The 142,594-nt window shown below is 40.9% G+C and overlaps 5 protein-coding genes across 16 annotated transcripts; all 5 read left to right on the top strand.

Moving 5' to 3' along the window:
- Positions 1-30,721: 30,721 nt before the first annotated feature.
- On the top strand, positions 30,722-37,972 carry LMO2 (LIM domain only 2). The gene is made up of 4 exons (XM_080344941.1): positions 30,722-30,989; positions 31,102-31,279; positions 34,727-34,942; positions 36,992-37,972. Exons 1-4 carry the CDS (start codon positions 30,983-30,985, stop codon positions 37,209-37,211), a joined length of 621 nt encoding a protein of 206 aa, XP_080201067.1. The 5' UTR covers positions 30,722-30,982; the 3' UTR covers positions 37,212-37,972.
- An 8,100-nt stretch (positions 37,973-46,072) lies between these two features.
- On the top strand, positions 46,073-62,540 carry FBXO3 (F-box protein 3). Its single transcript, XM_080345379.1, has 11 exons — positions 46,073-46,504; positions 49,774-49,863; positions 50,480-50,643; positions 52,694-52,808; positions 54,561-54,765; positions 56,015-56,060; positions 58,138-58,222; positions 59,069-59,191; positions 59,641-59,756; positions 60,081-60,271; positions 61,501-62,540. Exons 1-11 carry the CDS (start codon positions 46,398-46,400, stop codon positions 61,624-61,626), a joined length of 1,368 nt encoding a protein of 455 aa, XP_080201505.1. The 5' UTR covers positions 46,073-46,397; the 3' UTR covers positions 61,627-62,540.
- Positions 62,541-66,476: 3,936 nt separating this feature from the next.
- CD59 (CD59 molecule (CD59 blood group)) lies at positions 66,477-72,536 on the top strand. 3 transcript variants are annotated; one of them, XM_080345120.1, is made up of 4 exons: positions 66,477-66,559; positions 68,771-68,848; positions 69,467-69,568; positions 70,902-72,536. In XM_080345120.1, exons 2-4 carry the CDS (start codon positions 68,785-68,787, stop codon positions 71,093-71,095), a joined length of 360 nt encoding a protein of 119 aa, XP_080201246.1. In that variant the 5' UTR covers positions 66,477-66,559; positions 68,771-68,784; the 3' UTR covers positions 71,096-72,536. The 3 variants fall into 3 exon arrangements, with proteins under 3 accessions (XP_080201246.1, XP_080201248.1, XP_080201247.1); XM_080345122.1 differs by lacking the exon at positions 66,477-66,559 and adding an exon at positions 66,615-66,670; XM_080345121.1 differs by lacking the exon at positions 66,477-66,559 and adding an exon at positions 66,746-66,770.
- A 3,918-nt stretch (positions 72,537-76,454) lies between these two features.
- On the top strand, positions 76,455-118,053 carry LOC308040979 (uncharacterized protein). Of its 9 annotated transcripts, XM_080345393.1 has the most exons (31): positions 76,455-76,494; positions 79,865-79,922; positions 80,560-80,703; positions 81,775-81,921; positions 82,901-83,023; positions 83,656-83,823; positions 84,198-84,383; positions 84,963-85,085; positions 85,271-85,384; positions 87,285-87,606; positions 87,958-88,067; positions 88,417-88,534; positions 88,790-88,881; positions 90,186-90,336; positions 93,245-93,354; positions 94,034-94,157; positions 95,120-95,250; positions 96,092-96,139; positions 96,781-96,890; positions 97,164-97,332; positions 97,694-97,798; positions 98,063-104,936; positions 108,555-108,748; positions 109,130-109,281; positions 110,769-110,928; positions 113,313-113,465; positions 114,173-114,331; positions 115,046-115,143; positions 115,494-115,628; positions 116,273-116,387; positions 117,169-118,053. In XM_080345393.1, exons 2-31 carry the CDS (start codon positions 79,878-79,880, stop codon positions 117,325-117,327), a joined length of 10,839 nt encoding a protein of 3,612 aa, XP_080201519.1. In that variant the 5' UTR covers positions 76,455-76,494; positions 79,865-79,877; the 3' UTR covers positions 117,328-118,053. The 9 variants fall into 9 exon arrangements, with proteins under 9 accessions (XP_080201519.1, XP_080201513.1, XP_080201512.1 ...); XM_080345387.1 differs by having other exon boundaries at positions 94,034-94,124; positions 98,063-108,748; XM_080345386.1 differs by having other exon boundaries at positions 94,034-94,124; positions 95,117-95,250; positions 98,063-108,748.
- A 718-nt stretch (positions 118,054-118,771) lies between these two features.
- On the top strand, positions 118,772-133,474 carry LOC308041464 (actin, aortic smooth muscle-like). 2 transcript variants are annotated; one of them, XM_080346147.1, is made up of 10 exons: positions 118,772-118,805; positions 119,421-119,497; positions 121,710-121,864; positions 122,990-123,118; positions 126,432-126,542; positions 128,679-128,763; positions 130,030-130,191; positions 130,759-130,950; positions 132,381-132,562; positions 133,127-133,474. In XM_080346147.1, the coding sequence occupies exons 3-10, from the start codon at positions 121,736-121,738 to the stop codon at positions 133,268-133,270; spliced, it is 1,134 nt and encodes a 377-aa protein (XP_080202273.1). In that variant the 5' UTR covers positions 118,772-118,805; positions 119,421-119,497; positions 121,710-121,735; the 3' UTR covers positions 133,271-133,474. The 2 variants fall into 2 exon arrangements, with proteins under 2 accessions (XP_080202273.1, XP_080202274.1); XM_080346148.1 differs by lacking the exons at positions 118,772-118,805; positions 119,421-119,497 and having other exon boundaries at positions 121,086-121,864.
- Positions 133,475-142,594: the final 9,120 nt, after the last annotated feature.

The following is a 142,594-nucleotide window of genomic DNA, read 5'->3' as shown; positions in this document are numbered from 1 at the left end:
ACTTTATCACAGATCTATTCATCAATCATTTTCCTGACTAATCTCATTGACAGTCAGAGCAGGGATAGAGTTCACTCTAATTTAGAAAGACTGAGTATACAGCTCAGTTTTCAAGTGGCTAGATCAACGTGTTGCTTTCATTTCCCAGCTGAAAAACTCTTTATTACGAGCTTTCCAATGGCAAAGTCTCTCCCAATGTGCTGATGTGCAATCCCAGCGCACTGAGATGAGAAGACATCTCTTTTCAGTCTGGTTCTTGTGTACTTGTTCATACCGACCTGCTTATCTCAGGCTTTATCATATCATTTACATTTCTTATCCTAATGTCTGTTTTCCAGTACAGCACAGTCAGAAAGAAACAGGAAAGACTTAAAGTCTCTTACACAAAATATTCGGATGTGGAAATTAAAAGTGTGCTTAGTAAGCATGACTAAAAGAACTGGGAGCTGCCATAAACAACACTATTTGAAACTTAACCAAGGACAGATACAAGTTGTACATAACGATTCCACTGTACAATCTTTAAATCCTCTCAATGTAACCACGAAGTAAAAGAAAATCACTGCATGGTTTATGATTGTTTTAATGTCACGGGTTGATAATTCTCACGCTGCAAGTCAATATTTCAGGTTCAGCTCTTTTGAGGAAGAGTGAGCACAGATCTTATGCTAAAGGTTTATCTGAAGAGAAAACGGTGGTGCTATTAAACAAATATTTCCAAATATGTTGGTGTTACAGTTACCTGTCTTCAGGAATGTGGCCCCTTCCTGGCTTCTCAAAACTCTAGAATATATACACAAATCTGTTCCTCAAAGCCATATGCATCCCAGGGAAAGCTGAACAATTCCACTGAAGAACTGTAAATGCTTCTGCTCCAAAAAAACCCCAAACAAATATAGACCAACCAACCAACCAAACAAACAAAAAAAACCAGCCAAACCAAAGCCTCGAGCCATAAAAATCACATAAAAATGGGTAAAGAGGACCCAGTGTGTTCCAGGCTTTAAAGGGTGGCTCCAAAGCAGATGGAGACTCCTTTTTACAAGGAGTCATGTAGAAAAGACAAGGGGCCATGGGTACAAGTTACTCCTGGGGAGATTCCGACTGGACACAAGGGTGATTTTTTTCACAATGAGAACAATCAGACATTGGAATAATCTCCCCAGAGAAGTGGTGGATTCCCCAGCATCGGACACTTTCAGGATCCGCTTGGACAGGGTGCTGAGCTATCTTGTGTAGACTGGGCTTTTGCCAAGAAAGGTTGGACCAGATGATGCTTGTGGTCCCTTCCGACCTGATATTCTATGATTCTGTGACCCTTCAAGTCCAAACTCTTCAAATCCACTGGCCAATTCTACTCCTCAGCAATAAATGGGTTCTAAACACCTTTGAAGAGCATGAGAGGTCTTTACCAGGCAGATATTTGAACCACGAACACCCAGGTTATGACTCTGCCATAGCTGGGGAAAACAGAAATTTGGGAAGAGCTTTCCCTAAGGAGACTCAGTTTGTCTGAGGACCAACACAAGATTTAATGTTTTAAAAATAATATTTATTTTGATTCACTGACATTAATAACTAACCTATTGCTGTAATAACATGTTACACTCTGAGAATTGCAATGACAGAACAATTATCTATTTAGAAAGTAAAATTAATTACATCACTTAACAACCAAGAAATGGTCATTGGGATGAAGGCTGGGAAATGTCACAAAGAATTATCAGGGAGTGCGGTTTGCTGGTTAACAGAATATTTTCCTTGCAAACGTGAAGTTTGGAAGCGGGTTTACATCAGGTCCCCACAAAGTGCGTTTTGTGTGGTGTCACCAGGTCTGGAACAGACACTGTTTGGGGACAGGAGCCCTTGTTGAACCCCAGAAGCTGAGACCTGCATTGGCAGCAGGAGGTAGGACTAGAGAGAGAGAAAAGCCTGGTCCAACAGCGAGCTGGAGGAAGCTGGTAGTGGAAATGAGACTGGAGAAAGAGCAACACTGAATTCCAGTTATTTTCCCAGGAATTCACCAAAAGCTGATGTAATTTAGACCAACTCAAGGCGTGTTTGGTGCTGTGACAGGAGGTGGTTTGGTCCAGATCTCAAGAGCCTGCAAAGATGCCATTATCTGGTAGATTATGGATCACACCACAATGAATCTAAATCTGCCCAACGTGTTATTTGGGATAAATATTGGGGATACACCGCTTACCAAGGGCCTTATATGACCCAGGAATTTTGTGTAGGATTGTTAGTGGGGTGACTTTCCAGGTTGCTTTTCAAGCAGTCTGATGTTTAATCTGACGATGATTAAGATAGTAACTGTGATCAGAAAGGCAGACAAACAGCAAGACAGTCTTTAAATAGAGCAGACAGAAAAAAGAAAACATTCAAATAGCGTGTGTCTGTGGAACTGTGTGTTTGTTTTTGCAAGGCAGGTTGCAATTAACATTTGAAAAAGGATGTAAATAATGTTTCATGCAAATATTCCCTTGGACACAGGCTGGCAATCTATTAATTATTCAAAAACAAGACAAGCGTTTTGTCATTACCGTCTGTGGCCTGTTCTTTGCTTTAATCCATCCTTTGGTCCTGGAGCTGCCACATTTCCATAACTGGGTCACCCAGTTCTTTCGCAACTTCGCTTTCTGCTGTGAAATGAAAAATTAGCATTTTCTGTGACATGCATTCAGGGCTTCTATGAGGAGCTTGAATAGCTCCTCGAGGAAGCAAGGAATACTGACGTTTACAGGAAAATGTGAAGGAAGGAATTAATTCCTATTTGTGGATAAGGTGAATTTCCAGTGACCACTGACTTTGCCAACGCAGTCTGGGCTGAAAATTGTTCGTTGGCCAAAGGAAAATGAAAATGTGACTTGGTGCACAGGTGCGATATTCGACTTCTTGTTTGTACTTCGTGTAGTGAAAAACACTATTCTAGTGCCTAAGAATAAATTATAATAAAATATTGTAATAATTATAGGCGTAATTAAAGAATCTTTTTAACTCGGGGGTGACATGAGTCATTGCGAGTGATTTATCGGGTTGAAAAGGTGGGGACATTGGCAATATTTGCGGTTGTAACCACTAGAGAGCGTTCAAGAGCTGCTTTAAAATCCATATGTCACTCCTCCCTTGAGCTCCGAGGTGCATGGGACAGTCCCAGCACATCCGAATCGATCCCTAAGGAAAAACCATCTCGGAAGTGTTTGTCCTGAAAGGTGCATTTTTATTTTAGTTTTATTAAGACATGATATGCGTTGAATATGCTGAGGATGAGTAAGCAATTCCATTTTATTAACTCAATAGAGACAAAATTTGCTCGTAATTTGTGACCACAAATGCTGCACGTTGTCCTCCCACTTTAAAAGTGCACTTTCCAAAGCTGGTTTTATTAAAGAAGCCAAATATTTCTCGTTAGCAAAGGCAGTAAAGAGCTCTGAACCACAACCTGCATGTTCAGGAGGGATCTCTTCCTCTCTGGACAAATATATTGGGTGGCCTTTGGGAGGTTTATGCTCTTTGTCAGATAAAACCCCTTCTTCCCCTCACCTTTCCTGGCCCCAAACATCAGTTTCCAATGTTTTTCCAGTCCTCACTGCCCACTCAGACTTTATAGGAATACAAATACATGTTAGCGTTTGGTGTCCTGTGACAATATTTATTCCTCAACAATGACAAAGAATGACATAAGCACTAAATGCAAACAAATTTCCATCGGTTCACTTGAAACCCCAGGTTTGACCAGAGAAGGGAGAGTTTCCAAGTCAGGACAGAAGAGAGAATGGGAATTCTATCATCTGATAGAATGGGAAGCAATAGAAAGGGTAAACTCAGCTTTAAAGCTGAGTATCAGATGGTAAGAGTGGAATTGGCCAGAGGGACTTGGTCTTATTTTTTCTTCTTCACCAGTAAAAGCATGTGGAGGAGGCCAAATATTGAACATCCGTGTATCCTTGGCCTTCCACATAGGGTTTGGTCCATATCAAAAGAGAGGAGTTGGGTTTTGTACCCTCACAATCAGGGGCAGTCAGGGTGAGAATTGAATGCAACAGTCATTTTGATGAGTAAAAATGACAAGTTTTTGCTTGAGTCTGATCTTCAGCGCTTCTTAATAATGACGTTGAGGAATCCAGAGCTAATCTTCCTTCCAGTTGTTTTCTTTTTCTGCTGCAATGTCCCGCCTTTTATCCACTAGAAGGCAGAATTGAGGTTTCATGAGCACATTTGCCAAATAGCTGCACATCAGGAAGATTGACAGCCTCTGTTTTCCTCCGGTTTCACCATCTTCCGTCTACCAAGCGCTTCTCATTGCCAGGAGTCCCAAGACCTTCACAAACCCGACCTGACCCCAGCACTGCAGCAGCAATCGCGCTCCCTGCAAACCGCCGCTCGCTTCCCAGCCTCCCAGGACACGCATGGAAGAATATATCATCTAGCTGAAACTTCAAGGGGAATTTTAATTAATGGAGTTGGAATTTGGCCAAGGCAGAGACTTTAATATGTCTTCTTTGCTGTTCTCTCATCCGAGTCCTTTCTCCAGGATCCCTCCTCAAATAAATTCTTTGGAGGAGCTCGTGCATCAGCAGCGCTCAGATCTCTCTTATTTAATACAGCCACTTCTGGCCTATAGACTGTTAGACCTATAGACTGAGGCCTGTTAGTGCTCTCTTTCATATTTCCAGCTTTTCCCTTTTTCCTCCTTGTCCTTAGCACCAACTCAACTCCCTGGCCGTATATAACAAATGCCTATTCTTTCCAAGATAGAAACACTTTCTCGTACTGATAGATTTTAAAACCCAGGATGACTGCAGCAATTCCGTCAATTAGCAAAGCGAATCAACTCTACCTCATTTATCTGACAATTAGACAACGTCGTTTGCATAATGTGAAATTTAGATCTTCCACTGTCACGTGCTTTAATTCATTTACCATCCCAATGTCCATTTGAAGTACACGATGAAAACGTTGGTGAATTCATAGCCCTTTGTTTCCTACCCGCCTTGGTTTGAACCAGTTGCTTAATTTTCCATCAATTCCTATAGCACTGCAGGAGTTCCCAGCATTTATATCACCAATGGGGTTGGCTGAATGTCGCATCATTTTTGCTGTGTTCTGTAATGGCTCCTTCCAAATCAAATGCCTTCATAGCGTCAAGGAAAATATCAAGCACTTTTGAATCCCATTTTTCCTTTTATTTCCCCACCAACTGTAAAAATCTGCATATCTGATTAATGCAATTCAGCCTGATCTGAAGCCACATGGTTTTTCTCTCCTTATTCCCATTAAAACCAGCTTTGATCTGTTGACTGTTAGTTTCATCCTGGCTAAATCCTGATTCAGCGCTGCCTTATGAGTCAACAAGTCTGTTCTTGCATAATGTCATTAAATCATTCACACAGGACGATGTTCACCATGCCAATGCTGCCTTTGATCCTTCATGCTTAATATTAAACTGATTTCACAGTAACCGAGTCATTGCCATTAACAGGTGTTTCTTGGGGGTCTTCAGCAACTATTGATCCTCTTTAACAAGAGAAATATAATAAGACCACCGTAAAAGAGAGTGTGGCTTAATTCTTAAAGTGATATCTATCACACTATTCAAAAAATGGATGGAAATGCTATGTTAGTCTTTCAAATGTCACCCCCATGGCCCCGTTCCCTTAAGTCTGGGTTGAAAGAGAACTTAACAATTCAGGGAGCAACTATAGAATGAAAAAACCCACCACCAGGACATTTTCCTTTCAATGTCTATTAGTAGTCAAACAGTTCAAAAATGAAGTGAGTTTTTTTTGGTCTGGTGTGTATGTATACATTCCTTATGTATACATTCCTTATTTATAGAAGTATTATCAGATCCAGTGTGAAATCTTTGTATATACAGGGTTTTAAATATCATGGCATCAAGTTATGTAGATTAACTGTTCATTGGGTTAAAAAAAAATATATATATATATATATATTTGGCCATAAAAAATGTATTTTCTCTCAATGTTACAAAATGTGTCCTTACTTTTGTACTGTGGAGAGGGCAAACTGGACAATGACTTTGCCTTTACTGTGACTTCTGTTGTTCGTTATTATTCATATCTCTGTTACGGGAAAAAGAAACTAGCACTCAGTATTTATGATTTGTGTTTAAAGTCCTTCTGTGTATTGTTCCCATAAACATGGTTGATTACAACAGCAGATGCACACAATTACTTCTGTGACAGTAAAACACGTGGTTTCTTTTCATTGTGCTCCAGCTACATATTTTGTCTTAATCCCATACAGCATCTCATTCCTGAAGTTTTCTCTCTATTCTCTCTCCTAGCTCCCTTTACATCTTTTCATTATTTTCTCATCTTCCCCTGCCTATATATGTTTTAATTTTCAGAGCTGCGAGAACCCTTCTCTCCTGTGAACCCCTAATTTATGATATCCCTGTGTGCCTTCAAGAAGCTGCAATGGAGTTGAAGGTGGTCAACAATTCACAGATCGAGTATTTGGGTTTCTCGGAGCTCAGTACATCTTGTACACTTCCCTTTTTTTGCTGTCAGTGTGGAATATATATGTGACACATCCTATGGCATTCAACGGAAGGGTGTACAGAGGTGTCCTTTCCCAAAAATAAGAGAGATGACTTACTTAATGTGGATGTTTTATTATGCAGGGTCACTCTGCGTTCAGGATGACTAAAGAGCAGGAAAAAAGCAAAAAAGTTTTTGTTTTTTAGTTCTTTTTTACAGGCCATTTCTCAGTTGGTTCCGTTGCTATCGCTTTGAAGACTATTTTACACGCCCTTGTGAACGGCGCGTCGGTGTCTCTGCGGAGGCCGATAAGGACGGGGGAGAGGTGGTGATCCCACCCCACCCGCTGACCACACGGCCTTTCCCTTTCCTCCTCCTTCGCTCGCTCGGTCTGAGATGCCAGGACACACGGGAGGAGGCAGAGCTGCCTCCTCATTATCGTCTCGCTGCAGAGAAAGCACCGGCAACATCTGCCCGAGCTCCCCCGCCTGCGTTTGTACCCTGTGTTTCCAGCTCTGTTGTTAAGTCATTTATCAGCTCCTCCAGCGACACGCGGGGAGTTCACTCAGGGGATGGTTTTGCAGTGTATTTGGGAAGCTCTACAGCCAACTGCATGCAGAATTTTGGGAAAGGGTGGCCTCAGGTGGGGATCACAGAATCCCAGAATGTCAGAGATTGGAAGGGACCTCAAAAGCTCATACAGTACAATCCCCCCATGGAGCAGGAACACCCAGATGAGGTTACACAGGAAGGTGTCCAGGCGAGTTGGAATGTCTGCAGAGAAGGAGACTCCATAACCCGCCTGGGCAGCCTGGGCCAGGCTCTGACACCCTCACCATGAAGAAGTTTCTTCTCAAATTTAAGTGAAACCTTTTGTGTTCCAGTTTGTACCCATTGCGCCGTGTCTTATCACTGGTTGTCACTGAGAAGAGCCTGGCTCCATCCTCCTGACACTCACCCTTTATATATCTGTAAACATGAATGAGTCCCCCCTCAGTGTCCTCTTGTCCAGCTCCAGAGCCCCAGCTCCCTCAGCCTTTCCTCACACGGGAGATGCTCCACTCCCTGCAGCATCTTGGTGGCTGCGCTGGACTCTCTGCAGCAGTTCCCTGTCCTGCTGGAACTGAGGGGCCACAACTGGACACAATATTCCAGGTGTGGTCTCCCCAGGGCAGAGCAGAGGGGAAGGAGAACCCCTCTCAACCTAGGATGGTAGGTTTCAGCCAGCAATATCACATTTTAGAATCATAGAATCATTTTGATTAGAAAAGGTCTTTAAGATCGAGGCAAACCATTAACTCAACACTGCCAAGTCCACGCCTAACCCATGTCCCAAGATTGCTGGGACTATATTTGCAGGAGACCACGTTTGCCTTCTGGCAGTTTCCTTCATCAGTCAGGGACGTGCCAGAAATCTCTTTTAATCCTCCCACCAACCCTCTTCAAAAGCTTTTACCCTCTAAGGAAGGACCTCAAGGGAATCCCAGACTTGGAGCTGATTTCTTCTCATGTTCCCACAGCTGGGACCTGGTGGGAACAACAACCAGATGTCTTCTGGGTGCTCACACTCACATTGCCCACAGTTGGACATATTTTACCTTTCTCAGACTTTCCATGTTGGTAGTTCTTTTAAATAGTAGTTTTGGTTACAGAAAACGGATGTTCTGCTTATTGGTATCAATACCATATGTGCTCCTCATCTGGAGCCACACAGGCACATAATTAACCAAGAGAATTTATGCAGCCCTATTGAGTTCTGCTCAAATATTTGCACATTGTGAGAATCTTTGTAGGACTGGGCTTTGCTTTAGGCCAGCAACTGTTTTATTATCGCAGTTCCAGAGGGAGCTTTCCTAAATTTACATTGACTGTGTAACTTAAGCGTAGACAAATTTCACCTGAGTGCTTTTCATGCTGTCTTGTATGACCATCAGAAGAGGCTCTATTTTACTAGATGTATATACACATATCAGCCTGCACTAGAAAACCTTTTATTTCATTCTGAGTTTTATCACTGGGTAATCTTTCAAGTATCTCTACAATTGAGCAGGTATTTAACAGCCAGTCTAGCATTGAAGAACAGATATTTTCAAAGTAATTTTGTGTCAAGAAGAGTCTCTGCGGACTTGGTTTAACAAAGACGCAATGGATCTGACCCTTTGTATTCTTTGCCATTAAAGCTAGTAAAATTGTAGCTTTTAACTCTGTTGTTATCTTGCCAAACATCATTTCACTTGCTGGAAAGACTGGCTTTGTATCATGGTAGGTGCGATAGTTGCCCACCTTCGCTTGTAGCTTTTATCCAAGAGTGCCAACATTTTTTCCCCCCTTTGTATTGCCAGACCTTTTGATTTGTTGCGTCTCTTCTCTTTCTGAGTTAGCATAGTTATTATCTTGAAAGAAAATTATCCCAATCAGTTGCCATAATAAACAAAGGTTTCATTTGGAAATCTGCTTCGCGTGTTTATAGACATTAAGCACATTTGGATCCATATTGTTCATACCAAAATATGAAATCCCAGCCTTCTTTTTCACCTCTGAGATTGTAATGTAAGACATGGGTAATTGTTTATGAAGGATTATTGAAACATATTAAAGTATTTGTGTGGTGGCAACTAAGCCAAAAGTTTGCATTTGCTAATCCTCTGGTGGACATTTCGAACTTGATGAAATGTTAAGAAAGAATTTATTAAAGATATTTTCTTGTCGATATGTCTCTAGTTTTTTAACTGCAGCACAGCAAGTGAGACCAAACTGACTCAAGGATTTAAAATGAAGAATAATAATCCAGTACTAAATATTCTAACATTTTGCTAGTTGGACCACCCATTTTAAAAATAGTATTTCATAATTAATGTTCTTCCCACCAGATCACTTATTCCATTCATTCCGATGTCCCTCTTTGTGATTTGACCTCAGCTGGCATCGCAGTGTGGTAGATGCTGCACCAACACGAGTCTGAGATGGATCCTACACAAATAGTTTCCAAGGACAAGCGAGGCAAAAGGTGGTCGAAAGGGAGTAGGATCATTTAATACACAAATTAAAACTCCCAGAGAGTGATGAGACAGTCGTCCCAAAATCACCCTGGGAACCTCTGGCACAGCCAAGAGCTGAATGAACATCTCCTGAGTCCTTCAAAGATGAGCCTTCCTCACCCCAGCAGTTGATTTTCTAATCCAATGCCAATGGAAAGAACCCTTTGATTTCAGGGCTGTTTGAACTGAGTCCCAAATGTCCCCCCTCAAATACATGGTTGTTTTCCCAAACAACATAAAGATAAGACCTTATCCAATGCAGAGAAGCATTTTAACATCTACTTTTGTCATCTTTTGCCCAGAAGTTCCTGGTGGATGAGCAGGAGCTCTGTACCCTTGCTGGTAGCCAGTGTACTAAGACAGTTATTTCTTTTTGTCACTTCTTGTTATTAGCCACGTCTCACATGGGTTACATTGGTACCATCATTCTCTCATTTTGGACCTTGCAGTTTGAATTCAGATTATTTTTTTCCTCAGGTCTCATCTCATATACAAAGTACTTAAAGGAAAGACTGTTTTCCACAAATTCTGTGATGCTATTTTTGCAAATCCAATATACAGACTTGAGCATCAAATATGCAACTTCACTATTACCACATTTTTCCCCTCCCAGGTTATTACACAGTGGAAAATTTTGAGGCATTTTGAGTTGAAACAGGACATCACGATATCAAGCACATCATTCAACTTCATCACGTATAAAAAAGCCCTAACATATGGTTAGACTATAGCGTAAATCTACTGACTTCAGTGAAATTACAACAGCCATCATTTTAAGCCATTCATTTCATGTCTTGCAATGAGAAGACACACTGCACAGATTTTGCATTATTATCATTCCCATCAAGGTAGAAACCAGAAACCAGCAGCTAAAATTTGTAGCCGGTATTTCCAAGAAAAGTAAAGACCCGTGTTCTTTTCCTCTGTCTTATTCCTATTTTAGCCCCTGTGCATTTGCAACATCTAATTCTTACATTTGGCAAAAAAAAAAACCCACAGAAAACCAACAAACTCGAAGCAAACCCAGAGGCTGGCTCTGTGGTTTTTGCTCTGAAAGCTCCTGGTCAAAGCTCTGTCCTGGCAGTCTGTCCTCTCTAAGCCTGCGCTTACCAAGGGGCTTCAAAGCAAATATTTCTAACGCATATTGAAATGCCCATAGGGGGTCTGTTTGGTCTATTCTCGGGGTAAAACCCATACTGGTGAAGTCATCCTGGGTAACGGGGCATCCTGAATTATTTTTTATTTTTGACAAATATCCAATTTATTTTTGGCATCTGCAAAGACAAAATAAAGAAGCTTTAGGTTGCACTAGGCAGGTTTTTCACGTGCCATTTGAAATTTGAAAACTTCCGTGTCAAAATTAACTTATGCAGGAATATTTTTTGCCCAGTTTGTGTTTCACACGCTTATTACTCTGTTCACTATTATTATTTAGCGTTTGCTCAGCCTTGTTTTCTGTATTCGCCTGTTGCATCCCTTCTGGTACTGTTTTAAAAGCTTTCCAAACCAGAGCCTGGCTGCTCATGGGACGATTAAACCACGAAGTCTCGGTTCCTGCATCACACCTGTGATGCTGCTACAATTGCAAACGCAGCAGCAAGAGTCCTGATCGTGGCAACAGAAAATTTCATTTCACCTCTGAAATGTAGAAAAGTCAACCTGCAAACCCCCTGCATAAGATGCTAAAAGGGAATCGGTGAGGGGAGAGCAAGTTACAAGTGGCATTTTCTTGTTGCGTTGTGAGCTCTCCTATCAAATTGAAGAAGAACAAATGGTCCGTTTATTGCGGACATGCTGCCCATCTGTGGCTGTGTCTAATCAGAGTTAATTATGATGAGCTGAGCCTCTGGAATCCTCCTGGTCCCTGAGCTCTGCAGGACTCACCGCTTTATTCTGCAGCTTCCACTGCCAACTTCTGGAGCTGCCTATTATCAAGCAGCAAAAGGTAGAGATTGTACAGGATCCCTGGCAAGCAACACAAAGTATCCCAGCTTAATACTAAAGCAATGACTAATCAGGGGATCCCAGGAGGACGCTTTGCAATAGCTCTTGCAAGGGTAATGAGGACAATTTTCATGGCTGTGACACTTTAAGCCAAGCAAAACGCGAGGTATCTTGTTTATTCTTGTTTATTCTTTCCTGAGGCAGCAGGTAACAGAGATTCAGAAGAAAAAGACTCATCCTGGGAGAAGGAATGCACCAAGACGAGTTGCAGGACGAACAGCCACGGTTGTTGTTTTATCATAGCAGGACTAACAGCTAAATTCTATTAATTGCCGAATGCTGTTTTGTTTGGCAAATACAGGAAGCAGTTTACATGGCTACGCCGTGCTCTGGTCCGCAGTCCTTCTGAAATAGTATTATTGTAACGGGATAATACTGATTAAGGACGGTTCCCTGAGGAAGAAGGGCCTTTTGATGACTGAGTCATTTCCTTTCCCTGCTCGACTCCAGCTCGATAGCGATAGCGCTGCTCTCACCGCACACACACACCCTTTGTGGCCAGGGACTTCTCCAGCCTGGAGGTCAAAAGCACACAGCTCGGCCTTAGGTGGAAATGCCTGAGTCCTAAACAAACCACTGAATCACCACAAATACACCAGGAGTCCAAGCAGAGACTGGTTGTTTGGTTGTTTGGTTGGTTGTTTGGTTGTTTTACCAAAAAATATTCTGTTTGCCAGTCTCTTTTTCAAAACTAAAGGATAATACTCTCTTTGGCTACACCACTCTGATGGAATAAATTTTCAACCCTTCTGTAAAATTTAACTTGACAGATATGGGGAGTTTCCCAGTCAGATTCTGTGTTATTAACCAAGTTAAGTGTTTCTGTTCCCTTTTGTAGAACATGCTGAGAGCAGGTTGGCTCTCCCCACCTAATCCTAATGTAACTACTCTGCACAGTTCTTATAGTGTGTACTTAAGGGTGGGTGGGTGTGTTACGGGTGGGATGGATTGATGGATGGATGGATGGATTCATGAAGGGATGGATGGATGGATAGATGAATTGATGGGTGAATGGATGGATTAATTCATGAAGGGATGGATGGATGGATGGATGGATGGATGGATGGATAGATGAATTGATGGGTGGATGAATGAATGGATGGATTTGTAGGTCCTGGTCAGCGTACAGTCAAATGATATTGAGGTACCTCAGGATGGAGAGTAGGTGAAATTAAGCTGTCTAACCACTTGGACAGTGTGAAGAGGCCACTATGTCAACCAGTTTTATAAGAGAATTAACTTTACACCAACTGTTCCTGTGCCATATTCACACACACTGTGGCATATCTATCTCATAAAAAGCTTCCGAGGGAGGTAAGCCTAAACGGATGTGGCACCCAAACATCATCATCATCTTGCAAAGCGTGGGCAGCTCTTCCCCTTGACTAATGTTGACCGATGAGGGCAACTTTCCCAGTGCAAACTGGTGGAGCATTCAGGGGAGGGTTGGCACCAGTTTGCGAAATAACCCTTTGGGTGGAAATAACCCTCTGTGTGGAAGGACCTCGCTCTGCATTCTTGCAGATGCTGAGCTTTTCTTTTATGTTCTGTTGAGGAAATACAGCAATGTTTGGAGAAGCCAAGCAGGGAGGCAAAGAGGAACCAGGGCTCTTTTAAAATACTTTGGCCACAAACAAAAAGTCCTAAAATGCTTTTTTTCTGCTTTCTGTCCCCTCGGCGCGCAGGGACCAGCAGCCAATTGCGTTATAGCACTGCTGATTACTTATGATTCCCTTCCTGTGAGGACAGGCCCTGATGTGTTGTTTTTTGATAACGCTGGCTCCTTTCGAGCAATAATGCTGGTACAGTTTCCTGCCTAATCGGAGAGCAATTACTGTACCTCAAAAGGGAAAACATTTAGAAGAACCCAGTTTTAGCTCAGAAGTGATAACAGGGACATTTTCTTGCTAAGCCGCGGTTCGAATTGAGCTCATTCAAGCATCTCCCATGGCAATACGTGACAAAAATCAAAGAGATAGGAGAAGCTGAGAGTTGCTCTTATCTACCATGTTCCTACGTGATCAGGATCCCCTGCTGCTTGCGTGGTTTGGGAGCTGGGATTTCCTTGGTGCCCATCAGTTGTAAGAGAACATGAAATCTTTACCCTCTAGGTCCCTAATCTGAATTTGCTCTAGTTTAGGAGTCAACAGTGTTTGCTATTACTGATTTCTGACCGTGTTACCTGAACTAGTGGCCTTGGTCTTTTCTCCACTGACGGTAGGTGACCAGATCCAGAAGCAGAAGGCTTTACCTCAGTGGTTTGCAGAGCTGTTTCTGCCTTTGCTCAGCTGGTAAACCCATCATTATTTTCAGGTTAATTTGCCCAACCTCAATATTTGTCCTTTTACCTCTACTTTTCCTGTTGTTTTCCCATCTATTACACAGAGAAGCGCTCACTGCTTCATTGAGCCCCATGGTGGTGGTACCCAAAGGGATGTGATCGCATGCCCCAGTCCCGCATCCCCCACACAACCTCTTGACCTCCACCCCGGGAACACAGAACACTAAGAGTTCACGGATATAAAATCTGAAGCGCCGAAGTAACAAAACCCTCTTTGCCTGAGTCACGATTTCCCCATTTGGTCGGATCTGGGGTCACCGTCCTTCCAATCTCAGCAGAAAGTTTTTACCTCAAGGGCTATTGCGATTACTGAGTTGCTTTTACATCTCCGTTCCTCTCTCCCTGAGATGACTTTTGTCAGTTTGGTTGTTTGTTTTAGCGGTGATGTTTTTAAATTGAAGCCTGTGTGCCCAGAAGGCACATAAACCAAGAGGCTTTTAAAAGCCAGAGGATAAATAAAACACAACCTTGAATAAACAACAGGGGTTTTGTCCTAATTTCCTTCCATTCCTTAATGGTTGCTGATAAACTATCTGAATTTCTCAGTGTATTAATGCCACAATGACAGTAATATGAAACCCATAACCCCACAATAGCCAAATCATTGGCTTTTAGACAAGCAATTGTTTCATTCAAAGTGGTTTGTAAGCTATTGTGGGCTTACCAGGCTGCTCCTTTCTCTGCCCCATCACAGACTATTTCAGTGAGATGTATTTATCCAAGAAAACTGCCAAGACCCACTAATAGAAAATAATACCTTGTTTGACCAGGTAAGAACATGCACATTGTGTTTCGCTACTGATTTTATACTTACCACTCTGTTGCTAAATAATGTTGTTTATTTGTGGATTAAAACCTTTCTTGCTATGTCAGACTGTGACTGACAGAAATATTAACAATTTATGTTGCTTTTTTTTTCCTATGCAGAGCAGTGACAAAGTAAAGACATTATTTTCAGGACCTAGGAACATGTTTCTGAATGAAGAGAAGTGGAGAGACATATCAAGGAGACTTCCTTAAGAAGATTCACACCAGGTTAAGCATGGTCCATGTCACTGCTTTTGTCAGCCAGAACTTTGAGTCTGATTATTCCAGAGGAGCCAACTGGTCCCAGTTCTGCTGATTGAGATGTGAAGGGGTTCCTTTATTGTTCCTGGTCATTTGGTGCTCACACTGGAACATCCTGTAAGGTTATGGTTAATTCATCCCTGTGTATTTTTGGACACCGAGGGTGGTGAGAGCCTGGCCCGGGCTGGCCAGAGAGGTGGTGGATGAACCATCCCTGGAAACATCCCAGGCCAGGCTGGAAGGGGCTCTGAGCAACCTGAGCTGGTGAAGATGTCCCTGCTCATGGCAGGGCGGGCACTGGATGACCTGGGAAGGTCCCTTCAACCCAAACCATTCTATGATTACCAATCTATGAGGTTTTCTGCTTCCAGCAGCTATGATCCATGAGTCCACTCACCCCAGTTGTGTGCCAGACTCTGTACCCAGGGCAAGTCAAAACAGCCCCAACACCCACCCCACGTCTTGTTTTGAGAACATTCCCAGGGCAAGTCACACCCAGTTCATTTTTCTTTCTGGAAGTCTCGAAACAAAACAAGCTGCGCTTGGTAACATAAACACGCAAATGCTGAAATAGGCAGCAAGCAAAACACAATTATAGAAAAATACGACTTTGGGCAAGTCTAGACACAGTCAGCATTCGTTTTGCATGTGTGTGCACTTAATGTTTATTGCTTGGCAATGGGCTACATGGTAGAAAAATTGTTTATCCTCTGTATCGATCCATTCACTTTTGTTTATTTCAGGACATGTATAATTTTTACTAAAGGATGGTGAAAATTATCACAACCACATTTAACTTTGCTTCAGAAACAAGCAGAAGATGCAAACAGGCCAATTCATAAAAATACTTTTTAAAAGTGCACATAAAATGGATAAATATCCAGGACTGAAAACTGGGAATTCAGAGACAGATGGAAAACATAATATTTTGTTACAAGAGCAGCAGATGAGCATCATCCTAAATAGCAGTAATTGTCCACCTATTGTTTTTTCCTAAGGGATTATTTTCTTATATGGCAAGAAAAGAAGCCAGATCTGTCATCAGAAACTCAGTCTCTGATCATCCACACGAGAATCAAGCAGGGTATGGATTCAAGTATTGAAAAGAACAGTGTGGCTTTGTTAAACTATGAGTTTACAGAGCAAAAAGCAGATGATCTCAGCTTCTGCAATGTAAGACATGCCGGAAAAAGAGAAGAGATTTGTAATCTAAAATTAATTTACATTTCAATCATGAAGGCAAATTAAAGTTCTCATATGCTCAGGATTGACCCAAAACCAAGAGAAATGGGAGTTGAAGGTTCCTCTCCCAGTCACCAGCCTTTTCTTTTTCATCCCTACAAGCGTCTTGGCCATTGCGACGTGTCCTCAGTTCATCCTTGGAGCCGGGTCTGAGAGCAGCCAGCCTGGCTGCCTTGTGATGGATTCTCTCAGTTACAATGATTTGGAGAAAAATATTGTTCATGGGCTACATAAACAATTTTAATTGGCTCAGGCGCCCCAAATGTGCTTTTTTTGTTTGGCTGCCAAGGTTGCTTTCTCGCTTGCTAATTATGTTTCGCTTTAGCTTTCAGCAAAAACAGGAAATAAAGCATCCATTACTCGAATGACAACTTTTCAACGAGGCAACATTTCAACATCCATTGTGTAATTTCCGACCTCGAGCCGCCTGGGAGCTAAATGCCTTGAGAACCGTATATCCCCGCTTACAAGGGCCTTATCAGCCCCCTGTGCTCTTAAATAACAGGGCACAATGTTTATGAATCTGGAACGTGGACCAGAGACATTTGCCTCTGCTGGTCCCTACCCCAAGAACCCTGCTCTGTGACACAAGATTTCACTAATCCTGCAAAAGAACTTCTCAAGAGGCTTTTGCTTTCTCTGAATGATGTCCATTTTCATGGCATTTCTTGTCTCCCCTATGCAGTAACAGGTTTCTTCTTCCAAATAGAAGATAACTGGTAGGACAAGTCAATGCAGGTGTTCAATATTCACCTGCTGCTGGTACAGAAGATGAAATATGAAGGAAGTTGGGAACTATCACCCATGTGTCAGGCAGCTTTATTGAACCATCAGTCCAACTCACCGCTTCATTTTTCTCACAATTGTATCCAAACCAGCTATTTTATGTCCTCAAAGAAAGCTCAACATAAACGTCTTTGCGAATTTAAATTATCATCATCCAGGTCAGTGGACGTGGAACTTGGTGCAAACAAAGTGTCTGCAAAACTGTGGTTACAGGTGTCATTTTTCTTACATAAAGTCTCTGATGTAAACATTGTGGATTTGCCCAGGATGTCTGAAAATCAAACAGGCAAGAATCTAGAAACAGATTAAAATATAGTCTCTCCTCCACTATGTGAAAATATGGTGGTCCTAAGCCACAGCCCCAGCAGAAGTGGGTTGTACGTGTATTTTCCTTTTACATCTCTCTTTCTTTAGTGCTGATATTGATTCTAAGCTCCGATGTGGTGCATTTTTTGTTAACAAGTCTTGCATGTTAGATATTTTTTTCCCTCCTGAGATGCCCTGTCTTTTGTGGTTTCAAAACACACTATCACAACCACCTGGAAGAGATGCTGTGTGCCATTTCCCAGCTCGGCTGTGGAGAAAAAGCTCTTACTCCTCTTGTTCAGCCAACTGAGCTGTAATTGGCAAAGCAATAGGTGTATACCACATTGCGGGAGTGAAAGAGGATGCCCTTTAGATTACCTATAAAACCCTTTGATTCAAACTGCTGATGTTGCCATAGGCAATTTGCTAAGCTTATTGATCATCTTCTGTTTAAATTAAAGTTTGATGTCCTGGAACAGGCTATTCAGCACCAAGAGCTAATGGGATGGGATGAGATACAGGGAGAGAGAAAAACACATGCACACGGGGGAAATGGATTGTGGTCAAAAGGAAAAAAAAAAAGGGTTATATGCTGAATAGGTTCCATGGGTCAGCTAGCAATAAATATCGTGGCGATAAAAGAGTCCAGTGTGGATATCGAAGGTATGGGATTTTGCTGTGTAATTAAAGGAAAATGGGCAGCTTGTTAGAAAACTAAAATGCCAGAGAAAGGAGGTAAAAAACAGAGTGGTAAAGATTTATAATACATGTGTGAATGCAAGCTGGGTGTTTTCTGCCAGAAACTCAAGCTCCCCCAAGTTTTTGGTAAGTTGGGTTAGATGTGAGCCCGTACAGGCAGGAGGTGGTGGGATTCAGGTAAGAGTTGGCCAAGACAGCTTGGAAGAGGTTGTCCCTAATAGCATCCCCCTGACAATCAATCATGCGATCACTCAAACTCAAACAAAACAAAAGCTTTAAAAGGAAGAGAAATCAGGCTTTCATAAAGAATGAACTCTACCTTGCTGGAGCTGTACCCAGTGGGACTGAAGCTTTTTTTCCTCATGAAAATCTGGCTTGATTTCATGGTCTTAGGCTAACTTTCAAATATTTTCATTGCACAAGACCACAATTGTCTTTTCATTGATGAAACATAAGCACTCACACAAGGAATATCAAGATGAATTCTGTATTTGAGTTACCAAAGGTGTAATTGAGAGCACAATCAAACTCACTTTAGACCTGGAAACTGAAATCAGCCTTCGCATAAGAAGAACTGAATCCTGCAGAGCTGTTAAGCCATAGACCATTGGCAGAATGGTTTGGGAAGACTTTCTGAACTAGGATTTCTCTCTAAGCCATAGCAGAAGCATTGCAGTAGGGCTGGGGATGCACAATATGTGTACATGGATGAAGGGGTTTTCTCACCCAAGAGGCAGGAGGACAACAGCTACTACTAAGTTTATGAGTACAAACTAGGATGGTATGAAGAGTAAATTTTGCCAGTGTCAACTAGGAAGTAATTTTATAATCCCCAAACCTTAATAAAGCTGAAATAGTCTTGGTAAATAGTGGTCCTGTGACATGAATACCAGCAACATCTCCTCAAGATAAGCTGGCGGCTGCTGTTGATTTGGTAGGGGATTGTCAGATGCTCTCCCATTTCTCCAGTATTGCTGTAAATATGTGAGTCAATGATCCTTTAAAAAGGAAAGGCTTGCAAGATATGGATCTACTTCCGAGCCGTCAAAGAATCCAGAATTTTTGTTAGTTCCTGAGCCCGTCCTCTTGGCATCAATCACAGGACATGTCATTAGCTTTAGCTTGCAGGTTGGGGGGAGGATCTTGTTCCTCCATGCTAAAAGCCACTGAAGTCCCAGGAATAGCTTAGACGGCTTGTATCATTCCAAAGAAAGAGTTTTCACTGTTAAGCAATGGAGGAATTGCCTTAATTGTCTGATCTTGATGCTCATGTCACAGCACAGAACAAGATGTGGTCCCACGCTTGTTGGAAAGCAAGAGGAACACGAGGAGGGAAGAAACTCCTGGAGTAAAGATACAAAGACTTGTGACAACAGCGACGTGTCCCACTTTCCTTCAACTAAAACGGTGAAGGTAAGAGGTAGATGTTTACCAGGAAAGCACAGTGGAAATAAGAAATACAAGCTTTTTGCTACCACATCACGCTAAGTCGCATCATTCATTGCCCACCTCTGCTCTGGAACAAAGTACTTGGTTGCTCCACACCTCACTTACTGCTTTGTATCCATCCCGTATAAACACAGCAAACTGTGAGGTTTAAACCATTAACCCTTCTTGGCTGCGAGAAAGCAGAGAAACACACCGACAAATACTTCATCCCTTTTCTAACACAGGTCCGAGAAGCCCAAATGACCCAACAGCAGATGTTTTCCAGCCATCGAACCTTCGCTGGTACCCAACGAGCTGCGGTGCCTGGGAAGAGCTATCGCAGGAAACCATCTGTGCAGAGGCAGCTTTTGCAGGAAACCCAGCCAGGCCAGCACCCATTTTTTATTATTATTTCTCTCCCTGACAGTTTTCTCCTTGACACGTTAGCTAAACGACACCGGGGAGGAAGCGACTTGTCAATTGAAATTCATCACTTATTATTAGCCGTGGAATGCAAAGTACTTTAGTTAAGAAACCAATGCGTAGCAGATTTGCATTTATTTCCTGTAGGCGTAGTTAACAGGAAAACTATTTGAAATAGGAATAATTCGAAAACTACAGTGGGCACTTTCAGAATCGTTGAATCATTGAGGTTGGAAAAGACCTTTAAGATCATCAAGTCCAACCATTCAACTTTTCCTGAGAAGAGTAATTTTGTCTGGCCAGAAATTCATGCTCAGTGTTTTGGTGAATTCTTTCTAACACAGAAGTGTTAGAAAGAGGGCTGAAGAGAATAGGGAAAAAAAAAAAAGAAATCAATTAGTGGACAATTCTGATGAAAACTTCAAACAGAAAAGCAATAGTGCAGAATGTATCTGCAGGATCTCAGTGGACACTCTCCTGAGAAAGCAAAGCAAACCCCACCTTCTAAATTAAAACTATGTATTTTCCATGGCTAAATAATGACTGAAATGGCCATTAATTCTACAACACCCATAGGGTGGTGGGGAGAAAATACAGAAAACTATGCTGATGTTGCAAACTATCACATTGCTCATAACCATTGTTGAAATATCATGGGAGTTATCCCACCTTGGAAATCCTTTTCCTCTGCCCAGGCCACTGGATATGTAACTGTTCTATTTCCTATTGCATAAAACAACCAATAGGTCTTTAGAATATTCCCTGAGCAATTGCTATTCATAAAAATCTTCCTAGATGGAAACTGTAAATCCATAAAATAAATCCAAAATCTAAACCACCCTATGTCTATAGAATAAGGTTTATCAATTCAACATAGACCACGTTATTTTAACAGCCTGGTGATTCTACTTGTGTTATCTTAAAAAAAATACAATAATTCACCTTTTCCCCAAATACAAACCTAAAGTAAACTTAAAGTATGTTGTTTCTGCCATACTCTGCTGTGGTGAAGACCTCTAGGTTTTGGAGTCAGCCTTGTGTTCACCCACTGTGAATGGCCTCAGGCTGGTCTCAAACTCGAAGTCTACATTGCAAACTTAGGCTGGCTCAAAGTTGGAAGGATCAAGTGATGCCAAATCAACATAGCAGTGCTGACAAAAGCTCCTGGCATGGAATAGTCCATCGTAGCAATATTACACCCAAGTAAGACTGGAAGAAACTGCTCTAGAAGATGCTTAAGGTTTAGGCTACAAAATCAGTATTTTGCTGGTACGACGTAACAGAATAAGCAAATATTCCCCATTTAAGTCTGCCCCAAGTTTCCTACTCAGCAGGTAGTAAAGGAAATAGGAAATCAGACGTCAGGAAGGCAGTAGTCTTTGAGTCTAAAGGAGAATCTCTCAAAGCAAAAACAGGAACATGGGGGATCTTCCTGCCCTTCAACAGCACCCACGGCCCTGGGAGGCTGCAGAATAACCCAGCTGCAGGACGAGGGGGCAGAAATTGTGCAATAAGCTCAATCGGCGCTGAAATGAGGAAGGAAATAATGTGTTAAATGATTTAATTTTCAAAGTTCGCTTTGTTCCTTACAGATAGACCTGGAATCGGAGCTGATTACAGTGCCTTGTTTTGATTAGCAGGGGGAGATCGAAGACAGAGATGTTTCTATCAGTTTCAAAGAGCTTCCACATCTTGTATTTCATTTTCATAGCGGGGTCAGGAATTCAAAGGACATTTATCTGTCATTCTTTACAGCTAAAAAATGATTCTCAACGATGCTAGTTTAATGCTAGTCAACTCCACTGACCTTACATTTCCTATACTGTAGTGGAATTACTGCAGATTTACACCAGTGGAAGTAGGTGCACTTTACCTGACACTAAGTGAATTTACAAGCTTTAAGTAGTCCGTACATGCTTGTTCCCCTTCTTGGGGGGTTATATGGAATTTATAGGTAATCAATTATTTTAGTTGGGTTTCAGCTCTACATATTCCATCACTCAGGTTTATTGTGTAACGCAGATAGAATTTGGAAGTTAATGGGCCAAGTGCACTCTCGGATGCACCCTGGGATGCTGCTGAGATCTGGTTCCCCCCCAGACCATCCGTCCTTCTGCCAGCACCTCACAAATCCCCGCACCTCTGTGCTGCCGCAGGAGATTAAAGCAACATTTCTTCCCTACTACCCAGTAATCTTTATGCTTGGTGGTAAAGTTAATGTACGGGATTGTCGTTCAACTCATTTCACACTGGCTGCCAAGGAGCCTTCAGAGCACAATGAGGTTCTGTGGCTACCAGCCTGGAGCAGATCTGAGCCAGCAATCTAGAGGCAAAAGCATAGAATCATAGAATCATAGAATCATAGAATCATAGAATCATAGAACAGCATCGCAGACCCATCTGTTCCTCAGTTTCAGAGGATGCGCAGTGCAGGAAGCAATCGCTGGAGAGCAAATACAATCACCATCGCTTCTAAACGAATCATTAAAAAGCATTGAGGACTCAGCCCTGCTATAACTACTAGAAAGCACCTCCAGCCCCCAAAAGCCTCTAATTCTCAGGAACTGCAACTCTCTTGAGGCTCGGTGAAAAGGGAAACGGGAGAGAAATGTGTGTTAGACAGTTCTGTTCTTTAAAGAGTGTGTTCCTTTTAATAAGGAATGAAGACAGGCTCACAGAGCCTATTAGTTGTTCCACATTCATTGGGAAGGGGAATGAGTTTCTGGCTGGCACACAGCTGCTGGGGAATACAAAAGCAAGACTCCTTTAATCATCTGCAGCAGGATTGTGGTGTCCAGGCTTGTCAGAAGCTGCCAGAGGAGTGATGGCCTTGTCGCTGACAGCCTTCTAATTGGGTAGTAGAAAGCAGTTCTTAAAGCAGGTGTTTGTGCCAATAAGTGTGGCTCGACACCAGGAGAGATCTATTGAGGAATGGAGAGGGGGAGTTGAGAGGGACTGCAGTGCTAGATGCTGTCTGAGCCCAGCTTGGCTTGGGTTTTACAGCCAGCAGAGCTTGGTTGTGCTGAGGTTACCTGTAGCTTGTGGGAACCTATGGCAGAGAAGACGTCTTTCATCTGGAACCGGAAGCAGTGTGAAGCAGATGGCCAAAAAGAGGGCTTTGTGTCCTGGCAATGGGACTTGAGCTCACAAATTGCCTAAAAGATGGGAGACACCAGAGCTGCAAGCACTGGAAATTACATGCCCACCATGGGTTGTCCACGGGTCATCCCATTCTCTTGCTCCGTGCCACATAACCACCAGCACTCCCAGTGCTACCTGCTGCATTGCTTCGATCCAGCCCTGGAGATCCACCAGCACCTCCTGTGTCAGCCCCTGCTTCTCCAAAGACACTACAGAGCAACAGTAGAAACTTCACGCTGGAAAACACAGGCAACTTTCTGCTTTCACTGAGATGTTAACAGGAGATGCTGAATAATTCCACCCCGAGACCTTGGTGTACCTTGTCTGAGTGAAGAAGTCAGTCAAAGCCAGCTGATACGTGTGTGATACGAGCTGCTGCACCTACGTGTTGCTGTGCTTACCTCCAGAACTGAGCCAGAGGGGAATTGAAACCACAGTTTCATCTGAAAGCACTCAGCCCTTGCGGCTGTGGAATTAAATGCCTGTTCTACGGATAAATAAAGGCTGAAGAACTCAGTGTCTAAAATGTCAGGAAGGAGAGCTGTAGCACAGGCAGGATGAGGGAGGCACCTGGCCCCAGGTGGGGGCTCTGGCTGGGGCAGAAAGTCCTGACAAGCGTGGCCGGACTTCCCTCAGCTTTGCTGTTGTTCCTGCTGACCAGGAAGAGAAGCTGCAGCTTCGTGGTGACAATTTAAGTCGGTGACATCAAGAGCCTAAATGTCCCAAAAGGGACTAAGAAACTAGAAAGGAGAGGTCCAGGGAAGGGTGCACTCCACAGCAAAATGTCTAATGTTCTTCTTCTGGAGAACAGGAGCTGAGGGGAGACCTTCTGATCTCTGAACTGCCTGAAAGGAGCTTGGAGCCAGGGGGGTCGGGCTCTGCTCCCCAGGAACAAATGGTGAGAGGAAACAGACTCAAGTTGCACCAGGGAAGGTTGAGGTTGGATATTGGGAACAATTTCTTCCCCAAAGGGCTGTTGGTCATTGGAACAGGCTGCCCAGGGCAGTGCTGGAGTCACCATCCCTGGAGGGTTGGACAGACGGACATGAGGTTCTTGGGGACATGAGGCAGTGCCAGAGGTGAGTTAATGGTTGGACTTGATGATCTTGAGGGTCTTTTCCAATCAAAATGACTCTGTGATTCTGTGTCCTTGCTCTGGCAGGATGTGGAGAAGTCAGGTGCCTGTCAAAGGAGAGAACTGGGATGCACCAGGATAATTTCAGCCCTCATGGACAAGGTTACAAAGGGGTGTAAAGGCCATATATTCTTAAAATGGGTCAGAATTTACAAATACTCCAACAAATAGAAGGGTTTGATAGGACCACTGTAAAGAGGAGATGTTGTAATGGAGTGGAAAGATGCCGGTTGTGCTGCAGCCACCTCTGTTTTCTCATTTAAATGATTCTCACCCTCAGACTTGTGTGCACGGAGAGGCAGCCGGACAATTCATACCCACAGCACTGAGAGGTAGCTGATAATTTGGCAAACAGTGGAGTGCAGCACGTTTTACTAACATCTGTGCTAACTGGAAACGTACCCATCCCATTTTCTCCACTAGCCCAGGCACAAAGGTAGATCACTCCAATTATTTTTCAGACAGAACTAAGGCTGATGTTGACCATTATCTCCCTGGTAACCCTCTTCTCATGACTACATTATGCAACCTAATTGTAAAGCTGCCTCAGCTCACTGGGGTTGTTATTAAATGCATTCTGCTTCTTTTTTTTTTCCCCAAGGTCAAGGTTAATAATTAGGCGGCTGGTATGCCTGTGACAGAGCCTTGCTATGTAGAAAGAAAAGGAAATCATTTAAAGGATGCATCAGGCATTCCCAAGTGAGGAAATTTCTGCAGAGCATTAGAAGATCTGCTGAAGGTGGCCAATGAATCAGGCTGAATTAGTGAATATGAAGTAGTCCAGCACACCAGTCTATGGATGAAGCTTGGACAGACTCACAGTATGGCACACATTAGGTGGATTTCTATAAGGAATATGGGAAGGTGAGTGCTGAGATTTGAAGCTGAGCTCCAGCTTCTGAAATGAACAGATGAGCTTGGCTCCTCTGTGCTGCTATTTTCATTCAAGCTGGTGTAACAACAGTGGCTTGAGCTGCTTGGTTTTCTTCTGGTGTTATTTTTTCCCAAGGTCCTTGGTACTTGCACACAAAACTTGTGTATTTGCACAGCAAAACTCACCTGTCCTACCTGCTGCCACTTAGGCTGCTCTGCCTGGTGCCACCAGGATGGTCCATGTGAAGTAGGTGACACCAGAGTTCCTCATTAGAACTACGTTTAATTTGGCAAGTTTGCTTTATTGCATCTCAAAGCCCCAGGAGGAATTAAAAGCAGAAATAACATCACATATGGGAACAAGAGGAGTGATGTATTCCAGGAAGGATGAGGGACTTTCTGGTGGACTGCCAGCCAGTGCCAAGGTTACTCCAGCTACACGGCCACGCTCTCAGGTGATAACATGAAATAGTGTGTCAGATAGAGCTGGTGGTAACCTTGAAAAGCTACTTTTGTTTGGGAAACAGCTTGGAAAGCAGTGAAATGTGAAACTACATGACTTAAAAGTCTGTATGTTTCTCTGTGTGTTTACAAATACACGCAAACATGCACAAATGTATAATTATACACACATGACACATACACACAGGTAGAAATATGTATATATACATAAAAAACATAAACATATCAATATATATATACATATGTATATATAAACAGGGGAGCCTGAGCTACAGTTTTTTATTGTTCTGTGTCTCCCTCTGAAATTTTCCCCGAGGGAATTGCTTTCCCAGTCACCAGTTATTTTCCAAATGGAATGTATTTGTGGGTTTGACTCATTTCGGTTCAGATGTGTCTCTGCTGTGGTGTGTATGGGTTGGGGTGAGATATCTAACACCAAAATAAAAATTATCCCCAGTACTTACCATGGAAAAAGGCAAAATTACTTAAAAGGACTTTACTGTAGAGCGGTAGCCTTATGAAAACCATGACAGGGTAATTGGATCTGGCTTGTGTGGAAGGCGGCAAGGGCTGGATGGGAGCGAGAGAAATCAATAAAAGAAGAGAGAGGAAATGGGGAGGGGGAGCCTTTCACATTTTTACAGGGAAATATCCCTTCATCTGGCTGCCTGTAACTTACTTTTCATCATCCGTGGTGTGAGCTGCAAAGATCTCTCTCAGCTCTAAACACAGAGTTGGGCTTTTTTTTCTTCATCTTGGTTGCTTGCCGAAGAAAATAAGGCAAAACAACCCAAAACTTGGTAACCGCTCAAACTTCTTCATGCACTGGGCTTCTTATCTAATGTCTGGGCCTCACGGTGCCAGGGCAAACCTCACCCTGGCCGTGGTTTTTATTGTTCTGGTTTGTTTTCTTCCAGTTCAAAGGGAAGGTTAACCCCCCAAAAAGAGAAGTGCGTCCTTGCTCAGGAGTCTTTAAGCTCTCTGAGTCACACTTTACCAAAAGCTTCCAAAGTACATTCAAGTTCGTGCATGTGGTCATCACTCCAGGAAAACTCCTTATCCTTCCTATCAGCGCTTCTGTGCTCTGGGGTTAGAAAATGCGCTAGCTAGCAGGATGATGTGGAGTCTTTGATATGAAAAAAGCTCCAAAAGCAGCACTTGTGGAGACTCCACACAACAGAAATGCCCAGAAATGCTAAAAAAGAAATGCCCAGATCCATGAAAAGGCAATAAGTACATTTATTTTCTTTTAATATTACATAGTGGCGATGTGAGTAACTGTGGATATGGCATTGATTCTCCAGTGGCATAGTCAAAAGTCCTCAGCAGGAGCTGGTTTATGTTCCTCCTCAAATATCCCATGTTCTTTAACAGAGACCAAGGTCCCATCTCGTTCTGCAGCATCAAAGAAAACCCAAACCAACCCAAACTTCCCGCTTCTGGAAAAGTGCTGTCAAAGCTTCAATCCAGTGTCTGGTGGGAAAGAGGAGGATTGTCCCATTTTGCAAAGAGGTAAATTGAGGAATGGAGTGGAGTGGTGATTATTCTAATATGAGATGGTGGGTCAGAGGCAGAACACAGCCCAAATTACAGAAATCCTTATTCCTCTTTGCAACCTTTCATGTTAATCAGTCACCTTTAGTCATGGTCTGGAATTTTCTATCCCACACAAAGCATTAACAGAAAATCTAGGCCACTGTCACTGAGATTTAATTCTTCTATCTATGCAGACTCTTCATAAACTGCATTTTAGGCAACCAGCATTAGTGGTTATTAAGGGCAAAAAGTTAATCTTACTGAGCACAGACTTCTCTAAATGAGGGTGACCTGAAATCGTTCAATAGTATCCACAAGGAAGAGGGGGAATCAAGCTGGGATATTCTAAAGAAGTAAAAGTAGGAGCAACCTGAGTGGTGGTGATGATGAGGATGAGCCTGTGGCCTTCCAAAACCAAGCTGAAAATACTGAGTCCAAGAGAGGGTGTTCCTTTGGAAACACGCACATTGAGTTATGTCTTTAGATGACATCACTCATAGAAATGATGCAGTTTTACAAAAATTTTCTTATTGTTAAATATCCGGAGAAGTCCATCCAATTTATTAATGGAATGTTATTCCAAGCACTGAGTGCTGAACGCAGTTACTAACAGATTTGATCCCAGACGTGAAAGGAATTAGACTATAGCGTGATTTTTATTAATAAAAGTTAATTGAAACCAAAATTCGTCCCTTGGGATTTTCAATCAATGAAGACAGAAAAAAAAAGAGCTGCAGCAAAAAGCACTGGAAAATACAGCTTCACAGAGCAAGGGACAATGGAACGAAAAGCCGTCACTAAAAATAGTTCTGGTCTCTTTGTCCCTGTGCAGGAAATGTCGGCACCACCAATTCCAGCCCTGAATAATGTTTTGTCTTTGGGAACGTCATTCAGCGGGAGGCAAAAGTAAATCAACAGCCAGTTCTGCTGAGGGAAGTAAACATTTGCAGATGGGAAAACTGAGGCAAAGAAGCATTAAGGGACTTGGCCAAGATGAAAAGAATAAATCACTCTTGATTACCGGTCATCTCTTTTGGTGGGACATAAGTGTCCTCAACTGGAAGTGCTCAATTGCACTGTCCAGAGCAAGAGTTTATTATATGTAAACCCAATAAATGAAGACTGAATTGTCCCAAAAAAGTATATGTCTTTGTTCCTCCCAGGTGTTAGAAGATACGTCTCTTGGTCAACATGTTGAGAACCTTCTTGCTGGGCTTTTCGTTGTGAATTCAGTGGGAACTGCCACTAAATGCCAGCACAGAAATGTGAAGAGAATGTTCTTGCAGAAACATCACTGGGGCGAAACACCCCCCAGCAGTATGGTAGACCCCATCGGGCCAGGACGCAGCTTCTTGGCACCTTCTGGTCATCTTCTGCCACACTAGCGCCTGCAAACCAGGGCTTGGGTTGGTTTGAAACCCCACCTGATGCAGGGTGTTGCCTGGTGTCTTTGCTCTGTGATTTCTTCGAGATACGCTGACCACTATAATCCTCACACCGCATCTTCTGACCATTCCTTGTTGAAGCAGATCAAGTTCGAGCACTGTCCATCAAGCATGGTGGAACAACACCGTGTATTATTTTACATACCAGCAAACTGGCTGCTTTATTTTCACTTCTCTTAGCTCACGACTTTGCCTGGCATCTCTGCTTCATAGAACAGAGGAAAAACAGGAAATAATCTTGCAATTTTGATTCCAGTTCTTTTTGGAGGAGGAGACGGGTGGCGTCTGCAGGACCATGGGGTGATCCCAGCACTCCCACATGTAACGTGCTTACAGACCTGGTTCTAAGAAAGTTTGTTCTGGATCTGGCTGAAAAGAATGACAATAAAATAAATTGTACTCTTCAGTTTCTTTATTGCACACTGTTCCACTCTTTTCATGCAGAAAAGCTTTCTGCAGGTTCTTGGTCTGTCCAGTGATGCATGTTCTCAACCATGAATATGAGAAATATCCCATTAGCTTCAGGGTGATTATCTGCTAGACCTGGGGTGGTCTGACCCAAGCAAAGAATCCAGGTCTTGCAAGAGCTTAAAAATTGTGAAACATAAATAGAAGGGAGGCAGCGTGTCTGTAGTGAAGGCACAACTGTGTCATCTGAAACCAGAAAATGTACCTGGTATTATGGAATTGTTCCCATTATTCCATCAGGAGCTATTCAGAACATGAACATCCCAATCACCAGGGACATTTTGACTCCAAGTTTATACTTCATTAAACCTTGAGACACAGAGCCAGGAGAAACCAAGATCATAGAAGTGTCTTTTATTATTATTTTTATTATATTTTTCTAACATGTTTGAAGCCCTTGTGCATGTTTTTGACCCACCTTTCAATGGGATTTTTGATTTTTTCAAAGCAACATAATAAAGTTCCTCATAGATGGGGTGGGGAGGGTCTTGCAATAGTTTAGGTATTCAGTCTTCTGGAAAGGTTTACATTTTACTTTTCTGATCACAGACTAAATACATGAGAAATTAAACAGTCATCACATAATTCAGTCGTGCCTGCTAAAAGCTAACAAAAGAACCTTTTCCTTTAACAGCAATAAGACTGACTGTCATACTGTAATAGCTTAAAATACATCAGAGATAATGTTTTTAAAGAATAAGAAAGATGTGTTCTAATGACCAGTGATGGCTCTAAAGTATTGTGAGAACTTGGTTCAAAGCCCCTTGAAATGAATAACAGCCTTCTGCTGACATTACTAATCTTTGAATCGGGCTCATTAATGTATTGCAGATATCATATCCCTAGCTGCCAAAAAAGCTGAAAAAATCAGAATGTAGTCATAAAAATAGATATAAAATACATTTCTCTTCTGGGGATTAATATAGAAGTGAAGGATTTCTACTACAATTCACTGGTGCTTTATTACAGATATCTTCTCACTCTTTTTAAAGGAATTAACAGGCCAAGCAGTTCATCTCACCCACAACGCTGCCTGCAGCAGTGGATGGTGTCGAATGCCACAGAGACTGGGGAATGCTCCAATTGCTGGATTGCTGGAACAGTTTTCGCTCTGGCGCTGTAAATCAGACCTTTCCGGGATGTGCTGAGCTGATGGAGAGGAGGGAGGGGAAACAGGAGATATTCAGGCAAGGCTTCCCCATCTTTAGCCTCTCTGTGATTAATTACAGATCGATACTTCATACTCTTCGGCTTTTATAGCTCATTAACATCAAGCGGCGTTCAAGATATAAATTTGTTACATTGCTTGCCAAGAACTAGGGGATGTCTAGAAGTAGACATGGGGGGAGAAATAAGGCACAATTTAGTTGACCAGTTTGAATCCTAGCTAGAAAAATGACACTTAGGTTTATTTACCTGTGGAACTCAAAGTGCTGCACAAAAATACGTGTGTGGGGGAATGTGCATATATATATGTAAGAGAGGGAGAGGAGAGAGACGGCGACTGTCGCTTTGGTCCTGCGTGGAGCTGAGAAGAAGCCAGTAATACAGAACCAGGCATCTATTTTTTGCCAGCCCTTGGGATCATTTTCAGGTTGCCCACCCTGTCCACCGAGCAGGTGTCATTAAATGCCCTTCTTATGTGAAAATGCACCGTCAGCTCCCAGCCCTGGCTCCGGGGAGCCCCAGCTCTGTCTCTTTAAGAAACCCAGCGAGTCGTGATGCTGCTGTTTGCACTGCTAAACCCCCAGGAGCCCAGTTAAGAAACGGGCAGCTGTCTCTTTAAGTGTGATTTCCTTCTATTGTATTTGAATCGTGATCAGGAAAAAGGAAATGAAACCAGAGACCCTGGGCCGAGCCACCGACTAATCATAATAATAGCGATGCCGATCTCTCCGTTTACAGCACATCCAGCCGGCTCCGGAGCATGTTCACAGCTGCTCAGGCTAGAAGCCTGAGCCGAGCCCAGGGAGCTCCGGGGAGCTGCGGAAGCCGAAGCCGCCGCTTCCCAGCGGGCACCGGAGCCGCGGGCGCGGCCGCGGGAGCTGCCCCGGCGGGCGGCGCGGAGCGCGGCGGGGATGGGAGGTCAGAGCCCCGCGGAGCCGCAGCCCGGCGGGGCTGGAGCAGCAGCAGCAGCAGCAGCAGCAGCCTCAGCCCGTATTTCTCTCTTTCTCTCTCTCTCTCTTTGGTGTTGCAGGAGGAAATCCTGTGAATGTCATCGGGGGGCGGAGGGGGAGCTCAGCTGGTGACAAGGCTTCGAGGGCAGACGGCGTTTGCGGGGGCAGCGGGGGCAGATCCCACCACAGGCACGCTACAAAGGAGCAATCCCTGCCAATGTCATCGGCCATCGAGAGGAAAAGCCTCGATCCTTCCGAGTAAGTGGCCTCTTTTCCTTCTCCCCCCGTCTCCCCGTGTGTCTGTCGGTGGCCACTCAGCGTCCGCACCGGAGCCACTTGTCGACGGGCATTGTGTGCCCGGCAGCAGCCCCCACCTGTAATCCCGACACCCTTAATCCCCCCACCGCTCCTTTAACCCCACAACCGCTCCTTTACCCCCCGCCACCGGGCACCGCGCACCGGGCACCGTGCACCAGGGGCACCGGGCACCGCACACCGGGAGCACCGGGCACCGCTGCCCTGGCCCCTGCTACCCCGGCCCCTGCTACCCCGGGCCCACGGAGGAGCCCGCGGAGGGGGTGTCGGTTGATGGGAGAACCCCAAGTTATGGGAAAGACCAGGGGGAGCAGCGTGCGGGGGCTGAGAAGCGGCACCCCCCCTCCCACCCCGGGCATTTGCCACCCGTTCATCCCATCCGGAGGTGCTGGGAACGGCTCAGGGAGGGGAACACCACCCCGCTTTCCAAATCTGAAGGTGTTTTTCGTTTGAAGGGACCCTCTTTGCCCCATCTTTGATCTGCCCAGCTTGCTGTAGCCAGTTCTAGGGAAAGGTCAGAGCTGTTATTTGTGGGTGCCCAACTTCCACATTTTCACAATGCAACTTTCGAGAGGTTGTTCAAACTGCTTGGGTGGGGGGGAGGGTGTTCGGCAAACGGCTTATAGAAAGATTTAATTGATGGGATGCAGAGGATGAGAATTTCCCTCCCTGGGTTTCCCACTCGAGGGGTTGACCGGCTCTCGTGTCCTGTTTCGGGTTTTTACCGCTCTCCCATCCCTTCTGCATCCCTGAGGCACCACAGGGAGTCACTTCAGCCCTGTACGTGCTAATAACTGTGATTATGCTTGTCCAGAATAGTGATAAGAAAGAAGAAGAAGAAAAAACAAATTATAAAATCTCCGTTTTCAGATAGCGTTTAAAACATTGCTCTTAGTAAACTTGAGTCATTCGTGGTTTGTTTCCTGTGAGATACTAAAAATGCCATCGCTTGAAGCCCAGAGCGAGCGCATGGGAACTGTTTCTTTTGGGGATAAAATCAATCATTCTGTGTCGCATCTCTTGTTTTGTATGTGACATTTTCTCTTGTTTTATACTGTTTATAAGAAACAATAATCCAAGCTCCTAGGTAGATGATGCCCAGGTTTCAACTGCAGAGATTAAGGAATCTTTATTTATTTACCTACCTTGTGTTCTATTAATACTGACTTAAGTTGTGGCTCAGAAATCCATGGACATCAAAAAGCTGATGCATAAAACAGCAATTCTGTTCTGTGTAAACATCCGCTGGGCTGTTCCGCACTTTGGAGCTTTCAGACCTGGCTTGTGATTTCTGAACGCTCGTAAGATGAAATATTTTGGGTTACATCTGAAGTTTCAAATAAAGGGTAATAAAGGAAAACAATGTGCATTTCCTGCTATTAGGAGGTTCTCAGAACTTGTCAGAGTGGAGCCCACAGGTTAGGAAAGGCTGTATGGGGCACAAAAGAGTAAACTTGGAAAAAATAGGGCCTAATCATATACAGAGTTCCCCATGATTTTAGTGAAAACTCCCAGGATGAAGAGCTGGGAGGGGAGAGATGTTATGACACAACTCACAGGGCACAGCGGTTCAAATTCAGAAGAGTGAAAACCAGAACAGGATATAATCAGATAATATCTTAGGGCTCCGCTTGCCTAAATAAAAACTGCAGGATCAGTTTCTCAGCACAGTTCTTCACTGCTGGTTGTTCCTCCCTGCTGAAGAAGGTAATTTTTGCCCAGAAAACTGCTGACCAGGGGAATAAGCAATAGTAATAGAATTTTTTCCTGTTGCCGGCTGGAAACTGGGAGCAGCCTGATTTGTTTCCACCAGCACAGGTCTCCTCTGCCCCCACCAGCTGAAGGGAGGACAGAGCAGCGACAGAAATTAAGTGTTGAGGGACTTGGTGCTGGAGCGAGAAGCCAAAATACATGGGAAAAATCAGCGCTCCACTCTGCCAGATGTTGAGCACTGTGGTTGTAATCCAGCAAAGTGTAAATGTGCAAATAAACGCCTTCATTGTTGCTAGGCCCAGGTTTAAAATTAAACAAGTGCTTAAAGGATTGATCCGATTGATCCGATCGTCTTTTTATGAACTTCCCTGGGGTTTGCATGAGATCCTCGGTGGCAGCACCAGGTCACCGCAACTGTTGCAGAACTTATAAAATTACCCAAAAAGGCCAAGAAGAGAATTCCTTAAGCAAGCAGCTTTGAAGACAATTCATGTTTTATCCCCTGGTATTGCCAGAACCATCTCAGATTTTAGAGCTTTTTAATAAAAAGGAAAAAAACATCAGGCATGACTTGTCAGTGGTAATATCACAATAAAGGTTTGTGCTTCTTTTCAGATAGGGATGTGTAAATCCCAAATAATTGTTTGAGCTATTTTGGCACAGACTCAGGCCAGGGTCTTCGTGTTCTTAGCTGAAGGAAAGAAAGAAGCCCTGCAGTTACGAGGTAAAATTCTGACTATTAAGAACAGCAGCAAAACTTAAATCAATTGGGCAACAATCTCTCCCTTGGTGAGACTGAAATTCCCTTTGCTTCCAGCAGCTCTAATAGGCAAAGTTTGCAAGCTCAGGTTTACAATAGGAGCTCATATAGGTTTGGGTTCATGCACAGATGCTTTGTGGTACCGCTGGGGTTCTTCAATAAGTTAGAGGTAAATCTAGAGGTTGGCTGGGTTGATTAGGTCACTTACAGTTGTTTATAGGTAAATCTTTAAAACCTTGTTGAAAAAAAAGCGCATTTTTAAATGGAAATGAAAGCATTGCTATGCATCACGGACGAACCAAATTTATTGGAAAAATGTGAAGAATATAGTAAGAAATGTGTGGGTTTTGGCATTTGTCAGCCTGCACAGATATAACCGGCATTTCCATGAAATGTTAAACCCAGGCAGCTTTTTGTACTTTTGAAAAAGTGCAATCTTTAATTCTGGAAGAACCACGTTATGTGAAAGGTATTTCTTTTATAAGAACTGCATGGATTGAGGCACAGGACCGAGCAATTCATCTTGTGTCCAGTAGAAGAAAAATGATGTATCCACACAAACACCAATGTCCTCATATAGTAGATGCCTTTATAGCAATGAATACACACGGGTAACACAGGGGCTGGCATGTTTGCACATTAGTTTTTGAAAAAAAAAACATTAGTTTGCAAATATTTAAATGTTCTTATTAACTCCTTGTATTTTAAGCTGTTATTTTTGCCAAGAAAGCAAAAGAAGAGTGAAGTCCTGCTCCCTCTCATGTCAAAGTTGGATAAATCATTTATTGCGCTGGGATGAGGAATGAGGATACAATCGCTGCTCTAACTTGACCCATCTTGCGTATTTTTTCCTTCTTCTCCTGTGGATGCTTCCAGAGTCCGTTTTCCTTCTCCCAATGATTCTTTCCTTCCCCCAGGGAGCCGGTGGATGAAGTTCTGCAGATTCCCCCTTCGCTGCTGACATGTGGTGGGTGCCAGCAGAGCATCGGGGACCGCTATTTCCTCAAAGCCATCGATCAGTACTGGCACGAGGACTGTCTGAGCTGCGACCTGTGCGGCTGCCGCCTCGGAGAGGTGGGGAGACGCTTGTACTACAAACTGGGCAGAAAACTCTGCAGGAGGGACTATCTCAGGTACACAACCCGCTCCTTCTGCCCTCGCTCCCCTTCTTTCCATCATTGCGGCTTTGCTTGGTCATTTAATGAGCAGAGCTAGCGAGCAGAGTTCCATAGTAAATTCATTTTTGATAGCAATCACAGTTGCAACACAGCACCATTTGCAAGCTCAGGTTTACAATATTTTGTATTATATATATATTTTTTATTATATATATAAAATACATATATTTGCAATCTTTTGTATTAAAATATTAAAAATATTTATATATATATATAAAAATATATATAAAAGTATATATATATATAAAAATATCTTTGTAGGGTTCATGCACAGATGCTTTATGGTACTGCTGTGGTTCTTCAGTAAGTCAAAGATAAATCCAGAGGTTGTCCATGTTGATTAGGTCACTTAGAGTTGTTTATAGGTTAAATGTTAAAAATCTTGTTGAGAGAAAACAAAGCATTTTTAAATGAAAATGAAAGCATTGCTACATGTTGTGGACAAAGGAGAACAACTTGAAAATGTGAATAATATAGTGAGAGCTCCCAGGACTTTGGAGTTGTTGGCATTGGTCAGTCTGCACAGACATAACCCGATAGCTCCGGGCGAACTGTGCGGCATCAGTGAGGGATTCTGGCAAATAGAAATTGCGAAAAGGTGATAAATTTCAGCAAGATCCCCCTGAGCTGACAATAAACCGGTTCCCCCAGTTGGTTTTAAGAAGTTCTGTGCTTCTCCAAGCATTGCCTTGGAGCTGAAAGATGTAGAAAACCAGGTGCCAAGATCGGCGACTGATGAAAAATCATTTAGTTCTCTCATTTAAGGACACGGTATCCAAGGTAACTGAATTAAATTCATTTTCCTGATCAGTAATATCAGTTCTACATGAGATGCTTGGTTCCACTAGCCAGCGGGGCTGTCGCACCTCTTTGGCGTCTCAAATCACAGCCTTTTGTAAGTAGAGGGATTAAACTGACATTTAGATATTTCACCAAAATTCATAATAAAGGATCTTTACATTCTCGATGACTATTAAAGTGTATTGATCTTTGCTGTACTGGTTTTGTACCATTTCTTCTAACAGATCCCTAATGTCACAGGAGGTCCGTGGAACAGAATAATGGTATTTGGGATTTTTTTTCAGCTACCTTACCAAAGGCTAATTTACCTGCCAATAAAAACCAACCCAAAATCTCAGTGGAGTTCCTAATTATGGTGTCCCTGAGCTTTACAGATGAGAATTTTGCTAAGCAGAAACTAAGAACTGAGTTCTGGTAATGGGGCCACTTGTAAATACTCCACACATAGAACGCTCCAGCAGTGCCCCAGTGTTAGTTATACTTTCCAAATGCTTTTCATCTTAAAAGGGAAGCAACAGAAAGTGTGATAATACAATTAATATATTTTCTTGCAGAGAAATGAAATATTTTTATTTACTTAATAATGCACTATATAGCATCTTCCCTTCTTAATGAAAAAATTGGCAACCTTTGTGTAACCTCAGCATTACTTTTGTTGGGCAGAAGTAAACACTGACATCTCCTGGTAGACTGAAGAAATGATGTATTTTCCCCTTCAAGATCTCTCCTAATACAGTGGCTGTTCTTTTTCCAGTTCAGATGATATGAAGCAGGCACAGCACATGTAATGAAGTGTAGGAGGTGGAAAATACTCTTTCCAGAGTTAGTATGGAAATCTAGAATTCAATTCAATTCTATTGATCACAGAAATGGAAATATTAGTGTGGCACGACTTTATGCTGTGATCTGGGGAAACCTTTACTATGGAGCTGCGAAGCAATTCAGGGCAAAGTGTTTGATCAGAGAAGTCAATTATATTGAAAATAGCTGAGGACGTTGGACTTTCTATTTCAATTTTTGGTATTGCAAAGTTTAGAGTTCAGCTTTCCATGTGATGTGACCTCTGTCTACCTTGGCAATGCCATGACTCATGGATCAGGGCACTGATGTTGTGTTCTTGTTTTGATCTGTTTTTCCCCATCTCTCCAGCCAAGGAACTTACTTACTTCTTACTTACTTACCTCTCTGTTCTTGTTGTTTTAGGCTCTTTGGCCAAGACGGCCTCTGTGCCTCCTGCGACAAGCGGATCCGGGCCTATGAGATGACCATGCGGGTGAAGGACAAAGTGTATCACCTCGAATGCTTCAAATGTGCTGCCTGCCAGAAACATTTCTGTGTTGGGGACAGATACCTCCTCATCAACTCGGACATAGTATGTGAACAGGACATCTACGAGTGGACTAAGATAAACGGAATGATCTAGCAAAGACATGCCTTGGTCTAGAAGACATGTCACGGGTGACACCGATGAGGAGATCATCACTTGAGCTATGGGCTTTGTCAAAAATGGGGGGGAAATACCACGGAGTCGGCCCTTTGCAGGCAGTGCTATGTAGAATATAAACAACATATAGGTGAAGGAGACCGAAGCAATAGTAGATAGACTGACTTCTGTTCGCAAGGGCGTACGGACAATAACTGACATCAGCCACACAGGCGAGACTTGGGGAGCAAACACAACGCGATAACGAATTCTCATAACTGGAACAAGAGTAGAGACTTCTGTAAAGAGATGTGATGACTTTGTCACCTGCAGACTAGGATTGTGCAACCAAATTTTCTTTTCGTCTTGTTTTAGTTACTGAGTTTAGAGGACAGTTCCCAATGTAGACATGAGGAAGAACACTGGAAGAAAAGGGCCATCACTTACGTGGTCATTCTATACGGCCTTACACTTCGGCCAGGAGAGAAAGTGGGAAGAGGGTGGCTGTTAATTTTGCATGGTATTCTTTTTATTTGAGAATGAGCAGTGCATCCTCTAGTCCCAAACTCTTCTTGGAGAAAATCCTGCTGAATAGTTGTTTTCAGGCACTGCTGTTTAAGATGAGATGTTCCACAGATCATTTCTATACAAATATAAATCTAAAGAGTTGCTTAACTATTTTATTAACTTAGATTATATCGATAAAATATTTGTTGTGTGTAGCAAGACTCTGCAGCTTTAATAAAAATAACAGAAGATTTTAGTGTTGTTATATCTCTTTTTTTGGAGTTGGACTGGAGTTTCTTTTATTCTTTGTTGCAAGTCCCAAAGCAACAATTTTCACAGTTTAATTCTGCGCTGTTTTTTTCCGAAATCCTTTTCCTCATTGTTTGACAACCATATTGTGGGAGATAACAGTTCACCTTTTTTTTTCACTCTTCTTGACTTTAAAGACCTTTATCACATTCCCTTAAACTTATTTTTCCTGAGATGAATAGTCCTCGTTCCTCCTTGCATTAAAGCTATTTAATGCCTCTGATAATCTGTTTCTCATCTCTGTATGTTTTCTGGTTCTGCATTATCCTTTTTGAGAGTGTCACTAGAATAGTGCATTGTATTCTAACGTACTGAAAAAATAAAGCTTCTAACACAGGTGAACAAGTCTGGCAGTGCACTCAGAAGACAGACACGTCCATTCACTCCATCAGTATTAACAGGTGAGGAACAGCACCTAAGCATTTGGATATCTATTTATCTGATTATTTCCCATAAACTTACCACCTAAGGGGTCTCTCATCAAGTGGCAGCACAGACCAGTAACAACATTTTGCATTTTACAATGGATATCCTGAGACCATTTTTTTCTTTCCTTGCTTTGCTGTAACAACTCGCGTGGGGGACAAAACCTTTCAGCCTTATTATCAGTGATACTGGAAACTATAGATAACGAGATTAAGCTTGAAAAATATAGTCTGAGGGCTCTGTGATTTAGCTCTTCTCAAGTGATACACTGACCTCTGGAGGCCACAGGCAGCTGGTTATAATTCTAATTCTTAGCCTAAAATGTGTCCCTGCCAGCACAGGCAAGAAAACTCTGTACCCAGAGGAAACACACTATCATTTTCCCAGTTATTTTACACAGCTTGGTGGCTGTAACCAGGATGCCAACACAGGGTGGAGATGCACAGTCAATCTTCAGGTCGGAGCACATACACACTAGTGAGCATCACCAGTGAGCAGCACCAACAGCTTCACGGCAGGTGCCTTTCCAGCTCTCCAGGTCATCACGTCCTGCTATGTCATGCAATGTCCCTCTCAGAGCCCCTCTTCTTTCACCCCTTCTCCTTTCCCCCAAAAAATATACGTCGATAGCACTATTGCATGAGCAGGGCACAAGTGCTTACGTCTTCATGAACATCCACCAGTTCATAGCAAGAAAATTCTGCAAATGATGGCAACCAGCTATAAAGCTGATTTTTCTGTAGTCACATGCTAATGATGGGGACAAACAGGTATCAAAAGGAGTGTCATATACTGGGGAGACTGCAATTCTGCTCCACCTCACGGTGCTGCCAGCTGAAGGGTCTCTGAACAAAGACCATGTGTTTTAGATCGCAGGTCACCATCTGCTGATGGCCCTGAGGGTGTGAGGGGCAGGGGGAGATAAAACCAGCTTCCCTTTGGCAAAGTCAGCCACGATTTTGGCTTTTCAGGATTGCTATGAAGATGTTTAGAGCCGCATCCTGAGCTCATGCAGTTGGAAGGTGTGACTGACTCTAAAATAGCTGCAGTCACAGAGTTAAACCAGCATCACGACAGCATCAATGTGGTCAGAATCAACTCAGGTCATCACGGGTAAGAGTTTTGATGTATGTTCCCTAAACCCTTTGCAGTGTAATTTTTAACCATGCTCAGGCCCAATTCTGAGCCCATTTCCACAATCCCACCCCACAGGGACATTTGGCTGAAAACCTGGTGTAAGGGGCCTCGTTAACATCTGGGTTGAGATTAGGTAAGAGTGTCAATAGTTCAGGGAGGCCCTGTGGTTTTGAACTAATAAGAGCAAGATCCGTGTTTTGTTCTCACCTCAGAAAGTATTTCCTGTGTGATTTTTGGCAACGTAGGTGAATATTCTGCCTCTTAGTTGCTCGCCTGTAAAATGGAGATATTATCGCATATTCTGTAAAATACCATGTAAAACTTCCTAATGGAAATACACTCGTTATTTTGTGTAAGGTATCATTTGAATGGGAAAATACATTTTAAAACCTACATGAATATTTTTGTAAAGGATGCTGCAGGGTCCATGGTGGATATTTTTATTTTGTTATAAGACCTCCAGTTTTATCTGGACTATGTAACTTCAGAGCGGGCTTAAGCTGAACTGGAAAATGACAGTTTGTGCCAGAAGAAGAACCTTCAGGTGAGTAGTAGTTACTCGACATGTATAATTACAGCAATCTGTTGGTGGACTTTTCCCTGACAGATCCCTGTCAGATTCCCACATTGGGATCCAGGTGAAGAGAGAACAGATTTCTCTTGGAATTAGCATAACCAATGCTTCACTTCCATCCTCACCTAAAGTATGTTCCTTACAGTAAGGACTGTCTCCTAAAATAACAAGAAAATAAAGTGTTTCAATAACAACATCGAAAATAAAAGCAAAGATGATTTAAAGGCACAGGCAAAAAGCACAATAATCTGAATACGACTTCATCAGCCAATATTCAAATGCATTGTCCTTTATATGTTTTCGATATCAGCAGTATTTTAAAAGGTGTATCATCCTTCAAGATTTCCCTTCTTTGTCCCCATTATTCAATGTCATGGTAGGAAGATGAGCGCATTACCATCGATATCACTTTTTTAATTCCATGCCCTTGAATAAGGGCAATAAGAACCCCACATAATAGAGTTTTCAGCGGAGAGAGTAAATGGGAATCGGTTGTTAATTCAATACAGGATACAGAAGCTGTCTCTCCCATCTCTTTTTCTCAAGGTAATACTGCGCCTCCAATTGTCATTATATCCAAGAATCAAATTATTTGAATTCTGGACACATCAGCACAAAAGCGAAGACTCCCTGCCAATTTCGCAGCCTGCTTGGAAGGGAACATCAGAGAGCATCACTCATTTATACGACTGCCAGCCTGAGACTGTAAATTCAGAAAACAAGAAGGCCTCAGGTGCTGCACTTTAACACGTCTTTCTGCTCCCGAATCGCCCCCCCTCGCTGCCCCCATCGCATCCAAGGTAACATTTTATCTCTGAAAAGCAAAGCTTTCAAGCATCTGCCAGGGTGAGCGTCGACTGTGCGGCCTGAATGTGAATTGAAAATGTGACTATTAAGTATATTAATTGATAACGGTCACTTGTGACTTTGAAGGAGATTCACGGCACCTGGAAAAAATAATCTATAAAGATTGTTGTTGCTCTAAAAAGACAGTGCAGCATCAGCTTATTTCACTTGCAGCAGGTTCATCTCTTTTATGGAGCATACTGCACTGCAGGCAAAGGGAATTTTAATGGACGCTGGAAAAAATGATCTATTCCTGTGTCCCACAACAAAAAAGAAGCTATAAAGAGACACAGAACAGAGAGATTGAGATACGATACCAGCAAGCGATTAAGGAATTATAATTAAATTAAGATTCAGAAGCCTGTCAATGAGATGAAGATTAAACTGGCAGAAAGCTGAACCTTGTTTGAAGCAACTTGTTCCCTCCTGCTGCGGGTTGTTTCGTACCAGGCTAATGAGAAGGCGCATCTCCAAAAGGTTCCTAATAAAGCAGCAGATCTCTGATGGTTAATTAACAAACGCATTTTGCAGGAGTATTCTGTGTTTCGTTTAACATTTTTCAAGTGCCTTGCAAGCATTAATGCATCGATGCAGTGCAGGTAGTCTTTCCTTTTATTTGAAGCTCCGGACCCTGCTCCATAGGTGGGGATAATGAGGCACAAGGTGAACGTGACCTGCTTGAAAATCACAGCGTAACTCGGCCAAACTTTTACGAGAGCAGAAGTTTGATCTCTTGGCTTGAGTGTGACCATTCAACCCGGGGGCGTTTGGGAAGCAGCTGTGGGTACAGCGTGGCCTGACCCATCCCATGGGATCTCAAATACACTCTGAATGTCGGACAACAGTCTCAAATGGCATTTTATTTGGATACTCGCTATGAATTATGCCTGACAGTGACATACACCCCTCTCTGCATGACAGACAAGCTGGTTTATAAACCCCATCTGTGTTTGCGGCATGAGGAGTTAACAGGCTGTGGGAACACTTGGGTATGGGTGGCAAAAACCCGTGAACTTCAGCTAAAATAAGAGCATTTGATGACATCTGTGGCTTATTCTTCAAATACAGAGAGAGCGCCATCGTTTCACCCTCTGCAGCGATACTCTATGCTTGAAGCACCCTTGAGCCCCCTTATCTGTGCTCTTCGCCAACAACAAAGGGATGAACAAAAAGCTCCTGTTAAATTAGGGTTTTGTTTGTTGTGTTGGTTGGGTGTTTTGTTTGGGGTTTTGTTTGTGTTTTTTGTTGTTGTTTTGTTGTTGTTGTTGTTTTATGGGTTTTTTTGTGTTATTTTTTGTGAAAAATAGATCATGCCTGAAAAACCCATTTAAGATTTTCAGGGGAAAGAGTTTTCTTTTTTTTTTTAATGCAAAGGTGGAATATACTTTTTGCTGAATGCTTCTCCATCATTTCTGCTCTCTCCCTGGCATATTCTCATCACATTTATACATGGATGTAACACAGCAAAGCCTGCAACCAACTGCAAGACCTTTGGTTTCGATGGAGGTGCTGGAACGGGGAGTAAGGAGGGATGGATGCTGTGACCAGGGCAGGGGAAAGCAGCTTTTGCTCTGCAGTGTTGAGAGAGGAATAACCTTTTAAAGCCATAACCCAAGAAATTATTATTAAAATACCGTATAATGTCTCCTGCACTCTGTGTGTAGCTTCCACAACATAAGATGTCAGTGACAAGACATGTTTTCTCTTTCTGTAGCAGTAGATTTGGATGCTTGTTAGTACAGGGAGTAGCTTTGTAGCTGTGACAGCTGAGCCCCTGGATTCAGTCTCCAGCCTTCTGACTTTTTTAAATCCCCGATTCTGTGCTGGGATTAGGGGTTTGGTTTTCTTCTCAGATATGCGTCTTGCATCTCATATCAGATAACTTTACCAATGTCTTTCACAGCAGCTATGAACTGGTTTTGAGATACGGATGATTTAGTCATTTACACTCATTTTAAAGAGACAATCACAGTAAAACTGAAAATTTTCTACAATAAAACACATAGTAGTCTTCACTCTGACAACATCCCGAAGCATCTTGACCACTACCCAGAACAGTGCTTAGACACCGTGCTGATATCTCATTAAGAAGATCCAAGACCTGCAATCATGAACCTAAGGATGCTTTGCAATGCCGGGAAACTCTCGGTTGGCTCGTAAGACAAGGCTCCATCACAACATGGTTATGTTTGTTGTTGTTGTGTTATGTTTTGCAGTTGGTAAGTAAAAGCGAGTGCCAAATGAGCTGTGGTGCTGTCACCCTGGAATTCTTGGAGCTGGACCAGCAGCAAGTTTGACCCAACATGCAGGAGGAGCATGTTGTTCGGCTGATAAGGAAACTGAGAACGTGCATCAGCAAATACAGTTTGTTTATCCCGTAATAACTGGGTTTGAGTAGCACAAGCAAAAAAGAGGCCGGGTCTGCACTAGACAGATAAGAGCTCTGACCAAAAGGACGAGCAAAGGTTGCACCAGGCCTCCTAAAACTTCAAAAGAGAAGCTTTTGGTGGGAATGGATGACTAAGGGAATCGCAAAGGGCTTCTGGAGGCTTTCATCTTTGTGTTGCCTCTTCAAATCCAGCTCAACACGTCAGTCGCTTATTGTTGCCATCGTCTGATGAACAGACGCTGGGCTCAGCCTTGTTCCTACTGCACAGGTGGCCAAAAAACCCAACACTGTGGCCATGGCTGACTGGCTGCTTCGTTAACAATCTCAGCTAATAACCTAATAAGTGCATGGAGCTGAGAAGTGAGCTGCTATCTGGTTCACACAGATGGGTTTTTTAGGTCAGGAAAGACTTGAGCAGCAGGATTTTTTCCAGGGGTACCTAATTATTCTAATTATTCTCTGTGTTCCTCAGGTGAGGAAGGACCTGAGTTCCTATGCAAAACAATGAGGGTCCCAGCACTTTCCAGGAGACCCTGAAATATTCCCCCAAGCCTTGGTTTCAGCAAGGTCTTTTGCACATCCTGTTGGCCATGAACGATGCCACTGCATCACACACAGAGAAAATAAAGATAGATATTCCTGAGGCTTTATTGCTGCCTTTTTTGACCGCGTGAAGCTTGAAATCAACAACCTTGTTCTCCTGGGAACTTTGTCAGGGCTGTTCTCCGTCAATATTAATCCAGCACACGTGCATATATTCATGTATATGTATAAAACCTGAACGTAAGTATTGACATTGCTGGCGTGTGATGAAGGCACCTGCTGATTATCCCCTGCACTGAGTTTTTCTTCTACACTATCTGCTTCATTTAAGGTCTTAGCTTTGGACGCAAGAATCACACCTTTCTATGCTATTCATACTCTGTAAAGTAACTAACCTTTATTTTTGATGCTTTCACAGGTTAATGTTTACATTTCTAGCTGTATCTTATATTTTATTTATGTGAAAGGGAGTAATATGAAAGTTAAACCAACCCTGAGCTAAGAAAGAATAAAACTAGCTTATGCCATTTTGTGTCAACGTAGAATCTTTCAACTGAAGGAAAAAGCAGAGGTTATTAAAATCACTCTCTAAGTGGGATTCCAAACTCTGCAAACATATGTAAATATTTTAGACCCATCTTGGAGTTCAGAAGCTGAGACAAAAAGATTTGCTGATAAAAAGGGGCAAGCCTGAAGTCACAGAGCACACGACACAGAGCTGGGGAGGACAAGAGGTGGGTTTTTGGCGGCTTAGCAGGGCAAGACCTCAGGTTTGCAAATAACATTCACATTCCTATTGCAAAGCCAGGACTCCAAATCCTCCTTGAAGGTCTTACAGGAAATCAGTTCTAGGAACGGTGTTCTGGAAAGAGGTTTTTTGGAAATGAATTAATGAAAATGAAAATATGCTTTGTCTGAAAACATATTTATTTTCAATAAAATGTGGAAGAAACTTTTAAAAAAATGTATTTGCATATATCCTTAAAATGTAACATATTTTTTTTGTTTTAATGATATTAATCTCAGTAATTTTATTTTCCCATCTCTATGTACCATTACCTTTCTAATTTCAGTCCTAGTGTATTTAATCATCCATTAGAATCTGCCTCTAGAGGCTGATCATATAAGCAGGTTTGTATTTGTCTCATCAGTGCTATTCTAATATTAACTCTTGTTTCTTTGGTGGACAAATTGCAAGTGTATGATGTTGGAAGTAGTCAGTACCCTCAGCATCCCTGGTGGGGTTTGAAAGATGGAGAGATGAGGTTCTTGGGGACATGGGGCAGTGCCAGAGCTGGGTTAATGGTTGGACTTGATGATCTTGAGGGGCTTTTCCACCCAAAATGACTCTGTGATTCTGTGTCCTTGCTCTGGCAGGATGTGGAGAAGTCAAAGGGGAGAATTGGGATGCACCAGGACAATTTCAACCCTCATGGACAAGGTTACAAAGGGGTGTAAAGGCCATATATTCTTAAAATGGCTCAGAATTTATGAATACTCCAACAAATAGAAGGGTTTGATAGGACCACTGTAAAGAGGAGATGTAGTAATGGAGTGGAAAGATGCCGGTTGTGCTGCAGCCACCTCTGTTTTCTCGTTTAAATGATTCTCACCCTCAGACTTGTGTGCACGGAGAGGCAGCCGGACAATTCATACCCACAGCACTGAGAGGTAGCGAATAATTTGGCAAACAGTGGAGTGCAGCACGTTTTACTAACATCTGTGCTAACTGGAAACGTACCTATCCCATTTTCTCCGTTAACCCAATGCTGGCACTAACCCATGTCCCCAAGAACCTACTGGAGACTATGGTGGGTCCATGGATTCCCTGGTGAAGGGTATGAGAACAGAAATTGGCCTTGTAGATATTAAGGTGTATGCATGAGAAAGAAGGGAGTAAAGGAGTATCCGGACATAATAAGATGTACCCGTGAGAAAGAAGGGAGTAAAAGAATAACATTGACAGCAAAATTAGCCAATGATATGTTACTATTGCAGTCTGTAACCAACAGCAAAAAGACACTTGAGCTGGTAAAGACTATATAAAAAAGCGTTTATATATATATATATATATATATATAAATTTTATATATATATATAAAAGGCAATAAATAGAGACTGCTGTTTGTACTTAAAAACTCGGTGTGTGTCGTTTGTCCATCTCAACCGCGACAAGAACCTCATCTCCTCGTCTTTCAAACCGCCTCCAGGGATGGCTGGTCCTAGATTTAGGTTGTGGTTGGAGTCGATGATCTTGAGGGTGTCTTTAAATTGAAATTATTCGGGGATTCTCTGCCCCCTGCGCCGGGGAGCGACACCGGGAGGAGCGGTCACCGGGGGGAGCGGTCACCGCCCCGGGCGGGCCGGCAGGGGGCGCTGCCTGCGGCTCCCGCCCCCCCCCCCCACCTACCCACCCACCCGCCCGCCCGGGCGGCTGCAAACGGAGCCTGGCAAGATGGCGGCGCCCCTGGACATGGAGCCGCCAGCGCTCAGCCTGGAGCTGCTGCCCACCGACCCGCTGCTGCTCATCCTCAGCTTCCTCGACTACCGGGATCTCATGAGGTGCGGGCACGGGGTCCCCGGCGGATCCGCGGTGTTTGGGGAGGGAGGGGCCCAGCGCGGCCTCGGCGGAGCGGGGGGAGCCCGGGGTGGGGTGGCGGCCGGGCTGGCGCAACTTTGAGGTGCGGGGGTCGCTGTGCCAGCGAACGGGGACAGGGGAGCCGGGTTGGGGGTCTGGTACCGGCTGGGGGGTCTGTCACAGGCCCCGCGGTCAGAGCCCACCCAAAACACTCGCCACTGTGTAGGAAAATGGTTTTAAACTAAAGGAGGGGAGATTAAGGGTTGACAAGAGAAAGAAATTGTCGGCCCTGAGGGTGGTGAGAGCCTGGCCCAGGTTGGCCAGAGAGGTGGTGGGTGAAACATCCCTGGAGACATCCCAGGCCAGGCTGGACGGGGCTCTGAGCAGCCTGAGCTGGTGAAGATGTCCCTGTCATGGCAGGGGGGGCACTGGATGAGCTTCCAATGTCCCTTCAACCCAAACCATTCCATGATTCTATAAGGGTTTGGTTGGAGAAGCTGCCATGTGAAGGACATCTAAAGCACCATTCCCTTCATGAAATAGTGACATTCTTCTTTTTTTTTTTAGGAAAAAACAAAAGGGAATTTTCCCTGTTCTTCTCTCCCCCATGATACATTGTTTTTCTTTGTAGCTAAATTACACCTTATAGCCAAACTGATAACAGAATTTGCGAATTCAGTAATTCTCTGAAACTTGCATATTAATGGCCAAACAAAGGGCGGTCTCATCGCCGCTAAATATGTTCAGTTATTTGACCAAACTGGTGTTTAAGGAAAACTAAACCAAATGAAATAGGACTTTTCAGGTGGAAAAAAGCCACGAATGGGAGTTGCGAGCTCCTTTTGGACGCTTTGCCAGGTGGCTGAAGAGTTCTGAGTCACACGCTGAAGACGCGAGTGTGGTTTTAGCTAAAGCTGTGCCACCCAAGTGCGAGCGCTGGCAGTGATTGAAATCACAGTATTTAATCACAGAGAGGAGAATATGTATGAATAAAATAGAATAATACCTATTTTTTTTCCCCCCATAAATATTAGTCAAGAAAGCTAAAGACATGAGGGAGAATTCTGTTACGATAACATCAAAAAAGTGATTAAGCATAAGCAAAAATGATAATTGTAACAAGTCCAGCATGGATGATTTAGTAGTGGTGTAGTAAAGGCACGACCTATTTTTGTTATGTGTTTAACCCAATCAGCTGGATTTTGCTGTGCAAAGGCAATTAAATACCATGAAGGTTTCTTATAAATAAGGTCAGTAATGGTAGTTTTGCATAACTGGCTGTTTGTAGTAATCACAGAGTTAACTGAGGAAACCTCTAGCTTGCCTCCATTTGTTTTAGTGACATATATATACTCTGACCATCACAAACTGGGTATTCCACAGCTGGGTTAGCCTGGTGTTGGCCCGTAAATAATGGAAAAGCTGACAGGTGGCCAAGTATTTATGTAATTAATGAGAATGCCTTTAATTGCATCTTGATCGTGTTTAAAGTCACACGTTCCTGTGATGCCCCCATGACTTCTGTCCTACCAGAAATTACAGGCATGGTTGATAAACACCAATATAATAGATTTCTGCAAGGGCTTTGACTTTGGGATATTTCTGTGCCCTCACCAGATACCCCAGAAAAAATATAATAAGAAATCCCCATGTTATGTATAAAGTTCTTTCACCGCCAAATGTCAAGGTTAGAAGTGAACGTGTTTGTGTCGTTGTGAAGGTGAAGGGTAATGGCAGGACATACAGGAGAATCCCTTCACTCTGATGAGGCTGGGTTTGAAATACTAATACAATTCTAGTTTAAACAGCTTGTAGTGGATGGCGGGATGGGGGGGGAGAAGATTGAACAGGTAAATATGAATAATTGTGTAGTCTCAGTGCCAGGTGTTTTCACCAGCCCTAGACTTTGGCTGATTTTACTTACAAAGACAAGATTGGGAAACATCTTCATTTGAGTGTGTAACTATGTCCATTTGTTGGTTTTTCTTATGTACCAGTTTCTGAACTGCACTGAAAAAATACCCCAAAAAGCAGTAACTGGAAGCTTAAGTTTGGTAACCTCATCTGGGGTCTTTAGATGTTAGTCACAGCCATTAAAACACACATGAACTGTTAGAACAAGCTACCAGAGGAAGTGATGTTGCCACATCTAAATTGGTGGTATCTTTTGCGGAGTTCGTTTAAAGCATAACTGATAATTCAGCTCAAACACAGAAGAAAAAACGTGTTTGTTGCTTGGTGTTCAGGTTAGATTGAATGAGGCAATGATTTCTGTTAAATCCTATTTAATGACACAATCATTCCCTGTATTACTGCTCTACATGTTGCTGCTGCTTTGCCGCACATTCTTATTCGTATAAATACACTGACATGTCTTGGTGTTGATACCAGTTGTACATTCCAGAAAGGCTTTATAACTGTAAAAGTAAATACGGGAACAGACTATTTGGTGGCACCTCCATCGCTGCTTTTAAAGAGCAAGTTAGCGGGCATCAGGAATATTAGCTTTTGCTGTCGCCTTGCATCAAGCAAGGATCAACCTGAACGATTTCTGAGGACTCTTCTAGATCCATATCCCACAAGTTTTTTTAATACTGTATTTGCAATAATGCTGCATAGTGCAGGATGTGATTCTTACCCGAAGCAGCGACATTACCTGTAATGCAATGGCAAGAGCTAATGTATGGTCTTAATTAGCATGAGCATGCAGTACTTATTTCCAGGTCCATCATCCTTTGTATTTTTCCCATGTTTTTGTTTCTGCTCATGAAGTTTGTTATTTAAACAACTTAAAGTAGAAAGTAACTTTGTAGCACTCAAAACTGTATAGTAGTTTACTGTTTGAGTGTTCAGCAGTGTGGGAACAGTGGAAAAGTTAGGGGAGAGACTGACAATCCAGATAAGAAAGCGATTTAAATCCTAATAAGTAGCTTGTGCTACTGGAGTGTTTACTGCTGGTGGAGCAGAGTCGGAATAATTCACAGTGTTTACAATGGAGCGTGTCTACAGGGTGACCTGCTTTACAAAATTACTCAATTGCTGACAGTTCTCCAAGTGTGTAGAAAAGTAGTTCATGACTTATACAGCTGTAATGAAGACTTTGAACCACTGTAAGCACAAAAAGGACAGCTAACTCAGTTTCAAACTCTGCGTTTATTTCATGAGAATGCAATGTGTAATATACTGGTCAGTATTTATCCCTGTTGATTTTGTTACTCTTTTGCAATAGAATTTAATTATTTTATATTTATAGCTGCTGCTGTTTAAGTCGAAGATTAAATCAGCTATCAAGCCATGATCCGTTGTGGAAAAGACACTGCAAGAAATACTGGCTTATTTCAGAGTAAGTGTGAAAATGAAAACAAGGCTTATGCTATTGTGCTGTCTGTGTCCATATGACTTGTGGTAACTCGGAGACTGAATTGGTATTCACCAGTCTCAAACCAATTAAAGGTTAATTTCCTAAAAAAGCTTCTTGACTGTACAAGTGTTAGAAAGTTTTATGGATGGCTAGAGAAGAAGTACCCTGTTAATACCTAGGCTGGAGGACAAGCTGCAGTTTGGCCTTATCTGGCACCAAATATTGTACAGAGGAAAGTAATATTCCCAGTGCTGTAATTATGAGGGCTCCTGGCCTTCTTTGTATATATGTGAAATGTGATCTGAATTAGCTATTCACCAGTTCCAATATTTCATAATAGACAGCACTCCGTTAAAGGAACTCTATTTCTAAATTTTCCCCTGATGCTACATACCCCAAATGTTTCTTAATTCATTTCCAAGTTGTTGTTTAATAGATGCTGGAATTAATTGAGTTTGTGTAGCTTCACATGGCTCAAAGTATTCCTGGCTTAACATTGCACATACTGTTTCTGCCTAAAACCAAAATTAACTTCTTGGGTTTAGAAGTCAACCTTTTAAGTCTGATATTTAAACTTATTTTCTTACTTTCCACTTAGAGAGGAAAAACGTAAACGAAATCAGAGCTGGAAAGCTGTCTTCATCAGTACCTACTCTGACCTGGGAAGATACATCCGATATTATGCTACGTTGAAAAAAGCCTGGGATGACCTGGAGAAATACTTGGGCCAGCGGTGTCCTCGGATGATCGGCTCTCTGAAAGGTGCGCTGTAATACCTGACTTTTCTAGTAGGGTGCCTGATGCGACATTGTCTGTCATTAAGTTTCATCCTGCTTTCATCCTAGCTGTATGCCTCATTTACCAGAGTCCTGAAAGTCCAGTACATGAACTTGCCCTTCCTCGTGTAAATAAGTAAATCAGACCATGTGTATATTCCTTGCCTGGTTACTAGTGACATGAAGGTTCTCTAAAGATTTATTTTCAGAAAAGAAACCAAGATTATTATTATTTTTTTAGTGACCAGTCTATCTTCTTTATCTCTGGACAATCAGGAAATAAATACACTGTTACTGCTTTTGCCTTTGGTTGCCATGAATGATTTTTTTTTGTTTGTTTATTATTATTTTTTAGTTTAATAATCCCGTTACTTCAAGTTTGGGATATTTTTCTGTTCTGTAGGTCTCACTGTGTTCCTCTCATGAATGTAAATTAGTGGCTGAACAAGAATTTTTACCTCGCCACCCTCTGCCAAAGATTCTGTTTTCAAATGAAGTTTGTGTTTTAATATTTCCAGTGTTGTCGTTCATAGATCTTACCTGGAAAGACATAGAGCAACTTTGGGCTTTTCTGGTATAGGGACAAAATAGCTTTTACATTTTCAATTGTACTTCAGGCTTCTGTGTGAAACTGACTGTTAGACCAAGATGTTGATTTAATGCGATCTATGGAATCAAGAGGAATCTGTAGACAATGTCGCTTTCCTATGGCAATCTCACATTTCATTTCTTGGCTTGCTGGAGAGTGCTGGATCCTTAAGTTTGGCTAATGATTTGTGAGTAACAGAACATGGTCAGAACTCACTAGTGTTTTCTTTATAATTTTTGTTGTTGTTTTGTTACTCATGAGTATGCAGGACCACCGAATTGTCAGTCAAATATTTTGTTAATAAAATGGAAAGTATCTGTGGTGGTGTTGAAATGAACAGATTTTACCACAGTTTTATTTTCAAAATCCTCCCAAGGAACTCGGTGCAATGGAGCTTCTCTTGCTCTACAGAAAGACAAAAATAAGGATAAAATTACTAATTTCCACACTTGTATAGTGGTGGCAGGTTTTAGCAGGAGCTCTTCCATAACTTATACCTTTTTAATACCATTTGTACAGGATCTTGTTTCAATGAATTGTTAAATTACGCCATATAAATGAAACTGATGATGAATATGTAGAAGGTTTAAAATTCCAGGTGGATGGTGGCTGCAGCCAACATTTCTTTGTTACTGATTGGACTGGGAACAGAATGAAGCAACCCTTGGAATGATAAAAGAGTAAAATCTCTGTTGCCTAAAAGTTTTGACCGGGACTGAGCTAATGACAGTTTTGTGGGGAAAAGGTTCATTCCACTTAATAAATACTTTCTACTTAAGTCAGGCCTGTTGAGATTTTGTTGGATTGAGATTAATGCTGTATTAGGTAGTCAGTTAATGCAATCAGCTTCCCTTCAAATTTATAGAGTGTTCATTCTTTGCCACCTACCATAAAGTCACTAAATATTGACTTGAGCCCATGTCTGTTTGATCAAGGCACTTAAAAATTCCATGCTTTGCATTTGAAATACTTAATTTTTAGAGATTCCTGAATATAATCCATGGAAGATTCTCAAGATGGTGCTAGTAGCTGTGTCCCAGTGTTGGACTCAATTTATCTTGCTTTTATATGTCTGTTAGTTCACTTTCTCTGAATGTAAATGGCAAAATGCTTTGAAATATATGTTCCTTTTGTGATAACATAAAAAAATCTGTAATGTTAAGGTTGCTGGGGCTACTTAAAATTCTCTTTGATGGTTGAAAATGTGCTGTTATATCTAGAATATTGCTAGTTTTTACCTTCCTTCTAGCCATGCGGCTCTGATGAAATGATGTGAAATAGAATTTTAAAGGAGAGAACTTAACACAAGTTCTAATATTCACCTTTGACAGGAACAGCAAACTGAGCACTTGGGGGCAGAGTAGCGAAGCAGCATTAAATTTGAGAGTTTCTTGATTTCCCCTCTAAAACTGCCACTCAATACTCTTTGTTTCTGCTTTGTACGCAGAGAGTGTACGAGAAGAAGATCTTGATGCTGTGGAAGCACAAATAGGTTGCAAACTCCCTGACGACTATCGATGCTCGTTTCGTATTCATAATGGACAGAAGCTCGTTGTTCCTGGGTAAGGGGCAAAAGCTATGCACCAAGTTATTAATTATTATAATCATTAGGTAATAACTTTCCAACCAGGTAGTCATTTTAAGTCAAATCAAAACGTCAGTTCTGCAAGTTAAGTTTTCGCAGTAGCAGATTTTACAATTTTATGCTTTTTCAGCGATTAAAAACTCCTTTCACATCAAGGGTAGAAGCCACATGACCAAACATAGTTTCGTATCTTCCAGCTACAGGAAAGAATTGCAGGTCAGTATTTGATGAATTGCCACAAACATCAGCAAAAGGTGGAAAACCAGGGCAAATCATTGCAGTGTCTGTAAGAGACAATGTGTTTGTGTTGCTCTACCAAAACTTTCCCTGGTAAAGAAGGTGCAGCCTCCTCAGATTCCTGTGTTGCCCATGCAGAAGGGGCATGGGAAACAGTTTTATGGTAGGGAAAGTCTGTGCAGAAAGTTGTAGGAATGTTAGGTCAGAAATGGAGGAGATTTGGGGCTAGTTGTCATCGATAAGTGCTTCAGGTTTCTGTAGTTGGGTGCTAGCGTCGCTTTTTAAACTGTTCTGGGCAAGACTGTGTAAGGAAAAGGAGGGATGGAACCTGTTGGCCAGGACAGGAGCAGCTTCTGTCATGCTGACATGCGGCAGCTTGTGCCTGAGTCACTGCTTTCCTAACAGCAGTAAAAGCTCAGAGTCTGCAAGAGTTTGCGTCTGCAAACATCAGTGAAAGGCAAATGAGAAAGGAGGATGAGTGAGGAGGTGTGTGTTACAGCTTTGCATGCTCCGTATTGCTGAGCGCACTGCTGCAGTGTGTGCTCCCTTGTGCTTGATTACTTTGATCGTGACCCTTTTTATCATTCTTCCATCATCTTCCATCATCTGCCCCTTTAGTACATTGAGTGTCATTTGCTGGGGGTTTGTATTTTCCCACCAGCTCTTATCCAACCCAACGTTTGTATCAGTGCTAACTTCAGCTTCTGATGCTCCTCACCATTCCTACTCTCTTACATATTTCAGAGTACTTAGACTTTTTTCCCACTGTATATATTATTTTCTTAGGTATAGAGAGGCTCTCTTTACTGTCTTCAACATCACCTCCTTACTGTTAAAAGCAAACAAATAAAAAATCCTACCTTTTACTGTGATGCTTACAAAAAGCTGGAGGAAAAAATAGACAGTTGATGCTCTTGCTATATCAGGCTGATGAATATTGTCTCGTTCTTTCCTTGTATGACTGTTTGCTTGTGTCTGCTTTTGTTTTTATACTGAGATTATAATCTCTCTGACTCAATGGTTGTTTTCCTTGTTTACTCCTTAACCTTCTCTCCAAAGCACAAAGCACCTTGCTCACTGTAGTACTGATCAATGACTGTCACTATACAATACCAAGCTGCTAACTGAAATGTCGTAAATGCGTTGGTAATGGTGAAATGAACTTGTACAAAACTTGAGATACAGAGCACTGAAAGCTGTGTCAGCTGTGAACGGCTTCTTTGAAGTAGTTGCAGACGTGATGGGAATCACCAACACGATTTAAATGGTGCTTTGGGATGCACAGAACATAGAAGGAAGTGTTTATCTTAGCGCCATCAAGCCTCCCTTTCTGAAGGTTGATGTCGTGAACTAACAACCTATTCAGCACCTGGATGTTAGACCTGAACTTCATCTGGGTCTAATATGCATCTTAGAAAAGATTTAAAGCTATTTTTGTTTTGGGAGTGGTACCTTCTGTTCATCTTTCCTGTTTTCTTTGTTGCCTGTGAAGGTTGATGGGAAGCATGGCGCTGTCGAACCACTACCGCTCTGAGGACTTGTTGGACATCGACACAGCGGCTGGTGGGTTCCAGCAGCGGCTGGGGCTGAAGCAATGCCTTCCTCTGACCTTCTGCATCCACACCGGCCTCAGCCAGTACATGGCCCTGGAGAGCGTGGAGGGGCGAAATAAATACGAGATCTTCTATCAGTGTCCAGTAAGGAATAAGTGTTTATACTCCTGAATGTGTTTTCCTGATGATTGATGGTGTCCCTTTGCGTGTTATCAGGTACCTGAAATATTTTACATAGCAGAAAGCGGATACTAAGAGATCATATCAGTTTCTTATTTGCCCCTGCGTTGCTGTCTGGTTGTTATCAAAGCCCACAAGTGGAATGGTTAGTGAGTGAAAGGAATTTACCTGAAGTTGTAATTTGCGATAGTAGGTCCGTGATAGTGGACAACATCCTTCTTGGAACGTATCAATTTAATTTGTTCAAACAATGGCCGGTATGTACTCTTGTCCCTGTTTCCATAAGGAAGAAAAGCTTCTCCCTTATGGAAGATCAGCATCTGTATATATCTTCTCTTTCAGATATGTTAAATATAAACTTAGTACAATAAATGATACAGTCTGGTTTGTAAGCGAAACTTACTCTCCAGTGAAAGAACAAATTGCTCATGAACAGCTCCTTTGTAGAACATTTTTCACAATCTGTATAGCTGTAGTATTTTAAGATAAGCATATAGTTGCTAGTGAAGCTTAAGGCTGTTACACCTAACAAGATTTAGTTATAGTCTTGCTCTCCTTGCCCATGCCCTGACAACCTCCCCACCCCCAAAAAAATGTCAGGCAAGTAAAGGACATTTCTTGCACAAAAGATGGAGATCTTCTTCGTGCTGTGGAGTTTCAGGATGTTTGTTTTCAAAGCATGCAGCAATGAAGTTTCTAGAGAATGCCTTGATAATGGATCACTCGAAGGATGTTAGGATGCCCCTTTATATTATGCTGAGTATTTAAAACTTCTGGATAATGCTTGGGAACTTGGAAGGTTACTTACACACTTATAATTTGGTTCTTCTGGGCAACCTGCTCTATCTAAGCCTGCCTCAAGCAGAGGGATTGGACTGACCATCTCCAGAGGTCTCTTCCACCCTCAGCTGTTCTAAGGCAATATTTTGGGGGGCCTGGTTTCTTGAATGATCCATTAAATCTGATTTTTATATGCATGAGCCTTAGTGGAATGTCCAGGCTGCATACTCAATGATCACATGAGCACTGATGGGGACAGGCGTGTGTGGTTTATATATTTGAATTGGGAGTATAATGATGTGTTAAGCAGCCAGATTTTAGGTTTAGCGAATATAGGGAAAGCGTTCCCTAGGCTATATTTCAGGTGCTGAATTTTAACCTTGGATGTCCGATGCTCTCCTTCTAATAATCCAAAACCTTCCTTCCCTTTTAGGACCAAATGGCTCGCAATCCATCTGCTATTGATATGTTCATCACAGGTAACGCTTCAGATAAAATATTCTGCAAAATGTTTTAATTGCACCGTTCAGAAAATGCATGTCAGTATGACTTGAACAAAGCAAGCATTCGAGATTTTCTGTGCTGCTTGTGAGAATCTAACCTACTTTAAAACATCACTGCTAACTTGAAATGACATGCAGGTTTTCCCTATTAAAGCTTGTTCTTCTGTATGTCTTGTATACAAATCATTCTATGTACTAACCTGTCCAACAAGATGAGCAAAGCCTTTAACTCAGCCATCACGGGGGTGATGTAAGTACTTATTAAATACAACACCCAAGTGGACAGAAAGATTTTTCTTTTTCCCCCCACCAGTAGTTTTTGCAGCTGTGTTGAAAATATTTTGTGTCCCTTAATGAAATCTAACTAACTGTAAACATAGCCACAGAAAGCCTTTCTGGACTTTTGATTTGCGTGATTGCTTTGTTCAAAGGATAAAGAAGGGAAGAACTGCGTAATTGTTGTTTGGCTCTGTGGTAATCTGTTGTGATCATCTGTCTGACATGTACGTTGACTGGAATGGTGTTCAGATGATTTCTTTTTGTTAATCCGCTGGAATCTGGTAATTACAGCGAGAAACCACATTAGGCACTGCTATACCATTGCTGCTTGGGGTTGGCGGTGCTCACACTCTTAGCCACGCTAATTTTATGACGTTTCTATGTACTAATTGATGGTATGAACTGATTTCACTGTGAAGTAGTCAACCTGCCATCTGTTTTACAAAGGTCTTATTGCAAAATGCTTTGTGTGCTTTAGAACCATCATAGGAAAGATACAGCAAAAGCTCCAGAGTTTGGTTACTTGCTTCTCTCCACCTGTGGATGATGTAATACCTTAAAGCTACCCTGGTGGTTTTGCTGCTCAAGGTTGCTGTTTTTATGGAATTAAGTCAATGTTGATGTGATGTAACATCATATTTAAATATATTCTGCTTGGCTGAAAGGGTTAATCTTGGCTTAGCACAGCGTGGAGGAGAAATGTCATATACAGCATTTATCTCATCGTGTTGAAAGTGGCTGGGTGAATTAGTCCACTTTCTGCATTCGGAGTTACTTTATACAAGGTTTGCATTTTGTGGATTAGTGGTAGAAAGCAGGATAATAAACTCGTAGTTCCTCAGACTCCTGAAAGATCAGAGGACAGTCCACACAGCTCTTGCTCAAAGGCAGAAGTGGTAAGTACACTTAATCTGACAGGAATGGTAGGACTTGATAACATGGCAGTGAAGGTGAGGATAATAATTTCTTAGTATCAGTAATACTGACAAATAATTGCAGGACTCTGTACGTTTCTGTTGAACTCTATATTGCAGTGCTTGAAAGATTTATGACTGCGAAATTCTTTTACAGGGAGCTGGTATCTCTTGTATGAAACTCTCTTCTTTGAGAGTTAAATGTGGCAGCTTGACTGTATTTAGAAATCAGGCTGTTCCTAATTAGTGGCTGTAGGTGTATGGAAGCTGTTCTCAGACAATATCTGTACGTGTATGAAAGTCTCGGGTTCTTTGCAGTTCTGGGTTTTTAGAAGCGCAGAGTGTGTCTGTGGCTTATCCCTGTTGTTAAAGAGAGGGAAATTCTGCAACTTCCTAGCACGTTTCTTAAAAACCTTTATTTATATGGGAGCCTTCATATCAAAACCAAGTCCATAAATCCACGGGTGGGCTTGCATGCCTCCTCTTGGTAGAATAGTTGGAAATGGCTGTACAAGTAGAACTTGTCCACTTACTCAGTCGTAATGGAAGAGTCGTGAGCAGGAAACCAGCTGATGAGAGAACATCACTATGGTTATAATGTGGAACACTTAGTTAAGAGATTCTTTGTTTGCTCTGTCATTTCTGGAGCATGAGCCCTTAGCCCTTAGTTCTCAGTTGGTTTCTCCAAATTATCTTTGTTAGTGGAATGGACTGGAATATTGACTGACTCATCTAAGTAAGCCTGAGAGTTTGTTATAAAAATATTCAAAGCTTTAAACTGTGTCCTTGGTGTGTTTATTGTAATGTGCTCAGTGATAAACGTGCCTGTTCTTACAAATCCATTTTTCTTTGGCATCTAGGTACATCTTACTTGGAATGGTTTACATCCTATGTGAACAAAGTTGTAACTGGTGATTACCCCATCATCAGAGACCAGATTTTCAGGTATCCTGACTGGGATTTATAACCTCGCTGCAAGGTTTCGATGCTTCTTTTAGAATGCGGACCTCCTCCCAAGGAGTATCTGATAAAAAAGCTGATTGTGGAGAGAGGAAAAAGGACATGAAACTTAGTGCAGATAAAGCTGTAAAACTGAATGCTTAAAGAAACGTGTTTGGGTTGGTTTGTTTTACCAGAAGATTTGTAACTTGGAGTTAAAAGGACCAGAATTTTGCATTAGAACTGATCGGAAGCTTAGCTAACAGCACAATATTTATTCTGCTTGCCATGAGTGTGCTGCAGCTGCAGGACTGTCCTGAGTTACTAGAAATCAATTGTTTCAGTGACCTGGTCTCTAAAACAGCACTGTTGAATCTGTAAATAAACAGGAATTTTCTGCTGTTTGAATCTTCATGCACTTTTCTTCTAAATACAAGCAAGAACCTAAATTCTGTCAAACTGAGATGCTGCAGAACCCAGTTCCTGATCTGTAAACTAATTTGCTGGTGGAGTTGCTAGTGTTATTTTGTTTTGTTTTTTAAATAACATGACATATCTGTATTAAACAAGTGTGTCTTCATGGACTTCAGGTCCAGTTATACACCCAGCTTAATACAGGCATTGGTGGAGGTACAAAGAGATCCGTAGCTGTATGAGTTTAAGTGATGAGGAAATATACATCATTAAGACAATGCATACATCTTTTACCGAACTGCCAGCTGACAATTCAATAATTACTTTAACCTAGCGCCACAATGCTCTTATTAGTCATTAACTAATCGCTTTACATATTTAGTTTTCTGGATTGAATACAGAGAGCTATTTGCAGAATGAATGTTTTCCTTTCTGTAGGTATGTGCATGATAAAGAATGTGTTGCTACCACAGGAGATATCACTGTTTCTGTGTCCACATCTTTTCTGCCTGAACTCAGTTCGGTCCATCCGCCACATTATTTCTTCACTTACAGAATCAGGTAAGAATAACAACTGAATTGAGTCTTCTAACACAGGATAGACCTGTGTGATGTTCAAAGCATCGGTTGTTGCAAATTTATGCACAGCATTCATAAACATGCTAAGAAGAATGGGATGGGCATAACACGTCCAGCTTTTAATTTAAAAAAATGCTAAATCATGACCTGGTCATGTATGCAAAGTACTGGTCAAATTGGTAATTGGTAAAATACAGTGATGGGTGGGAGAAAGAAGTTAAGAGTAACTCTTGTGATTTAGAAAGGGGTAAATAACAATATATAGCGAAGCACAGGCATGGAGATGGGTCCCGACAGCTGATTTGGTTCACTCGACCTTAGTGGGGTTTGTTGCCCAGGAGGCTTTAGGAGAGATCCCCAGGGTACTTAAGTATTTCTTAAAATGTATGAAAGTAGTTACCTAACCATTAAGTACGCTGTTTGTCCTCTAGAATTGAAATGTCCAAAGATGCTCTTCCTGAGAAGGCCTGTCAGCTGGACAGTCGATACTGGAGAATAACGAATGCCAAAGGTGATGTAGACGAAGTTCAGGGCCCTGGAGTAGTTGGTAAGTCAAAGATTGCTTTTACAAACCCAATAGAGAGTGGTTTTCTATTTAATGTACATGTTATGGAAGTTACATTATTAGCTGTTCAGAGGGTAGTAGCTCTACAGTTTGTATCAAAATCATTTTGTTACTTGAAAGAAAGAGATATGTTTCTATTGATTTTTGTCTTTTGTAAGGGATGTCTGAACGTCCTGATTACTTAACCACTCATCAGATGATTTTTTAACATCAATCATTGCTGAGAATCATTTATACATCTACTGGAATATAAAATCGTAGTTCTACTTTAGTCCTTACTATTGTGATCTAATATTTTACCAACAGGGGAGTTTCCAATTATCAGTCCAGGGAGAGTCTATGAATATAGCAGCTGTACTACATTTTCCACAACGTCTGGATACATGGAGGGTTATTACACCTTTCATTGCCTCTACTACAAGGACAAATTCTTTAACGTCACCATTCCCAGATTCCATATGGTGTGTCCAACATTCAAGGTGTCCACAGCACGAATGGTAAGCGGACATGCAGTTGTGTTTATCCGTGTTGTTTTTTTTCTCTGACCTCCTGTTTTCCAAGAACCCTTGGATTAATTTTAATAGGACAGTGTAACTGTTTAAACTTCAATGTCACCTCATTTTTCAGTTTTGATTCTCTTCTGAAAATGGCTCTATCTTTCAGAACAGAAATATATATGTGTGTATGTCTGTCTATTCAGGACATATTTCTGTGTTGAGCTTTGCTTTAAGGAGCTTCCTGACTTCCTAATTTGTACCTAGAAACATGGCATTGCATTAGCTGCTTGGATTTCATAGCTCCTTTAAATATCGTGTCTTGGTATGACCACATTGTCATCTTTTTTAGCCGTAATAGCTTATTTACTTTATTCAAGAAGAGGAGTTTCAGTCAATGACTATTTAAAAATGACAGGGGTCCATCCGATGTTCATTAGTTAATCCTCGCTGAACATGCATTCCATAAAGTCGCTTAATGACTTCACAAGTCAGCTATTTAGCTTACTGTTCATTACAACGTAGCTTTAGGCTGGAGATCGCAGGTGAACTGCGTAATTTCTCCGTTTGCTTTAGCGCGTTCCGAGAACGCTTCATTTATTGTATCACTAGCATAGCTCTTATTTACGGGCTAATTCAGACGGAACTTGGAAGCTTTTGGGCAAGCGCTGAGTCTTGCCTTGGGGCTACTTGCTCACGTATTTCAGGGGATTTGAGCCACTCATCACCAGCAGCTCTAACAGTGAGCGCCAGCAGATGTCATGCTTCGAACAGAAAACGGCATCTCTGAACTCCTGCTCACGTTGATGGGACTTGTAACCTCCCTCTGGGAAGTCAACTGTAAAAATAATTTGCTTTTCTCTTTTGCTCTACCTCTGATTTTAAAGGTTGTAATGACCTTTTAAACCGCTTTTATTAAAAGACGACATAAGCCGCCAGGAAAGTAGGTATAGTTAAGATAGTGAATTGCAGCTTTGCATAGTTGTACACAAGGAATAATGAAGGTTAATGGCTAATTGCTGGGTTCAAGGTCAAATAGTTGGGCAAAATGATCCCTGTTGCAAATTAAACTTTGGAATTGTAAGGAGCTGGTTTTAGGACGTAGAGGACAATGTCTGCTTCAGCTCATTGACGCGATAATACAGACCAGATTTTTCTAGCTAAGCATTAGTGTGTTCTTATAACAAGTCAGAATGGAGATTTTAATTAAATGTGGATGTGTTTTTTATTAGGAAACAAATCATAATGAATATGCGGTGGATGAAGACGAAGATTCCACAGACACTGATGAATACGAAGATCGACGTCGAGTGTTGGACATTCCTGCACCCCCCGGGCGCTGCCCACGTCACACCTGACGGAGTTTTCTTCCCAAACAAAACAAACTGTTTCCAGCAGCTGAACTCTTTGGGGCTAGTGCATAAGAATATTTCTGACTGTTGTAAATGAACCTCCTGTTGCACATCAGGGCAACTAGCATGAATGTCGGTGCCAGTTCTAATATTCATCAGAGTCTAATTTCTTTCTTTGTTCTGGTTTGGAAGGGTGATGAGGGCTTGGGGAGGTGGGAGGGAGAGGAAGAGTCCCAGGTACTCATATCTTACATTTTTAAACTATCGCCTATTTATGATCATATTGCAAAAATGGTGTGGGGGTTTGTTTTTATACAAGCATTTAAAATTAGCAATAGACCAGAAGGCAAAAAAGGTGGATGCTGTGTCCTTTCTCATGAGTTTCTACTCTTGATAACTCCTGCGAAGAATGAAACTTGCAGTTTGGTTTGTGTATCCCATTGGAGTGAGATCAGGTGCTCTTATACCCTTTTTTATTAACGTAGAGGTGCCAGAAAATTCTGGTCATCAAGTGTGTAAATTTGGAGTGAAACTGGCCTTATTTTTTGACAATCTGTCTTTCAGCTTAATTTTATGCTGTGACTCTGATCGGAATGTTGTGTACACGCATCATCTGCCACTCGCTCACCAAGAAATTTCTCAATGGCTACAAAGTATGAATTTGTAAATACATTTTGATTTTATTTTTTCTTTCTTTACATGATGTTTGCTGTTCAGACTTGGCCATAAGTGACAAATTCAAGTATCATGTTTCCCTAAATCCTCCCTGGATTTTTGTAACTACGCCTGAATAAAAAAACTAAAGCAAAAACAAAGGAGCCTGACAGAACACCAGATGACTAGAAACTTTATATTTAAAAAATGTTTGCTTTATCACTTTTAATTTGTTTCCGTTGTCATTAATAAACAACTTGACTGCCGCCTTTGTTCCGAAGTGTTGATGGGACGACTCTGCCAGGCCTTGAGCAATAATTGTGTGTCTGCCAGCGCTGTGCTCAGTTCATGCTTTTGACACCCAGAATTAGTAGCTCCTGCGAGGAAAACCAGGATATTGTTGTTCCAACTGAGTGTTCCCATTATTTACTAGTTACCGTGCGTACAGAAAGTTTGGGGTTTTTTTCTACATGTCATAGTGTTAGATTCTTGGTGTTTGCATCTTTTTCCAGTGCCGCGCAGTGATTGGATCTCCCACAGCGCTACAAGGTAGAGAAACAAATATTGAGTGCAACCCCTACAAAACAGCTCAAGAAGCACAAAAATAAGCGTGTCCTCCCTTATAGAATCTTGAACAGCAGCGCAAATCGCTGGAGTGGTTTAAAAACGTTGCCATGTTGAGGATTCCTCGGTGTTAACTGAGGGGAAAATGGGATGTTTGTGGCGTGATGCTTTTTCTTCTCAGGAATTTTGTAATCTGTTAAAAGGATCAGTGAAGAAAAAGAAGGATTTAGTGGCATTAGAGCTTCTTCCAGTGCTGTTTGTTGCGTGGTTTTAAGGACAGATAGTTCTCATGGTTGGGGCTTGCGTGGTGTTCGCAGGATCTGTATGTTCTGTAGATAAGTGATAGCAGCCCAAGATCATAAGTCTTGGTGATTTTATTCTTCTCAGGGAGTGGTTCTCCCTTGGGTTGTTAAATTACTAATTATTATGTACTGTAGTAAGTACATGGTGGTTGTGGGACTCCTGTGAGCCATGTGAGGAGGTGACCAGGCAATGACATGTCGCTGTTGGTGTCCCCAAAATTGGTGTATTTAGCAGGAAAAAGGTTATTGCGTTGCTTCAGGCGGCTGTTTGGGCCCATGGCGCGGTGCCTGGAGCTGCGTTCCTGCGGGTGCTGTAACTCTGCATGGCGAGCAGCTGAAATGGGGCTTCTGCCAGGGGTTCTCCTCACCCCACCCAAAACTCTGCAGCTTGTGCCAGGTTGATATGAACAGCGAAGGGGCCGAGTCCACGGAGGAAAAGAAGGAATCGGTTATAACATCTGCGTGTCCTTCCCTTTGGCCACCATCCTTCAGGTCCAGCCTGAAGCTCCATCAGCTCCTCCTGCTTCATATCCCGACTCTTTGATGTCTATGCTGGGTTAGGGCTTCTCCTACCAAAATAAACCTCATTAAACATCTATGAATTCAACATATGGTTAAAAACCTCGCACATCCAACGCAAATAGGTAACTAATCTAGTCCTTTTTTTGTCCGTAGAAACGGCCCATGCTGACGGTCTCTTCGTAGCTGCGCTGTAGGATTCCTGCAGCATTTTTGTGGGCTTTTGCTGTTGAACGGAGGAAACCTTTGGCCACCGTTTCCTTACTGTGACTGCAGAGAGAGAAACAAGCGGTGTGCCAGCCAAGGGAAAAAAAAGAAACACCAAAAGTTGCTGTGCAAGTTATTCCAGTGCTGCAATTGTTTTTCCTGTCGTTGTTTAAAGTAATTTCTCATCATTGTTGCGAGGTAAGGTGAAAAATGCAGGCCAAGCTGGAAATACCATTGATCTGTGACCCTACAGATAAATGTATCCTCTGGAGGGTAATCCTCATGCAGATTTCAGGAAAGGAAAACAGGTGCATGTTCAGCTATGGCTGGAGTTTAAGTTTCCTGTTCGCAGCTCCTCATTGCAAACTTTTCTAAGCAAATTAATAAATTAATGACTTTTTTTTAAATAGTGAGTGTATTTTCATGTAATAAGTTGCATGCAATAACACACAAGCATGTTACTCGTGCATCCCTCTGCTTTTATTTAGGGTTTAAACAGATAAAATCTTAAAGATATTGATAGGATCATGTGCTGAGCTGACTGATAACCAACTGCTGTAATACATCAACATTCTGATTTAATTTGTGAGCGATTTAGGGTTTACTTTATGATTAATGAATGAATTGGCAGTTGTGCTGTGGGAACGGAAACAAATCCAGGATACCTTTTAAGATAATGCTGTGAGTTCCAGGTATTTCATACTGACATGAAGTACCGTTGATTTAACTGCCTGTGGGGATGTGTGACAGGCTTGGCCACATTACACTTCAGGACGAAAGTGTTTGAGGGTGATGAGTGTTTAATTGCAGCCCAGCTCATCCCATTTTCTTCTTCCATTGCCCTGCCCGCCCAAGAAACTGGGGACAGTGGTCAGGGTGACTCTGGGGCCTATTGAAACCTGGGTTCTGTGTGTAGATGTGAAGCATGGTGGACACAAGGCGCAGGTTTAGCTGCTGGGATAGAAATTAAGCATAGGATGCTTGGCACTGGGGAGGCCAAACCTTGAATGCTGGGGTCAGTTTTGCACCCCTCATGCCAACCAAGCCCTTGAGGTGCTGAGTTGAGAGAAGGGAATGGAGCTGGTGAGGGGCTGGAGCACAAGTGTGATGGAGCGGCTGAGGGACCTGGGGGTTCAGCTGGAGAACAGGAGCTGAGGGGAGACAGGGACACAAAGAAACGGCCTCAAGTTGCGCCAGGGGAGGTTGAGGTTGGATCTGGGGAACAATTTCTTCCCCAAAGGGCTGTGGGGCATTGGAACAGGCTGCCCAGGGCAGTGCTGGAGTCACCATCCCTGGAGGGCTGGACAGACGGACATGAGGTTCTCAGGACATGGGCTGTAGGAAACAATTACCTTGCAAATGTAATAGATCCAGGCAGGATCTCTCAGCAAAGCATAGTTTAATAATGATTTTGCAAGATGGGCTATTCTACCTAAAGGTATGCACACATAATAGGGCAAAAAGCCCCCGCTTATATCCCCCTGAATCCTGACCACAAATTCCCTCCCCTGTTCCTCATTGGTTGGTACTTCAGGGTTTACAGACTACCCGACACCTGCCTCAGTTTACAGATTTCATTCATCTAATCCAAACAATACCATTCACCTTATTGATCTATTTAAAATATGGGTTCCTGGCTCTTTGGCTACCATTCCCCCTATATTAATTTGTAAATACAAGTATCAGTATGCATTCCGGGATTAGGTTGAAGAGACTTTGGTTTACATTAAGGATTCATAGACAAATGGTACCTGGGGTGTATTAGAAGAGGGATGGTCAGTAGGTCAGAGAGGTTCTCCTGCCCCTCTGCTCTGCCCTGGGGAGACCACACCTGGAATATTGTGTCCAGTTCTGGACAGGGAACTGTTGAGAGAGTCCAGCGCAGCCACGAAGATGATGGAGTGGAGCATCTCCCATGTGAGGAAAGGCTGAGGGAGCTGGGGCTCTGGAGCTGAACAAGAGGAGACTGAGGGGTGACCTCATTAATGGTTATAAATATATAAAGGATGAGTGTCAGGAGGATGGAGCCAGGCTCTTCTCGGTGACAGCCAGTGATAGGACAAGGGGTAATGGGTATAAACTGGAACACAGGAGGTTCCACTTAAATATGAGAAGAAACTTCTTCCTGGTGAGGGTGGCAGAGCCTGGCCCAGGCTGCCCAGGGACATTGTGGAGTCTCCTTCTCTGCAGACATTCCAACCCGCCTGGACACCTTCCTGTGTAACCTCATCTGGGTGTTCCTGCTCCAGGGGGGAAATGCACTGGATGGGCTTTCCAGGTCCCTTCCAACCCCTGACATCCTGTGATTCATAGTCTGATGTCTCTCGGTCCTGCTGCCCCGCTGGGGTCAGGCACCAGGTCCTCGGTTTTGTATAAACAAACATTCCTTCATTAGACATTCCTTAGGTGGGTGAGCACTAGATTTAGGTTGCTGGTTGGACTCGATGATCTTGAGGGTCTTTTCCCACTAAAATGATTCGATGACTCCATGACTGCACAACAGGGACAAGTGCTCGTCCCGCAGCATCCCCAGGGTTGCCGGGTGGGTCCCCGCTGCCCTGCCCGGGACCGGCCGGAGCCAACGCGGCTGCTCCGCCTCCGGGGGGGCGGCCCAGCCGCTGGAGGCACCGCCGGCGCCGCAGCCCCCCCGCGGCAGACAGTGCGGGGCTGGTGGCAGCGGCTGCTCCGGGCAGGTGAGGGGTGGGGGGAGCGGAGGGACTCCGGTGCCCGTCGGGGCGCAGGGCGGTCCGGAGGGGAAGGAACGGGGGGCAGCCCCTCGTCTCACCGGGAGCTGAGGAGAAACGGTGACCGGGGTCCCAGGGTGGGCGAGCCGCCAGAAGGGCAGATCCTTTGCTGGGATGGGCGGTCAGGGCTTTTCCGAGGAATTGGGAGCGAGGGGGAAAGGTTTGGGGTGAAATCTGTATTTATAGCGTGTTAACCGCGGCGGGGGGAGCGGATCGGTTTTCACACGTTCCCGGGCCTGAGTCACGGCGGCTCCGCAGTGCGCTAAGCGGGGCGGGGGCTGCGCAGCCCGGGGGTGACCGGTCAGGGGACGCGGGCAGCCGGGACCCCATGCGGGGAAACCCCCCGGAGCGAGGGCTGGAGCCGGGGGGGTTGCGGGTACCTCTTGCAGCTCACTTTAAAGAAGCGTTTTGCAAGTGCCAGGGGGCTGCCGGCTGCGGGATGCGAAGTGGCGCAACCCTGAGCGGCTGCTGAAAATGCCGCGGTCCCCACGGGAACGGGGCTCCTGGTCCCAGTTTCCCTTCTCTTGCCTCTTTTTTATGTTGTGATGAAAAGTAGCAGCCTGGTTTTGTGCGTGTGCCCTCCCTGATGGGACTGCAGAGAAATCGTGTTGCACAACCAAGGCTATGAGCCCCTCTTGCTGTTGCAGCTTCCTGTTATTTCTTATTGTTGAGGTTGGTTCGACGGTTGAGTTAAAGCAGCAATTTAGAAAATCCAGTTTAGGAATTTTTCTGCTGTTTCTTTTAAGCCATACTGTGAATTTCTGCCCACATATATAAGCTATAATTTTACTGTTGTCTCATCTCTTTGTCATTCAGGAGAACAGACAAAATGAATCATTTTCACGAAAATAGATTGGTTGAATTAGCACCGTCAAAGCTGTTATGATTTTTATTAATGTGCTTTATATTTATTCCAGTTGTGATTTGGTTTTGTTAAAAGGCAAAACTGTTTGGCTCTGCTGGCACTGTTGTGTGACTGAGGGCTCCTGGAAGATGGTGAAATAACCAGGGAGGCTCTTGTTGCTGCCCAAAAAGGCTCTGGCTTTAACCACAAGACCAACAGCACCCCTGCAGACTCACGTCACTGTGGGATGAGCCTCTGGTCTTGAAAGGCTTCTCCAAAACAAGTTGTTTACCCCAGAAAATCATCTGCACATTAGGGTTTTGTTTTTCTTAGTTTTCCTGTTCAACAGTAGAATGTACAGGCAAGGAAAAAAAAAAGTGTTTTGGAGTTTGTTTAATTAACTTATAGGTGAGAAAGATTTCAGTGGTTTTTTTACTATGAAACTGTCTTTTCAAGTCCATGGTCAGTCTTCTGGGAGGAAAACTCCTCCATACCAACATAAAGGTGTGCCAGGCCAGGTAGACTCTTAGCTGCACATAGAAATAGCTTCAAGCAGCATTACCAGGATCAAGAGCAGCAATGTGACCGTTCACTGCAGCCTTATCATGGGTGAAACTTGTTATCTGAATGCCTTTCATTCTTTGGGACTTTAAATCCATCTTGGGTTTTGAAGACAAACATGAAATCATGCTCTTCTAGCACTTACGGTGCTTCCATCCCTCTCCCCACCCTGGATCTGCTTGGTACCTGCTCTGAGCAGCCTCCTCTTTGAAATAGCAGAGATTTTTTTAATAGTAGGTATTACTGGTTGTAGTTCAGACTCTGTGTCTAATAATTTTTGCTTTGGAGTTGCCTATGTTAAAAAAAATCCTGACTTTCCTATCCCTTTCACTTGGGGGGTTATTGCATGTGTCTGTCCTTAGTGAGAGGGAGAAATCTGGGGACAAGAGGCAAAATTGCAGATAAATCTCATGGAGAGAAGAAAGGAGCACAATCTGGCTCCAGGGTTACTGGGGAATTGCTGGGAATAAAAGGTATTTGAGACCTAAATAGGGAGACCTGTTGAATAAGAGAAGAAAGGAGCCTCATCCACAGCCCGTCGGGGCTCAGATCTCAGTTCTCAGAATAAAACCCCTGTTTTCAGAATAAAAATCCTCTCTAGGAACGAGCCAAGTTACTTTCATCTCTTCTTTCGGTGGTTTTCCTGACCAATGCCCTCAGTTCCATGCTGAAACAAAGCTCAAAACCTCAGTTCCTCACCATGTACTTTGCTGGTTTCATGTGGCTTCTAAAGAAACGTGTGTTTATGTCTCCAGAATAGGGAAGAAACATGTTCAAGATGAACTGTGTCCTGTTAACCGCCTGCATCGTTCTGGGTGTGTTTTGTAGTTCTGGTGAGTATAAGGGAGGTGTTTTCCTGATGGAGTGTTATGGGAGGGGCTGGGAAATAATGGGAAAAAAGCCAGAGAAGGAAAAATAATGGAAAAGGCCTGGATTATTTAATATCCTTTTAAAGAAGAAAGAATTGGGTGCAGAATATGGTGCTGCTTTATATGGCAACAGACTGTTCTGGCTTGCTGCTGGAAGGTTGGATTCCTGGTGTGGAAACTGGGAACGGGGTGTATGGCACAAGAGAGAAGTTAGGTGAAATAAAAACAGATTAGAAAAGAATAGAATAGGATAGAATAGAATAGAATAGAATTTAGAATAGAATAGAATTCTGCTAAAAGTGTCTCTTCTTGTCTGTCCTTATGGAAAAGGCAATATTTGAGACTACACGAAAGAAACAAACATTTAATAATCTATTATTCTTCAGGGACATAAAAGTGTTTTTAAAAACAAAGTTAAGTATATGCTTCAAAACCTTCCTTTCAAAATTGCCAGTTTTAATTTGGACACTGACAAAAGCTTGTAAATTTTAGCTTGTTTCTTACAACCAGGCCTGTGTTTTGTGACAGTTACATGCAGATTGTACTTTATTATTCAGTAAAGATAAACCCCTGTTCTTTTAGGTTATACCCTAAGGTGTTACCACTGCGAGAACAGCCCTTCCTTGTGCAAGACCAATAGCACCTGCTTAGCAAATGAAGATACTTGCTTGCAGATGAAATTTGGTATGTATTCTCTCCTACGGACCTAAAATAAACACGGTTCTATCAGTTTTCATTACCTGTACACTTCTCATCTGGCCTTAGGATGCATTTCTTGGCCTCGCTCAAAAGAAGGTTGCCAGTATTTTTGAAGGTCATGCTTATATTAACTTGAGATATTTTGGCTTCCAAGCAGCCGATAATGATTTAGATAGATGATTTATACTTGTAGAAGCATATACACAGATATCTGCATATCCAGATTTAAAAAAACAAAACCAAACCAAAAAGCCAACAAACCCCCCCAACTAAGGGAGCTGGAAACAAATAGGAGACAACAACTTCAAAATACAAAACATTTGCCTTGAACTTGTTACACTTTAAAACCATATAAAGCATACGTAACACACAAATGTGCAGATGAAGACTCGATCATCTATGAACTGACAGTATTACAATAAATTATCTTTTCCTGAGGGTGAAGTCACCTGCATCTCAGGAAGATGGTCAAGGATATTCATGGAGTCACTGTTCTAGTTGTTAAATAACACTTAAGTAACTTTTATTAATACTATGAGTGGCAAGAGTTTCACTGGAAAAATAAGAAGTACCAAGTCAACTGGAATAATGTTGGCTCTAGAAAGACTCTTGGGTTGGCTTTGGAACCAAGTTGGGATGGGGCTACTCTGTTCCCCAGGACAGTCCCAGCTGAAGCTCCTGAGCTGGTGTGGGGGCAGAAAAGCTGCCAGAATGCAGCTCTGGACCGTTTGTATCCCAAGGAATCTTCTTTTTTGCCATTTCCCTTGAGCCTAAACCTTCCTGAGCACAAAGCGTAGCTTTTCCAGCCTGCGGCGGTTGTCCATCATCAGCGTTGGGTCCTTGGGGTGTCAAGGGAAGATGGAAGACGATGTTTGGTGGCCAAGGGGGATCAGTTACAACGGGGAGGGCTCTTCTTCCTCTTCACATTCTGTTTTCTGTGTGTTGCTTCTGGAAATGAGGCCAAATCCGATGGGACGAACTGGGTGCTGACACACTGTCCATCTCCATCATGAGCTCCAGGGTAGTTATTGCTCCAGCTCCACCCTGTGTCTCCCAATGGGGACTGAACTGGAAGCACTGGTCAGCTTGAGCTGGAAATCTTACCACATGGCTAAGAGCTCCAAGAAAGTGGTTTGGAGGCAGAACCATGGTTTCCTATTGCTGTTTGCACCACCAAATTCCCACTGAATGCAAATTTAGAAACTTCTAAACACTTGAAATTAAAAAAGCAAGTATGCGGCAGCCTAGGCAGTGAGTTTCTGTGCCAAAAATGGTATTACTTTCAGTATTCCCTTAATCTGTTTAATTTTTCTTGTAGGTAAATTGAGAACTTCCTCCTGCTGGAAGGCATCCCAGTGCAGTATGAATGAAATTGCCGAATTCTTCCAGCTGGATAACTTTGATTTCTTCTGCTGCCAACACGACTTGTGCAACGAGGGTGTGATTACTGAGCTTAACAAAGCCGCCTTCAGTATTGCCTCTGTCATGACCATGTTGTGGGTGCTTGTGTAATAATCCTGATTCGTATGCTGTGCTTTCGAGCTGAAATGATACAAAATCATTAACTCCTTTCTGCATCGTACTTCTCGCATTTTGAGTTCCTAACTGTGGGCTGAAATATCACCTTTTAGTTTTCAGTTTTGTTACCTGTTAAATCACTGTCTCCATTCACGGGGAGGAGATGTGTATTGTTACCAGTTACAAGGAATTCGGGTATTTTAGCCTGCTATATTCATGGGGAAATTAACTTCTTATGAAGTAGCGTTATCTTGTGGAGAACCTGGGCAAACTTCAGTGGGCGATGTGAAAGGGAAGGAATACTATAGGTGTTATGCTGGAAAACTACAGATTTCTTTCCCATCCCATAAACCGTACTTGGTTTTGGTTGGGATTTTTGTGATGTTGTTTTTCGTTTGGTTGGGTTTTTTTGTTGCTTCTTGTCATACCCCAAGGGGTGGATTTGCCCTCAACACAAGAAGTGTTGGATCATAAGTATAAACTCACTGCAGTCTTCATTATGAGCGTGGAAGTATTTTCTTTCAAGCGCTGTAGACTCTTTGTTCCCATTGCTGTAAGAAATCTCTTTTCTTTTTACAAGCCAACGCTAGAACATTGTAAGTACTGTTACTTTGAGAGAAAACATCTACATTTCTAAAACCAAAACAACGCTACATAAGTGAGGAACACTTTTCTCTCTTTTTATATGTCTGTGAGCATGCAGACAACACATATTAGCTTCTTTTGCAAGCTCTTTTATTTTCCCCCTTACACTTTATCCATGTCTAAGCATGGATAGTTTTAGTTTTAACTTAGTTTTAACTAAGCACGTGCTTTACACAGAGTATTTGTTGGTATACTGAAAACTGTTTATAAAACGCTAAGGAGGTGCAATGGCACATCTAGTTTATTTTCCCACGTACTTGGCTTTTGGGTTTTGTTAGGAACGGTGATACGTAAACTTAAACCTTCAAGCTTCCACCTAAGACTATTAAACAAAACCTTGCAGAACTTTATCTTTTGACTTTTACGCAACTCTATAAATACCAATGCAAAATATATTTATATAGCATGAATAAAATCTGCTCGGTTTGTATGCCTAAGAGAGCTGGAGCTGAAATATTCTGTACCTTGCTCTGCCTCAGTGGTGGACACAGACCTTGGATACTTCTCCATGGACCTTCTCAATCAGGTACAATGGCAAATTCTCCTTTTTCTCTTCTGGAGCTCTTGGCGTGTCCCTGCAAGAGTCCCAGTCCATTGCCAATGGCACATTCTCTTTCTGAGCACCCTCACTTGTGCTCTGTGGGGTGTCAGTGGCATCAGTTCACCCAGTTGTAACGAGGGTGTTACTTAGAATCCATAGTGTATTCTGCAATGTATCTTTTGGTTAAGCTTATCATAGCGGCTAAAGCATCCTGGAAGCAATCCAATCGCTCAAAATATGGAAGTTGTGCTGTCTTTGATTAATAAAAATTGTCAAAAAAGAAAATGGGGGGAGTGTGGTTATTTATTGACATGCTATTTACAGCTGGATAAACTTTAGTTGTTTCTGTGTCTTCCCGTCCAGAGACTCTCAATAGGTGCAAGCTGGTGCCTCTCACCTCTCTGGATATGGGTGCTATGTGTAGTCAGTTGGTTTTGACAGGACAAGGGGTGACGGTTTTAAACTAAAAAGGGTGGATTCAATCTAGATATAGGGAAGAAGTGTTTTACACTGAGGGTGGTGGGAGCCTGGCCCAGGTTGGCCAGAGAGGTGGTGGATGAACCATCCCTGGAGACATCCCAGGCCAGGCTGGACGGGGCTCTGAGCAACCTGAGCTGGTGAAGATGTCCCTGCTCATGGCAGGGGGGGCACTGGGGGAGCTTTCAATGTCCCTTCAACCCAAACAGTTCCATGCTTGGAAACAAGGAGAGCTGGTGATCATTCTCTAGGAGAACTCACAATGATGTGGTGCTGAGGGGAAGCAGTAGAATATGTGGTTCCCTCAAGCCCTTCTAATTGAGAATCGTCTCATTGGAGATATGAATATCCCATGGTTTGGAGGGGAAAAAAAGTTCTCTTTTTGTGACTGCTTTAATAACTGAAGCTCACCCTGTGCAGTGCTTACCATGACGGTTCTCAATGTAATCCTGTCTACAGTTTTCCACTATCGCATGTTTTTATTCTACATACTGACTAAATTTCTTTGTGAAAGCATTGCTTGCTGCTTCTCCTCTCTCTTCTCTCCCTTGCTTAGTCCTTAGCTTTAGCTGACTTCTAACATCTGTTTCTGAAGGGAAAACAGTTACATCTGGTACTCCCCAAGCTGTAAATGATCTTACTAGAAACTGTTGGCTGGGAGCGTGTGGCCAAGTTGAATAGAAAGCGTTTTAGTTCGTGAAGCCAGACAACTGGCAAACAACATTTTCCTCCCTCTCTCACAAACTAATTATTCTTTGAGCCTTTTGAGGTACATTCTCAGTCTGCACAGGTACTAGAAATGGAGATTTGACATTGCGCTAGGAAGAAGAAAACAGTCCTTGATTTCCCCACTCTCGTGTCCTCTCATCTTTTTATTTCCCATCTATTTAACAAAAACAGGCACTTAGGAGATTTTTTCCACTGATTCACTGTTTGTTGAGCTCTTGCTCATTGTAGATGAAGGGATATTAAAGCACTGACTCAATACACAGTTAGGGGAAGGTTTGTAGCAGAGAAGGTATCTTGTGTTAGACAAGCTGATAGATTCGCTTTGCTCAAATCGTTTTGGTTACAACATTATACATCTATTATATTGTCTCTTTTGACGGTTGGCACTTTTAATCCTGTTTGATGCTGCATGTAAAATATTCACTGTCTGGTTTATTTTTGTAAGCGCAAAAATAAGCTCTATTTTGTCTGCCTGATAATAGTCTGAACAATAATTTTTAATATGTGTTTTTTGATAGCCTTGAACACTTGCTTGTCTCATCTATCATATTTCTCCTTCCTTTGCCTTCCAGAAGCAGCTTGAGCAATGAGCCCTTCTGGTTTGCGCTCTAGAAGGCCAGTTCTTTGGTAAAGATCAACAGGAGCTCTGGTTAATTCTTGTGGGGAGAATGTATGTAGCAAAGTACGAGATTTTGCAGAGGCAACTGACATGACAGCAAAGAACTTGTGAGAAGTGACTCGTCTTCAAGCGGAAAGCATCTCTTCTGTCCCTTTCCTGGCACAGATGCTGCTGGAAAGCTGCAGTTTGCACACAGAAAAAGTGACTATCTGCACTATTAAAGAAGGCAAAATACAGGGTGTTTCATAAAAGATGGACCCAATTTGAAATCATACTGGGTCCATCTTTCTGAAACACCCTGTACAGAAGATACAGCCGTCAGACACAATATACAGCTTAATTTTGTACTTTTGAGTCTGTTCTACCCCATAGGAATCTGGAGGTCCTTTTTTCTTCTGCTTAGAAAAAGGACTTTCAATCCATTCCCCTCCCTGAAGGCAAGACCAATATACTTGTTGTTATGAAAATTCCCTTCCTTAACTATATAGCGACCAGTCCTTACAGTATGAAAGTGTTTTAACTTTTTTTTGTTATATATGTTAGTTCACATTATACACTGGAATGTAATAAAGTAGCAGAGTTTTACCAGAGACTTTGGCGTAGTTCACTTGTAAGTGTAACAAACCAAAGGACAACCCAGCTCTGGAAAGAAGGACTTTGCTTCTTGGAAGCTTAGAGCTGTGTGTGAAGGATAAAAGTCATCCCTGAAGAACCACGATGATGCCAGTGTTGTGTTGGACCTGAACATTTGAGGAGTATATAAACCATGTATCACCTTTCTCCCCCATATAAATTCTCCATCGGGTTGGGAAAGTACCACAAGCTCACTCAGCCTTCCCGTGATCATTCTGTTTTCTTCCACTGAATAATTACCTCTATCTATTTTTTTTAATTGCCTTGGTGATATATATGTATATGTATTTTTCCTTGGGTAACATTTTTAGCTGGTTTTATTTGCTTGCTGAGATCACATTTTGCACAGTTTGCAGTCATAGAATCATAGAATGTCCTGAGCTGGAAGGGACCCACAAGGGTCATTGAGTCCAACTCCCATTCCCCCATAGGACAACCCCAAAATCATCACTTTTCTACATTCTGATCTGATTTACCTACCGAGAAGCTCGGGGAAGGTAACTACTTCATTTCAGACCCTCCTGGCTCTATGTCCTGAGCAACACAGCCTTTCCAAGATTGCTGTGTCCTCAGGGACTTAATTAACCTTAAAATAAAAGAGCAAGACAACAGCTGCTGGTAGTGCAGCAGATACCCTTTTTCCCCCAAAATGAGACAAGGTCTTATATTAACTTTTGCTCCAGAAGATGCATTAGGGCTTATTTTCAGGGAATGTCTTATTTTTCCGATCTACATCTATTCTTGAACAAAAAGATCAATATTTATTCAAATATAGTCACGCCATCACATTCTGGAACATCATCATAACTCTCCAAACCCTGAAATACATAATGGATTTCTTGTGACTCTATTTCCTTTTCCCACATACAACAATGTACACTTGCCAGCCCTTATTGTTGGGGTCTTTTGAGTGTGATCCTTTTGGGGGTGTCTGCTTTTCTTGGTGAAGGGTCTGTCCTGCTGCGTTTTATTGCAAATTAATTTTACTTATATCTATATATCTATATATCTATATATCTATATATCTATATATATGTTGCTGACTGGACACTATTTAACTTGACTTTTTAAATGAACTGTAACTAGGGCTTATTTTTGGAGTAGGGCTTATATTTCGAGTATCCTCAGAAATCCTGAGAAATCACATTAGGGCTTATTTTCGGGATAGGGCTTATTTTCAGGGTAGGGCTTATTTTCAGGGTAGGGCTTATTTTCAGGGTAGGGCTTATTTTTGGGAAAAAAGGCAATGCAGAGGTTTTTCCACATCACTATTTTAAAATTTGGTGATGCTGCTCAGCCTTCTGATTATTTTGCAAAAAAATCTTTAAATCTGTTTCTTTACGTAAAGTCTTCCGAATACGAGAGACCACATCCAAACGCCACCCCTTACATGGGTAGGACACGATGTTTTTGTAGAGCTTCCACTGAGCTTTAAAACAGCTTTTGCTAGGAGAGGTGTCCCAGACATAATTTCCGTTACGTTCGAGGGGTAGGTGTCGTTACTACCGGAGGGAACCAGTGGACACCTTGCGGGGGGGGAAGGTGTCACCGCGAGAGAGCGGGCGGGACTCGAACCCTTGAAGCGGAGCTGCAGGCGGACCGCGATCCTCCGCTCCGCCAGGGGGGGCCGCCGCCTCACCGCTCCCGTCGGGGCGTGGCGGATGCTGCGGGGGCCGCGCTGAGGAGGCGGCGGCCGCGGTGACCGGGAGCGCTGCGCAGGGCCCGGCCGCCCCCGCCGCCCCCGCGCAGGTGAGTGGGGCCGTGGAGGGGTTCGCCCCGCTGCGCTGCGGTCCCTGCTCTTCCCCGGCAGGTTCCGCTGGGGCTCGGGGGAGCGTACGGTGTTTGTCCGGGCTCGTCGCCGCCTTGCCGGGGGGGGCCGGAGCCCCGGGGGCCGCTGGCAGCGCAGGGCACCGGGGCGGGGGGGGCTCCCGGGTCTGCCCGCCGGGTTTAGAGGGTCTCTGCCTTGTATATTTCTCCAGTGGTGCGCTAAGATAGTGCTCCGCTTGTGCTTTATTTTGAAGAGTACTCAGTGTTATTAGGTGGAGGGAGGGGGTTCTGCCCCTCTGGTGAGACCCCCGTGCGCTGCTGGTCCAGCCCTGCGGTCCCAGCGCAACACACACGGAGCTGCTGGAGAGGAACAGCCAAGGAACAGCTCTGCTCTGGGGACAGGCTGGGAGAGGTGGGGTGTTCAGCTGGAGAAGCCTCGGAAGACCTTATTGCGTCCTTGCTGTACTTAAAAGGGACCGATAAGATGGGGACAGACTTCTTATCAGGACGTGTTACAACAGGACAAGGGGCGATGGATTTAAACTAAGGGAGGGGAGATTCCGGCTGGACACGAGGAAGGATTTGTTGGCCCTGAGGGTGGTGGGAGCCTGGCCCGGGTTGGCCAGAGAGGTGGTGGATGAACCATCCCTGGGGACATCCCAGGCCAGGCTGGACGGGGCTCTGAGCAACCTGAGCTGGTGAAGATGTCCCTGTCATGGCAGGGGGGGCACTGGGAAGGTCCTTTCCCACCCAAACCATTCCATGATTAAGAAGTGGTGTTTATAATAGCCATAACTAATAGCTATATAAATGTACTGTTGCATTAACTTTACAGGGAGCTCATGGTTTGATTAACACAGCTTCAGTGTTTGCGCTTCTTTGCTGTATGTCGTATGTTTGTGCAGTTTTTATCCAAGAGCTTTTAAGTCAGACATGGCGCAGACCATTTGAATACAAGTTTAGCTTGTTCAGCAGAAGCATAAACATCTTGTCAAGCCACCAAGCACAGATAAAAGGAAAAATTTGCAGATAGGCTAAGAAAATAACTATATTAAAGTGCTTTTCTTTCTGTGTGTGTGTTTAAAGCACGCACAAATTGTTCTAGGAAATGTATTTAAAATAATAAAAGGCCTGTCGGCTGTTGTGTGCTCTTGAGTGCCCCATGTGCTGTGATATCTGACTCAGGGGACTAAGTCGGCTGGAAGCCACCCAGTTGAATAATACATGGTGGGTTTTTTTAGCTGGATTTGGCTGCAGCTGGTGCTGGGACAACAGAATGGACAAGTGTGAAGGCAAAGCTGCCAGTGGGGCTTTTTACTATTTTGGGTAACATTGTGTTGTGATAGGAGCCAAAGCCTTGGTTCTGCTTTGAGCATCAGAATGGACTTTGTTTCATAAAATTAACTGGGTATCTGTTGTGTCTTGTGGAATTTGTGAAAGGTTGTTTGTCAGTGGAGAAGAGATTAAAAGAAATTAGTGCAGAGTGGATGGCAAAGAACGGCTGGCAGCATGGTGGAATAGAATAGAATCATAGAATAGAATCTTTTAGGTTGGAAAAGATCTCCAAGGTCATGTGTCCCAGCAGAATATGCAAGATGCGGAGCAGGTGAGGTGCTGGCAGCGATGAAACAACGTGAAACCTTAGAAGTGAGGGCGAATGGTTTGAATTTACAGGGGAAGGACACAGGCTGCCAAAAGAAGGAAAATGGTGATAGAAAACTGACCTGCAATGTGTTGGGATGTACTGCAAGGGGAAGGGATTGAATGGAGTTGCTCCAGGTTGCAGCTTTAACTTTTCTCTGCCCCAGAAGACAAGCGAAAACCATTATTTGTTGATTTCACACGGGGTGAGGAAATCCTGGTCAGTTCTGTTTCCCAGTGACTTGGGAAACTTGTCAATATTTATGTTCCACGATGTAAATAAAAACAGAGCAGAAAGTAACAAAGTATCAAGATAGGAATGCGGGGCTGTGAAGTGAGCAGCAGTGATTGCGGCAGGCAGAGGTGGGAATGAGCGAGAATGCTCATAAATTAAATACAAATGTGCCACCACATTACATCTTATGAGTCATTTTGCCCTCTGTGTACCTGGGTAACCCGTTTATGTGTCTGGAAATGAGCTCTTTGCTGATGTGACGGCTCTGGGGGAGTTATGAAAAGAGACTTCTGTAATTCCCATGTCTCATGTGTTGATTTTCATGTTAGAAAAGATTCCTGGCAGAATCCAGTTTGGCCTTGTAGGTAATATAGGTCACAGATCACAGTCTGCGATTCCTGGTTTTAGCTTTGAAATGATAAATGGCTTTCAAATCAGCCTCCGCTATCATTCTGCATCCTTTTTCCAGATAAGCTGTGTGCTCGTGTTCATTATAAACTGCTTTCCAGATTCAATACTTTTGATAAGCCGTGTGCTAATGTTTATTGTAAACTGTCTTCCAAATTCAGGACTGATCTCTGTGCGTGTTTTGTAAATCTGTAATACAGATTAATTAGAAAGGATGGATTATTTTCCTCTGGATGTTGGTAGTCGAGAGTGAAAATGACTGAAGAGGTCCAGCTTCTCTTTTCACTTCATGCTGCTGTTGGGTGTATTGTCCAGAGCCCAAGCAAGATATATTAATATCAGTCTGCTCTTAAGATTATATCTCTAAGATGCATTTTGGAATTTACCGCATGGGCTATTTTATTGAACTTACCCTTTTTTTTTTTTTTTCCCAGCCATATTTATCACTATTATTCAATGAAAGTTTCACCTTTTTAACTGCCTTCTACCTACTTGTTCTTTAGGATTTTTCATTTGAAAGCCTTTTTATAGCCAATCCTGGTTGCTGTTCTGGGGTTTCAGGTGCTGGTCGGTGACCTCAAGGGTTGCAACAGTTGTAGTTTTTAGATATGCAGCTTGGTGTTCTTTAATGTCTTTAATCCTTATTTACGATTTTATAGAAATATGCATTGATATAATTCACGTTATATTGCAGTGGCAGGCAGTGTTTGAGGTCAGGTTAAATATTAGCAATCTATATGCGGTTTATCTCTTTACATGTGGAAGAAGCAACTAGGTTGGATAATACTTTATGGCATTTACTCATTAAAGGCTTCTTTGAATTATTTTTGATAGTGTTGACATTTTAGCAACTAGAAGCTTTTAGAAAAGGTGTTTTATGCATATTTTATGCATAATTTCATTATTTCTCAACAACTACTAAGGTGGTGGAGATCAGAGGTGCTGTCAGAATTGAACAAATTAGCTTCAAGAATTTTACAGTGAAATAGGTAGAGAGAAGTGCGAGTTAATTACAGTTACCTGAGAGTCACTGATACTTACTCTGCTATTTTATCTATTTTTTCATAGCCATCGTGAAACTATGTGGAAATGGGGTAGTGGAGATGGGTCTCCTTCCAAAACAGTTGTAAGTATTGAATTCCTATTAAATAACATTTTCCTAAGAATTTCTGACTTAGAGAATCTTTAATTAATAATATACTAATTGTATGTGTTTGGTTTTTGTAAATAAGTTGCTTAAATAGTTTTATCGTGACTCGGTTTTAGGACTCGGGAAGTCAGGTTGAGTTCTTGCTTCTTGTCTGCTTGGTATTTAATCTCCCATGGGTAACATAGCTGCTCTACTTCTCTTCACTATACTTATCTTGCTTTAAGAAAACATCTGTAGGAATTCCATAAGCTTTATCTCAAGTGTATTTGTTGCGTATAGTGTGTTCAATAGCAATATTTTGTTGCCACAAGGTGCAATAACACTATCGCTGGATTATGATACAAATCCAGTAAAGGAGGAAATTCAGTTTTAGGTACTTAGTTTGGCTGTATTTCAAACTAATATTCCTAAACCAGTTTCTAAGATTATTACTTCATATATCTATCAAACATGGTAAAAGCTGCTTGGTATAGGTGCATCCAGTATATGTAAGTTCTAGTATTACACTCTATATTAATAAGATTTGCCAAATGTTTAAAACAACCCAAACAAACACCAACTGAGGACTTTGTCTGCACCATTTTGTTTGTTCTAATATACTTAATGTCTGCAGGCTGCAGGCTCCCAAAATGCAGGAAACATGTCGGTGGCAGATTTGACCGACCAGCTGACGAGAACTGAACAGCTGGTGACGCAGCTAAAGGAGCTTGTCAGGGAGAAGGATGCTGAGCTTCGAAATAGAGATCTGCAGTTAAAGGTACCGCGCCTGCATTCTTCTGCTTCAAAAAACCCCTTCAGGCCTGTTTATCATGAGCTGGTTTTGTAGCTACAGGGTTATGGTTGGTTGTAGCAGCTCTGGGAACACACGGAGTGTTGGTCACCGTTACAGTTCCTAGACGTTACCGCTTTTTGCCAGTGTGTTTTCTGTTCCAAAATTGTAACCGGGTTTGGGGATTACAGAGGGAACACGTGTTCCTTGCTTGAGCAGATGCACTTAATGACTGCAAGGGACAGATGACCTCCCAAGAGTGAGGGGTACATGGTGATTTTAGCCTAAATATGGGGGAAAAAAACACCATCCAAATAATTCCTGGCCATGTAGTCAGATCCCAGCTCACCTCAGGCTGAATCCTGTAGATAATTGTTTATTTCTCCTTCCACTAGATAGGTATTTGTTGTATAATGATCTTAGTATGAATGCTGCTATATATTATCCTTTGCTTTTGACCGGTGTTAGGAAGGACAGAGCTAGAAAGAATTCACATGTAACAGCCTCAAGATTTTTTGAGGATTTGCTGTTCTTCATTGTTTTCTAACAGTTGTAGGGTTGGTCTGTTCCTGCAAAAGACACTTTTTCCACTTTTAAAAAGTATCTTCTGTGGGCACTAAGTGTTAAAATGTTGGATTTTCTAGAACTCATTGCAAATTGTCTCTTTCAAGAAAATTAAATATGCTTTTATAGTATTATGAAGGTGTCTTTCTTTTTATATACATATATACATACATACATATATATATATATATATATATATAAAACCTCCTCTTCTTGTTAAAAAAATCAAGCCCTCAATTTGTATTACCATAAAAAAATAGGGAAATATCTAACGTTATGATGCTCTGGATTCTGTACAATAATAATAACAGTGTACAGAAAGTTTAGTTTAGGTTGTTTCATATATACAAATCTGTTGCACGTGACATTATAATGTCCCTTCAGGGTAAAGACTTTTTTGGTAATGGCTTTGGATTTCTCTTTTTTGAATGAAGAATTGAAGGCTGCAGTTGTTCATGTAGCTAATTTAGTCCTTCACGACTTTGATGTTTGTAGGAGGAGAAGGAATCTGCTGATGCCAAACTCTCCAAGCTGAAGCTGCAGAACAAAGCCAAAGTTGCATCATTAACCTCGCAATTAGAAGAACTTAAGAAGCAGTTACCAGCATCAGGAGGTGGAGAGGCAAAAGCAGAGCAAAAAAAGGTGAGTGTCCTTTGATTTTAAAGCAGACATCATTTCTGGAAGGCTGGAGAGAACTTTGTATGCTGGACTCAAACTGGAACTGAAGTTCAGGTTTTGAGCTGAGCTGGATTAGGATCAGGGTGGACTGTACAGGTGCTATCAGTCTGTCTGTGTATTTCTATTTCATTCTGCTTTATTTTTCGATCGAAACTTATAAAATTGTACGTTTCAAATTGTTTTAGTAAAAAAACAACCTTACTGTTCTTCTCAAAGTTTTAACGCACGTGAATCAGGAAGGTGAGTTTTTGAGAAGAAATGAAAACAAAACCTAACTTGTTACTTCAATATCCAACATAAAAATGGAAACATAAGCATGTCCTTGGTAGCAAGATGTAAATTAAGTGGATGAATGTCTTATTTAAATAACCAGTGTTTCACTGTTAAGAAAGATTTTCAGATCTGTTTGTAGCAGCGCAGTTGTATAAGTAGCCTTGTGTTTCTTCAAAATAGATATTTTGACCTCGTACGGCTTCTAAAATAATTTTAGTGCAGTTGCACGTGATTTCTTTTGCAATGACAAATCATTTCCATAACCCAGTGGTTATATCTACTGAAATTCTGATCAGAACCATTATGCTTAGGAACAGTTTAATTTACACTTTTTCCCCCCATAATAGTCCTTTTTTTCCTCTGAGTTATATGTTATATATACAGCCAACACATGCCAGATTATACAGATTACAATTGCCAGAGGAAATGAATGCCCTTATTGTGCGTTCTAATTATCATTAATAATTAATATACGGAGATTTTTACAAGCTTAATACAAATTCTGTGCCTAACTTATCTGGGTTCTACATGGTATATGTAATATAGAAGAGAACCAAGGTACAAACTGTGGGTAAAGTCCAATTTTTCTCACCAATATTACCTGAATAATGAAAGTTGCAGAAGTCATGTGTTACCTATTTACAGAATGTAAAGCTCCCTGTTCTTGCAGGTGTCCAAAGATGGTGACCAGGAGAACGCTGCGGCAAATCGGGCTAAAATATTAGTGCTGAGGAGGAGAATTGAAGAACTAGAATCCCAGATCACACAGAAAAATGAAGAGTTACAAAGAAAGGTGGTATTTTATACGATAAGCGTGTGGCTTTTCACATTGGTGCTGTAGGATTGTGGTGACATATTTTTATTGAAAGATATTAATATATTTAATTACGTGTTATTAAAGCGATATTCTGAGAGTTTTCTATTGGGTAGATGGATAAGTTTATACGGTACAACCTGCCCGAGCGAACGCAGCGGGGATTCTGTCATTGTGTCTTGTGTGAGCACTGAATCCTCAGCTGTGATTTTGTAGTCATTTGAAAATGAATGGAATGGGATACACAAATATGAACTTTGCGGGTTAATGCTGTGTTTCAATCTTGTATTTTGAACAAAAATGCTGTTTTTCTTGTTGCAAAAATAAGGCATAACAGGAAGAAATGTAGGCAAGGGCTGATTTCATGTTATGGTTTGTAGCTGTTCTCTCCAGTGATGTGTTTTGAGACATGACTGTTGGCTCTGGAAAGTGACCGTAACGTCAGAGAGAAATGCTCAATAATTAGAGATTACACTCAGAATTGAACCAGATTATAAATTTGATTATAATCTTTTCAGTACCCTAAAACAGGCAATAATGCAAATAATGCAAAGTGTTATTCTGTGCTGTGGGATTATGGATTACAAGCAATGTTGTCTTTCCATGTTCAGGGCGCTGAGCTGGATGCCCAGCGCAGTCGCGGGGCTGAAATGGATTCCATGCTGGCAGAGAAAGAGAAGAAGTTGGCTGAGAGGGATGCGTATATCATCGATTTACAGATAGCCTGTGGGTCAGCTGGTGCTGCCAATGAAGTACTCTTGCCTAATGAAGAATTGAAGGTATATTAACAGCTCAGATATAAAATCTCCATAGAGGTTTCAAGGTATCGGCGAATTCTGATGTGTTGTGCAGTGGATCCTTCTCTGAAGCACAAATCCTTTGCAGTTATTTATATGAATAAAAACTCTTTACTGATTATTTTCATTTATCTTAGTAGATTTCTATTTATTTACTTTTTGGTCAGTATCATTAATATGTATTTGGATCAACTTCAGAATCTGCTGACAGATTGCATTCAAATTAAAACCAAACCCAAATTTTGAGTTTAATGTTGCTTTAACTGAGGGAAGGGTTGGGATGTGGCGTCGTGATGGTTGCTGGATCTTTTTTCTGAGTCCATCATTCTAATTGTCTTTTGGTTTGCATTCTAAAGAATCAGCTGGCTGTTAAAGAGTCCTCTCTACAGAGCATGCAGATCCTAGTTCAGAACCTTACCAAAAAGGTTGGAGACAGCGAGGAAAAATGTAGCTTGTTCCAGGAACAGATTGAGAGCCTGAAAAATATTCAGAGCAAAGAAAGAGAGCATTTCCAAGGAAAAGAAGCTTCATATATGAAAAATGTAAGTAAACACGCTGTAAAAATATCGGCATTCTTTGGTGGAAGAAGTGGTATCCTGGCTGTAGCGTTTCTATGTCAATAGTTAAGAAACACCTTTTTGATTTTGGATGATTCTTGAGTAAAGATCTATACGGTGATCAGATGAAATGAGAATAATGAAGCACTTGATGGTTTGTGCTGCTGATAATTGAAGCTGGAAGCTTTGTGCAAGAAAGGAGTTGAAGAATGTGACTGGTTTTTGGGCCCGACGGAACCGGCGTGTGACAGAGTGACATGAATCGTGCAGAATTCTAGTTGAAGAACCTCCAGATGTTTCTTTCTCATAGCACTACATCTCAAGGTGCGAAAATGCGCATGTGCAATGGCTGGTAGTGCTTTTGGGTTATTGTGGCCATTCTTGGCACAAGTGGCTGTTTGCCAGGTCACCTTCTCTTGTGCCGTGAGCTGCCCAGCACACCTTTACTGTTGGCAGACTTAAGGTAGAATACACCATCTTGCTGTACCTTTAATTAAAGAATTCAGTGTACTTTTACTCTGCGTTTGTGGGCTGGTTTCGTATTTACTTTTTATGTCCTTTTAGGTATGTGTGCTTCAAGATATTATCCAGGAAAAGGAAAAGGAACTGGAAGCACAGAGACAAAAGCATGAGCAGGAGCTCTTTAAATTAGCTGCTAAATCTGATGCAAGTGCTGACCTGGAACAGGTACGTTGCTTTGGAAACTCAGTAGCTTGCTTTGATTTAGGTACACATGGGAATTTGGCATCATGTAGTTACAAACCTCTGTGGCACAGTTCAGATGTCAGGTTGGGAAAATAAAGGTAAGTCTCTGTCATCTGAAAGTTTCAACTCCTTTATTGATGACTTGATTTTTGGTTTTGTTTTGTTAGCTACTAAAGGCCTTGAAACAGAAGCTCCATGAAAAAGAAGAGGTCATGCTGGGAAGGACACAGGTGATAGATGTCTTGCAAAAAGAACTGGATGCCAAGGACCAGGAGTTGAAAGTAAGAAACAGCAGACTCACACATCTAAACTCATCAGGTCAAATGCAAATTGGAAAAGCTGTTTGGTTGTGTGCAAAAGATAATTTTGCATAACATATTTAGGCAGTTCCCTGGGAGGCTTTGATGCACTAATAATGCAACCATAGTTGTGCAAACAAATAGTAATTTCAGTTAGGAAATTAACTTAAAGGGGAGGTAGAGTCCATAAAATATAAACCTGTCAACTCTCACCCGTAGTTTGTCTTGATTCATTTTGAGAATTTGCCAAAGGGACTTAGGGAAGACTTTTTGCTGTCAAAAAATTTCGGCATCTCGAGGTAGAGTCTGGAGTGAGCCCCAAACCAGGCTTTTTCTCCCCACAAAGCGAGTGTTTTGCTAGTAGCGTGCCTTTCCTTTTGCTGGATTTCTATTGAATGCAAAAGCAATACCTGATCAAGGTTCTTTGTGTTCGCGTGAACTCTGATTACAGCTTGTGAGTGTTGCTGCTTCAGTTCAGCGGCGTAGAAAAAGGACATTGCAATCTCTCCAAAAAGCTTTTGGGACTCTTTGCTGGAGCCGATGCATTGTAGCCTGTCTGGGATGTGCCCAATCCAGCACGTTAGCTATGCTGTTCCCAAAAGACTTTCCACTTGCCAAGAGGGCTGCCAGGATCAGAATCTGATTTTTAGCTTTATACTTTATACTGTAATATGTAATAATTCAAATATAATATGTAATAATATTACATATTACACATTACATATTATTACACATTACATATTATTACACATTACTTACTATTACACATTACTTACTATTACACATTACTTACTATTACACATTACTTACTATTACACATTACTTACTATTACACATTACATATTATATTATGTAATATATAATATGTATATATTATATGATATGATATATATTTTATATTTTAATATAGGTATATTTTTAGCTATATACCCAGGTAGATGTCTTGCTCAGGTAGTTAAGATCCATGGTAGTTTAAGCCTGTTTAATTAGTCCTTTGCATTTGTTATGTCTCCTGCTTTATGCATGTTTTTTGATGTGCTTTTTTAAAAAAGAAGTGGGTTAGATGCATCTTCCTACAGTGATGCTCTGCAAGAACCAGTGGTACCTTGTGCTGGTGTGTGCAGCACAAGAAATGGGGGAAGGTTTGACTATGGCAACATGAGCTAAAGCCACTTTCAACTGTAATGGAATCTCATCTTTAGTATGAAAAAACCAGGAAACTTTGCTTTATTCACATAAGCAGTTTTAACCATAGTTTGGAAATGTTCCCTCTGCTGATCTGTAGCGCTCCTTTACCTGGATGTTTTATCTTCCTGGCTTAACGTATCATGAAAGTAGTTTTTTGAACAGCAGGTCTAATGCGAGTGGACTGCTCTGTTACAGTGATCTGTAATATTTTCTACCTTTTTATGTGTTAAAATAACTAATTCAAGGCACTAAAAGCACTAATGGGGAGCTAGTCAGCTTGTTAAGAACTAGATCAGTTTAACAACTGTAATTTTAATTTCTGTAGGTGACATCACCTGGGTGGCATTGTAGTGAGCACTCTGAAATTTTGGTATCAGTGTTAGAGATCTGTTTGCTTCATTTTTCTTTATATTCCGTAGAACCAAACATTCTTCTTCATTCGATTTTCACCTGTGGGAGTGGTTGGATGTAGTTGGTGCTCAAATAGTGATGCCATTTTGCTCAAGTCTCCACTTCTATCTTGGAAAGTCAGAGCTGAGTAGTTCTTGCAGTACAGCCAAGTTACCAACAGTAGCCCTGGTTTCCCATTATAATATATGTAGGAATATAGATATAATATTCAAGAGTGGTACTAAAAATATTTTGCATTAAAATATAAAGGGTTTTTTTGATTTTTTTTTTTTTTTTTTTACAGGAGATTAATGAAAACCTGAAATGTCTTGTGTCTGAAAAAGAAAACCTCCAGTCTAAACTGGATGCTGAGAAACATGTCATGAGAGCCCAGTTAAGAGACATGATGGAGAAACATGAGCTTGAAATGACGAAAGTTAAGGAGAAATATGATGCTGAACTGCATGAAATTCAAGAGAAACATGAAACTGAGCTGCAAGAGAAGGATCAGGCCCTGCTTCAACTCAAGAAACAAGTGGCAGAATTAAGCAGTAGTGGACAGACCAACTCAGAAGGAGTTAAAGAGCTGGAGTCTATAACCAAAGAGAGGATGGAAGATTTAGAAGGTAGCCTATTGAACCACTTGGTAGATATTAAAGTTTATTTTGCCACATCCTATTACATATTCTATGCTCGTTTCCTACCTGTTGCAAGTAGAACAACATTATGTTTGGTGGAAAAGTTATTGCCACTCGAATTAAAAAGTGCCTGTGATGAAAAACTGTAATAATGAAGGATAGAAATACCAAGATAATTGCACAAACTGTAAATTTCTCACTACATTTCTTAGTGTTGTATTTTTCTTTAAGTGTATTGTGTGAGTGTATAACTTCCAATTGCTAAAGGAATGAAACATAAATCTTGTATGAATAATCTTTCTAGAGTTTTGAATGATTTTTTGTGTCTTGGTTTCATAGTGCAAGTGAAACTGAAAACAGAAGAGGCCAGTAAATCGGAAGCCAAGTTTCTGAAAATGAAGGCTTGGTCCAAAGCGAGGATCAAACAACTAGAGGATGAATTAAAAACTGTATGTGTAACGTTTCGTTTAATCTCGCATGCCTGTTTTTAAAGCCACTGCGCTTGGGAGGTTTGGTTGATAAAAGTAAAATGTGGGGTAAATAGAATATTAAAACGACTTCTTCAAAGTATCTTTATATATGAATAAATGTCTAAAATTGAATGGGCATGAAATGTTGATATGAGTTTTAACAAAAACCAGTACGAACTGGTGTTACCAGCTTTCAGGAGTCAATTTATTAGGGATTAGCTTGTTTGTCGAGCTTTCAGATATTAGAAAAACAGGCATTCTAAATCTTTGCTGTGTTTCTGGTGTTTTGGTGCATTTGAAAAACTCTTTTAACTATTTTTCCTTCTAGTTTTCATCAAAGAATAACGATGCATCTGCCTTGAACAATCGTGTCTCAGAATTGGAAATTGAAAACGAAGAATTACGGTCAAAACTGCAATCGTTATGTGAAATCAGAACTCAAAACGGTAGGAAAAAATATCTATGGTAGGATTTTCAGTTCGTCAGTCTAAATTGTTAGCAGGTTAGATTAAAAGCACTCATCAGTATTTAATGGTCAAGAAGTGAATTTTAGGGGTAGATGGACAGCACAACCCAACAGAGGCCTTCTCACTGAAATGAATTATTACACAAGTTTTCATTTAGAATATTTATTATAAATTTTTATTGATCTTGCGATTCATTTTGTGTCCTAACGAGCCCAATTTATTATGTTTTTACAGAAGAATTGCTGGCGAAGCTGGAAGTCTATGAAGAGCAGCAAAGGAAGTTGCAGGCTGACCTGGACCAAGTGACCAAGAGAGCAGCTTCACAGGTTTACTTGAAAATTCATTTGTATCAGTTACTGATTAACTCCAACGGTGCTAATTACACTTTGAAAAGTGTATCAACTGGATTTTGGTGCTGTAAATGAATTGGGTGATATATGGAATTCTTAGCGGCCGTTCAGTAGGTCAACAAGCTGACAAGTTTTGAGTTATTTAAAAAGATTGATATCTACTTACTTTTTCCACGTACCTTAAAATATATTTTTCCAAGCAGTTTACTGTTTATTTAGTTACGTTTAATATGAGTCTTCAAAGTGTGGCTGTTGTTTTGTCAGGTTTTCAGAAGGAAATAAAAGCTGTAAGCTTGACAAATATATAGGTCTGGATAACAAAGTGAGAAGACTCTAAAGATGGATTAAGAATAGACATTAATCTTGATAACTTTGTACAGCTCCAGTGGCAGAGCCAGTTTGAAACAGTTCATTCTGTTTCTCTACAAAATAAGTTTTGTCTCCAGATTTTGTGGAGACGTTTTGTTTGGTTTTGTTCTTGGGCAGAAGGAGAGAGAGAAGAGAGTTGGAAAAATTAACAATGTTTTACTAATGCTACTAATAAGAATAGAGAAAATAATACAAAATATACAAAACCAATCTTGAAAGTCTCAGCAACTGCAGAGCTGGCAACCAAAGTCCTGGACTGGACTCTGCAGCCAACCGGAGCGGGATTCAGTCTGTCACTAGGGCTCAGTTTGCAGGGATGACTCGCAAGGTCCTCTCCTAATGTCAGCCATAAGCAGAAGGGAAAAGGAAAAAGGGACGAGATCCTCGTGATCTCCCACTTTTATATGAAGTATTGACGTGAATGGAATGTTATACACAGTTGGTCAGTTTCTTGGTCACTTGTTTCTCGTTGCTCCTCTCGCGAGATGTCCGTCCATGCTTATCAATAAGTTCGCCTTCCATTGCTAGGTTTACCAAAACGTGTCTGATTCTCCAGGAAAATGCAGTTAACATGAAGGCTTTAGCTGACAGGCAAATTCACTAAAAGAGAAACTTGTGTTTGACAAAACCAGGACAATGTGCAACAAAAATATTTTGCTTAAAACAGCCAATTTTAGTTTACAAATAGATTAAAAGTGTAATCGGCAGTAGTGGTTTTGATACTTTACAAAGTGGTGACGCTTTTTACATAACCTCCAACAGCAGTTATCGCTTTCCTAGATCTATATTTGTGCAAAGTGGTGAATTATAATGAATTGTTTTCTCCGTGGATGGTTTGCCAGCTGACAATGTTACTTCCATTTGCGGTGGGATTTGGTAAATATGCTTTCATGTGCGATTTCTGTCATTAGGCCAGTGAATCGGGCAGCGTGGACGAGCTGCAGAGTCACCTCTTGGAGTGGCAAGAAAGCGTCGCAGAGTCCGAGGAGTCTCGCGAGCACGTCAGAGAAGAGAAATCTGCCATGGCCTTGAGGATGGCTCAGATTGAGGAGGAGAGAGAAGGTGAATTGTTTTATTTACGATAAAATAGTCATATATATATATATATATATACGTGCTGGTCTGCTGCACTTCAGACCGAATTGACAGCACCCCACTGTGGCTGATTTCTGTAGTTAGTGAAATTGCTTACATTTGCAATTTCTCCTGTTTCCTTAAACCTGTTTGTCGTGGGCTCATCTATTTTTTTTTTGCATCATCTTTATGAGCAGATGTGCTTGTTCTGTTTGCTGCTCTGTGAGGCTGCTTGAACTTCAGAAGCTTCTTGTCTCTACATGGATGACCAAGGTTAAAAAGTTCCAAAATATTGGATTATTATTAAAGCTGCCTGCCCAGAATAAGCGATCAAGGTGTGAGCAGCTATAGAGTTGGTTAGAATTTGATGACTAAAGGTGATGCTTTAGTAAATTGTACCTGAGACAGAGCTTCTCTTTGAATAGAATTAATTAGAAACCTTTCTTAGAATATTTAGTAATGTGTTAGCAAGCGTCACTTGATAGGTCAGCTGAATAACATTAACTGGCAATGATTTGGAGCTAGATAAAGGTATTCAATTACTTACAGAAAAAGATATTCCAAGTTATCTCAGGTTCTATAATTTTCTAGATTATTAACAAAGCAGATGATGAGAAAGTGAAGCAGCAAAGTCTGTTAAATTTCAGATAGTTTTACTGTTTTTTTTTTCCATGCCATCTGGTACTATATTCTAATTTTTGTCCTAGTAGTTAACTTTGGGGGATTAATAGCAAATTTTAACGTGCGCAACTTATCGTAATTAACCCAGTTAGTTAATTCGAGCCTATTGTTTTTAACCTGCGATTGAGTTATTTTTTCATTTACACGATCAATTTGAAAGTTCCATATGTAAGCACAGAAGCGTTTTAAGGGTCACATCTCTTCTTTTTGAGCAATTTATACCTATAATCCTTTTGAATTGAAAGAGAATGATATTCCCTTCATTAAAACAACCTGTTATCTGTGATAACGACAGATCCCCATGCAATATTAATGACGGTGGGAAGATTTCACCTGCACCAGCCTGTGTTTAATTTTGCTTTAATTTTGCCCTTGGGACAAGCATGACCTTTCTATTTCTTTTTTGTTTTCCCGCCGTTGCACCTGCCGAGCCCTGAGCGTCCCTTCCCCTCCGCTCCGCCCTCCGCTGCGGTCTGGGCAGCCAGGGAGAGCAGTTTCCCATCAGTTTTGTGCATGCAGGTTCCTGCAGCGATGGCGACTTGTCAGGTACCGCTGCCCTTTCCTTCCCCCGTTGCTTCTTTGGAGGAAATGGCCAGCGGTACCTTATGAGGTTTGCCATTGATGGTATGTGGGTTTTAGCAATACGCGTAACAACGTGGTTTTAACTTGCCTCTTGTTTCCGCCTTGCGATACCTGTTTCTTCCTTTGTATTAACCAAATCATCTTGCTACGTTTTTCTTTGTACTAAGAGCTGACTCCATATTTATGGTGTAACCTTCTCTAGAGCAAAAAATCTTGGCTTGCGTGGTTGTGATTAAATAAGAATCGAGTTTGTCTGAATATTTCTAGTAGTGCTTGAAATTCAGTTCTATTTAAAAAGCCCCCATTATATTCCATCTCATAAATTGCAGAAAATAGTAAAAACTTTATACACACACTTGTTTATTTTCAAGTAATGATCAAGCGCCAGTGCCAGAAGCCAAAGTGTAATTAAAACCAGAAGTAAAATCCTATTTAGAAGTTCTACTTTAAAAGGGTCATTAATTTTGTTTGCTTTAATATTTTTCCTCTAATCTTTGCTGACAACATGTTAAGTACGTAACGTTGAAATATTACAGGAAGAATTTACGTCTAGTAGGTGTTACAGAATGGTGCGTAAATTACATTTGTGGTATAAATCCTCCTTGGGCAGCTCAGATGGGAGTTGAGTGTTCCCAGCAGGGCTGCATCTCTTAATAATTTCTGTATGTACCTCACAGATGCATCGACATAAGTTGTCTGAGTTTTGCACGCTGTGAGGACAACTGTGGAGTAATGTGGTTAAATCGCAAGCTAAATTTTGCCATTATTAATTAATCTAATCTTCAATTAAAGTATGGAGCCACCTTTACTTTCTTTTCTGTTCTCTGGCTGCTCTGTTTTGTCTGCTTTGCATGAAACATCTTATTTCCAACTCTGTTACCCCAAACATGTTTTGTCGTATCACAAAACAGATGGGAATGTACTTTAAATGCACAATAATTTCTAATGATGAACAGGATGCATACCTAAGCTTTCATACTCTGAGTTTATGCAGTGTGTTTATTTACAAGTGAATCTGCATTTGTCTTAAAAAGAATGATGTTATTAATGTATTATGAGGCGGTTTGATGGCAGTTTGCAGTGTAACACGTGCTTGTGACTTGCTCAGATTATCTGGCTTTGTAGCTCATACTAAAATTGAAGTTGAAAGGGACACATGTCATTTCCATAAAAATTAATGTGATTGTCCAGATTATAAAAACTACAGCTGTCTCAGCTGATGCACTTGTCATACAAATTAAGTATGTTTTAACCTGGTAAATTGGAATGAGAGATAATTTGGCCATTTAATTGGTTGGCATTGTATTTTTTTAGTATCAGCATGAGCTCACTCTTTCCAGTCTCCTGTATAAAGTCTTCACTTAGAGCTGGTGAAGAATTAAAGTCAGACTTCAGTTTGCTTCTTCTTAGTGAGATTTGCAGACTTTATTCTTATGTCCTTAAGTTGGAGGGAAATGACAAGGTGAACGCAATGAGTTGCTTCTTTAATCTTGTTCCTGTCAGTCATTCGTAGGGACCTCAGCCTGTCCCTGGTCTCTTCTTACGTAGTAGCGTCTGCTATAAATGTCACTGCTTTCCTGTGGCACAAAACTGATTGAGGATGACTGGTTCTTTCCTGGCTGCTCTGATCCAGCCATGGTCTCAGGGCAACAGGAGCTGGAGGAGGAACTGGGCGCAGCGCCGGGGATGGGCCGGCTGCAGCGGGACAGGAGGAAAGGCAACCAGCCCAGCAGGAAGCTTCAGGTGGGTTAAAACGTATGACACCTTATCCTCACTTGTATGTTAATAAAAATGCTATTCATGTGCTGCTTTACAGTTAAGGGCTTAAGAACTTAGATTAGTTACGTAGTAGAACACTTTGGAGAAGTTAATGATTGCCCATGTAGCTACAAGATGAGAAATTCCAACGGCATCGCACCTCTTTATGCCTTGAGTAATGAGAATGCTTAATTTTACATTGAAAAATCGTGAGTTTCCCTCTGGAGTAATTCACATGCTTGAAGCTATGTGCGTGCTTAATATGTTAAGGCCGTTTTTGGTTTAGATACGATCTCTGCAAGTCTCTTTGGCAGAGCTTTAATGAATAATTAGTAAGTGGTGTCATCTCATTCACGTGTGTTTCTAGGTAGTTGGGGCTGTAACTTGAAGGAATAAGTGATAATCTTTTGTAAGCAGAATTAGGGTGTCATTGTCACATTAAAATACCATTGAAAGAATGATTTTATGTTAACTATGATACCGTACCTTGAGATTCAGAAGACTCTACTAAGTATAGAAATAAGGGGACCGATCAAGGTATCCAAACAGTTGCTGAGTTTAGGACTTCTAATTGAAACTATGCCTGTAAAAACAGAATATGTATTTTTACCTTTGCTTCCTTTCTTCTTTTAATGAAACTTCGGTTCTCATGTTTTGATTGTAGGAAGAATACAGCTTTGACAGAAAAGAATGCTTCCAAGAATTGAATGTCACCTTAGATAACACTGATCCCGCTGAGGGCGAAAACATGGGAGGTTGGTGGCCAGAGTACACTTCACCTAACGCAGGTGTGATAGCGACTAGACAGTTTATTAAAGCATGCACAGCATCTGTATTTTGTGTCGATTTTTGTTTTCAAATTCAACTAACAGCCCATTTGTGGTGTATCCTAATCTTTGTTGGATTTTTTTTGGCTTGCGTTTTCCTCCTTTTCATTTTAAAGCATGTGCGTGCTGAATGAACTGCCTAGTTTTGGTTCAGAAGTAGCATATAAATATGGCTAAACAATGGAATTGTTTGAGCCTTGGTGCCCATGAAACATCCTATGTGGCAAGATCATGTGTTTTTTTAAGTTATAAGTCTCGTTCCTGTGAATGTGTTTTCGATCTATATAATTTTTATGTTGCAAACGAGAATTGCATTCCATCACTGTATATTTTTAATTTTAAAAACATTTTGTTTTTTTCCCATACAAATGTTTTATATTTGTGGGGAAGACTGCAAATATATCTTATTGTTCAAATGCAACGAACTCACTTGCATATTTTGGTATAGACTAGTTTACTTGGTTTAGACTAGTTTACTAGTTTACTTGGTTTACTCACTTGCAAATTTTGGTATAGACTAGTTTGCTTGGTTTAGACTAGTTTACTAGTTTACTTGGTTTACTCACTTGCAAATTTTGGTATAGACTAGTTTACTTGGTTTATTAATTAGTGCTTAAGATCTGATCCTGCAAGTACACAATTAACTTGTGATTAAAGTAGCACGAGCCACAATATTGTTTAGAATATTTCTGCCAGATTCTCCGAGTTCTTGAGCCCTTTATTTTGTTTTTTTAACGTTAAGGGTACTTTTGGTGTCTGATTTTTGGAAATGCAGGACTTCACCCATTTCCACTGGAAATGGTCGAGGTCTGATTGTGCCCAGAACTGCTGGGAATCATGAATAAAAAGCTGAAACCATTTCTAAACCTCGGGAATTTTAGTACACCTTTCTTGAGATAATTCTTCTTCTTTGACCTAAGTAGGGTTGCGGAGTGTGGTTGAAGAGTTGGAATTGGAAAGAAATCAGCTGCAGGAACAAATCCTTTTTCTAGAAGAGCGTTGCCAGGATTTGGAAGATCGATTGCAGCTGCAAGGTAGAATGGAAGCTCTGCAGGTGAGCTTTGGGACTTGTGTGGAGAATCATCGTATTCTCTCTTTATCTTCTTATGATCATAGCCTACAATAAGACAAAAAGGTCCATTTGCAGCTAGCAGAAATGTCTAAAGCCTAGTTTATACCTCATCATTATGTTGGCACAGAGTGTACATGTACTATGTTATGATCTGAAGTCGAAACAAAAGTCATCACACAGGGAAACTTGTTTGGAAGTAAGTTTGGTTATTTGTTTTAGAAACGTGGTAAACATAGTGAAAGGCAACGTGATTTTCATTGTTCTTTCTTAGGGGACTTTGTTAGAAGGTCCAGAATTAGGTTTTTTTAATACTGGCATAAGTCTCACTGTTTTTACATCCCTCAGATTTCTTTTATACAAATGTCTGTATATGGGTTTTATATAAATGTGTGTGTCTGAGTTTTTTTAATATATATGGAGACACATTTATGGAAAAGAAACTGTGTAAATAGATATAAAAATAATATTTTTTATTATATATATATACACAATCTAACTCACATGTATTAATTTGATATATATTTATATTGTGAAATTATTCAATGAAGGTACCAAAAGGAACAGTAAATTAAATATTTATCAGGAAAGTTATTTCTAATATTGTCTGACTGACAAGTTGCTATGGTTGATAATTTGTAAACCTTCTTTTCACTAAATGATGTGATTGATCTCTTACTCAAACTCCTTTGGGCTTGGTGCATTACTGATAGTTGTTCTTCTGTTCAGTTGCACGTATGTAAAAAAGAATTAATGATTTTAAGATGGAAGCCTACCTTATATTAATCATTGCTTTAGAATCCTATAACAAAGCCTTTCAATGCAGGTAACGTTTGGTGTAGATGAAGAAGGGCAGCTATTGAGGGCGGTGCAGGTGTGTTCTGCCTCCTCCAAAGCACTAGCGTATTGTCATTAGAGGTGACAAGTTTGTCCTGTTTGCTGTTGCTTCTGGATTTGTGTTCTGCTTTTGGTTGCCGCTTTCAGGTTTTTTTGGTGGTTTTATTTTCGAGTTGGTGCAGTGGATCTGGCTAGAGTAGGTTTGTACTGTGTTAACCAAACAAAAGCTGTGTGAATGGAGCTTGCTTCCCTTCTCTTTTCTCCACAATCCCCCATATGCAGGTGTTTACCTTCCCTCAACCTGAAAAAATAAGAAAAACCCAAAAAAGCGAGTTTGGTACTGTCTTCCAAGCAATGAGGAAAGCATTTTTTCAAAGCATTAGATCCCCCTGTTAAAACAAGTAAGCTGCCTTAACACAGTGCGTGTGTGTGGTGTTTTGGGTGTGCAGGAGATGCTTCTGAAAGGTGAGTTGCGTCTGTTTGAACTAATATCACGTCTGACCTTGTTATGTCAGTGTTCTATTTTGCACTGGTATCAGCTGAAGTGCTGGAATCATTGTCTTTATTAGAGCGCAGGATGTGAAGCTCCCGAAGGGTCAGGTTTTCATGACTCCAGTTGTCTTGCGTTATTCTGGTTGTTCGCATGTTATAATCCTCTTCGTTATTATTTTGTTGTAGAGCGAAAATGAACGTTTGCAAACTCAGCTCACCCAGTTACGCAGCCAACAAATGCGAGATGCGGAAAAGCATCAAATTCTGATCTCCAGCTTGAACGAGCAGCTTAAAGGGTAAAATCCATGTTCTTTACAGCTCCATACAGGATTAGCTTTTTTTGCTTTAAGCTTAAACTTCTAATGAGAAGTATAATATCTTAAAACACTTGAAAAAGAGTTATTGATTCCTGCTTCTGTTTGCAGTAATTTTATTTTTGTACTTGCAATTTTAAATGGAAAGTGCAAACATTATCGTTCTTTTAGGACCATAGTTTGGGGCTAATAAGTCTATGAAACCTGAAGCAAGCTTTTTTTCCCAAAATATCTAAATACATATTTTCTTCTTAGATTAAGTGACAGAAATAGCTTCCTTGAAACATCACTTGGAGAAAAAGAGCAAAAGCTGTTGAGCGTGACCAAAAAACTAGAACAAATTGAAACTTTGAGGAAACAGCTTAAAGAAAAGGATATTCTGAACAAAGAGCTCGGTGAAAAGTTTGTGCATATGGAGCAAAAAGTGAGTTACAGTTACTGTTCAATAGTATTTAATTTATTAGAACTGGTGACCATTAGCTGTAACTTTGTGTATCAGCAGCAATATTGCTGGTTTTCCCTATCTGAAGATTTTTGCTCTGTTTCTTTACTGTTTTCTTCACTTCATGTAATTGCTTTAAGTTGGGTGTAAGGATTTCTTAGAGCCAACACAGAGCTTTGCATGCATGTGTTTATGTTTTATTGGGGTGATAAATTATCCTCATTTATTAATTTCAAAGTATAAATTCCGCTGTTATATAAATTCAATCTTGTAACTCTAACATCGCGATTTTAATGTAATCCTATGTATTTCTATCGCATTGACTTTTATTTTCAATGCTAAGCTGAACGAAGCCTTAAAGAAATGCAGCGTCTATGAAGTGGAGAACACTGAGCAGAAAACCATCATCAACGATCTGACGGAAAAAGTCGCTGCACTGAAGGAAAAGGTAACTCATTCACATAAAGTGAGAGAAGAAATTTGATGTTCTTTGACGTGGCCCTTTTAAACTTCAGCAAAATATCAGCATTAGCTGCTAAAAACTTCATACACTAAACTGTCCGTATACTAAAACAATCTGAAGAATAATGTGGCTATCGTGTGGCTGTTCAGTTGGGTAGAGATAGATGCTCCTTCGACGTGTGGAGTGTAACTTCTATTTTCCCTCTAACCTATGTTTGAATTATTGTAATGTTGTTTTCTTGCTGTTTAGACTTTGAAACAAGACGGCGTGGTGGAGTCGATGCAGCTGGATCTGGACCAGACAAATGAAGAGCTTGACAAATTGAATACCAGCCATTTAGAGGAACGATCCCAACTTATTCAAGATCTCCAGAGATGTGAAAGGGAAATGGATAATCTTAAGGAAGCGCTGGCAGAAAAAGACAGGGAGATGTCGCTCCTGACTTTGAGTATGACAGAATATTCCGAACAGGTTCTTGTCCTGAAGCGTCACGTGCAATGCAAAGAGGAAGAAATACGAGGGATGGAAGAGGCTTTATCAAAGGCTGAAAGAGAAACTCATTTACTGAAAGAAGTACAAACAGCTGATGTGAGAGATGCAAGTGTGAAAATATCTGTGCTTTCTGAGGAGAGTAATGCAATGAGAGTAGAACTGGAAAGAGTTAGAGCTGAGAATGAAGCTAAAACCAAAGAAAATGAGGAGTTACTGAGGCAAAGCAGCGAGAACAGCATTACAATTAAGGATCTCCGTTCTGAAATCAAAGCCAACGGTGTCGCGTACCATAACAAACTCGCGGAGTGCGAGTCACAAATTGCTTTGCTGAAAGAGCAAGTTAGTAAATCATCTGAAAAGCTACAAGAAACGGAGGCTAAACAAAGAAAAGAAACGGAATATTTGAAATCTCAGCTGGAGGAAAACAATACTCTCAAGGAAAAATGGAACAGTTTGCTTAAAGAGAAAGAGAGTAAAGCACAGGCACTTGAAAATGAGTTAAAAACAATTAAAGATTCACACAACAAACTGGTTTTGGAAAACGCTAAAAAAGATGAAGAGTTGGCTGAGCTATCTAGGAAGCTTATAGAACATACGGAGCATCAGGAAACAATTAAAAAAGAATTACAAGAGAAACAAGAGTTCATTATTTCATTAGAGCAGAAGCTGGGGGTTTTCGAGCAGCAAAATGAAGAGACTAAACTGAAATTAACTGACGATCTGAAAGCCAAAGAGACATGTTGCAAAGAACTTAATAACCAATTAAATGAAATACATAAACAAATTAACAAAATGGAAATAGAGACACAGGAGAAAGCTTCAGCTAATAAGCAATTGCAGGCAGATCTTGAAGGGAGAGAAGAGAAATTGGCAGAGCAAATAAAAGTGAATGAATCTCTGAAAAAAAGTATAGATATGGTGGAAAAAGAGAAGGAACAGCTAATCAGTGAAAAGGAGAATTTGTCCAAACTCCTGGATGCAAAAGAATGTGAATTGGTCAAGAAAATCCAGGCTGTCACAGAAATAGAGAAAAAGTTATCTGTTAGCACTGCTGAGTACGAAAAAACTCTTTCAGTACTAAATTGTGATAAAAACAATTTGGCGAAAGAGATGGAACAACTTTCGGTACTTGCCAAGCAAAAAGAAAATTCAGTTGCGGAACAGCTGCAGGAGAAAACAAAGGAGTGTAATGTGCTGGCTGGCGAGTTGTGTGAAAGCAAGGAACAGGCACAACAGTTGCGGCAACAAATGCAATCACTTCTGATTCAGCTGGAGGATACTAGAAACAAAGACATAAAGAGAGAAGAAATGTTAACTAATAAGTTATCTGAATGCAGTACCCTAATCCAAGAGCTCGGCCGTAGCAAGGAAGAGAATTCGCTACTGCAGGAACAAATTCGAAGCGTAACTTTGAGTTTTGAAGCTGCAAACAGGTCTCTAGACGAGAAAGTCCTTCAAAATGATTCATTGCGTAAGGAAATGGAAGAGAGTAAATTCCGTATTGTAGAGTTGCAGGGTGAAATTAAAAATCTTGAAGATGAAAAGACAAAGTTGTCTCAGTTGGTAGAGGAAAGAGACCTGACTGTAAGAAGTCAGCGGTCAGAACTTGAGGAGTTTCATAGGCAAATTTTGGAAAAAACGGAGGAAAGTACAGTGTTAAATAATCAGCTACAGCTCTTAAGCAAAGAAGTGGATGTGCTTAAGCATGAAAAGGAGGACTTGTCAAGTTTATTGAGCAAAAAGTCCCAGGAATGTGAAGTTCTTCAGTCACAGCTGGTACAGCAACAGTCTGAAATCACTTCAGCAAGGCAACAAGCACACACAGCAGCTCTGGAAAATGAAAAATTGAAAGCAGACATTGAAACAGTTAATGTTACGGTAGTGAAAAAGTCAGACGAAGTAGCTGCTTTAACCTCACACTTGTCTCAGCAGAGTCATAATATTTTAGCTCTGAAGGACCAAATTGATGGCCTGTTGATTGAAAAAGAAAACTTTAAAACTGCCTTTGAAGAAAAAGAAAGTCTCCTTTCTGAGAAGGAGGCTTTGATTCAGCAAATGAAAGACAGTAAAATGGCAGGAGAAGGGCAATATGTGCAAATAATTTCAGATCTGCAAAACCAGCTCCAAGCCCTAGGTTTGGAAACGAGCCAGCTTAGAAATGCAATGCAGGAAAAAGAAAATGAACTTAAGAGGCAAACCCAGGAATTAAAGTTATTAAAAGATAAATCTGAGGAGTCTGATGTACTGAGGGTTCAACTGTCTGAGAATATGGAGGTTATTTCTGACCTTCAGTGTCAGCTTAGAAATGTGACAGAAAAATCATCCCAGTTGAATGATGCAATTATACAGAAGGATGAGTCTTTAAAGCAAAAGTTAGATGACTACATCAGTTTAAAAGCACAGCTTTCTGAGGTCCAGGAATCTTCTGTTTTGCAGGAGAAACAGTTAGAGCTTTTGTCCTCTGAAGCAGAACAATTAAAAGCGCTTGTTTCAGAAAAAGAATTAACCATCAACAACATTTCATTATTTAGTGAGAATTTAAAGACGCAGCTTCATGAGAAAGAGAATGAATGCGAGGTCGTAAAGAAGCAGGTGGTAGAGTTAGAGGAAGTGAACGTGAGTTTACAAAAAGAAATACAACATCAGAAGAGTGTAATAATTGAGATGGACAAGTCCTTATCAGAAAAGGAATCGTCTCTTATGGAAAATCAAAGTCTCCTCAGTACTCTGAAGGAGAATGCAAGGAAGGATGAAGAGAAAACAAATCTAATTTCTGAGCTCCAAAGTCAGGTAGATGAACTAACCCGAGAACTACAGAAATCGAAAGAACAGGTCCATGAGAAAGAAAAGGCCCTTTTATCTCTTCAGGAGAAAACTGAAGCACAGGAAGAACTAAGAGCTGAGCTGAATGCGGCACTTGGGCAAAAGGAAGAAGTTATTACTGGGCTGCTGAATTCTTTAAAGGAGAAAGAAAGCAGTATACAGTCGGCAGATTGCAACGTTGGCGTTCTTTCTGGTGAGATTGAGGGTCTCAGAGAAAAACTAGAGAAAAGTGATGCAGCCATGGAAAACTTTACTAAGGAATTGCAGAAAAAGAACGAGGAGCTCGATATTAATCAGAAGCAAATTGATTCGTTGACTTTGGAACTTGACTTGCTGAAAAATGAACACCAAAAAGCACTAGACCAGATAAGTACGTGGGAAGAACAGTTGCAGCAAAAAGAGTTGGCTGTAGAGTCTCTGCGTGTGAAATGCATTGAACAGGCAGATAACATAGCGTTTTTGAAGTTAGAGCTGGACAACGTAAATTCCAAATCATCTCAAGACTGCCATGATAATGCACTTTTAATAAGTAGTCTGCAGAGCCAGGTAGAGTCTTTAGAGGAAGCAAAACGTCTGTTACAGGAAGATGCTGATAAACTGAATATCGAAAACACAGAGCTTACTGTATCTCAAAATCACTTGCAAAGGAAAGTGGAAGAGCTCCAAGAGATCAATGAAAAACTAGAAACCAGTGAGAAGTTTTCAAGGATGCAGATAGATGCTGTTCAACTGCAGATGAAGACTGAAAAAGAGAAGTTACAGATGCAGGTTAGTGTGAAGGGTGAAGAACTTTCTGAATTACAACTTAAATTTGAAACGCTAGAGAAAAGTCTACTTGAGTCAGAAAACAAATGGGTGACAGAACTTGGTAGGGCAACGTTACAAAATAATAATCTCACTGAGCAATTGAGCAGTTTAGAAAGTGAAATGAGGTCAAAGGACAGCAAAATCCAGTCTTTGCAACAAGAGCTGGATCTTATAAACCAGGAATTAACTCAAAGCTTATCTCCACTACTTAGTAGTAGGCTTTTATGTAAAGAAAAGGAGGCGCAGACTTCAGATTCTGAACTGCAGCTAACTGATAGTAAAATTCAGTTGGAAAAATTCTCCGCTCTGATATCCGCTATTTTGAGCAAAGAGACAGAAGGAGAACAATTGCAACTGATGCTTTTAGAAAAACAGAAAGAAATAGACATCCTGAAAGATGAACTAAAAAGTATGCAGTCACTTGAGAAGCAGAAGGAATTGCTGCAGAATGATATGGAAAAGATGGAGGGCAAATACAAATCTGAACTTGAATGTCTGTCAAAAGAAATGGTCACAGTCAAGGAAACGTTATGTAAACAGCAGTCAATCTTGCAAGAAAGGGAAGAGGCTTTTGCGGGAGTAAATAAGCAGGTAGAATTTCTTCAAGAAAAGATAGCTAAATCAGAAGAAATAGTAAGAACTAGTCAAGAAAAACTCCACATGGAAGGTAAAAAAGTAGCAAGTCTCCTTGAAGAAATAGGAGAAAAAGATCAACTCATCAAAAACTTAACTTCCCAGGTAAATCAGCAGAAGGATTTAGTTTCTAGTCTAAGCCAGCAAGTGAAAGAAAAGGACTGTTCTGTTACCCAGATCATGGAATCATTGTCTAATGAAATGCTGAATTTTTCCGAAGAGAGAAATAGATTAAATACCAAACTGCAAGAGCTTGAAGCTGTTCGTAATAGTTCTGTAGGAGAGCTAAACCGAGTATTGCAGGAACTTGAGGATTGTAAGAAAGAGCTGGAACACAGTCAGGTTACGTTAAGCAGTAGAGAAGCTGTGTTTAAAGATTTAATGAATGAGAAAGAAGAGATGCAGTTTAATCTTGAGAAAATGGGCAAGGAAAAAGAGAACCTGAAAAAGAAACTTCAAGCAGCGTTGATAGTAAGAAGAGATCTAATGCAGAAAGTTGGGAAACTAGAAAAGAGTGGACAGGAAGAAATAGAAAAAGAGCAAAAAAAAGCAGAGGAGTTGTTGGAAAAAGTGAATGAGTTAACAGACAAGCTGAAACTAGTTGAAGTGCAAAATAAAGATTTTGAGTCTCATCTCGGAACTTTGAAGCAACAGCTTTTAGAAAAAGATGCCAAAATAAGCGATTTGACTGAAATTTTGTCTTCAAAAGCCTCTTACGTAGAGGAACTTCAGGGCAACATTGCAAAACTAAATGATGTCATTGCTGAAAAACAAAATATATGTGAGCAGAACCTAAAATCTTTAGAGGAAAAGGAGCGCATGCTTGCTCATATGCAATCTGTGCTTGATGAAAAAGCAAGTGCATATGAAGAGGAACGTTCTCAGCTGCTCTCAGCTGTTGAGAAGGTAAAGTCTGAAGTTAAGAAGGAGGAACTTTTGAAAAACTCCAGTTCAGAAGATCCTGGTTTAGGTGCTGAGGACAGGCAGAAGCGTACGGACCCCAACAATGATGTTAACGTCGTGAATCAATTAAAAAAAGAAAAGGAAGCCTTACAGAGGGAGCTTGTGGTCAGGGAAGAAGATATGAAACAAATTCAGAAAGAAAGGGAAGAGCACACTAAACTTGCAGCAACTTTTGATGAACAAAAAAACCACCTTGAGCAGCTCAGACAAGAATATAAAGCACTCCGGGAAGTTCTTCAAACAAAATGTAAAGACCTTGACCTTAATCAGTTAGAAGAGCATCCTCTAGGGAAAGAACTGGCTTCACCTGCGGCGCTGCTGAGAGAAGAAGCAGCTGATATACGTAATTTGGAATCGGACAAACCAAAAAGTGAGGTTCAGGTTGCATCCTTAAGAGAGTCTGAAAACACAACCACATCAGGGGCAAATAGAGACACGGAGCTGAAAGAACTAAGAAGTAATTATGCGAAACTTCAGGAGGAAACAGAAGCGTTAAAGAAGGAGTTGAGGAAAATATCAGTTGGATTTGGTGATGAAAGAGAAGAAACGGTCAACGTAAACTCTTTGAGACAGCAGGAGCAACGTGAGGGCAGCTTCTTGGAGGACATAAAGCAGATAGAGAAAAAGATGAAAGCTTATGAGGCTGAAGCGATAGACGTTAAGACAGCGCTTGAACGTGTGAATAATGAGAAGGAAGTGCTTATTAAAAAAAGTGAAGAGGATTACAGGATAAGCCAGGAGAAACTGCAGAGATTGAGAACTGAAGCTGAGAAGGAGGTTGCAGAAAAGGACGAAGAAATAGAAGCGTTACGTTGTTCACTCATGGATTTCAAAGATAAACTTGATCTGGAAAAGGAAGCATTAAATGAAGCTATAAAGGAGGGGCAAGAAGAAGCCTCCCATTACAAAACAGCATTTGAAGAAATGAAGGGTGAAAAAGAGAAACTTGTCAGTTGTTTAGAAAAGTCCAGTTTGGAACTAATGGATATGAAAAAGGAGGTAAAACATTTCAGTGAAGAAAATGAAAAACTTTTGGCAGAGCTGCATATGCTACGTGAGAAGGCTGAGATGAGTAAACCTGTAGCGTCATGTAAAGAGCTTAAGGAAGAAAATGATACTGGAAAAGATGATTACTCTGGGAAAACTAAACTGAGAGAAGCAACAGAATGTCAGATCCAGAAACAAATGCAAACGATTGAAGGACCACTGGCAAAAACGGCAAATGTAAATGATTCTAAACCGCAAGAGCAAAGAGCTACAGCAGAAGACAAGTCCAAAGAGCGCCTTCAAAGGAAATTACAAGCAGCTTTAATATCGCGTAAAGAAGCCCTGAGAGAAAATAAATGTCTAAAAGACCAGATTGATCAGCTGATATTGGAAAGAGAAGAACTGGTGAACAAGACAGGTATGCTTGAACACTTGTTAGAGCTTGGTAGAGAAAACCAAAGTTCCAGTAGTGTTTCTCTGTTGGCTGAAGAGGAGAGCCTTGTTTCTGAAAACGCCAGGCTGTTGACCGAAAATGAAAACCTGACCGCGGCATGTGAAAGTCTTAAATCCACCATGGAGACTATAGTACAGGAAAAAGAGGCCTTTTCTTTCCAACTAAATACCTTAAAAGATTCTCAGACAGTTGAATTAACAGGATGGAAAGCTAAGCATAGTGAATTAAAGCAGGAGTATGAATCACTTCTTCAGGCTTATGAGAATATCAGTAGTAAAATAGCAGATATGAGGCAAGTTATTGATCTCACTAGAAAAGAGAAGCAAGAGGCTGTTCAAAGACTCAGGGAAGGAGAATCTGAGAAGGAGGCTCTTGAGAAGCATTTACAAAAAGTTATTGATGAAAATAAGGTTATTAAGAACCAACTGAAGCAACTCAGTGAATCCAAGAAAATGGAAGTTGCTGAATTACAGCGGAAAGCAGAAAGGCAGATATGTGAGCAAGAGGCGAGGATGCAAGAACACCAGGATCGTCTTCATGAACTCACTGAGCAGAATCATCAGCTAATGGAGGAAAACGAGCAGCTGAAACAAACTTCTGAAAATTTAAAGCAGGCTTTAGAGAAAATTCAGAATGAAAATGATGTCCTTCATAATAACATCACTGTAACTAAAGCAGCTTTGGGAGAGCTCCAGGTTCAGATGGAAGTGTACCAAAATGATACGCAGTCTAAAATTGATGATGCGTTGTATGAGAAGGAATCATTGTTAAAGGACATTAGTGTGTTAAAGGATAAACTCTCTGAAAAAGAACAAGATGTGCTTGTCCTGGAACAAGAAATTAAGTTAATTTCAGAAAAAGCAAAAGAAACCGAAAAGTCTTTAGACCATAAAAATCATTGTCTAACGAAGCTGGACATGGAATGTAAAAGTCTTACACAAGAAATTATTAATCTAAATGAAAAAGTTAAGATTTTAGAGGATGATAAATGTCTGTTACAGGAAGAATTAGAAAATGTACAAGAAAGTTCTTACAAAGTAAAGAACGAGAGAGAATTTCTTGAGACAGAATTGCTTAATCATGTTCAAAAGATTGATCATCTTACTGATAGGATGAAATCAGCACAGGTACAGAATAACTTGCTGTTACACCAGCTCGAAGAATTAAAGGCAGAAAAGTGTAATGTGATTAGAGAAAAAGAAGAACAGCAGCTACACCTCGTAAAAGTGTTTGAGGAGAAGGTGAAAAGTGCTCAGAGGGATAACAATGGAAGCAAAAACAAAACGAAAGAATTGCAAGAACTCTTAAAGGAGAAACAGCAGGAGATCAACCACTTGCAAAAGGATTCTATAAAGTTCCAGGAGCTGATCCTGGATTTGGAACGATCTGTGAAACTGTCACAGTCAAAAAGTGAAAAATTTGAAAAGGACTTAAGTAACACGTCGGAAAAGCTTACAAAGTCAAATGAAGACATATGTAATCTCAAGGGGCAGCTTGCTTCTCAAATGAACTTGGTGGATCAGTTAAAGGATGAAGTGGCCAGGCTTACAGATGAGAATCTAAATTGGAGAAAAGAACTTAAGAACAAAGAAGACAAACTACAAATTCAAAAGAGAGAATACGAGAGAGAATTGGAATTTAATCTTCAACAATTAAAGTCGGTTCACAAAAGAGAACTTTTGAACCTAGAGGAAAAACATGGTGCCCTTCAGAGAGAGAAAGAGAGGGCAATTAGTGAGGTCCATGGTTTGCAAGAGGAAGCTGGAATTAAGGACTCTCAAACCAAAAAACTTCAGGCAGATTTGAACGCAGCTTTGGCACGACTAGCTGCTTTTACAAAGTGTATGTCCTCTCTTCAGGATGACCGGGACAGAGTCATCACTGAAATGAAAACCTGGGAAATGCAGTTCAAAGAGGCCATCCAAAATAAGGAGAAACAGATAGAAGACAGCAATAAAATAATAACGTCTTTGCAAGATGAACTGAAAGACAAAATGGCTCAGATTCAAGAGCTGAATATCAAATATTCTGTGGTGGAGGAAACAAAGGATGAACTGTACTTGAGGCAAAGATCTGTCGACACACAACGCTATGAAGAGCTCTGCAGAATAAAGGAAGAAAATACGTTTTTTCTAAACAGGCAACGAGAATTGGAGAGTCTTCTTCAGTCCAAAGAGGAGGCTTTGCAAACACTCCTGAAAGAAAACTATTCTCTTAATCATCTCATAGAGAATAGTGAAAGTGCAGGAAGAGAGATAAAGGCTCTGGAAAGTAATTTTACGAGACAGGAACAAGAATTGCAAGAGCTCGTAGCTGAGAAAGAAAAAATGAATGCTGAATTGCAAAAGCAGATTACCATTTCTGAGCAAATGAAGATCATGCTAAATAATAAAGACCAAGAAATTTCCTTACTCATTTCTTCCAAAGGTGATGAAATTTCTGACTATCTGATTCAGGTACAAACTCAACATAGGAAACAAATAGAGGAGTATGAACTTCAGTTGAGGTCTTTGCAGATAGAGAGACAACAATCCGAGGAGTCGTGTCAGAGGATGGAAAATGAACTGAGGAATCTCCAGATGAAAGCAGACAAAGAAGGTCAGGATAAGGCCGCAATTGCCAGTGAAATAGACGCCTTTAAAAAATCCATGTCATCTCTTCAGAATGATCGGGATGATCTCTTGTCTAAATACAAACAACTGGAACATCTTCACCAAGATGTCCTAAATCAGCGGGACAGTCTTATAGTTAGCAGTGCAAGTGAGAATAATGCTTTGAAACAAGAATTAAGGGTGCTTCTCAATCAGATCGATGATCTTCACTCTGAAAACGCGATGCTAAGTGCACAACTGATAAAGTACAGGGAAGATCTTAACCAGGTTTTATCTCTAAAAGACCATCAGCTGAAAGACTTACTTAAGCAGAAATTGGATTGCATTAAAAGCCTTGAACAGGAAAAATATGACCTTCAAAAAGAAATGAAAGAAATGCAACTTTCCAGTCAACTGCAAAAGGATACTGCTGAGTCTTTGGAACGTGAAAATAAAAAATTAGTGTCTAAAGTAAATGATTTAGAATCTTTAATTGCATCATTAAACAAAGAGAAACTTGTTTCTGAATCTGGAGAGAAACTGCTTACTAGTGATAGCATTCAGAAAATAGAAAGTGTATCCAGTGCCCAGTTTGGAGAAGATCTCCAGAAGAAGGTTCAGGAAATCAGTAAGTCAAAAGGCAGAAGTACTAAGGGTGCAGATGAGGAATACAGTAATGCTCTTTTGACACTTGGACGTGGAGAGGAATCTGATGCTCTTACTGAGAAGATGATATTAGAAGTTCAGGCTCAAAATAGTGAGCTGAGGTCCCAAAACGAGGCCTTTGGGAAAGCGATGACTGCTCTGCAAAATGATCGAGATAGGATCATAGAGGAGTTAAAGGTTCTTCAGAGCAAATACACCTCTCAACTAGAGACTGAAAAAAAGAAAGGAGAGGAACTTGAGGCTGAATTGAATGGCTTTAAATTGCGTCTTCTCAGTGTGCTTAAAGAAAATTCTCTTCTGAATCGGGCTATTTTTGCTGCTGCAGATAAGGTTACACTTAATGAGATTGCTGATGAGATTGGAAGTGTCTGTAGGACGTTAGTCAGCCGGGAGATGGAGATGAGCAGGCTCTCATCCGCCTGTGGGAATTATGTTGACCAGATTGACGCGTTTTCCAAGGCTATGGCCAGTCTTCAGGATGACCGAGACAAATTGCTGCAGGAGCTCAGCAATCAGAAGGTAACTTCTGAACCCAAACAGGGCGCAGCTTCATTGCCCGTTGGTTGCAACAGCATCAATGAGATAAATTCTTTTAAAAGTAATTTGGATATGGCTCAGAACGATAGGGAAAGATTGGTAAGTTTTAATTGGCCACATCACTTTGTAATTATGCTTAGAGGCATGGATTCTAAAGTCTAACACTGTAAATTCTGTGAGTGCTGAGAAAACATGATATGACTCGAGAAGGCATGCTTGCGATTTGGGGAGCTTAGGTAATTATCCTGTTATACAGGAGCAAATGGGGAAGAAACATTATTCTGTAATTAGAATTCTAGCACCAGTACAATTTCAGTCGTAATGTTGTCATTCCAGTTCACTAATCATGTTTATTAACTATAGGCTAAAGAAGGAGCCGGCCTTGCCGCTGTTGAAATATCAAAACTGAAGAGCAAGGTTGATGATCTGGAGAAGACGTTGCATCAGACAAAAGCCTTCCAAGCAGAAACTGAGCGGGAGATTGCATCGTACCAGAATGAGCTTGCTGCATTAAGGTATAAATCTTAAAATTAACATGTCGTACGTGTGGCTGTTGTTTAAAATTCTTCAGTGACTTCATGGCTGATACAAACCCAAAATTATGCATAGCTTAGCAGAAAGGAGGATAAGAATATTTCTGTAACGTGCAAAATCAACTTCCACAGGGTTGTCTTTGTGGTTATCCTTGTATCTTTATGTAATGGTCTCTTACCTTATGTAACCTTTCAAGCATTCTTAATTTTATGTTTTTTCTTCCGTTGGTGACTTGGATATATGGAACTACAGTTTAAGAATCTTATTTCAGTGCTTCTCCTCTTTTAACGTAATGATTCATCTGACTGAAAATTTCCCCCCAAATCTCTTTTTATATAAAAAAAATATGTCCGAGGTGCTGCGTATTTGGCCCAACTATGTATTGAAAATTAACTTCATTACACGTTTGAGCATTATTTTTGTAGGTTTGAGAGCCCACTTCAGCACCGTTCACATGTTGCATCATCTGTGACAAATCAATAATGTGACACTGTGGGCGTAATTCTGTGAATACCTCGTGAGATCTGCTTTGAAGAAGACAGTCGGCATTTTTAAGCAGCATTGGGAGGCAGATTGAGATGTGGCCACATCAGAATGCTGCTCTTGTTCAAGCTTTTAAACTTGTGCAGATGATTGGAGTGCACAAGCATGTTATGATCAGTTCGCTGAAGATAATTTGGTTTGAATTCGAGGCCAGGAGGCAGCATCCGAATGCCTTCCTGCATTTTATAGTGCAAGTTCTAGATCTCTGTTGAAAGTCTCTGTAAGATAATACCTGTTCTATATTAGAAACTTTTAGGGTGGAGGGTGTAGATCAAAAGTCATTGCAAATGTCAGCAAGTTAGCATGAAATACTCAAACCTCATTCTAACTTGCAGACTTAGCCAATGAACAGCATGAATAGCCTTTTCCCATTTTCCTCCCCTAAACTGTAAAAGCATAGATTAAATTGAATTCAAAAGGATTTCAGTTACCTTTATGCCCTTTGTGCTATTGCCTGTGTAGGACAACAGTTTCTGGAGATGTGGCCTGTGTATTTATTTCTCAGTCTAGAGACAAGGGGTCACAGCTTTAAACTAAAAGAAGGAAGATTAAGGCTAGACATGAAGAAATTTTTTGTACTAGTGTACTTGCAATAGGGTAAACTAAGCAGCACTCAATTGCAACCCAAAACTGCAACACATCAGGACCTTTCCAGCCAGTGAACTTCTCTCATCTCCAGGCCAGCAAAGCAAACGTGATGTTATCACTTTCCAGGCTTGATTTTCCGATTTGTTTATTTTTATTGGGCAGAGATCTTTAAACTGAAGTGTGTATTAAGAATGTTCATATATTGCTCTGTATTTTCATGTAACTGTGCAAAAAATCCCATTGTTTATTTAAGAAATAACACTACAGCTTTATTCTTTTCCTTGACTTGTATGTAGCAGATCATTGTTTAACGTCTTGTCTCACCTTTTATGTTCAGAATGGAGAAAAACCTCCTCCTGTCAGAGTCCCTGGCACTACGAAATCAATATCAAGTCACCGCTGCTGAGAAAGATCGACAGATTGCAGAGCTCCAGAAGGTACAACAGGACATGATTGTGAAGAAATCAGTCTCCACCGGCAGCAATTACCCAGTCAAGGTAAAGAAATGCAGGAATCAGTTTATTTCCATCAGTTTATTGTATTAAATTTGCAGCCTGATTCCCATATGAGAACTATACACCGTATGATAGCGAAGTATGGGAGGGTGATAAATGTATTTCTTACCTGTGTGTCAGTGTTGCCTGGGGTCGAATCAGCAAGTTACAACTATTCCAAGCAAGTGAGTCGCAATTATTAAAACCGCTTTTTAATGGAGTCTGGTATGTTGATCAACTTCTTTTAAACAAAAATCACGTGTTTCTCATATGTTCATAAAATACCGGAGGAAACTCACTGGTATGGTGTATTTTAATGGTTAAAAACATGGAAAGAACCTTCATAAAGAAATCAAACGTGAAGCAGAAGGTGAACCAATAATGGTTACTGATTCCTTGTCAAAAAGGAGTCACAATTTGCTGTGGTTATGTTGTGAATTATTTGCTTGTTGCTGAGTTGCTAATATTAGTACTTAAGTAAACTCCATATTTTCTTTCTTAGATTAGTTAAATCCAGAATATAATATGAATAATTTTAAAAATAAAAACAGTTCAAACATGGACCAACGGGAGGCTGGGTGCTGGTAAATAGAGACACCTACTAGAAAGGAAGAAAAGAACTAGTGCAATGTACAGGTTTCTCAGTTAATCCTTTCAAATCAAGCAGAGGATAGAGAACTGTCAGGCACACAAGGAGGAATTCTGCTTCTGTAGCAGCTGCAACACGTTATGTCCGTAAGTGGGAATATAATTCTGACTTCTTGTGCCAATTTCATCAGCTGACGCAAATATGTTTGGGGGAAGAGACAGACAAACGAAGTGACTTGCATATACCTTATTTTTAGAAAACCAATCTAAATCAAATAACTCATTTGGATGTTGGGTAAATGCTTGGAAAAGTAGCACGGAAAACATAATTCTTGAGTGTAAATAATCTGTAGTGCACTTCATCTCAGCTTCACTGGAGTATTGCACTGCAATAGAAAAAGATGTTTCAAAGGAGGGAGGTGGAAAGCACGATATAGAAAAACTCCTAAGAGAAATCAGAAAATATTTGGGTTGTTTATGTTAAGAAAGAAATAAATGAGAGGCAAAAAACCCCAACCTATTAGTACTGTGGGATGTAAGTGAAATGAGAATCTACACTCACACTTCTTGTAATCCCTGAATGGGGGACATTCAGTGACAAATATAAAACTAGTGATGATAAAGTGATACACACTTTCAGGTAATGTGAATATTTTTTCAGCTCTATCATAGCTACGACCTGTTTTCAGGGACACGGTTTTTAAGAGGATCAGGAAAGAACTTGGTAGTTGACACTGACAGGAGTTTTCAGGATTTGTACGCCTGGTGCTAACAAATGGTAAAGATCTAAAGTTCATTCTTCAGAGCCTAAATCAGTCTCTAATTACTGCGGATTAGAATAGGACCCAATTGGGGGGCGAAGGCAGAGATGTGAATGGCAGCGTCCTTGTCCTCCCTGGAGCAGCTGGACTTGGCGTCTGCCAGCAACAAAATCCTGGATTTAGAAAAGTGGCAGCTGAGACCCAGCCTGGCAATTGCTGCCTTCTGCACACGGGCAGGAAAGCTTCAAGAAAAGGGTTATTTTAGGATCATTTTCTTGTTTGTCTTCTCTGTGCCAAAGGAGGTAAACCGTATTCCTCTTCATTCCCTTAAAGAAAATATTTCAGCTGGTCAAGTTTGTGTCTCATGTGCTGTTTGTTTCCTGTGATTAACGTAGTGAATAAAAGCCATTGAACACTAATATCTGGTGAGTTATAGACTATTTTATGTGGTAGAAGTCTCAGTTTGTGATTTTAGAGAAAAATAGATTCCATAAAGCATTAAGAGATGGCAAACTGCCCTCCATTGTTGGAGCTTAACACCAAAATGTTCACCTGCTAGAGATAAAGAAAGCCCACGTTGTGATAAAGTTGATTTTTGGGTTGATTGGTTGGAGTTTATTTATTTACTTTTCAAAATGGACTTTCAGCTTTATAGTCATATTTTCAAAATAGCTGTTCTTTTAAAAATCATGAATACTATATATTATTAGTTTGAAAATAATTTTTTAAAGGTGTTTTATATTCATTAATGTGGCTTTCTCTGTTTTTTCCTCTTTTTTTTGTGCCTCACACTGTTTACAAACTAAAAAATAAATTTAATGGTAATATTTTTTGAATTGAAGTATTTAAGTTGACAACACTAAGTAGAAGGTTTTTTTGTATAAAGTCTCTTGCAAATATGGTATTAACTTTTAGGAAGGAAATAATCTCGCGAGAAGGAACTTATTGTGTAGCCCACATGTACACGTAGTGTTGGAGTTGTATTTTATTTGGAAGACTTCTGTACCATTTACCCTCAATATGTTGATGCTTTTGAAGGTTTTGGAAACTGCCGCCCTTGCTGGAAGTGCCGACGTGTCGGGGGAAATGAAACGTGTCTTGGCTGAGAAGAATCAGCTCCAGCAGGAGCTGCAGCGCTGCCTCCAGGAGACCCACCAGAAGGATCTGCATTTCCAACAGGTTCATTCCAAGGTAACCACAGCTGGGATCCTGAACACCTCCTGTGGATCTGAGCTGCTACCAGCACAGAAATGTTGTAGAATTGCAAGTCAGAGTGATTTAAAACTTAAGATTCTTCAACACATCCCTGTTGGCTCAGGCTAGAAGTTACAAACTCAATGTCAGTATTATTTTTCCATCAGGCTTTCCTGACTTGTTGTTTGACCGAGAGAGATTTGTTGGAACCTGCATTCTGAGGAGGTTGAACTTCGAAGTAAAATATTTTTCATTATAGACAGAAACAGATTATAGACAGAAACAGGAACAAGATTTTAGCTATCTCGTACCAATTTTTAAAAACCTCAAATAAGTTTCCTTACAACTTCTTGCTGAACACTTCTGTGGCTGTTAAGGCATTTAAGAGCATGTGTGTTTCTATGCACATGTGTTTGTGTTCAGTTCACAAAAGTTTATAAATGTTCTTGGAAATTCCCTTAACGTTTATGTCTCCTTGTGTGGCCTGGAATTGGAAGGAAATTAGGTTTATGTTCCCTTATATTTGTCGTTGTGTCTGTTTTCACTGCTTCACCCGAACGTTTTATAAACCTAATAATGGTTTTGACTGAACATTGAACCAGGTGTAGCAATCTCAAGCAGGTATCAAACCTGCAGTGATTTCCTGGAGGAGATAATTCTTCATTTTTCCTTATTTAAATATGGATTTCTTTGTGGTTGTGCAGTCGGCAGAAGAGAACGCTGTCCTGTCTGCCCAGCTGAAGACTCTTTCTCAGACCCTGAGGGATAACCAGCTTCGATACACCGACTTGCAGAACCGCTATTTGAGACTGGAGAGGGAGTATCAGACGATGCAAGTGACGTCGTTCCAAGGTGCTGTTCAGGTAAGCAAATATATGGAAATGTTTTTAGGTTTTTGTCTTCTCTGCTTCTGCTTTTCTGGCTTTTGTCCTAAAAATAGAGTTAATACTTGTTGTGCTGGTTCACTGCTTTTGCTAGCCCGTGATGCGCTGAAGATAATTGTCTTTATTGTCATAAAACCGTTTTTATTGACTTTCCGTTTAAAGAAGCTGTTTATTTTTTTATTTTGAATTATTACCGTATTTAAATTGGTCTACAGCTGGCACAGATAATTGGATGGTCACTGATCGCTGGACCAGTGCAGTTTAGTGATCATTTCACCGCAGTCCTGAACCATTTTGCAAGATGTTTGAGTAATGTTTTCAAAAGTGAGATCTGTGTCATCAGTTCAGCATTTCCGCACCCTTTGCCAACCCCTCCTACACATCTGTAAGCTTTTTGCCTTGTGATCTCTTCATTCTTTACATTTTCCTATACTGCCTTGGTTATTCAGTAACAATCAGTTACTGTGATACCCTAAAATGTCATATGGATGCATATATAAAACACACAGGCAATATCTTCATCAACATTCTGTTAGAAAACAGGTTTGGAGAATTGCATCTCCGGAAATTAAAAGATTAAATGGCACAAAGAGCAATTTGTTCCCCTGCTTCTTTAATCGAAATAAAGATTTTTAACAGCTAGAAAAATGGTGACTGGCACTTTTTTCCCCTCTGCCTTTTAATATTTTCTAGGATGAAACTAGAGCAGAAGTTCCCCCTGGAGCACCACAGGAAAGATCTGCGGTTATTGTGGAGATAGACAATATGGAGCTAAATGAACTCAGAAAAAGGTCAGGACTGAGAGCTTGTATTAGCAATATTGTTTTCCTGACAGCTGTGTTGGAAGTGCGAAAGTAACGCTTTTTCTAGCCCTCTAAGGCATTTTGGGGGGAAAAGTGGATTTACTGTGGATTTACTGTGGATTAAATGAATCATAGTAATATTTGCGGATTATTATTGTCTGGTGATGTTTGTTTTTGTGAAGATGCGTGCTAATTGCTGACTCTTTCAATATCTAACCTAAAGCATCTCATTATAATGAAGTCTTTGTCACAAAAAGAAGAACGTTTCTTAATAAAAGGACAAGAAATTAATTCTTGAAGTAGGCAAAATCTTGATTTGGGTTTTTATTTTGCCGTAGGCTTACGGAGACCGAGCAACAATATGATTCGGTGCAGCAGGCTCTGGCACAGCTGACAGAAGCGCTGGCCGAAGAGAAGAGGAGGAGAGAAGCTGCAGAAGAGGCTCTTGGACTCTCCGAGGAGCAAAGTAACAGGTAAAATACTCCTGTGTGTAAAACACGGCTTCGATCTCCTTTGAAGGACAAGTGTCTGTAAAACATGTTTATTTCACTTTTGCTTCCCCTTGGACAAATGCATGGTGAGGATTTTATTTACACTTTGCCTGCAGTAAATGCAAAATGTACCGTGGAAATGGAAAATGGAGCGTCTGATCTTTTGTTTGCCTTTTTAGTGAGATTAGTGATAGGTTTTCTTATAGGTGTTGAATTTCTGAGCAAATAACAGAGCAAACAGATAATAAAGCCTGTTTGTGAGTCCACGGTACCTGAAGCAATGAGAAAAAAATCTCCCATATGACAGCTTTAGTACAGCCAGTGTTCAGATTTAAAATACCATCATCCACCTGCCTATATAAAGTGTCCATCACTACCATCATCTGAAAAATCACTGTTCCCTCAGCTGGTGATGATGGGGGTTATTCTGAATAAATGAAACACCTTTAGAGTAGATTGTAAATACAGACTGAAAAGGACCTGGCAACATAAACTAAGTCTTACTGCTTTTTGTGGGGACCTTCCGCCACTAATGTATATATACAAAATAACGATTTATGCCAGTTTGGCACTTGAAAAGAGCAGATAATTCAGCACTCAATTATCTCCCTTTGGTTTTTCTCTAGATTTGAAGCAGGCAGTTACAGGTCTGTTCCTAGCGACTACACTGTTCAGATGGAAGCCGAGGAGGAAAGGGAAGCCTTAATCATCAACCCCAGCGAACATATCGTTGTCCGAAAGGTAACTTAATGAAAGCTTTTAAAACCCTTACTTAAAAGTGACATGCGTATTGTATACTGCTAGCTGCAGGTTGGATTGAAGATAGCACAGCTCGTTATCTCCTACTCGCTAATGCTTTCTTTTTCCTTTCTTCCCTCCGCTGTACTTTTCTTTCAAATGTTACTCATTCTTGAAGTGTGATTTCCTTTATGAGTGACTGGGAGTCACTGATTTTGGGTTGTCTTCTTTATATGTTGACACTGGCATGAAGCAGCTACTTGTCTAATCTGCCTTGACGCTGAAAAGCTCCAAAAATGCTCTTTTATTGAGAGAAATACCATGGGGATGGCCATAGGGGGATCCATTCAAAGTCACAAGCTACTACTGAAACTGCATTTTACTGCATTTTACTGGCCGAATTTCTTTCTGTTTGGGTTGTGGATAGTGAGTCAAAGACAGGCAGCTGTGTAAACCATGCCATAGAACACATTGCATGTGTCCAAATTAGAATGTGAGTAATCATATTTATATTACACATATATTGAATAAAATGTGTATGCATTTTCATCTCTAGTATACATATGTAATTATATAATGCAAAAATACCTTGTAACCATTCCTCTCTCCTTTTATTAATGCTGTTTTCTTTGGATTTACATGATTTATGCTTACAGCCTGTGTTGCATCCATTGATACGTCAGAGGCAAAAGCTTTGCAGTGCCTCAGAAATCCAAGTTCCAGTGGAGCTGCTTCTCATCTATATCCCTGATGACTGACTTGATGTTTTTTGTTTCTGAACCAGATGAAAGGAGGAGCCCTTTCCTTCAGGAGATGGCTTCGGGGCCGAAGTTTGTACTGCTCAAAGCTGCTGACCTCCAGAGCAAAATCCCGCTATTTATTCCTCACCTACCTGGTGACGCTACATCTTGTTGTTTTACTGTGCCTCACTGGTGTCCTCTGAATACGCTGTATTTGCTGGGTGAATTATTTCCCTCTAGGTAATGGTGTGCCAATTCAAGGTAATAGACTTTTCACATGCTGCTAAGCTATGCACTGGACACAGTTGTATATATTCTTGTTACACTACATGAATCTTACGCTTCTTAAAAGAAATTTGTGTATATCACAGTTGCTCCAAAGTTGACTTGAATTGCTCTTCAACAGTGGAATATTATATTTGCTAAGGAGAAAATATTCCCCTCTGTTTGCCCTATAAAGAAACTGCTGCACACAAGTTATTTAATATTGTTTGTGAGTACATAATGATTGATTACTACTGAATGGGCTGTAAATGATATCTTTTCTATATAAATTTTATTTTAAGAGTTGATCTATAAATTTTAAAGGAATATTCAGCTATTACTGTTTATTGACTTCTTGATTACAACAAGAAGTTTTAGAGTGCAATAAAGGAAGAACTACTGGGTTTTTGATTTCTTTTTTTGGACTGAAAATAAAAGATTGTAGGTGGTTGTTCTTTGGCCATACAGTTTGTGATGGCTCTGCCAAGGTACACAGATATGTATATGGTAATGAGCCAAGCTGATGATTAAAGATTCAGACTTGAGATGACTTGAAGAAGTGGCTTCAATTTCTTATATTCTTTTACTGTTGTTTAAAGGTGCAGTTTCTCTAACTTTTCTTGGGTTTTTTTGCTCGTTTTGTTGGTTTTTTAAATTCACTTGCACTTCTTGTCTTGGTGGGTTTAGTTACTGTGTGTCTTTGGGGCAAAATGTTACTTGGCTGCTCAGCACATGAAATTCAAGCTTATAAAGACACAACTTTACCTCTTTTACGTACTTTGTCTTCAAGGTACAAACAAATAAAGGGCACATTTTCAACCAAAAGGCTGTAAGAAGCAGAGGATTTTAATTCAGTTTCTGTAGACACGTAATGGAGTGCTATGCATTGCATATTAACACACCCATGTTTTGTTACAGTGTTCTCTGAAACTGCACAGCTATTTCTCCCATTCGGAAAATAGCTTATTTGAGAAGACCGGTCACTGGGATGTTGTTCTTACACCCCATGCTGTTGTTTGTTGGGTTTATTCTCGCTGCGTTTCTGCTCACAACTGTATAAAAATGGGAATTCAATCAAAGCAAACCGAATCTAAAGGAGTAGACATAAAGTCACAAAAAAGGAGTAGCCATTTGATTCCCTCTTTGCCGGGCTAAAATCCTAAACATCTTGTAGGAAAAGAAAATAAGGATGGAGATGGAAGGATTCCATCAGTTTTCCTGATGCTGCTTTGAACAGATGTGAGGGAAGTGAATTATTTGCTTAAAATCCAAGGATTCTTGGATGTGAGGTTTGCTGTGCAGTCAGATGACAGGTAAAAAATGGGTTGGCATTTATGTTTGCAGATTTACCATTTGCCAAATTGTACCTGATGTTCTGCATCACTTTGCCACATGGAATGGGAAGAATTGCCATTGGGTAAATCCTGTGAACTTTCTTCTTTTGACTGTTAGTATTCCTTAGTCTAGTAAAGGCCTGGATTTTTATATAAATCCAATATATTCCTATATAACGGTGTATATTTTTTCGTAAAATGTTGATGGCTTCTCTCATTTGAATGGCTGGTGGCTGATTCAGTCCCTGTTTTCAGCCCTGGTGTCACCCAAGTGCTGAGATAATTGGGTTATTTTCAGACTTTGCGCCACGCAACCAACTACCAGGTACAGTTGAAACACGAGTACTGTGCGTGGCAAGACTATTCCCTTTCCAGCCTGAAGATGGCTGTTCACAGAACGATAACGAGCTATTCTTAGCTAATTGTGTTAAAATGAAGCAGAATACTTTCTAGCTCCAGCAGTGGACCTACAGATGCTTCCAGTTTTGCTCATCTCACGTGAGGGTTTTTTGTCTGGAGGGGAGAAAACAATCCTCTGTCATGAGGCGCAGTGAGTGGGAGAAGATCCAGAGATGTTGGGAATTCTGCCCTAATTTATCCAGCCCTTTGTGTTGGCCCTTTGATAAGCACAAACTGGACAAAAAAAAGTTGCCAAAAATGGCTCGACACGTGTAGATATTCTGTGAACTCCATTCCAGGAGCTGATATAAATGTAACGGGAGGTGAGATCATGTCATTTACAAAGAGGCTTTTACAAATCGTCACCGTTTCCTGGGTAAGTGTTGCCCTGAGAGTTTTGTTTTCATGTTCCAGTTCATGATTTTAATGTTTCGCTTCGCTTGGTCTGAGATCTTTGAGGGGTTTACACGCTTCTTGCTGGACTTGGATGCCGATTGCCTCCGGCTTTGAAGGGATTCCAAGGGGTCTTTTGGTGTCGGGTAATTCAGGTTTGACTGTGTCGTTGCACGGAAACGTGCACATGTTCCCCATCGCTGAAGGGATCAGAAATGTGCAATAAAACCTTCTTGCTATATCTGAAACCTGGAAAAAACCACTTGAATAGTGTTTACCATCTGGACATTCAGGCGTTTTGCTGTAAACCAAAAGGAAGTTTTCTGTTGATTGTGTTGAATTTTGCATTGGGAATTAGAAAAATGCAAACTAAAAATTAAAGCAAATTTAGGAAATTTATTTAGGAACTTCACCTGTTGAAAAGATTTTCAAATAGCTGCTTTGTGAAAGGGATTATTCAACTTATAAATTCAGCAGCTGTAAAGCAATAACATGGCTCAATCAATAGAAATTTTCAGTCCTGCTCTTTATTAGTCCATTCACCTCATAATTAAGTAATTGTAAGCAAAGCACGATGATTTTTTTTTTAATGGAAATTAACAAATGCTGAGCTCTCAGAGCTTTGCAGCATTTCTCTACTTTAAAATTCTCTGACCTTCTAATATCTGATGCTATTTCTGGTTTATTTAAGAGCTGAGTTTCCTGCTGTTATACATTGATGGGATGGGTGCAGTTTTGTGATGTTGGGTACTGCTGCACATGGTTGGTTTATCACATCCTAAAAGCTTTGTCCTCAGGGTTTCAGAATAAAATACCGATTCATGGCAACATGAATGGATGTTCCAAAATACCAGCTACTAGAACTAATGGTTAAACATTCCTACATTAAAGCTGTTAACAAATTTATGTGATAAAACGATTCTGCTCCCGTACGTGAAAAAGAATCTTCTGGTCACAGGCACATCAGGAAGAATTAAAATGATTGTTCTTATTTAAAATAAGGTTACATTGTCAAATTCTGCTTCTGTTTCATCTGAGGTTGTTTGGACATTGTTGTATGTTGCAAGGATCCTCTGAGATTTTAAACTCCACGAGCAGGACATCGGGAACCAGTTGCTGAGGTGGGGCTGAACAGCATCAGAAGTCAAATGCATTTTTGCATTAACTGCAAAAATGATGCTTAATACATTTTTTTTTTGCACTGTTAAGGATGAGAAGTTTGCTGGACAAGTGCTATTCTTCATTCCCTTCCCATTTCTGAAGTGCTCTCTCTCACTGAGAGAAGTTGCCAGAGAAGGAAAAATCAACTCCTTCCCTCTCCTTGACTGCCTAAAGAGGCAATTGTGCGGTCCTAAAAATAACCAAGGAATCTGAAACAGGAGTCTTGGTGAAATTCCCTCTCTTGGTGGGAATTTTGCCATGAATTTCAATGAGTTCAGGACTTTGTTTGATGTGTTGGCCACCCGCTGAAGTGGACTTGTTCCTGGGCAGTTGTCCCAGCCGCCTCTTGTTCTGGTTCCTGGAATAACCACTTTGATAAGGGATTTATCACTTACAAATATGGAGCAGGTTGTGGAGTGGGCACTTTGCATACAGAGGAGCTGTCGCTTAAATACACCCAGCAAATGCTTTCCTAAAACTTCCGTGGGTTATTTTTAGTTGGTTGTTTAGGATCGATGATGGCAAATTTAAAAATGCCTCTAGGGATTAACTGCCGTCTTTGAATTAATGAATATTTGGTGATTCCCATTTACTATTTGAGTTCTAACCAGTGGCAAGTGCACATGATCAATTCATTTGTAACAAATGAAGTTTCTAGAAGATACTAATAGCACAGCTTTGGAAGGGATGGGGTTGTGCTTGCTCAATCCAAGGAGAGCTGAACTTATCCCATGGTCACCAAGCCAATTAATGCAACATCACAGAACCCCTTGAGACTACAGCAGAAATGTCCCTTTCGGAAACAAAGGCTGAATGTCCTGATTAATTTGCTTCAGAAAAACTTATTCAAGCTGAAATTTTTGAGGATACTTAAGATGCTTTACAAGACAGAGGTTTTAGCATAGACTTCACTGTTTAGGTTTATTCCTTGCCAAGATTTTTCTTTTTATGGCAGTTTGTTCTCAAAATGATGGAGAGTTGCTTTTGTCCTGTTCCCTTCCACCTGCTCCTCTCTCCTCCCCTCCAAATTACAGTTTTGCAGCCAAAAATCTGAGGTATTATGTGTGATGAGGATGAAACCACCGCCCTTGTATGTGACAATGGTTCCGGGCTTTGCAAAGCCGGGTTTGCAGGAGATGATGCCCCAAGAGCTGTGTTTCCATCCATCGTTGGACGTCCTCGACATCAGGTTAGTTGGTGCCGAAGAGGAAGTGCTGCCTGGTTTGAGTAGTTGTTTTGGGTTGATTTTGGGTTTTTGTGGGGTTTTTTATGAGACTTTAGACATGGCAACGAGAAAGCATCAGATTGAATCAGGCAGAACTCCCATTGTCCTGTCAAGGAATGTAGCTTGTGAAGAACTTCGTGATCCTTTGGAACGGTGTCTTCAAGCACAGAATGTTGACTCTAAAAGAATATATGAAGGTGTTTTATCAAAACAAAGCTCGTTGGATTAATCAATGCTTGCCATATCAATACAAAGAAAAAAGATAGGCAGAACATGAGAACCAAATGAACAATAATAATAAATTCCTTTTTGTGTTCTGTTAAGCAACATTATGGCCCAATAAACTTCCAAAAAATGTGTGTAGCACATTGCTTAATCAACTCAAACAGTACTGGAAAGGATAAACATGGGTTTTCTTGACCTTGGGAAGGGTCTTTCTGCTTAATTAGTTTCTTAACAGTTCCCTTATAAATAGAAGATTCAGATTTTTTTGTTTGTTTTGTTAATCTCTGAGTCAGATTTTAATTTTCTGGGCTGTAGAAAAGCCTTCCCTAAAGTTTTGTGTGTTTTTTTGCTGAGATAAATAAGCCTGGTTTGACAGGCTCAAAATACTAAGCGTTTTAAGGAATGCATTTTGAACAGTTCTATGAATTGTTGAAGATGAATATTGGTTGTTGAAAACATCCATTCTTGACCCTCTTACACTGTTCGTTGGCTTTTGACATGTAGTTTTGCACAGGTAAGCAGCCCAGCAGCCCTACTATTCAATCCATGGAATTAAAAGATATGCACGAGAAAAATGAAATATTTTTATGCTAATTGACGAATATTTTACCTCATATGCTGTCACATTATTTGGGGCAATTGTGATAGACTTCCTAATGCAAACAGGATAAACTTAGCTTAACTATTATTTAATAAATGAGTTTGATTTTAGAATATCTGTCTCTGTTTTGTAGAATTTAATGCTTCTTTGCAGAATGGCAGTAGCAGGTACAGTATTTTGGGTGAAATTTTAACGTAAACGTGATATTCTATCTCTAATGTACATGATATACTGCACTAACACTAGAATAATATACTTTGCAGGGTGTTATGGTGGGAATGGGTCAAAAAGACAGTTATGTGGGGGATGAAGCGCAAAGTAAAAGAGGGATCCTGACACTGAAGTATCCCATTGAGCATGGAATCATCACCAACTGGGATGACATGGAAAAGGTGGGTGTTCATTTTCAATTTAATTTTGTTGAGGCGTCGTCTTGTCCGAGACATACAATTTGCCATTAATCCTATAAACCTTGAAGAATTTGTAATCTCGCTGTAGTTAAAGCGATAGGCCAGGATGCCAGTTGATCAGGTCTTGGCAGTTCTAGAGTTGCTCTTCTTCTAAAAAGCAAATGCTTATTACTCATCAGATTTGGAAGTGTGTTAGAAAAGTATTTTACACTTTATACCTACTGTTTTCAACCTTGACGTTCATACTGAGGCAGAATGTTTGACAACGATAGAAAGCAGCTAAAGTAAAAGAGAAAAATAAAAGGTTGAGATTCATCAGAGGTGAATCAGAGAAATATTCAAGCCACATTACTGAAGCTGGGAACACAAAACGTGAGGTGGAGAAGGGATTTTTCCCTCCTGAGCACTTGCCTTCATGAACAAGACGATGTGTGATGCCCACATCTTGTATTGCATGTGACATTCTCACTGTCAGTTAAAGAGGAAAAGACAGATTGGGGCTTCCTATCCCTATACTAATTCTTTTAGAGTGGAATATATATTTTTCTTTCCTGAAGCATGTTCTTCTGTTGCCAATTCCAGTTAGCTGTTAACATCTGGATGGTGAGAAGACATCTTTATTCCCTATCAAGCCAAACATTCTTGGCATGAGGTCAGTGCAGTGGCCTCTTTGTGCAATGCCCACTCAAGGATGTCCCAGACCAGGCAGTTCAGTCCCTTGTCATGTCCAGGTGGAATGGAATGGGAAGGAAACTCCATGAGAAAATTCTTCTAGTAATTTTTCCTGTGGAAAATACCCCTGATAGGAAGACAGGAGGCCGGTGTTGTTCTGTACTCACACTTGCTGAGACAATGTATATGCAACTCTAATACATATATCTAAAATTGCTTATTCTATCATATTTGCGAACCCAAACTGATAAGTGCGGAGTGTTCCAGATGAACAGACCGAAGTTTATACAGGAGCAATGGGAGCTCCTCACTTCATATTTGGAAATCAATTGCCTCTAGATGGAAGCACAGTATTTGCATTTCATGATTGCACCGCTTGTTGGGAGGACACCTTCCTCCGTTCTGCAGAGTAGAAAGTCGATCTCATACATCCATTATGTTGTTTTGCCTCATAATTCTCCTGCTGTCTGCATTCAGCAATAAATTATATTTCCCTGTAGGGAAAAAAAAAAGGAAAAAAATAAGAAGGAGGTCACTATTTTATGTTCTTCCATCAGCGATTGGTCTCTGGATCTGGAAATTGTCCTGTGTCTAACACATATTGGTCTGTATCTTTCTCTGTTAAGGCTGGATGCTAGAACAGGCTATCTAAAATCTAGTTAGGAAAAGGAACTTGGAAAGGTAAAAAGGTGGCATGTGCTTTACTGTAGTGTAAACTCATGGCTGGATTGATTGATTTTTTAGGGTGTGTGGTGGAGGCTTCAGGCAGTGCTGTGGTTCAACTAATGGTCAGATACTCTATGGGTTCTTGCAGTTTGAACTTCTCTTTGCCACTTGAATGGATGAAGGAATTACTTGTGAAAGCGGGTCCCTGGCCTAAGTTTTCCTTTTGCTGACAGTTTGCAACATGTAGTATCTGGCAAAGATGCGCCAACACAGAGTTGTGCCTGATGGGACAGAAAGCCAAGGCTGCGTCCAAGTGAATGCGCAACAAATAGAAAAGAGAAGCATGAGAGGGAGGCAGTGGTGGGAAAGAGGCAAGAAATAGCCTTGCTAACTTTTGTGATTATTGCAAATAAGAAAAGTAGCTTAAAAAAATACATATATATATGGGTTTCCTACTTCAGTCATATGTTTACATGCATATCTCAGCTTCCCCTGAAGCTCTGTAACACACACACACACACTCTTGTGGCTGAGAGAGCTTCTGAAATGCAATCCCTGAAGTTTTGGTGCTAAGGGAATATCTATTGTATATGTCTATATATTTTTCCTCTGAATTTTTTTTAAACCAGTTGCATGATTTTGATCCAAACAATAAATTTCTTTCCAATGCTTGGAAATGCTACTACTGAAAGCATCGCAATGTAGGAGAAACTAGAGAATTAGTGGGTAACGTGCCAAAAATGGGACAAAGGCATCATAGTGCCCAACCATCCATATATTAGAAAAAGCAGGGGGTCACCAAAAGCGTCCGTGTGTGTGAGATAGAGAGCGAGAATGCTGCAGGATGCACAGAGACCCGTGTGAATGGAGGAGGAGGACATGGAGACAATGAAATGAAGCATTCTTCTCCTCCTGTGCTTCAGTTCACAATATTCAAATGGGGACTGGGCTGTTTTCCGCTGGATAATAATACCGGGCATTGTCCATCACTGTTAATTTGTTCACGGTGACTGAGCTGACAACCTATGGGAGGGAAAGCGTTGGGATGGAGCGTTTTCTAGCTATGTGAATATTTAATATACATGTTGGGATAATTCTTCCTCACTAATTTATCTTTGTTTTTTTTCTTGCTGCTTACATTTAATTCTCATGACCTGTAAAATCCAATGCTGAACTGGTTTTGCTTCCTGTAGAATATCATTATCCGTTAACATTCTGGTTATCATTAGGTTGAATCTAATGGGCTGTGCAGTGCCCGATCCTGCTGGTTTTCAGGAAAAACCTGCAAACTGCTGGTCCTGGTTTGTGAGTCCAGGTTGGTTCCTCACTGCTGAGATTGCCAATACTTAGTTAATTATGCAAACGTGGAGGTTTCTTCTCTTCCTTTGGTTCTTTCATGTCTGAAATGGCGGAAGAAACTTATGTGTGATTTCTATATATTTTTGTCCAAACTTTTACATGATTACTTTGTTTTATTCAACTTTTCTCCGTCTTTGCATTCTAAACCTTCAAATGGAAGATGGCCCAGCATCCCAAGCCCCAGTTCTGAAAAGATCTCATGTTTTTTAGGGAATTGAGATGAAACTGCGTTTGGTTTGGTTTTTTTAGGCGTGATCATTTTCTTAATGAATAATTCCATGTCTGGACAGCTGTTGTCTTTGTAGGCACTTGGAATTTATGGATCTTCTTTCCATTTAAGTTCATTTTGCATAATAATACTTTTTTTCTAGGATATTAATGAAATAAACTTACCCTGTGTCCCTCTTCAGAGAAGATGATCCATGCTCTGTTTAGGAAATCCTAAGTAGAGTCTGTTGTGTAGGTTAGATTCTATTGTTATGGTAGAAACATAATGGTTTAATGTCTGCAAAAAATATAATTACTGTATTTGTAAAGCTTTCTGTGGACAGAAGGAGCGATTTTCAGAACACTTTTCTAAAGCACTTTTCGGTTTCAGATTTGGCATCATTCTTTCTACAACGAACTCCGGGTTGCGCCGGAGGAACATCCCGTCCTGCTGACCGAGGCCCCTTTGAATCCCAAGGCCAACCGGGAAAAAATGACTCAGGTAATCATCTGAATGTTGTTCCACGGATCATTTCTGCACAGAAGCAGCCAAAAATATAAATAGCCCTGGGTATTCAGATCTGGGAGATGATCTGTTGTGGATTGGCCAGGCCATGGTGAGAGCAAAAGTTTCTGCTGCTCATGCAAATACTCTGGATGGCCCTAAAATGTTTTGTACCTGATTTTGGCAGTGAAACATATGGAACGAGCCTCTTAAAAACTTGAAATAGTTTTCTTTGTTCACAAGAGTTTGTGTGTGCTCAGTTCTGGAAGTGGGGAAGCTGGAGGCCAAAGCTGCCGATGCTGAATGTTGGTGTGTAGATAAAGTTGACCCAGGATTAATGTAATTTTTTGGATGGAGTTATGAGTCATTGATGTATTCAAATCTGAGGTTTGCAAGGGCTGTACCAGCTGAATCACACTTTGAGTTTTGGATCAGTGACACCTTTAATGTCCCTACTCCTGGCCACCAAGAGTCCTCAACTTGTGGTAGTCCAGCTCTTCAGGTTGTGCTGTACCATCTCCTCAGGTTGTGCTGTCACAGTTCCTGCTTTCTACCCTAAACACTGTCACTTTATCAACACTTCTGCACGACACAAAATCCTAATTATCATATCAGTATTTGATTTTTTTTGGAAGATTTAAATAAAGGTATTTGAAGGCCATCATGAGGATGACTTTGCGGAGCTCCCAACTGGAGCACCTGGATCAGGGGAAAATTGTTCACAAACTGGAGTCTTTGTATTGCTTTGGGAAAACGGGTTGTCTGAAGCATTCAAATTTAAGTGGTGCTTTGCTGAAGATTTTTGCCTGTGGCATACCCAGTCTCATTTAGCAAACTGAGATCAGAACCAGAAGTCAAGCTCTGAAGTTTATTTTATAGCAGTCTTCTGGCTAAAAGTCCACCTTATAAATTTAACCAGTGATGTAACCAGAAGTAAGTGTGATTTAAATACAGATATAGGTGTAAAACCACCTGGGAAAATTAGATGTGGATCCGCACTTCCCTTTGCGCCCACTTTTGGCATATATTTAATAGGAAGATTATGCATCAATTTAGCAACAGTGTAAATAAACTAATTAAGTAGTGAGCTTGACAGCACACGTTACTGGGAGATAATACAACTGGGAGATAATAAACAACAACAGACCATAAGAAAAGCCTGGTTTATAACAAGCAGGAGGTGTGGTTCATACAGTAGACATGTCTAGGACTATTTCTCTGTCATTACACTGTAATGATAAATCCTGTTTTCAAGACTGTTTAAAGGCTTATTGTTTATTACTGATTGCATTAAATTCATCACATTAATTAACTCAAAATATCAGTAATTCGTGTATTCTTTAATGCAAAGCATAATTTTCATTAAAACTAGACTTCATTGGCAAAGCTATTAGCTTATGAAATCCAAAGTTTGATTTTAACTCCCTGATGTCAGTGGCTCTGGTGGGTACAACAGTAATGGTTGAGGTTTATGGTTGGACTTGATGATCTTAAGGGTCCAACCTAAATGATTCTACGAGTCTATGAAATGTGGTCCCAGCAACACCAGTCATGATGGGGTAACACTGTATTTAAGAATAAAGCACCAAAGGACACCCAGAAAACCCTGATCACAGTAAGTGTAGCATGTCATGAGATTCACTTGCCAGAGGAATCCATGGATGCTCCAGCAGAGGAGTTTCTGAAACAGAACAAAAGCTGCATCAGGAACAGCTGGTTATTCCTTGAAATGGGAATAGACAGATTATTCCTTGTGGCTTCTTCCAGCTGTGCTTTCTATAAATCTTTAGTACGTACATACCTATATATACATATAAATACTTTAGATTGCTGTGTTGTTGCAGTTCTGACATCAGGATAAAAAAGTTATCCCAAGGTGTCCTCTAAATTAATATTATCAATAAAAATCTGACCTAGTCTGAGGTTAATGGAAAGATATCCACTGACTTCAGTCATTTTTAATGAAATTCTAAAGACAACATAGCTTGTTGTTCACAGAAGAACCACAGTTCAGGAGGGGGCTCAGGAGCAGAAACTGGTGGTATTCATTAAAAAAAAAAAGAAAGAAAATGTACTGTCTCTTCAGCTACTTTGAAGTTTAGATCCTGAAGGTTTTCAAATTCTGAATTCCAGATTATGTTCGAGACATTCAATGTGCCAGCCATGTATGTGGCAATTCAGGCGGTGCTGTCTCTGTACGCGTCTGGAAGAACCACCGGTGAGTCTTTCTGCGCGTTGTATTTTCCACCTGTTCCTCTCTCGTGTATGTATGTTCACACACACAGATATATGTTTATTACCCTGCACCAGCTGTGCATTAAGTAGAACTGACAGCCGTATGGAAGTGGAATATTCCCCACCATCCTGGTTTTTGGATTTTTGTTTTAGTTTTTTTCATTACAGGTATATGGGTGTAGATTTGTGATTCTCTTCTTCAAAAGCTCAAGTGACTACAGCTCAACTCTATGTACAGATGAAAAATGATAGAGTTTGATACTGCCCTTAATTGCACAGCATAAAGAAGCTGTGTCTTAACTAGGTTGTTCCAAACCCATGGTTCCTTCTTACTTTAGACCTACCTCTATTGTTAAGCTGCATTCCCAGTAGGGGAAAAAAAAGCAACCAACATTCAGTAGTTAAATTAAAGTGTTTCATTTGAATGTTGAATTTGGATCACATAATGATGTCTGCTGTTAAGCGATCGTCAGAATTAGCATGGAGGTCTCTTATTGCCATTTAGAGTCTGATCAAGCATTGAGACAATAAACCTCTTCTTAGCAACTCTTGAGTCTTCATATACTTTGAAAAAAATTAAAATGCCATCTGTCTTTGTAGCCTGATGCCACAATATAATTTTGTATCAAAAGATCAACAGCTTACAGGAATTACGATTCTCATCAGTACTATTGTATGTTTAAAATTCCACTATTTGCATGCATGTTTGGTATCAGAAATGCCTTATTCATTTTGAGTGGGAAGCATGTTCTTCATTTCCTATCCAAGAATATAAATACCATGGCTGTGCAGAAATCACCTGTTATATTTTCCCTGATGGGGTGGTTTATTTTAATGGCAGATTCAAATTTTTAAGTTTATAGATTTTTTTTCCATTGCAATTTGTACATTGGTTCATGTCTGTAAAGTGCTACGGGTTGTCTGAAGATAGAGCCTCCACATACATGTTGAAACTCCTTTCCACTCAGGGATGGAATCTGCAGGTATCCATGAAACCACATACAACTGTATTATGAAGTGTGAAATCAACATTATTGCTAGCATCCATTCAGCAAAAACAATACAATCAGATTGCTGAATGTTTTCCCCAATTCATCTCATGTGACTAGCTCTTTAATTACACAAGTGACAGAAGCAATTGTCCTGTGAGCATCTTGATTTGTTGCATGTTTCAGCTGAGAATATGGAATATGTGGAGACCCTGTATCAGGGGGAAATAATCAGCTTCTCCTTTTCTTTCACTTCCCAGGAATAGTTTTGGATTCTGGGGACGGTGTCACACACAACGTGCCTATCTATGAGGGCTACGCCTTGCCTCACGCCATCATGAGACTCGATCTGGCGGGCAGAGACCTGACCGACTATCTCATGAAAATTCTCACAGAGAGAGGCTACTCTTTTGTCACCACTGGTAACGAGCTGTGCTTTGGATGATGCACTTTGCACACTTATACTCTGTTAGTTGTCTTATTATGCAGGAAGCGTGTACCTGGTGAGATGCATCAAAATCCCATCACTAGGTTGGTCTGGGAATAATAGTTCATGTTGGCTAATGGGATTCTCCTGACTTTGGCTTTCAGCTTATCTGGGGAGCACCAAGGACAAGGGTGCCAATGGATTAGGAAATCCTAAATCAACGGCAAATTTAAGGAGTTGTTGTGTTTGATCATATCTCTTCCACAGACAAAGGAACAAAGTAGCTGGCAAGGGATGAACCTCTAGAGGTTCATCGAGGTTTTGCGACAGAGACTTGTAAACATAAATCTTTACAGTGTTCTGTAGTACAATATATATATTTTATTTACCAATGAGGGAAATTTGGTAATGCAAAAGGAAAGTAATGTTGTTGAGACAACAGAGCGGTCAGAGTCCACTGAATCGTGCAACCATTGTAAGCTAAGGGAAATGTACATGAGAAAATCTGCGTTCTAGCTGTCATCCTCTACATTGGTTTAAAACGTTTCTTTACTGCCTGCAGCCGAACGGGAGATAGTGAGAGATGTCAAGGAGAAGCTTTGCTACGTAGCTTTGGATTTTGAAAATGAAATGGCAACTGCGGCTTCCTCCTCCTCTCTTGAGAAGAGCTACGAGCTTCCTGATGGACAAGTCATCACCATTGGGAATGAACGGTTCCGATGCCCAGAAACTCTCTTCCAGCCATCCTTCATAGGTGGGACATGACTTTTTCTTTCTAGGGACTTGACATAGAATGAAAACAAGAATTTCTTAGATATTATAGTAGACATTCAGCTGTAGGAACAGAGGTATTTATCCTCAAATGTCCTTAGAAATGTAGTTTCTATTGACCTAATCAGTTTTTTAGAAACTAAGAACGTTGCTGCTACAGCTACTGGACAAAAAGACACCTCTCAGTTTAGAAATACTAAGATCCAAGGATGGTTTCAACCTCTTGCAGAAGCAATGGAGTTTCTAAGATGATGTTTGAAAGTCCTGTCAGAAGATCATGCTTTTTATCTTGACTGGCTGATAAATAACTGCACAGTGCTGCTTATATGTGGTTTTTATCTAGATGCTGCTTCTGTCTGTCCTTTTATTGTATTAAGCTGTAATTTTGATAATACAAAATCAAATGGTGCGGCATTTTCCAGTAGTTTTACCTGCAGTGTTAAAATTCTCATTCTCTCCAGTGGATGACCGACTCTTGATGTGGTAACTCATGCTGCCCTCACAAATTTCCCAATTCCCACTTAAATTCTGCTCTTGAGAACTGAGCAAAATCCCTGCAGGCACTTTGGCACAATTTCCATCATTCTAAATGGTGAAGCCAGCTATGCTTGTGTGTAGGAAAGGAAACTATTTGAGCATTAATGTAGCTCCAAGTTCTGTATTTGAACATTGCAGGAGTGATGCTAAAATATTCTATATTGGAACATCAGCAGGAGAAATTATCTTTAGTAGACAGAGGGATTTGGCTGCCAGAAATGTATCAGGGACCAGAGTTCATGCTAAACCATGGTCAGTATCAGAAACATAGCGATGGAAATTAGGATTTCCTGGATCACTGATCTTTGTTGAAATGTGCGTATTGAGCTGGTTAAAAAGTCTCGTACTTGAAGTTCAAACTGTGTTCCCAGGGCTGTATCTGGTCTGTTCATTTTCTTTAGCAAAAAATAGTACTGTAAGTTAACTTTTACTGTACTGGCATTCAAATTAAACCAACACCTCAAAAGCAAGGTGGCTCACTGAAATGCCAAGTGGGCTTCTATTTCTAGCTCACAGCATCATGAAAGGTTATAGAAATAGCAAACTATTGCAGTAATGCCTCATTTTAAATGTTTCCTTTTTTTTTTTTTAATTGAGGAAGTAAAAAGCTCAGTATGAAATCATAGTGGGGATATTTCTTCCTCACAAGTTTATTTTGCTTGTACAAATACTATGTTGAGATGACAAAGGAGGTGAGGAGTGTGTCTTGTCCTTTCTCCTTCCTCTCTTAAGCATCACAAAGCTTTTTCTTGTATCTTTTTTCACCTTGGAGTTTTAAGGAACACAGCTTGGACTAGTGAGCTTTGCTTTTATTTTAACAGTAATAAAATGAAGGGCAAGAAGAGAAATAACATATTGAAACTTCTTTCCGCTCAGGGATGGAATCCGCAGGTATCCATGAAACCACTTACAACAGTATTATGAAATGTGATATCGACATCCGGAAGGATCTCTACGCTAATAACGTCCTCTCTGGAGGAACCACGATGTATCCTGGGATTGGCGATCGTATGCAGAAAGAGATTACAGCTTTGGCTCCGAGTACCATGAAGATTAAGGTAATTTTTAACACCCATACTTATGTTGGAAAGTTAAATGTCATAAACAAATCAAGATATCCATAAGAGAATGCCCAGGTCTTGCATCCCAAGTCCTCGGACAACTTGATATCCCTTTTCTTCCTACCAGCCAAAGCAGAATTAAAAAAGGCATTTGAGTGGTATGGGAATAAAAATGTTTGCTGAAGCAATGGGAGTTGGTGAGGACGTTTTGAGAAAATGTCAAACAACAGTTAAGGAAAACAGTCCTGGGGGTTAATATTTTTAATTTTATTTTTTTCATATATGTTTATTAATTTCGGTAGCTGTGTTATGGGCTGTGTTCAAATATCTCATGGGCTGCTCTGTCTGCTCATAGTGACATTGTAGCATCTCTACTGACTTGAGGCAGAAGACAAAAAATATGGCAGCCATTCTACCTCTTACTTCACTGGAGTCATGCTCCTATGATGAAAACACTTTCATCTAGTTATTATTAATAATTAGTAATATTTCATCCAAAGAGAGGGTTACTGTGCTTTCTGCTTGTCATTTTATTTACAACAAGTTGCACTTCTCTTCTAGATGATTGCACCGCCAGAACGTAAATACTCTGTCTGGATTGGGGGCTCCATATTGGCATCTCTATCCACTTTTCAGCAAATGTGGATCAGTAAAGATGAATATGAGGAGGCTGGTCCCTCTATTGTCCATCGCAAGTGCTTTTGACCACATCCATCACATCCTGTCAGTGATAAGTAGTGCTGGCTCTCTCCTTCTCACCTGCCCTTGGTCATCTCTGAGGGTGGCTTTGGCTTTCTTCCACACATTAAAAAAAACACACTGTGTGGATGTCATAGAAATTAGCAGTTGATGCTAAAATGAGACTAACGTTTCAGTGATGGGTGTTTTCCAAGATAAATAACAATAGTTATACCGTATGTTTTCACAGACATCCCTTCCCCCTGCTGCAACCCAGGAGGTGACACACTAAGATGGTGTGTGGTGGTGTCTGCTCATCAATGGTCTCTGAAGTATCCACATCAGTGATTCTTTCAAACTCAAAGATAATGCAAAATTTAGGTACCAAAGAAAGCTTATTTGATGCAGTTGAGTGGTATGCAGGATTCTTCTAAGAGAGTTTATTTTCTTGAGGATACAGTGGATTGATGTGGATGCCAATGTTCACATGGGTACCAATTCTTTCCGTAGAGCTTCTATGCATGTCTCTCCTTGGTTACTTCTGAACTTACACCTAACAAGTTAATTTATTGGATGTATTATTGCTTTCTTCATCTCTCTGCCCAAGCAGTTAACTGATGTTTCATTTACTTTTGCTGTCCATGTGTTATGCTAAGCTAATGATTACAGAGTAAATAATAACCTTTTGAATATGTTATTGAAATACTCTGGGTTTAATGGATCAATAAAAAGTGTAATTATCCATGTAAGGCTGCTGTGGCTTACATTAATTTAATAGAGTCTAGTTTATCTGTTAAAGATAAAATAATTACCACTAATTTGTATTTTAATTTTATTATGAAAAAGGTTTCATTCCCTCTGAGTTTTCTAGCTAAGCAATTTTTAAAGAAAAACAGAATTGTTTCACAGTTTCTATTTTAAAAAGAAAATAAAAAAATCTTCCCAGATGACAAATTTTCATAACGTTCTGTATGAATTAGAGTCAGCCATGAAGATTTTACTGTTTTGGACACCAGGCAAGTGTGTTTGTGTGATTCTGGATGCCGTAGACTTTGAATTGATGTGATGACCGGCTTGATGTGCGTTTTGTGATTTGAATCAAACCCATCAAGTAATTGCCAGTAAATACAACAGCCTCTTTCCAAAGACGGGAAAAAGATGTGTGTTGGATTTACAGTCTTCTGAAAATGCATCCAGGGGATGCTTGGAGGAATCTTATTACTGCTCTGAGTTCCAACTCAGGGCGATCTCATTTCCTTATCCAAATTATCTCTTAATGGTAAAAGCTGAAAGATGTATAAGGGAAGGTTTTTTCCAAGGTCTGCTGTAACTACAGTCAGCTAATAAGTAAAAGCGATTGATCTTCATTCCCATTTTTGGGCAACAATCTGTTCAAATTGCCTGTATCCATCTCTTCTCAAGCAAAAGCAAATCACTGCAAATTTCTCAGCCTCTGGATGAATTTTACCGTAAGTTTATTATCTTGTTCTAAGCTTATGTGATTAATCAGTGCTTAAGTTGATAATAAATCACCTTACATACAGGAGTATCACTGTTAACTGGCCTTATCAACTACCTGAGCAATATAACTTACCTTTTAATCTTGACCTCTAGTATGAGTGATGTTCAACCTTGGTACTCAGATCTCTGGAACTGAGTAACCTTTGCAAGGGAAGTGGCAAGGGAAGTACACGTTTACAACATTTGCATATAACTGAAAGAGTTCTTTGGGCTTTTTCTCTTCCCTCCCTTTCCCAGGTCTCCTTTTCTCATTCTCCGTAACAAAATTCTCCTCAGTCCTTGGTTGGCATCTCCAGGTCCTGGCACAGCTGGGGCTGAAACGTGAGCTCTCCATGGTTAGAATATGAATCCCCATCCCACAGCTGACTCCTTTTTCAGCACGATCATCCTCTCAATACCCCCCTAACAATCTGCATGTGGAGTCCTATTCAAAATAAACATGCTTTTTGAAAATAGAATTAATTGTGTGCTAGGAGCAAATGCAGATAAAAATAAATAAAATTATGAAGCTGTTTGTGTGGTTTGGCAAACCTCTGCTTCAGTGAGAGGAAATTGTCTTGGCCACCATGGAAATCCTAGTTTTCTATATGTTGTTGTACAGAACACTATAGTGGCTGCAACTGAGAGTAGGGAACACCTATCTCACTTTAAGATTATCTTCAAACCCATGGAGGTATTAACATTTATACTCAGTCATACTGCTGCATGCTTTACTCTGTAACCTGATGTGGAAATCTAGTATGGCTGACAGTAAGTATCCTAAATTTGAAAGAGCTTGTATGGATCACATCTGTGTAACATCAACCATTCCACCAATGCCAAACATTCTGAAGTTATCTGGTTCTGGTGAATGGCTTTCCATTTCAGTTTTCCAACTTAATATGTTGTCTATGCTTAATATTCACTTGAGTCTTCTTCCCTACAGCCATATAGGCTATAAGTATCTTCTTTAGAAAACTAAACAAATCCAATTTCTCTCAAATTTAGAAGTCAGGACTCAGAAGATATCTCCCTCTTGAGGTTCATGATAAATCACAGCTTTACCAACTTATATCAAGTAGAGCTCATGGGCAGATTTAGTCCAGACATTTTTAATCTTAAGAGCAGATGAATTTCATAGAGAAAGAAGAAGGATCGTCTTTTACAGTAAGAATTTAAGGTAAGAGCTATTTGTATTTTTAATAGATTCTGTTGTTTCTGTAAATAATGTCAGCTTGAGGATGAGACACTCCAAAGGTAGAACACTACTCAGAAATCTAAGATGGCAAATCAAAGGCTACAAATAATTCCAGATGCTGAATATTTTGCTGTTGTCCTTGGTAAGTATGAGAAAATGTGACTTTCTGAATATATGCAATTCTATTGAATATATGGTATAGCTAACCGCTGTTAGGGCTTGTGAGGAGTGTTTCCTTGCGGCAGCTCTGTCACTCTGGTAGTCTCGTAAAGAGCATTTTGCATTGCAGGTTGCACACTGAATCAGTTGAGCTTGGCTCTCACGCAGAGTTGCTGAATTAACATGATGTGACCCAGAGATGCAAAGGGTTTTCTTTCATTAAGGGTGCCGGGATGCTCGGGAGAACGCAAGACGTGTTTCCCAGACAACAGCCGGTGTTGTTGCAGAGCTGGAAGAAAGTACAAAGGCTGAAAAAGGGGGTGTATGAAGAGGAGGGATCCATTTAGGAAAAAGAATCTGAATAGCAAAGTTAAAGTTCTTTGTTCTTTTACAAAGTGTAAAATACATCAAACATAGAGAACCTGCTGTAGAGTCTGTGAAACAGCTGGGATGGCCTCAGAAATAGAGCCCCAGAAAATAAAGAAGCCACCACCAACAAAACAGCAAAGAAATACAGTTTAAAACACAAATACATCACCTCCTTAAGTCTGTGCATGCTGCAGCCTTAAAGTCACAATCCTTATCTGACCTTTTTCCCAAAATAGCACAATCAAGAATGATAATCCTGATGGAATAAACACAGATGGCATCTTGCATATGATCTCATTCAGCTGAAGTTTTCCTTCGAGTTCTGTGCAGGATAAATAAACGTCAGCTCAAGTGCCGTCTCCGCTCTGCTCTGGGTACTCGCCGCAGGGACACTGATGCAGATTTTGGTTAATATTTAAGCAGAATTCCAAGCAGCGAACACTGCGCATCAGCCTAGGAAACCAGCTTGTGTCCAGCCCTCTGGTTCATTTCTGACAAACAGGTTAGAAGCTCGGATGCATCATTCATCTGCTTCAGTAGCTAGAAAAGTAGGACTTAAATTTCCCTCATCTGACCGGTTTTAAATGATTAAAAAGATTGGGTTTTTGTGCTTGTAACTATAGCTACTTGGGCTAACCATTGCTCTAAAGAACTGGTTTGGCATCCTAAAGGTATCTGGTTTTTTGGTTGCACTTTCACAGACATCCAAGCTGGTCTGCTGGCTTGTTGCCATCAGAAAGGCATGGTCACAGTCTCCCCTCATCTCTCATCCTCCATTTCCTTTTACCCAATCTGCAGTGATTTTTTCATGAGCTGATTCATTAACCTTACCAAAAAAAAAAAGGGAAACAAGAAACCAAACAGGCTCCTTTTGTTTAGTTTTGACTAGTTAGCTTTCAGATGGGTTAGTGAGTTGAATTGTGTTTTGGATGGTCCTGGCAACCGTCAAGGCTGGCACAATGTTGAGTGGTGCAGTGGGAGACGAAGGGGGAGTTGGCTGCCCCTTTCCTAGCACGGTGTTAGTGCTTTACCCTCCTTTTTCATGAAACTGCAGCGTCAGGGGAGAGAATTTAGTGGTTTTGGGCAAACAATCATTCTTGTCTATGTTCAAAACTCAGTAACACCTATTCCTATAGTCTTGGACCAAGATCTTTGCGTACTTCCATCTGAGGATTTTATAACCTTTTACAACTAATTCTCGGGAATTAATTGATATGACAGGAAAAAAGAAATGCTACACCATCTTCAGAGCAGGCAAGGAGGAAGGGAACTACAGGCCAGTAGGATCACCGTGGTCCTTAGGAAGATTATGGAACAGTTCCTTATGAAAACTGTTTACTGGCACATGAAGAACAAACATTTGAACAACCAGCATGGATCTACCAAGAGCAAACCATGCTAGACCATCCTGGTTGACTTTTGTGATGGAAGGACAGGTTTTGTGGAGGGAGAGGAACGTGAGAACTTGAGAAAGGCTTTTGATACAGTCTCGTGTGTTATCTTAGTAGCCAAATGAAGGGGATGTGAATGGGATGGGTGGGCTACAAAGTGAGGGAAAAACTGCTTGAAAGGCAGTGGTCCGTGGTTCAAAATCGGACTGGCAGGTGCTTACTGGTGATGTTTTGCAAGGATCGATACTGAGGATCTTTTACAAATGCCAGGTAATTTGTTCATCAAGCTCTCAGGAAAGAAATAAATCAGCAAATCAGAAAACAAACATCATAGCAACTGATAAGAGTTCTGTGTTTTGGCCTTAAAACTGTTCCTGCGTGTCTCTTTTTCCACACCCGGTAGGCGATTGTTAAGCCACTACTGTTGCTGCAAAACTTGATATAACCATTTATGCTTTCAGTTCTGTTTATTAAAAAAGCAGAATTATTGGAGGAATAGTAGTAAACACCTCTGACTTGTTGCTTGCTTTTAATTAAAATCTTTGTCTCTCTCAAAAGTATTGACTAAGTAAATATCACTCTGTGAAGCTCACATTGGGCATATCTGTTGGTAAAGTTTGCTGGAATAGGAGTTTGCATAAATATAGAGCTCTGTGACTTGGCAGTTTATTGAGCTGCTTGCTTGACAGGTTTTAGTCTCCGCTACCTGCCGGTGGATGTTTCACTTACACAAAAACAACGTAAGGAATGAGCCCAATTTCTACTTCTTCCATTAAAAAAGTGCTCTTGCACTAAATCTTTGCAATCTCACTAAAGGAAGCTTTGACTTCAGCAGGACTGTAGCCTGAGGAAAGGCAACAAAAATCAACATAGACTATATATTAAGTGAGGGTTTATTTTCTGTTTTATGAAACTAGACTGATGGCTTCCTAACAGATATAAGCAATTTTACTGTGAAGAATTATCAAATTTCACTGTGCAAAAAGCTTTCTCCCCAGCTTTATCAGTGAACTGTATCTATGCAAGGGAATTCTATTATAAATGGAGCAAAATACATGTTGTTCAATGCAGTCCTACCATTGTCTTCCAGTTCTTTCTATTGAATGAAAGCCCTTGGAGTGCTGGAGTGAGTTGAGAGAAGGGAACGGAGCTGGTGAGGGGCTGGAGCACAAGGGTGATGGAGCGGCTGAGGGACCTGGGGGTTCAGCTGGAGAACAGGAGCTGAGGGGAGACCTTCTGATCTCTGAACTGCCTGAAAGGAGCTTGGAGCCAGGGGGGTCGGGCTCTGCTCCCCAGGAACAAGCGCCAGGAGCAGAGGAAACGGCCTCAAGTTGCGCCAGGGGAGGTTGAGGTTGGATCTGGGGAACAATTTCTTCCCCAAAGGGCTGTGGGGCATTGGAACAGGCTGCCCAGGGCAGTGCTGGAGTCACCAGCCCTGGAGGGTTGGACAGACGGACATGAGGTTCTTGGGGACACTTAGGGCCAGAGTTAGGTTATGGTTGGACTTGATGGTTTTGAGGGTCTTTTCTAACCAAAATGATTCTATGATATCTCCGGGGAAGGAGCTTTCCCACTCACCCCAAAGGCAGAGCCTTTAGTAGAAAGGAGTTTATGGGGTGTCTTCTCAGAGCACCCTGCTCTGGCAATGCAGGTATAGCTTCAAAATAGGGAGTAATGTAGTACTAAGATTTCTGACAAGTAGCAGGAGGAAGATGCTAATTTGTATAGCGGTGCATGGCTGAACTGTGCCGCCCTCTGAGGAGAGCGTCTCATCTGCTCCTGACTTAATCCTTTGTCAGAAGATGCCAGAAAAACTGAATTATCGGCTGTTACAACGATGGTAGCAAAGGTGAAAAAGTCATTTCCATCTTGATAATGAGGTGAGGACTTGTCAGCCCTACAAAGAGGGGAATTTGGGAAGCTGAGCTGGACTGTGGGAGGGCGCGAGGACTGTCAGCAGCCAGAGGTCACTGAAAATTTAAATGAGACATCTCAAGTTGCACTGGCAGTGATGATGAAAATGACATTTCCTACTGCTTGGAACTGCATTGTAACATAAATGACTTCTTCTTGTCTATTTGCTTCCTTTACAAGATTTTTGAGGGGCTTGAATATACTCACATTGGTGATTCCGGAGGGTGGAAATTTTGTATTTAGATCAAAATCTGTTCAGACCGGGTAAAAGTGGTGAATCAACCATGGGTTAGTTGGGGAGATGGTGATGGGTGGAGACTGAGCTATTTGAGCCCTATATTTTTCTTAGGCATATGTGTAATATAATAATTCAATTCTAAATATAAGTGGGTAGCAGTTTAAGTTTGTATCAAAAGGGGATATGTGCAGCAAGTTGTAGATATTGTGACATTATAGAGTATCTAATGTAAGATAAATATGATCTTTTAAAGAATGCATTTACGATATAAAGGAAGATATACACTTGCAATACAGAGCTTCTAATGAGTTCCAGCCATTAATCATGAAAATGATTAAAAAGTATTTGTTTATAAGCAAAATGCTGAATTTCAGTGACTGAAAGAAAACCACCTGTTTCCAGTTGTTTATTTCACGAAGGAGAAGGAAATTTAAATTGCAAATATTTCTTTTAAATGGAGATCCATTTAAAAACAATCTTCACTTCTTCAAATGAAATGAGCAGACTTTAAGGAGATTATAGCATCTGTTTGATATAAATCAGCCTCTTGCTTGACAAAACACATCTGCTTCAATAAGCTCTATGATACTTACCAAGATACACTAAACTACCTCAGAGACTGCAATGTGTGAAATCGCTCCAGGCAAAAAGATCTTAAATTAATTGTTGCTTTTAAATATATAATATTTTGGTAAAATACGTTAATATTTTCCTTATCAATATGTCAGAAATCATACCTTTTCTATTATTTAAGTTATATCTTCCTTTAGTTTGTAGAGCATATGATACCTCCCTAGAAATTTTGTTAAACTTGTGCATTTAAAAGGACAAAGATGTCTGCTGCTTTTATTTTTTTCCTTATATTATAACTCAGCAATAATATAGCGCTTTTCATTGTCATTAACTAATACAGATGTTAATTAATAATACTCGCACATCCCTCTATTAAATTGCTACTCACTAAGATTTATTCTTTTCTATTCCCTAAAGGTATTTGATACATCAGCGAGGTCTTCTGGTCATCTCCTCTTTCCCACAGCACGTTTAACCTTCTTTCTCTTATAATTTAGGGTCGTTAAGGCCTATTATCTCAGTTATCCTCTCTTAAACTTTCTTTGTTGTCCATTTTCTTTCCTCTAACCAGAACTGTGTAGTTGCCCCAGATTCTCTTCTGATTAAGTGTAAAGATACCAAAATGCAGTGCTGTCTGTAATTCCAATTTTCTTTTTTTAATAAGATTTATCCCTGTGTGCTGATTAGGCATTTATTAGTACGTTGTGTCCAGTTTATGTGGAAGCTTGAGACAGATAATTAGAAAGTTGCAAAGAATAGAAAATAGATTCCAAGAATGATTTGCAGTCTCACAACCATGATCAATAATGAGAAACTAATAAAGTTCAACTTATTCCAAGATAGGGTAACTTAGAATAAACCTATTGAACCTCCGGGGAGAGGATTGGCTGAAATCAAACAAAGGTGCCACAAAAACCAGACTTTGAAAACTGGAGGCGGACTAATCCAGTTTCACTGAGAGTAATTAACCATCAGGATAATTAACCTACGGACACAGTGAATTTGTTGAGGTACTTAAATTGAGAACAAGTAGTTTTCCTAGACATATGGCTGTCCAGCTAGAAATTAGTGGTTGAGATGCTTTGGTATTGCATTCTATGTGAAATCAGAATAATACATCACAATCTCTTTCAGCCTTAAAATTTAAGACTCTAAACCTCATTTGCTCAGAACTTAATTTCTTTTCTTTTCCTTCTAAGTGTTTGGGAAAGAGGGTTTGGCTTATTCCTGATTAAATACAAACCATCACCTCTCTTGGGATTCTCGCTCACGCACGTTCCCAAGTCTTTTCCTGGGAGTAGCACAGAAATATGTCCTGTCACACAAGACCATTTACTCTCTTGGTGTCCTGTGATGTAAAATCTCTTTAAATTTATTCCCATTCTTTTACTATTTCTCTCCCACCACAGCATTGCATTGACTGAGGTTTGATTTTGTGGTCGCCCCCCTATTCACGTGTAGCTTCCAGCTGGTTATTCTGTCAGAGCATTTCCTGCAGGCCACATAATTATACCCATAGATTCTCCCCTTGTAAAACCTTCCCTGTTATTGCTGCTTCTTCAACGAGGCAGCACGAGATGTGGCCGGCAAGCTCTCTGCAGGCAAATTCGTGCTGAATGCCTGCAATTGAGGTATCATTTGCTAAATGCTCCATGCCAACTATTTTCTGCTATTCTTATTATTCAAATCATGCTTGTAGAGCATGTTTAGGTTTGGTTGGGTTTTCTTCCTTTTGTTTGTTTGTTTTCTTCTTGATATTTGTAATAAATATAACAAAGATTTCATCCTACTACTTCTGCGTATTCCATCAATCCCAAGGGATCTGGTTTTGCTATGAAAGTTATACAGTAGCGTTTGGCTGATTTCTGCCAAGTCACAGATTTGAACTGTCATTTATTTGCCTCTCTTCCCCCTTTGTTTTGTGTACATTCCCTCCTTATTATCCCCATGAAAACCAAGTGAAGAATATCAAGGCTTTATACCTCTTATGACAACTTTATTCCATTTCT

This window comes from Nesoenas mayeri (assembly GCF_963082525.1).
Source record: "Nesoenas mayeri genome assembly, chromosome: 5".
Lineage (NCBI taxonomy): Eukaryota > Metazoa > Chordata > Aves > Columbiformes > Columbidae > Nesoenas > Nesoenas mayeri.
This window is presented reverse-complemented; position numbering and strand designations above follow the sequence as displayed.

Bases quoted from the DNA above. Each gene is read 5' to 3' on its own strand.
- LOC308040979 (XM_080345385.1), top strand. From the start codon at position 79,878: ATGTGGAAATGGGGTAGTGGAGATGGGTCTCCTTCCAAAACAGTT. The intron at 84,384-84,962 runs GTAAGTAAACAC...ATGTCCTTTTAG, and splicing joins AAGCTTCATATATGAAAAAT to GTATGTGTGCTTCAAGATAT. The intron at 96,891-97,163 runs GTAAAATCCATG...TTTTCTTCTTAG, and splicing joins TTGAACGAGCAGCTTAAAGG to ATTAAGTGACAGAAATAGCT.
- CD59 (XM_080345120.1), top strand. From the start codon at position 68,785: ATGTTCAAGATGAACTGTGTCCTGTTAACCGCCTGCATCGTTCTGGGT. The intron at 68,849-69,466 runs GTGAGTATAAGG...CTGTTCTTTTAG, and splicing joins GGGTGTGTTTTGTAGTTCTG to GTTATACCCTAAGGTGTTAC. The intron at 69,569-70,901 runs GTATGTATTCTC...TTTTTCTTGTAG, and splicing joins TTGCTTGCAGATGAAATTTG to GTAAATTGAGAACTTCCTCC.
- FBXO3 (XM_080345379.1), top strand. From the start codon at position 46,398: ATGGCGGCGCCCCTGGACATGGAGCCGCCAGCGCTCAGCCTGGAGCTG. The intron at 52,809-54,560 runs GTAAGGGGCAAA...TTGCCTGTGAAG, and splicing joins CAGAAGCTCGTTGTTCCTGG to GTTGATGGGAAGCATGGCGC. The intron at 59,192-59,640 runs GTAAGAATAACA...TTTGTCCTCTAG, and splicing joins TTCTTCACTTACAGAATCAG to AATTGAAATGTCCAAAGATG.
- LMO2 (XM_080344941.1), top strand. The intron at 31,280-34,726 runs GTAAGTGGCCTC...TCCTTCCCCCAG, and splicing joins AAAAGCCTCGATCCTTCCGA to GGAGCCGGTGGATGAAGTTC. The intron at 34,943-36,991 runs GTACACAACCCG...TTGTTGTTTTAG, and splicing joins TGCAGGAGGGACTATCTCAG to GCTCTTTGGCCAAGACGGCC.
- LOC308041464 (XM_080346147.1), top strand. From the start codon at position 121,736: ATGTGTGATGAGGATGAAACCACCGCCCTTGTATGTGACAATGGTTCC. The intron at 126,543-128,678 runs GTAATCATCTGA...TCTGAATTCCAG, and splicing joins ACCGGGAAAAAATGACTCAG to ATTATGTTCGAGACATTCAA. The intron at 128,764-130,029 runs GTGAGTCTTTCT...TTCACTTCCCAG, and splicing joins CGCGTCTGGAAGAACCACCG to GAATAGTTTTGGATTCTGGG.